At 43.0% G+C, this 144,179-nt stretch overlaps 1 protein-coding gene across 1 annotated transcript; it reads left to right on the forward strand.

Annotated features, from left to right (window-relative positions):
* The first annotated feature begins 5,766 nt into the window (after positions 1-5,766).
* On the forward strand, positions 5,767-102,070 carry STPG1 (sperm tail PG-rich repeat containing 1). Its single transcript, XM_075195377.1, has 8 exons — positions 5,767-6,475; positions 52,134-52,247; positions 76,773-76,871; positions 82,106-82,285; positions 82,420-82,531; positions 86,862-87,030; positions 87,228-87,418; positions 101,592-102,070. Exons 2-8 carry the CDS (start codon positions 52,134-52,136, stop codon positions 101,663-101,665), a joined length of 939 nt encoding a protein of 312 aa, XP_075051478.1. The 5' UTR covers positions 5,767-6,475; the 3' UTR covers positions 101,666-102,070.
* Positions 102,071-144,179: the final 42,109 nt, after the last annotated feature.

Below are 144,179 nucleotides of genomic sequence, written 5' to 3' on the forward strand. Positions count from 1 at the left end.
TACCCAAAAATTCAGCCATTATAGACTGTACAATATTATGAAAAATGGACAAAGCCAGTTTAGGGTCACTCTGTCTATGACACCCTACCCTTAAGGATAAATTGCCCTAACAGCAGCCTTTCAAGATGGTATGTGATATGGAAATGCCACAAGTCCCTTTCCTCTTTGGGGGTAGATTGCACCCTACACTTACATAGAAAGTTTTAAAAAGATGTTATCGGCATCATCTTCAGCTTAATCCTCACCCTCATCAGTGTGTACGTCATCATCACAGACTATCAATTCATCGCCGCTTGAATCCGCCATTAGAGAACAGTCAGTGCTTGGATGTCTTGGATGGTGAAGGCCTTCCTCGTGGAAGATGTAGTTCATTTTTATAAACATCATTTTCTCCACATTTTTGGGAAGTAACCTTCTACGGCGATCACTGACTAAGTTCCCTGCTGTGCTGAACACTCGTTCAGAGTACACACTGGAGGGTGGGCAGCTTAGGTATTGCAAAGCAAGTTTGTACATGGGTTTCCAAATGGCCTGCTTTTCTTCCCAGTAAGGAAAGGGACTGTCTGACATTTCCATATCAACTATCTCTTGAAAGTAATCCTCCACCATCCTTTGCATGTTTATACTCATATTGGATGGAGTTATGGGCAAAGTGACACATTTTTTTGAAAAATCCTTCAAACCAGCCCAGATGTTAAATTGTTCTGGTCTGCCCCCTGTGTCTTCCCTGCTTCTTTTTTGGAAATTTAATTTTTTACGAGCAACAGCTTGAGAAAGTGAAGGAGGACACGTCGTCAAGCCGAGGCCCAGTTCAGCGGCCAACTTGCTGAGCAATAGCTCCTTGCAAAAGTTCACATCTCGCTCATTTACAAGTAAAGACTCAATGTAGGTTTTAAACCTTGGATCAAGCACAGTGGCCAAAACGTACTGATCCGAGTTCAAGATCTTAATAACTCGAGGATCATTGTGAAGCGAATTAAGTACTTGATCGACAAGGCCAACATACTTTGCTGAATTGCTTGCTTTCAGCTCCTCCTTCATTTTCTCAAGCTGCTTTTCCAATAGTCTAATTAAAGGAATGACTTGGCTCAAACTAGCAGAGTCAGCACTGACCTCACATGTCACAACTTCAAATGGTTTCAGCACCTTGCACAGCACTGAAAGGATTCCCCACTGTGCAAGAGTGAAATACATCCCCCCTCCTTTCCCAATGTCATGACTTGTGCAATATGCTTGGATGGCTTTGCGCTGTTCCTCCATCCTCTGAAGCATGTACAGGGTGGAATTCCACCGAGTTACCACCTCTTGCTTAAGTTGGTGGCAGGGCAAGTTAAACTGCTCTTGGAGCTGCTGTAATCTCCTACATGCTGTGGCTGAATGCCTGAAATGGCCTGAAATTTTACGGGCCACCGAAAGCATCTCCTGCACCTCACGGTTATTTCGTAGGAAGCTCTGCACCACCAAGTTGATGGTGTGAGCAAAACAGGGAATATGTTGGAAATCACCCAGCTGTAATGCTCGCACTATATTGTTGGCGTTATCTGAAATGACATACCCTGGGGAGAGTCCGAGTGGTATAAGCCATGCATCAATCACATCTCTCAGTTTGCGTAACAAATTGTCAGCCGTATGCCTGTTAGTGAAGCCGGTGATACAAAGAGTGGCCTGCCTGTGACAAATGTTACGTAGTGGTGTACATGCTGCTGCTGTTCCTGCTGGTGAAGGTGAATGACCAACCCAGTGGGCTGTCACAGTCATATAGTCTTTGGTTTGGCCACTTCCACTTGTCCACATATCTGTGGTTAAGTGAACAGTGGGCAGAATGGCATTTTTCAGCGCAATCTCTACATTTTTACACACTTTTTGGTATAGTTGTGGAATAGCTTTACGGGAGAAATGGTGTCGCGATGGAATTCTGTAACGCGGACACAAAACCTCAATTAACTGTGAAAAACCAGCTGCGTTTATTGTGGAGATTGGACGCAGATCTAACACTAACATTGCAGCCATGGCGTCTGTGATTCGCTTGGCGACTGGGTGACTGCTGTCATATTTGCTTCCCCTCGCAAATGATTGTTTCACAGTTAATTGCTGAAATGTAGGACTGCTCATTTTATTCACCTGCCTCTGGGATGACGATTCACCCCCAGCAGCAGCAACAGCAGCAGCAGGACTAACGCTTTCTTCAGTGGAATCAATAATAGTGCCGGAGTCATCCAGCCTTAAGTGGGATGCCGGGCTAACTCCGAGCGCTACTGAGGATATTGATGAGGATGGTGTGGTGGGTGTATTTTGTAGCCGTCGGTATGTCGGTGAGCGGAGGGTGTTAGCTGATGAGGGAGTGCTTGTATTCTTTTGGGAAGAACTTTCAGCTTTTCCCAACACTTTGCCATGAACTCTCGTTAAATGGCGTAACATAGACGAGGTTCCAAGATGGTTAAGGTCCCTCCCTCGACTGACTGTGGCTTCACATACACTACAAATGGCTATACAATTGTTGTCTGGATTTGGGTAGAAATAATTCCACACATAAGAAGTGGATTTTTTTGTTTTATGCCCAGGCATGACAATGGCCTTTTTCTTGTCACGTGCCAGAACTGCTGCCACTGGTGCAGTACTTACACAAACATCCTCATCAACATCCTCATTAGCGCCCTCGTCGCCTACACAAATCTCCCCCTCATCCTCTTCTAATTCCAAAGTGGCATCCTCAATTTGGGTATCACCGGCTACACTCGGGCTATTAAGGCACACATCAGAATGCTCACGATTAGACATCCCACTGTTGGATGGACTCTCCACAGGGATTGTTGTCATTTGTGAATCAGAGCAAATATTCTCCTGTAATGCCTCACTGTTATCTTGCAGCTCGGCTTTGACTCGTAACAGTAGTTGTGCACCAATTGTAGGCTGGGTAACTTTTTGGGATCTGCCACTAATAGCCAAAGGTGAAGGCCTCATTCTCTTTTTGCCACTGCGTGTGTAGAATGGCATGCTTGCAATTTTTTTTTTATCGTCACTTAACTTTTGCTCAGTTACACTTCAATACAGTAAAAAAATTTTTGGTTTTTGTTTTTTGCACTAATTTGAAAACACTCTGTTGTTTGACATCGCCTTGGCCAGATGACGTACTGGGAACACTAACATCAGGACTGGTGACAGAACCTGGTTGCTCATTTAGATCATATGTGGACTGCTTTGAATCCATTCTGAGCGCAAACCACTGGGGAGTGCTAAAAATTATTTAGTAGATTCTGCTGACAGTTATGACTTTTGACAGCCAGAAATATTAATGCACAATTAGGGAGGACACCCCAAAAGCACTGAGGAGTGCTAAAAATTATTTAGTAGATACTGCTGACAGATATGACTTTTGACAGCCAGAAATATTAATGCACAATTAGGGAGGACACCCCAAAAACACTGAGGAGTGCTAAAAATTATTTAGTAGATACTGCTGACAGATATGACTTTTGACAGCCAGAAATATTAATGCACAATTAGGGAGGACACCCCAAAAACACTGAGTGCTAAAAATTATTTAGTAGATACTGCTGACAGATATGACTTTTGACAGCCAGAAATATTAATGCACAATTAGGGAGGACACCCCAAAAACACTGAGGAGTGCTAAAAATTATTTAGTAGATACTGCTGACAGATATGACTTTTGACAGCCAGAAATATTAATGCACAATTAGGGAGGACACCCCAAAAACACAGAGGAGTGCTACAAATTATTTAGTAGATACTGCTGACAGATATGACTTTTGACAGCCAGAAATATTAATGCACAATTAGGGAGGACACCCCAAAAACACTGAGGAGTGCTAAAAATTATTTAGTAGATACTGCTGACAGATATGACTTTTGACAGCCAGAAATATTAATGCACAATTAGGGAGGACACCCCAAAAACACTGAGGAGTGCTAAAAATTATTTAGTAGATACTGCTGACAGATATGACTTTTGACAGCCAGAAATATTAATGCACAATTAGGGAGGACACCCCAAAAGCACTGAGGAGTGCTACAAATTATTTAGTAGATACTGCTGACAGATATGACTTTTGACAGCCAGAAATATTAATGCACAATTATGGGGGACACCCCAAAAGCGCTGGGGAGTGCCAAATATGAAGAAAAAATAATAAACCTCTATCCTCCTCTCTGCACTAGCGATTTTGGTTAGAGCAATTGCAAGAACAATATTGTATTCTCTGTCCCTGCTCTAATTAGCCTATGACTACACCCTGCTCTCTCCCTCTGTCAAATGGCGATGGATTGCTGTGGAGGCGTGTATTTATAAAGTTGAAGTATCGCGAGAACCGAGTCCCGAGATCCGACGACGTCACAATGACGTTCGGCCTCGATTTGGATTCGGAATGGGCGGGAGAGTACCGAGCTGCTCAGCTCGGTACTCGGATACCCAAAGTTCGGGTGGGTTCGGTTCTCGGAGAACCGGACCCGCCCATCTCTACCGAATACTATGTTTTTGGAGTGTGGGAGGAAACCCACACAAACATGGGGAGAATATGTAAAATCCACACAGATAAGGCCATGGTCAGTAATTCAACTCTTGACCCCAGTGCTGTGAGGCAGAAGTGCTAACTACTAAGCCACCAAGATCCCTTCAGGTGATAGAGGAATTGGCCTCCATGGACTTTACGGAGTGCCACACTTGTCTCAGAGCTCTGGTAGAGGAGAAGCACAATGCCCAGGGGAGCGCACTGACGAATGTGAGGCAGGCAATGGGAGATTCAGTTTCTGGAGCATGGAGCAAGCCTCTTCAAGGGTCTTAGCAGATAACATTCTACCCTCTCTCTGGACCTGGAGGGCAAAATGAAATCCCCATCTGTATTTTATAGTATGATCTCGGACAGCTTGAGTCACACCTTTCATCTCCCACTGATTGAGAAAAATAGAAGGGGCCACGTCTTGGAATAAGAGGACTTTAATCCCGTCCATTGAAATCTCAGGTTGCTTTCTAGCCTCACAGAGAATTTGTTCTTTCACCTTATAATAGTGTAGGCGGATAATGACATCTCTTGGGGAGTCGGTGTCCTGCAATCGGGGACAAAGCGCCCGATGGGCTCTGTCTAACAGGAACAGATTGTTGAAGTTGGAAGGGGCCAGCATACGAAAAAGATTGAGAAGATAGTCCTCAAGTTGGGGCCCATTTACAGACTCTATAATTATTATAAGAGTATTATGAATTCGGAAGTTATTGCGTCTGCTTCTGTTTTCAGCATCCTCCTGTTTGTCGGAAAAGAGACTGGAGACTGTTGCGTATAGAGGCAAATTCTTGTTCCAAGAATTTCTGGAAATGGATAATTTTGTCTTGAGACAGCTTCAGTGTATCAACTCGATTGCCAATATCAGCAACTTCGTAGAAGAGGTTGGACATGGCTTTGGATACCTCGTCTTTAATAATATGTTTAATGTTTGTCATTTCAGAGAGGAGAGTGGCAATGTCCGCTTTAGTGGAATGAGCAGATGGGTCGTCAACGGTGGAGTCCATTTCGGAGTAACTACTAGGTACAGAGGGTGAATATGGCTGTTTGGTAGAGGTGGAGCGGATCGGAGTAAGGTATTTTACAAGTGACTGGGAACCAGGCCTCTTATTCTTAGACATTCTACATCCAGGGCAGAGAGAGAATAGGGGTGAGCACGGCCAGCTTGGTTAACAAAGAATGTTCCAATAGTGAATGGTCCACACACAGGACAAGTTAAAGCTTCACAGCATAGTTAAGCTTACATCCAGGTTTGAGTAGAATGGCATGGTTAGGCTCGCAAATCGGTGTTAGTTAAGCATCAGAGGGATGGCATGGGACTGTGCTTGGTGGAGGGAGGGAGTAGCAAAACCCCTGATGAAGGAGTGCATGCATGCTATACAGACAGATTATAATAGGCTGGTAGAGTAAATTAATATTGGAGCTCCCTCTAGTGGTGATCTGTGGAACCAGCAGGTAGCAAAGATACTGGATGTAAATGTCCACACTATAGTTGAAGGTTATATAGTTATGTGATGACCCCACAGAAATCAAGGCAAGCAAAAAGTTGTAAAGGGTTAAAGCTGTCATGTAAGGTTATACTGTAAGCAAGTCTAGGGTCTACACAGTAAGCAGAGCAGCAATCATGAGCCCTAAGGCAGATATCCAAGAACAAACACTAGTGGACAGAACAGTGAAGACCACTGTGGCTGTAATATGGGCTGCCCAGGCCGCCCGCACAGAGTGTGATGGTGTGGGAGCACTGAGTCTGGCAATGTGTATAGCTAGTACACAGGTGTCGTTTCCGGCCTCCTAGTGATTATTGCACGGAGGGTCATTAAACTGCAGTCGTCCAGCCGTAATTCCAGCAGGCAGCAAGAACAGTGCCCTGAGACTATGCACAGCTTCGGCATACAGCAAACTGACTGGTGCAGAGCGGCATCCCCAGAGAGTACAGCAGAGGACGTTGGCAGCTCTGTCGGGTAAGTGCAGGCAGGCGCCACTGCTGGTAGATTTCAGGTGCCGCTGATGCAGGGTGCAGACAGTGTGCTGGCCACCGCGCCTCTGCACAACACTGGGTCCCCATCTGCAACACAATCCAGAGGGGGTCCGCAGAGTTCAAGTAGACGCCCACCGGGTTGGTAAGCTGGGTTTGCGTTAAAATCATGGTGCTGCACAGTAACACTTAATAAGCCTTCAGGGACAGTCAATCGCAAAATGACCTCTGCAAGGTATAGTATGGAGGCTACTCTACCAGATGATGGCAATTATTCTCGGTTAGGTACAAATGCGAGCTGGATGTCCAAGGTAGAAGGGCAATCCTGATCAGAGCAGTCAGAAAAGCTGACTGACCATCTTGGATGCCAAGTCACGCCCCAGTAAATTGTTTTTTTAAAGTTACATAGTCTGTTTGAATAATTGATTGATTAATGATGTGGAAAGAATGCTAAATATGAAGGGTTGTGGGCACACCTCCATCTAGGTCTCTTAGAAAATTTGCTTCTGGCAATGAAACATGTTAGAACACTGTGATTTATGGAATAATTTTTGCCAGTACTTCTTCACAAGTATTTACCTATGGTATTTATTTTCATCAGATACAATTGACAATTTACAGCTCCAACTGCAAGTTATCCTGTAATTCTAATTGAAACACAAGGATTGCTACCATCAGATGTTTTCTGTCATTTATCTTATGGACACATTTATAAATCAAAATTGCTTTTTAACAGTCTTTGTCTTACAAATTTAGCAATTGCCCATATTTCTTGTAATGGTATTTTACTAAAGGTTTTTATACAAGAGCTCTTGCTACTTGTATATTATATGTCATTTTGTGAATAAATATAGTAATTTAATATTTTGTCCACAGATCTTTTAAATGTTACATTTGTATAAGTTCTATAGAACTATTTTCATCACTATCTAGTGGTTCTTGTGTGCTGTTGACATCATTTGTAGGTCTGCAAGGAAGGATATGTTGTTTTAACACCATCCACCCAAACACAGGAGCAAGGAGATTTCAGGCCAACACCATCATATACATTTCGGTCACTCCACATGCAACATCCTATGCAAGCATACATGACTTCTAAACCAATGCCCATCACAAGTATGCAACGGTACACAGGGAGTCCATTCCGATTGGATAATAGCAAACTGTTGTATTATGAACAGCTGTGAACCCATTGGATATGTAACAGCAGGTGATATGTGATAACAGGCCCTACATGGGTTATGTGACAACAGTCACAACATGCGATACATGACAACAGGGGATATGTAAAATATAATAAGCAAGTGTGAATGGCTCATGTGTATTAGCATAGGGGTCAGTTTCTAGGGGTTACTTTTCATACAACAAAATTAACAACTTTTTCAATGGAGATTATGCCCTGGTGCCACTGACGGTTAACTGTGTTTGACTATTTGTATTTTTAAGTCTTCTCATATGTAAGAAATCTTAAACATTCCGCTTTGGCCATTTGAGGTGTCAGGAGGTATAAAAATAACCAACAGCTGATAATCACATTCTCACACATTAACTGCACAGTTTGTAGCAATAAAAATCATATTTTGCTCTCTGTTTTGGGTGGTGGTCTCATGTCTGCCCTCTGTATTGTGTGGTGATGACAAGGGTGCTATCTATTGTGTGACGGTCACACGGATACTGTGTGGTCTTCGGCTGCTGTAGCACATCCACTTCAAGGTTGGATGTGCTGTGCATTCAGAGATGCTCTTCTGCATACCACCCATGGTTAATTGAGTTACTGTTGCATTCCTGTCAGCGAGAACCAGGCTGGCTATTCTATTCGGACATCTCTCAATGACAAGGTGTTTCCACCCACAGAACTGCCGCTCTCTGGATGGTTTTGGTTTTGAGCACCGTTCTCTGTAAACTCTAGAGACTGTTGTGTGTAAAAATCTCAAGAGATCAGCAGTTTCTGAGGTACTGAAGCAACCCATATTGCACCAACAATCGTTCCACAGTAAAAGTCACTTAGATCACATTTCTTCTCTATCCTAGTGTTTGGTCTGAACAACAATTCCAATTTTCAACCATGTCTGCATACTTTGAGTTTCTGCCACATGATTGGCTGATTAGGTATCTGCTTTAACTAGCAGATGTTCAGATACACCTAATGAAGTGAACAGTGAATATGCATGTGTGTGTATATATCTAATATATAAATGTCTAGTGGCGTGTGTTAGTCTGTCTGTCTGTGTGTGTGTGTGTGTGTGTGTGGGAAAAATAAAACCAAGCTGCAGCGCCACCTGCTGGGCGGAGTTATACACTGACCTACTAAATTCTTAGTGTGTGTGGAAAAAAAAATTCAGAAAGGGCTGAAATTTGGTATACGAAGATGTTTTTAATTTGTTAATTTAATTTGTTAATTGTTAAAAGTGTTTATAAAGATTTAAAAAATATATATATATTTCTTGAAGGAGAAGTGACAGTTGGGAGTGGTTGGTGGTTGCCGGGGGATGACAGTTGGGAGTGGTTGGTGGTTGAGGCCTGGGCTATGGCCCAAATGCATGACAAGAACCTTTTTAACACCTTAAGTAGCTTGATTTGACTAGAATGCATGAGTATCATGCACGGGTTAACTTGTGTATATATATATATATATGAGTTCAATATAGATGTATATGATAGACAGTGTTTTTTGTTTTTTTTTTAAACAATTTTTTTTATTGTTTATTTAAACAGGTTTACACGTATAAAACATCAGCAATGAGTTGTATAAATGGAGAAGAACATAAATACATGTGGATAAAATGAAAACATTTGTAGGCATACGATAAATAAAGTGATGTAAAATCCAAATGTAGATTTGGTGTGTATAATTCAAGGAGAAAAAGTTTGTAGGTGAGGGGAGACATACAGAGGGTTAAGGGGGAAGAGAAGGAAGGTATCTGATGAGGGAGAGAGAAAAATAAAGATGAGTGAGTTTGACTATGGTAACTAGAGCAAGAGATTGGTATATTTAGTCAGTCATCTCCAATCAGGAAGAAGTAATTAGATAGTAAGTTAAACTAAGAGAATGTCAAACGGTAGAAAGGGGCGGTTCTGCTTCATAAAAGGATGTCCAGGGGGTTCCACACAGCTTTGAATTGAATTGGAGTATTGTTAAGGGTGGCGGTTATACTTTCCAATGATAGACAGTGTTTTTATATATATTTATACATAGATTAAAGTTTTAATTTTGTATTTATTTTTCTTACGTTTTCAGCACCTTTTACTTTGTTAAAAAACCTGAAAATGAGCATTTTACATGCATCTTTCTTTTTAAATCACTTTATAAATAAAAATTATCAACCATTGTTTGTATTTTTGTCAATAAAATAACATACCTTTACCTCTCAAATGTCCCAATTCCATCAGGATAGTCCTGATTTTAGGGGACTATCCTGATCAGCCAGTCGATTGTCCCGGCATGAGGGACATCTGGAACGTATTTCCACTCTCCACTTTGCATACATGCTGTGTGAACCAGTTAGTGGTGGACTCTTTGTATAAGTGAAGATGGAAGGGAGATGTAGGTGGTTGGAGGGAAGTGCAAGCTATCCGTTCCATGGTGCTGGCCATGCGCATACACACAGCTGGCCACACCTCTGCTGTGTGCTATTTCCCAGGTAGTGAATGTACCAGGTACCTTAGCTGAAGGGGATCTAGAGACATGACTATAAGCAGGCTCACTCAAAATTAACAGACTTCTGTTGTAAAAGTACAATTTAAATGAAAAAAGGTTATTATAGAGGTGAGGAAATAGTCAATTTAGCTAAATCCCATCACTGAAAATGACCTCAGCTGTCAGAGGTAAAATAATAAAATATAAAAGGAAAAGGTAATTCTGGAAGTAAGGAAATTAACATAACCTTTAACATAAAATTACCTCAGCACTCTGTTGTAAAATAGTACAATATAAATGTCACGAGCCGCGGCGGTACTTACAGCCGACGCGACTCACTTCCTGTTCTTTCCTGCGTCCCGGCTGTCACCTTGACGACCGGGACTTCACTTCCGGGCAGAACCCAACCGTTGCCAAGGCAACGGTCCGACGCTTCAGCTCACTGCTGTGTCCCGGCAATGAGAAGAAGCCGGGCGCATGCGCAAAACCCCCCTGGCTAGCCTGCGGGCTAATAGCAATTATTAATGAGTAGCTGATGGGCGGTTATAGCATCTGTGTAGTGCACTTGTGCTGACCTGCTCTCTGTTTCTGCTGGATTGCTGTTGTTACCATTGCCTGCTTACTGGATTTCGCCTTCTTGCCTGTGTCCCTGATCTTTTGGCCTGTACTTCAGATTCTGCTGACCTGCTCGTGACCCTAACCCTTTGGCGTGTTTCTGACTATCCTTTTCTGCAAGTGACCCCTGACCTCGACTAGTTTTCTGGATTTGCTGTCTGCCATTAATCCTCATTCCTGGGTTCTCCGCACCGGTACCCATCTCACGACCTTCTGTTTGTCTGCAGCCAAGTCTGTTCCCACCACTAGGGGCAACAGTGAACACCAGACTATCGGAGCAGACTCCGGCTTTTGTGGTATTGGTTGCTGGAGTTCCTAACATTATAACCAGCCAGTGAAGCGCTGGAGAGGATTATTTATTATTTGGGACGAAACCCTCTCCAGCCCAAGTTCTAGCTGGACAGATTCAAACCCTGTCTCAGATGGTCCAGGGACTGTCGCAATGGTTGTCAGCTCAAGAGGAAGCTTCCAGGACTGTGCAAGCCCAACAAAGTTCGTTGGTACCTGCTCCAGAACCAAAGATGAATTTGCCAGACCGTTTCTCCGGGAAAAGGTCACTGTTCAGCAATTTTAAGGAAAGTTGCAAGCTTTATTTTCGTCTAAGACCTCACTCTTCTGGGTCAGAACAACAACGGGTCAGGATTATTATATCCCTCCTCCAAGGTGACCCCCAGTCCTGGGCGTTTAGCCTTCCTTCTACAAGTCCCTCACTACTCTCTGTCAATGCGTTCTTTAACGCTTTAGGCCTACTATATGATGATCCTGATAGTGGCTTCGGCCGGGGCTCATCTCTGGGCTTTAAAACAGGGCCGGCGCTCTGCTGAAGAATTCTGTGCCCAATTCAGGTGTTGGTCCACAGATAGTGAATGGAATGATCCCGCGTTGCGCAGCCAACTCCGTTTAGGTCTCTCGGAGCAGATCAAGGATGCATTGGTTTAGTATCCTTCGCCAACGTCGTTGGAAGATCTCATTCAACTCGCCATTAAAATCGATATGCGAATCAGGGAAAGGAAGGCGGAGAGAGAGACGCCAGTATTTATCTCAGCACCATTGGATCCAGAAGAACTGATGCAATTAGAAGCAGATCACCTCTCAGCAGAGGAAAAGGCCAGAAGGCGGACTCATGGCTTGTGTCTCTACTGTGGTGCTAAGGGACATTTCTCTCGTTCCTGCCCCGCCAAGTTGGGAAAAGGTTTGGCCTAGGACAGTGGTTCCCAAACTTTCTCAGCTCGAGGCACCCTTAGGGTCACCATAATTTTTCCAAGGCACCCCTAAGCAAAAATAATTACCAGGTAGTCCCGTTTTTTAAGTAGTTGGATCAAAATGATGTAAGATGTATTTAGACCCCTTCACCATCACATTGTGCCCCTTCACCATATCACCCTGTGTCCCCCTCTTCGCCATCTCACACCCTGTGTCCCCCTCTTCGCCATCTCACACCCTGTGTCCCCCTCTTCGCCATCTCACACCCTGTGTCCCCCTCTTCGCCATCTCACACCCTGTGTCCCCCTCTTCACCATCTCACACCCTGTGTCCCCCTCTTCGCCATCTCACACCCTGTGTCCCCCTCTTCGCCATCTCACACCCTGTGTCCCCCTCTTCGCCATCTCACACCCTGTGTCCCCCTCTTTGCCATCTCACACCCTGTGTCCCCCTCTTTGCCATCTCACACCCTGTGTCCCCCTCTTCGCCATCTCACACCCTGTGTCCCCCTCTTCGCCATCTCACACCCTGTGTCCCCCTCTTCGCCATCTCACACCCTGTGTCCCCCTCTTCGCCATCTCACACCCTGTGTCCCCCTCTTCGCCATCTCACACCCTGTGTCCCCCTCTTCACCACCTCACACCCTGTGGCCCCCTCTTCGCCATCTCACACCCTGTGTCCCTCTTCATCAGCTCACTCTCTGTCCCCCCCTTGAGCATCTCTCTCTGTCCCCCCTTGAGCATCTCTCTCTGTCCCCCCTTGAGCATCTCTCTCTGTCCCCCCTTGAGCATCTCTCTCTGTCCCCCCTTGAGCATCTCTCTCTGTCCCCCCTTGAGCATCTCTCTCTGTCCCCCCTTGAGCATCTCTCTCTGTCCCCCCTTGAGCATCTCTCTCTGTCCCCCCTTGAGCATCTCTCTCTGTCCCCCCTTGAGCATCTTTCTCTGTCCCCCCCCTTCAGCATCTCTCTCTGTCCCCCCCTTCAGCATCTCTCTCTGTCCCCCCCTTCAGCATCTCTCTCTGTCCCGCCCCTTCAGCATCTCTCTCTGTCCCCCCCCTTCAGCATCTCTCTCTGTCCCGCCCCTTCAGCATCTCTCTCTGTCCCCCCTTCAGCATCTCTCTCTGCCCCCCCTTCAGCATCTCTCTCTGTCCCCCCTTCAGCATCTCTCTCTGTCCCCCTCCTTCAGCATCTGACTCTAGTTCCCCCTCCTTCAGCGTCTCTCTGTCCCCCTCCTTCAGCGTCTCTCTGTCCCCCTCCTTCAGCGTCTCTCTGTCCCCCTCCTTCAGTGTCTCTCTGTTCCCCACCTTCAGTGTCTCTCTCTCTCTGTCCCCCTCCTTCAGTGTCTCTCTCTGCCCTCCACCAGTGTCTCTCTGTCCCCCTCCTTCAGTGTCTCTCTGTCCCCCTCCTTCAGTGTCTCTCTGTTCCCCACCTTCAGTGTCTCTCTCTCTGTCCCCCTCCTTCAGTGTCTCTCTCTGCCCTCCACCAGTGTCTCTCTGTCCCCCTCCACCAGTGTCTCTCTGTTCCCCACCTTCAGTGTCTCTCTCTGCCCTCCACCAGTGTCTCTCTGTCCCCCTCCACCAGTGTCTCTCTGTCCCCCTCCACCAGTGTCTCTCTGTCCCCCTCCTTCAGTGTCTCTCTGTCCCCCTCCTTCAGTGTCTCTCTCTGCCCTCCACCAGTGTCTCTCTGTCCCCCTCCACCAGTGTCTCTCTGTCCCCCTCCACCAGTGTCTCTCTGTCCCCCTCCTTCAGTGTCTCTCTGTCCCCCTCCTTCAGTGTCTCTCTGTTCCCCACCTTCAGTGTCTCTCTCTCTGTCCCCCTCCTTCAGTGTCTCTCTCTGCCCTCCTTCAGTGTCTCTCTCTGCCCTCCACCAGTGTCTCTCTGTCCCCCTCCACCAGTGTCTCTCTGTCCCCCTCCACCAGTGTCTCTCTGTCCCCCTCCACCAGTGTCTCTCTGTCCCCCTCCACCAGTGTCTCTCTGTCCCCCTCCACCAGTGTCTCTCTGTCCCCCTCCTTCAGTGTCTCTCTGTCCCCCTCCTTCAGTGTCTCTCTGTCCCCCTCCTTCAGTGTCTCTCTGTCCCCCTCCTTCAGTGTCTCTCTGTCCCCCTCCTTCAGTGTCTCTCTGTCCCCCTCCTTCAGTGTCTCTCTGTCCCCCTCCTTCAGTGTCTCTCTGTCCCCCTCCTTCAGTGTCTCTCTGTCCCCCTCCTTGAGCGTCTCTCTGTCCCCCTCCTTGAGCGTCTCTCTGTCCCCCTCCTTGAGCGTCTCTCTGTCCCCCTCCTTGAGCGTCTCTCTGTCCCCCTCCTTGAGCGTCTCTCTGTCCCCCTCCTTCAGTGTCTCTCTGTCCCCCTCCTTCAGGGTCTCTCTGTCCCCCTCCTTCAGCGTCTCTCTCTGTCCCCCTCCTTCAGCGTCTCTCTCTGTCCCCCTCCTTCAGCGTCTCTCTCTGTCCCCCTCCTTCAGCGTCTCTCTCTGTCCCCCTCCTTCAGCGTCTCTCTCTGCGTCTCTCTGTCCCACTCCTTCAGCGTCTCTCTCTGCGTCTCTCTGTCCCCCTCCTTCAGTGTCTCTCTCTGTCCCCCTCCTTCAGTGTCTCTCTCTGTCCCCCTCCTTCAGTGTCTCTCTCTGTCCCCCTCCTTCAGTGTCTCTCTCTGCGTCTCTCTATCCCCCTCCTTTATTGTCTCTCTCTGCCCCCCCATTCAGCACCTCTCTCTGTCCCCCATCACTCTCCGTTCCTGTACTTACCTTCTTTCTTCATGTTCCGCCGTCTTCTGTCCTGATGTCCTCTCTGCCGCTCCTCACTGACACTGTCGGACGCGATGACATCATGCCCGGCAGTAAGTGAGAACAGCTGCCGGGCGAGGAGGATCCGGCACTGGATGGGTAAGTTTTTTTTTTTCTTTCTTTCTTCTTCTTTTTTTTGGAGGGTGATCGCGGCACCCCTGTGACAGCGCCGCGGCACCCCAGGGAGCCGCGGCGCACACTTTGGGAACCACTGGCCTAGGAGATAAAGAAGGGGTTCACCTAGGTCTTCAGATCATCTCCTCTAAAAATGCCTTTTTGCTTCCCGCCCACATCACCTGTGGGGCTCATTCCGTTAACATTTCAGCTTTTATTGATAGCGGTGCCGCCGGGAACTTTCTTGATATGGATTTTGCTAAGTCTGCTGGAATTCCTCTCCGCAGTATCAATCCAGTTATCATGGTATGTGGTCTAGATGGAGAATCTCTTCCAGGTGGCAAGGTCCTGTATGAAACTCCACCATTACATCTAACGGTGGGAACCCTCCATTCAGAATGTCTACGTGATTAACTGTCCATCTGTACCAGTGATCTTAGGACATCCCTGGCTGCAACTACATAATCCGGTAATTGATTGGACACAAGGGGAGATTACCCAGTGGAGGTCTTCTTGTTCACAGACTTGTTTGAAGTTGCCTCTTCGGATCTTACAACCTGTTTCACCGCTACTACCTCCGCAATACCAAGAATTCTGGGATGTCTTCTCTAAAAAGGCAGCCGACACCTTACCTCCTCATAGGGAATACGATTGTGCCATCGAATTAATTCCGGGCGCTAAATTACCTAAAGGGAGGCTTTATTCTCTCTCCAGTCCGGAGACCCAAGCCATGCGTGATTATGTCAAAGAAAACCTTCAGAAAGGATTCATTAGGCCTTCAAAATCCCCAGTGGGAGCTGGTTGCTTCTTTGTTTCCAAGAAGGATGGTGGTCTCCATCCCTGCATAGACTTTAGAGGCCTTAACAAGATCACTGTCAAAAATACATACCCTCTTCCTCTCATCTTGGTCCTGTTTGACCAACTCAGAGGTTCTACCATCTTTACCAAGATTGACCTCCACGGGGCATACAATCTCATCCGCATCCGGGAAGGAGATGAGTGGAAAACGGCTTTCAATACTCAGTCTGGCCACTATGAGTAGTTATGCCATTCGGTCTCTTTAACGCACCAGCAGTCTTCCAGGATCTTATTAATGATGTTCTTCGGGAGTTCCTTGATCAGCTTGTAGTGGTATACTTGGATGACATTCTGATATACTCGCAGTCCGTGTCACAACATCGACTCCATGTTCAACAAGTACTCCGTAAATTACGGGATCATCACTTGTTCGCCAAGCTGTGAAATCCGAGTTTGAAGTCCAACGTGTATCATTCCTTGGCTATATCATATCTTCGTCTGGCTTTTCCATGGACCCCAGAAAGTACAAGCTATCCTTGACTGGGTGTAACCTGTTAATCTAAGGCTGTGCAAGGGTTCCTGGGCTTCGCTAATTATTATCGAAGATTTATTCGAAGTTTCTCCGATTTGGTAGCCCCCATTGTTGCCCTCACTAGAAAAGCGGCAAATCCAGGCAACTGGTCTCTGGAAGCTATCAGTTCCTTTGAGGCTTTGAAACAGGCATTCATCTCCGCTCCTGTTTTAAGCATCCTAATCCTGACTTACCTTTTGTTCTTGAAGTTGAAGCCTCTGATGTAGGTGCAGGTGTTGTACTCTCTCAAAAGGATCTTCTTAACCAGCGATTTTTCCCTTGTGCATTATTCTCTCGGAAATTCTCTTCTGCAGAGGCCAACTATGATGTTGGTAATCGAGAACTCTTGGCCATCAAATGGGCTTTTGAAGAATGGCGTCATTGGCTAGAAGGGGCGGTCCATGTTATCTCGGTCATTACTGACCACAAGAATTTTCAATATATCGAATCAGCAAAACGACTGAACCCAAGGTATGCCCGTTGGTCTCTGTTCTTTACTCGCTTCCGTTTTACTATCAGTTACAGACCAGGTTCTAAGAACACTAAGGTTGATGCCTTGTCCAGAAGTTTTTCCTCTGATCATGCACCAGCTCCGAAACCACTACCGTTTCTACCATCTAAAATCATTCATGCCGGTTTAGCCCAAGATTTGACTTCAATTCTTCAAAGATTCCAAAAATTGGCCCCCACTGGAACACCTGCGAACCGCTTATTCGTTCCGGTCCACCTCCAAAAAGCCGTTCTCACTGAGGCTCATGATCATAAAACTGCTGGACGGGTATCTTGAAAACTACTGAGAACCTTTCATGTTCCGTTTAGGTGGCTGACCATGTCTTCTGCAGTCCAAGATTATGTTATGCCCTCTGAAATCTGTGCCAGGAACAAGACTCCTAGAAATCGTCCTTACTGTCAGCTTATGCCCTTGTCTGTCCCTTCTAGACCGTGGACACACTTGTCAATGAATTTCGTTGTGGAACTTCCTGTCTCAGCGGGCTACAATAATATTTGGGTAGTGGTTGACCGCTTCAGTAAAATGGCTCATTTCATACCTTTAACCAGACTCCCTAGTGCACAGACCTTGGCCTCCCTTTTTGTTCAACATATTTTCCGACTCCATGGCTTACCAGTAGGTATTGTTTCTGACCGTGGTTCTCAGTTTGTGGCTCAATTCTGGAGATCCTTTTGTTCTCTCCTTGAAACATATATCAGCCTCTCTCCAGCATTTAATCCGCAATCCAATGGACAAACTGAGAGGGTCAATCAGTCTCTGGAACAATTTTTACGTCTATATACTTCTGAGTTTCACAACAACTGTTCAGCATTATTACCCTGGGCGGAATTTGCATACAACAATTCCTGCCATTCCTCCACTTGTATTTCACCATTTTATTGTAATCTCGGTTTTCATCCCAGATCTAACTCCTTGGCTGTTCTTAATTCTTCTGGGCTTCCTGGCATACATTCCACAGCTACTGCACTGAAGAGCATCTGGAAAAATGTCCATGCTGCCTTAGAACAAGCCTCATTTCGATCAAAAAATTTGGTGGACCAACACCGTAGGAGCTGTTCTTTTAAAGTTGGGCAGAAGGTGTGGCTCTCTAACCGGAATATCAGGCTCAGGCAACCATGTAAAAAACTGGGTCCTTTTTCCATTATCAAACAAGTGAATCCAGTGGTATTTAGGTTGAAGCTCCCACACTCCTTGAAGATTCCAAATATGTTCCACTGCTCCTTACTCAAACCTGTAATATTTTCTAGTAAATTCAGACGGATCCACCCTCAGAGGCCTCATTCGGTGAATGTGGAAGGACATCGAGAATTTGTGATACAAAAAATACTGGATTCCAAGAAAGTCCAGGGGCAAATTCACTTTCTAGTCCAATGGAAGGGCCGTGGTTTGGAAGAACGTGTCTGGATTCCAAGAAACCGCCTTCATGCGGACAGACTCATTAAAGAATTCTTCAGGCAATTTCCCAGTAAGCCAGGGTGTCGGGGGTTTCCAAACCCCTCCTCAAGGGGGGGTACTGTCACGAACTGCGGTGGTACTTACAGCCGCCGCAACTCACTTCCTGTTCTTTCCTGCATCCCGGCCATCACCTTGACGACCGGGACGTCACTTCCGGGCAGGACCCAACCGTTACCAAGGCAACGGTCAAACGCTTCAGCTCATTGCTGCGTCCCCGCAATGAGAAGAAGCCGGGCGCATGCGCAAAACCCCCCTGGCTAGCCTGCGGGCTAATAGCAATTATTAATGAGTAGCTGATGGGCGGTGATTGTGTCAGAGCTGGGCTCTGATTGGCCACATGAAGTACTTAAGGCAGAGAGGGCCGGTTATAGCGTCTGTGTAGTGCACTTGTGCTGACCTGCTCTCTGTTTCTGCTGGATTGCTGTTGTGACCATTGCCTGCTTACTGGATTTCGCCTTCTTGCCTGTGTCCCTGATCTTTTGGCCTGTACTTCGAAATTCTGCTGACCTGCTCGTGACCCTAACCCTTTGGCGTGTTTCTGACTATCCTTTTCTGCAAGTGACCACTGACCTCGGCTAGTTTTCTGGATTTGCTGTCTGCCATTACTCCTCATTCCTGGGTTCTCCGCAGCCAGGACCCATCTCACGACCCTCCATTTGTCTGCAGCCAAGTCTGTCCCCACCACTAGGGGCAACAGTGAACACCAGACTTTCGGAGCAGACTCCGGCTTTTGTGGTATTGGCTGCTGGAGTTCCTAACAATAAATGGAAAAGGTCAATCTGGAAGTAAGGAAAAAGTAAATTCAGTTTAAGCTGGCTAAATCCCATCACTCAAAATTACCTTGGCACTCTAGGGTTAAAATGATGATTTCAGAGAAGGGGATCTAGACACATCAGTGAGCTGGCTAAATCCCTTTACAATTGATTACGCAGCCAGAAAGGGCAACAAGGTACTTTAAGGGAAGGGGATCTAACTAGCTCACACAGAGAGGACTTTTACCCATGCAGTGAATGTCCCAGGTACCTTAGCTGAAGGGGATTTAGTCATAGCCCAGCACTCATTGTGACAAGTTAAAAGTCATGCTGACGTAGTGAGTAGTGCTGGACGGCAGGGGATCACACGGCCACATCGCAGATGAGTGGGGGGCAGATGTCAGTCACATAGCCGCATCACAGATCGGCAGGGGGGGAGGGAGTGGGTAGGTGTCAGTCACACCCCCCACCCAGGTACTTCTTGATGTCACCCGGCTGGCAACATTTTCTGGGGAGAACACTGATGTAGATGGCACAAGCCATAAAAACATCACTGCAAAGTCTAACCTACTTCTAATTTAGAACCTTTCTTTTGATTTAACTTTTCAGACTTTCTCTTACAAAGCCTAATGTATGTCTTACTCAGCTAAGCCTAATGTATGTCTTAAATGAATCATGTGAGGTAGCGATTGCTTTTTATTACATGTGTTGCTTTGTGCATTTGAAGATTTTTATTACATTAGTCGAAGTGTGCCAAGAAATTCACTTTTCCGCAAAAATTACGACGTTCATGTAAAAAACGAGTTTCAGGCACCTGTGACCAGTCTCAGAATTGCCTTCTGGGAAGGACTTGATTTGCCTAATCGGAACCTGCAGAGAACACCCCAAAACTTACATTTGGATCAAATGGGCGCTCCTAAAATGGGATAGGGGAAGGGTATTCAGGGTGCTGCCTCAAACCCTGTGGGGGTTGTCTCAGATCCCCACAAAACAAAGCATTAAAGATAGTTCTTTATGGGAGAGGGCGCGAATAGGGTGGGATGTGGACAAATACTGTATTAATGTAATAATGTATTTGTGAGTAATTCACTCTAATTGGGCAATTGATTTCAAAGAGTTGATGAAAATGGTCAATATCATATTTAGAATTAATGTTACCATGCAATATTAAATTTATACTCATAGATAAAATCCAAGTACATAAATTTGTATATTGAAGTGCAAGTGCAACAATTAAATAGTAAATCAGAAGCAGGTACATTAATAATGTCCTTAATGAGTCCCAGCCACTACAGTCTCAATCTGGGCTTAAGATAAAACCTGTTCTCCCACATATACACCACGTATACACCATATATACAAAGTACTTAGGAAAAATACCAATAATGTCCAGATAAATGTTCCACTCCATGTTCCCAATTCCTCCTACACATGATGTTTCTCATAGCATCTGTATTTTACTTGTGAGGTAAAGGAAAATAAAAATGGTATTGCCCATTTTCATCAGCTCTTTGAAATCAATTGCCCAATTAGGGCGAATTACTCGCAAATACATTAGTATTTATACATTTTACATTTATTTCAAATTCTTTTTTTAAACTCTTTATTTGTTACAAGAGGAAACAGCAAGGGAAAGTACGAACAGCAAATAAAAACACTATTAAGGCAACAAGATGCCTCCTCTTATTTTAAGTTTTTATACTAGAAGGGAGGGGTAAGAGAGAGACAAGGGACAGGGAGGGGGGGTTGGGAAGAAGGACAGGCATGTATATCGTCATACATATTACAAAGGCGATTATAAGCAACATATCCAGAGACTAACGACCTATGAAATAAAATAAAAATAAACAGACGGCAAGATATATGGGTCTCTTACCCAAGGCGCACGACAACCAGCCTGGAGGATCTGGAGACGGCCCAGAGTCTATGTACCATTAGAGGGCAAAAGAGCCAAAGGGGGGTAAACAGCTGCAACTTTCATGAAGATACCACGGGGCCCAAACCTTGTCAAAGTTGTAAGATTTATCGAATGGATAGCATGTAATACTCCATGCTTGCAATATGCCAGATATAGTTCCGTAAGGACTGCATAGAGAGAGAGCTAGAATCTTTCTAATGTTTAGCTATTAGGGATTTGGCAGCAGCCAGTATGTGAGAGATCAGCTTGTTGGAAGGGATAGGGCGAGAGAGAAGGAACGATCAGGAATGCTTAGTAATTTGTTGGTCAGATACGGAGTTAATAAGTGCAAGGGCCATGTTCCAAGAGGGCATTATACGGGGGCATGTATACCATATATGTAGCATCGTACCTCTCTGGCCACATTCCCGCCAACAGCTCGGAGTAGCGGTGGGAAAAATTGTAGACAATCTGTCTGGGGTATAATACCACCTATAGTACAATATGTATACAGTTTCTTTAATAAGTGTGGATATTGAGCTCTTGGCAATCCCCTCGCTGACATCCTCCCAGCAAGACTCATCTGGGGGGGGGGGGGGGTCCAGATCTCTCTTCCATTCCCTTTCATGCCGCCTTGGGACGTCAAAGGAAATCTCTATTAGCCAATTATATATCCTCAACACCATCCCTTTGATGAGTGGGGAATGCAAACAGAGTGTCAGAGGCGGGCAAGGACATAGCAAAGTGTTGGACCTAGAAGTACGAAAAGAAAAGTGGGCGAAAAGGTTTAAACTTGTGATGATGATCAGACATAGAGACCCAAGTTCCGTTGACCACCAGACCTGAGACCACACGTATCTCCGCATGTTTCCAGAGTTTAAATTGCTGTGACTGATCACCTGGGGGGGAGATGTGGGTTGCTCCACAGGGGAGTTAGAGGCATGAGGACAAACAAAATTGGAGCGATTGGAGTGTGGAGGCCTCCTGTGATCTGTCTAGTCTGGAGAGGCCCCATAGGGATAACAAGGAAGGGACTCCCACAAAATGGGTCTCCAAGTCCATCCATGCTACGGTCCAGTATGGGACATAAATAATCGCAAGCTAGGTCAGATGTGCCGCCAGGTAATAGAGTTTAACATCTGGAAAGCCTCTTCCTCTCCGAGCCCTTGGCTGCTTAAGTACAGCTACTGAGATTCTAGGGGGCTTGCCATACCAGACAAATTTGAGGAAAGAAGAATGCAAGTTCCGAAACACAAGATCCGTCGCCTTCACCACTAGAGTCTGGAAGGGGTAGAGAAGTTTAGGATCAGGTTCATCTTAACAGCAATGATCCTCCCCAGCCATGACATGATATAGCTCCTCCATACTTCTAGGTCTTTCTTTATTTTAATTAGAAGGGAAGGAAAATTCTCTCTGTATAATCGGTCATAGGAATAGGTGACATAGACCACAAGATACTTGATCTTGTTCACTTGCCACCGCAAAGAAAAATTAGCCTGTAGTGTGGCACGGAGGGGAGGGGGAGTGTGGGAAAGCATAGCCTCAGATTTAGCAAAACTTAATTTTATAGCCTGAAAGAATACCATACTCATCAATGAGCTTGTATAGAGCGGTAACGAGGCTCGGGGGTTCATGAGAGAAAGAAGTATGTCGTCTGCAAAGAGGGAGACCTTGAATTCCCGGGGTCCCACCTCCACACCTGTAATCAGAGCAGACTGCCTAATCATTGCCGCCAAGAGCTCTATAACCAATGCAAAAATTAAAGGAGAAAGGGAGAAGGGATCAGATAGCGAGCCATTATCCAATACCCTAGCGGTGGGAAAGTTGTAAAGAGCAGATACTCTCGTCAGGAATTCAGCCGAGAAGTCATACGTTTTCAAAGCGTGAAACATGAAGTCCCAGGAAATCCGATTGAATGCCTTCTTGGCATCCAAAGAGAGCACGGCTTAGAGACACCTCTTGTTAATTATTTGAACTAAATCTATTGCGCGATGGGTATTATCTCTGGCTTGACGACCTGGGATAAATCCCGACTGATCATAATGGATCAGACCCGGAAGGACTCTATTCAAACGGATGGCTAGTATTTTTGCATAGATCTTAACATCAACATTAAGGAGGGAGATAGGATGGTAGCTCGTACAGTCACTAGGGTCCTTCCCCTCCTTGTGTATAACTACTATAGGTGCTTCCAACATTGATTTAGGGAATGGGGCTCCTTGCAAGACAGCATTGAACAAGGTGTGGAAGTGGGGGACCAGGGTCTGGGATTTTTTTTTATAATAGGCTGAGCTGAAGCCCTCTGGGCCTGGGGCCTTAGAGGCCTTTTGTGCTTTAATATAAGCCAGTATTTCCTCAGACAAGATTTCTTCATTTATCATCATCATCATTTATTTATATAGCGCCAACATATTCCGTAGCGCTTTACAATTGGGGACAAACATAATAAACTAATAAACTGGGTAAAACAGACAAAGAGGTGAGAAGGCCCTGCTCGCAAGCTTACAATCTATGGGACAATGGGAGATTGACACATGAGGTTAAGCTTACATTTTGCATTTTGGCCCAACCAGACTGCAAAGGTAAAAGTGACTCATAAGCTAAATGAACCCGTCACACAACAATGTTGGTCAGGGGCTAGTTGTCTTGTGTGAAATTGTATAACAGGCTAAAGGTAGCGAGGTTAAGAGGGTGGCTGAGGAATATTATTAGCTTGTCTGAATGTTTTCAGAGAACGCTTGAAAGTTTGTAGACCAGAGGAGAGTCTTACTGTGTGAGGGAGAGAATTCCATAGAGTGGGTGCAGCCCGAAAAAAGTCCTGTAACCGGGAATGGGAGGATGTAATGAGGGTGGATGAGAGACGCAGATCTTGTGTAGAACGGAGTTGCCGAGTTGGGAGATATTTTGAGACAAGAGAGGAGACGTATGTTGGTGCAGCTTTGTTGATGGCCTTGTAGGTTAGTAAAAGTATTTTATATTTGATTCAGTACAAAACAGGCAGCCAGTGTAGAGACATACAGAGTGATTCAACAGAGGAAGAACGATTTGCAAGGAAAATCAGTCTTGCCGCAGCGTGCAAAATAGATTGTAGAGGTTTGAGTCTGTTTTGGGAAGACCAGTAAGGAGGGAATTGCAATAGTCAATGCGGGAGATGATGAGTGCATGAATTAAGGTTTTTGCAGTGTCTTGCGTGAGATATGTGCGAATTCTGGAAATGTTCTTTTAGATGTATGTAGCAGGATTTAGATATAGAGTCAATGCGGGGAACAAAGGATAGGTGTGAGTCAAGGATTACACCTAGGCAGCGAGCTTGTGGGGTGGGATTTATGGTCATGTTATCAACAGAGATAGAAATGTCAGGTATGCTCTTGTTGGTGGGTGGGAATATTATTAACTCTGTTTTAGAAAGATTAAGTTTGAGTTGGCGAGAGGACATCCAAGATGAAATGGCAGAAAGACAGTCAGTTACACGGGACAACACAGATGTCGAGAGATCAGGAGAGGATAGATAGATTTGGGTATCATCCGCATAGAGAGGATACTGAAAGCCAAAGGAACTTATTAGATTTCCAAGAGAAGCGGTATAGATAGAGAACAGCAGAGGACCTAGCACTGAGCCTTGTGGTACTCCAACTGATAGGGGAAGCAGAGCAGAGGTGCCTCCAGAGAAAGAGTGATTAGAAAGGTAGGATGAGAACCAGGATAGCACAGTGTCTTGAAGACCTAGGGACTGCAGCGTTTGTAGGAGAAGAGAGTGGTCAACGGTGTCAAATGCAGCTGAGAGATCCAGGAGAATTAGGAGAGAGTAATGGCGGTCAGTTTTAGCAGTGATCAGATCATTGACAACCTTGGTCAACGCAGTCTCTGTGGAGTGTTGAGAACGAAAACCAGGCTGAAGAGGATCCAACAGGTTGTTAGCGGAAAGAAAGCGTGTGAGGCAAGTGTAGGCAAGTCTCTCTAGAAGCTTGGAGGGGCATGGGAGCTGAGAGATGGGATGGTAATTTGAGAGAGAGTTTGGGTCGGAGTTTTGTTTTTTTAGAATGGGAGTAATCACTGCGTGCTTGTATAGTGATGGAAAGATGCCAGTAGAGAGTGAGAGATTACAGATTTGAGTTAGAGGTGAAATGAGCACAGAATACAGGGATCTACCAATTTGCAAGGGAATAGGATCAAGAGGACAGGAGGTAGAGTAGGAAGATAAGAAGAGCGTAGAAATTTCCTCTTCAATTGTGGGGTCAAATGAAGAGAGGGTGTCAGAGGGTAGTGGGAAGGAATTGAGCTGATTGCTTGTCGAGGAAGAGGATACCATTTCTAGTCTGATCTTGTCAATCTTGTCCTTGAAGTAGGAAGCAAGATCCTGAGCACTGATAGTAGATGGAGGGTTCGGGGTGGGAGGATTGAGAAGATATTTAAATGTATTGAAAAGGCGTTTGGGGTTAGAAGCCTGAGCATAGATAAGAGATTGGAAGTATGTTTGTTTTGCAGTGTCCAGAGCATTTCGATAGGAGTGGTAGACCGAAGTATATGTGAAGAAGTCATTAGAGGTGCGGGATTTACGCCAGTGACGTTCTGCTTTACGGTACAGTTTTTGAAGATTTTGTGTTGCTTTAGTGTGCCACAGTTGACATCGAAGTCGACGTTTAGTATGTAGTGTCGCTGGAGCCACTTGATCAAGGGCCGTTGCTTAGGTTAGGTGAAAATGAGGTACTGCCATCTCAGGGGATGAGAATGTAGAGAGGGAGAGAAGGTGTTGGAGAGAGATGGAAAATTGTTGAAGATTAATAGAATTCAGATTTCTGCGGGTATGAGGAGGCTTGGTAGAGTTAGACAGTAGAGAGGTTAGGGCAGTGGGGGTGAGTGAGTAGCTGTTAAAGTGATGATCTGAGAGGGGGAAGGGTGTGTTAAGAAAATTAGAAACTGAGCATAGTCTAGAGAAAACAAGATCAAGGCAGTGGCCTTATGAGTAGATGATTCAATCCACTGGGAGAGGTCAAGTGAGGAGGTTAGAGAGAGTAGTTTGGAAGCAACTTTGGAAGGTGTGTTATCAATGGGGATGTTGAAATCACCCATGATGATGGTGGGGATGTCTGAAGATAAGAAGTGAGGGAGCCATGCAGAGAAATCCTCAATAAATTGTTGGTGTGCTCCAGGGGGACGATAGATCACCGCAACACGTAGAGAGAATAGATTAAAATTGCGAATAGCATCTACTTCAAAAGATGTGAATGTGAGTGATGGGACATTTGGTAGAACTGTAAACTAGCACTGTGGGGAGAGAAGTATTCCAACCCCACCTCCTTGTCTGCCTTCAGGTCTGGAGGTGTGGTTGAGATGGAGGCCACCATGTGAAAGTGCTGCAGGGGAGGCAGTGTCTGATTGCATGAGCCATGTTTCTGTTATTGCCAGAAGGTTGAGGTTTTTTGAGAGGAAGAGATCATGAATGGAGGTAAGTTTGTTACAAACAGAGCGTGCATTCCAAAGGGCACATTTAAAGGACCTTGGAAGAGAGGGGAGACAGGTGATGTGTTTGAGGTTTGCTATAGAACGGTAGTGCTCTGATGTATGTGTGTGTGAGGAGTGTGGGGGGACCTGGATTAGGTGATATATCACCAGCTAATAGAAGCAGAGTGAGAAAAAGATAGGCAAGGGGATTGTAAGATGTGTGACTTTTTATTTTCTGGCGACAGGTGGAGGTTGTACTTGTTAGAGATAATAAATAGGACAGCAGTTCATGGGTGTTGACTAGAGGTGAGTGGAGTAATGCAGTTGCAATATGAACAAATGTTTGTGTTGGTGGAGAGGTGAAAGATGACACAGTTCTAAAGATTTTGCCATGAAAAGAGACCAAGAAAAGCAATTTGTTCCACATTGTGATAAAAGGAGTTAAAGCCAAAAAGTTAGGGGATTTTAAGGGGATTTTAGTTGTTGGGCTGAATCGCAGGAGAGAGTGGGGAAGATCGCTTGTTTCAGAAATGCCTTTATGGTTTCAGCTGGAGGGGTACTTCCAGGGTTCGAGCTATCCAAGTTATACAAAGCAGAATAAAACTTCTGAAACTCTCATCCTATTTGATCAGGGCTGTAGATGGGGGTGCCCGAGGCTCATTTCAGGGTCATAACGTTTTTTTGCAGGTTTGAGCCCTCAAATGGGTGGCCCATATCCTGTCTGCTTTGTCTTCCTTCTCGTAAAACGTTTGTTTCAGCCGTTTCAGGGCCGTGGCTGTGGACTCCAAGAGGAGGAGATTCAAATCAGACCGTACTTTTAGGAGTTTGTTAAATATAGCTTCATCTGGGTAGAGTTTATGTTGTCGCTCCAGGGTCTGAAGTTGGATAGCTAATGAAATGCGCTTAAAAATGGTTAGTTTCCTACACCTTATGGGCTTTCCAGAGGGTCGCGGGGTGCATGTCTGGAAGGTCATTTAGGAGAAAATATTCATCTAAAAGAGTCCGCAAATCAAGGGTGAGTTGCGGGTCATGCAGGATGGTGTCGTTGAGGCACCTCGTAGAGCGGCGGGGGAGGGAGACTATATCAGTGAGGTCAGCAGATATGGGGGAGTGGTCAGACCAGACCATCGGGTGGATGTGAGCTGCCTGAAGCTTCAGCAACAGATCGTAGCTGAGGAGGATTATGTCTATTTGCGAATAAGATCCGTGAACCGGAGAATAGAACATATAGTCTCGGGAGGAGGGTTCTCTAATTCTCTAGGAGCCAAAGAGAAGATGGTGAGAGAGGAGAGATGTCAAGGCTTTGGATTAACTGGACTCCGAGCTGCCGGCAGGGACAGTCAGACTAGAAAATCTATTAACAGTGTCATCTATTACAGCATTAAAGTCCCCAGCCATAATCACCTCTCCCTGGCGGACCTGAGAGAGCAGGGTGTCTAGGGAGGCAAACAATGATCATTGGTTTTGGTTCGGGGCGTACAAATTAACTAAGGTACACAAGGTATTATTGAGTTTACCCACTAGGATCAGGAGGCGACCGTCTGGGTCGGAGTGGGACGTCAACATCTCAAATGTTACATTGGAAGTGAAAAGGGTTGCTACGCCCGTGTTTTTCTGTCTAGGATCGCAAGCATGGAAAGTAAAGGGATACAGTCTAGACTTCAATTCTGGGTGGGAGTGACGAGTAAAGTGTGTTTCCTGAAGAAAAACTACATCAGCCCTGTGTTGTTTAAGTGTGAAATAGAGTGTCGTGCGTTTTTGTGGGCTGTTCAAACCTTTGACGTTCAGGGAGAAAATCCTAAAAGTCAATACTTAGGCGAAGAATGGGCCGCCTCAGGTCCTCCAGCGAGAGTCAGACGAGCTGGGAGAGAACAAACCAGGTACACAGCATTAGCATTGCAGTAATAAGTAGAATCAAAACATGCCCGAGGGTAGGAAGAAAGTAAAGGGAAGGACAAGGTAAAAAGGGTGATAGGGAAGTGGACAGGACCAGTATGTGGGGGCACATCTGGTCTGTGATGCCAACCAGGAAAAGTAAGGGGATGTGCCAATGGCAGGGAAAGGCCGAGCAAGGGCAGTGACCCCATTATGGGGACGTGGTCAGGAATACAAATAAAAGTCCTGTGGTCCCAACTGCAAGAGGTGGACGACCACACTACCCCCATGCCAGGGTCAGGGAAGCTAAAAAGAGATCTATGTGGAGGGGGAATGTAGTGAGGGTGCAAAATAACTGTTGTTTTGATCTAAAAATGCAGTAAGACAGCAAAAAATAGGGCAGAAATAAAACCAATTTCTACAACAGTAAAAAGGTAACATGGCAAAAACACAGTGAATCGGTGAGAAACAAAATAAAACCAACAACCTCATTTTAGGGTACATCACTCCTTCAAGTCTACAGGAGAAGGACCTAAAACCAGCGGCCCATCGTGTAGAGAGAAGGGACAGTGAACAAGATGATTTCTAGTGAGAAAAACACAAGTGCGTATCAAGGCGGTGGAACAGAGGCCGGAGGCTTGGCGGCTCTTGTCACCGTTGTCCACTCAGTAGTTGGGAGCTTCCTTGGTGGAGAGACTAGGGAGTCCGGACCTGGGCCTTGGGTCGGAGGGTGAGTGACGGGGACCGGGACAGGAAGTTCCAAAGTCACAAGAAGACAGACCGCGTTCACCATTGTCCGAGCCGAATGGAGTTTGTTATGGTGCCAGAGGAGAAGACGAAAAGGGAATCCCCAGCGGTATCATATGTTGTTATCTCTGAGGATCGCTGTCACTGGTTTTAACTCACGCGTCTTGAGGAGGGTGATCGGGGTAATGTCCTGGTAGATTTGCAGGGAAGCACTATTGAATAAGATTGCGTCAGATTTATGATATTCACGCAGAATCACCTCCTTAGTAGTGTAGTAATGACATCTAAGGATGACATCCCGGTGCTGGGAAAGCTCCTGAGACCTATGGCATAGAGCTCTATGTGCTCTGTCCAGGAGAAGATGGTCTTCTGGGGTAGCAGGAGCTATATGCGCAAAGAGTCTTTTCAGGTATTGGCCAAGGAGAAATTGGTCTACTTCCTCAGGGATGCTTCTGATGCACAAGCTATTGCGCCGAGCCCTGTTTTCCTGGTCTTCTTGTTGTTCTTGCAGGTGAAGCATATCTTGTTGGAGGCTGTGAATATCCGCCGCTGAGTCCCGGTGGGAGGAGATGACTTTGTCCATTTTCCAGTCCTATCCCCGATGTCATCCAACTCAGCCTTAAGAGAGCCTATCGCTTTTTGCACTTCAGTTTGGACTGCCTGCACCGATCTCCTCGTCTCCTTAACCTCACGGAACAAGATTGTATGTCTTTAGGAGTCAGTGGAGAGGAATCCGAGTCATCGGAATCAGAGTGAGTCTTGTGACGTGGAGACGACGCGCTCGGGGTCTTTGCTTCTGTGTAGGCAAATTTCCTAAGAATCTGGGGTAGGTCTGAACCGCCAGTCTACTTGGTCCCTTTCAGCATGGTTTACTTAGAGCAGGTGTCACAAATAGATCAGACAAGATGTACCGTTGTTAAGGATTCTGTGTATAGGATAGAAGAGAAGACAGTATCACGACATTCCAGGTTAGGACCCTGGCCCGCGGGCCATGCAGGACGTCACAGTTTAGTCCTTATTGTTGGTCACATTAAATAAGAACTGTGCTTAGCTCCATAGAAATCCGGAATAAAAGCAGTGGAAAGGATGCTGTCAAATATTATATAGATTGTATGGCTGCAGCAGTGATCAAAAGCTGTAGTATCACTAATCGGACACTAGATGGCAGCAGAGCCACAGTTAGAAATTCAGTCAGCAATCAGATTGGTACAAGTGTGTCATATATTCAGGCCGGGCAATCACTAGAAGTACTCACGGCAGAGAGATGTTGGTGAGTGTGGTACATGCAAGCCAGAGAAAAAGTCCTAGTGCAGCTCAGGTTTCTCACATTACGAGTCCACAGTCTCCCCCTGCAGATGGATAGAGGCAGGAGAAGGGGTCCCTGTTAAAGGCTGCAATCGGCCCACAATCTGCCCCACAGTCCAGTTGTCACCCACAGGCCGTTGCCATGAGGGAGTCTTGATGGGGAGAGGGTCTGGGAGGAGCGCTGCTCCAAATATTATAAACAGGAGGCCTAAGGACCGGTCCAGCAGTAAGATGTCGTCCGGCAGTTCCCAAAATCGGGGCCGCGGCTTTTCATCGCTAGTTAGGCCTCAAATATGCCTAGTTAGCCAGATGCCCACCAAACACCCCAGAATACGTCTGGGCCGCAGCGAAATCCACCGCCTTTGCCATGAAAACAGGGCACTTTTACAGCTTTGTTTGTTTGTTAATACCCAATCTTGTTTAATACTGTATTTGCTATAATTGTAAAACACTGAGAAGTTTCTGGCTCTCTGTATATAGATGTCAATAATAAGTAGGCAGGTTCATAAGATAGCTTTGCACTGCACCCTGTAAATCACACTCCACACAGATGCTTTATATTGGTAATTAAATTATTGGTAATTAAATTATGGTACATTACTCATCCACAAACGTTTATACTATTAATGCAAGGCACAAGATGGCTAAATCAATATATTAGAAGTATTTGAGTCATGGTTTTGTTATGTGATGGAAACATAACTTCCTCCTGTGTCTGGAGCTGCTCTAGTTAAGGGGTTGCTAAGCAACCAGTGTACACAGTCCAGCTGCCATGTGTTTTCTAAGAGATCTGGCTACACAGACTGTAAGGTAACTTTCAGCACTGATATATCAGTATAATGATGTACCTTTGATTACCAATGATTACTTTGAATCATTGTGCTAATGTTGTGCAATAGTGGGTTCAAATACACTGCATTTGGTGGTGAAAATAAAAAGTAAAGTAAAATAAGTATATAAATGCAAGCTATGGGGCTGATTCGGAAAACTATTTGTCTGTGTGTCTGTCTATCTCTTTCTCTCTCTCTCTTTCTCTCTCTCTATAATAATAGTTGTTTATACTTTTTAAACTGTCTTTTTAAATAACTTTAAATAATTATAATACTGGGGATAAATAGTGACAACAATATAGTGATAAAAAGAAAATTATTTCATAATCATGAAAATATGTGGATTGCTTGTTTTTCCTTCTGAAAGATTGTTATTCTAAATTTGTACCTGTAAGTTTTCAGACAATGCATATCTATGCTCATGCACATAAGCTGAAATGCTTCCTTTGGTTTCCACTAGAAATCTTTAACTCGCAATGCTTATATTCTTATAATGGTTGAGACTCCTGATACTTTCAAAATAACAGGACCGATTCAGGGCCACCATCAGATGGTGGGGACTTCTGAGATATGGGGGATTGGAAGGTGCTCCTGGGCTGTATTTGTTAAGAACTGCTGAGAGCTGACATAAGCAAATAGCTGACGGTTCATTGCACTACAATTTTGTAATGTCATAGCACCAGATTCTGCCAGCTGCTTTTTTTTCTATAGCAGTTCAGCTCCAGACAAGCTATATATTTATTTTCTCACTAGCATAATTTATTTAAGACAGTTCAGCTTGGCACTACCCATTCACAGAGGTGCAGAGTCTAACGTGCTGTTGGTGTTCAACAGGGACCCACACAAGGAGTATGGGCTTAGTTGCAAGGGCAGCGAAGATTATAGCCCACAGGATAGGCGCAGGATCTGAGGGGTGGGTAGAAATCAGATGCCCGGAAAGCTGGAAAGGATGTGGATTCCCCACATACAATAGCCATAGACAAACTGCAGGCACAGAGATACCAAGGAGGAAACAGTTTATGACCAAAAAGAAAATATGCAAAGAGAAGTGCAGTGAGGAATCCAAAAAATGGTAGGGATCCAAAATAATGGGCACAGGGTGAGCTAGACTACATTTTTAGCACAGGTATGCCAAACTGAAAACCCCAATTGGGCCTAATAATCAGTCTAAGATTGTGTGGGCCACAACAAAAAGAAAAAGTCTCATGCAATTTTATTATTAAGAAAAACCCCCCATAAACTTTAATGTTTTCTTCTCAATGCTTGATACTGTGCCCTCCATGCTGCTTTTGCTCCCCTTCATCTATTTCCCTTGTTTCAAATTGTGCCCTCCATCGTGCTTCTTTTGCTCCTCTTCATCTGCCTCCAGTGTTTCACACTGTGACCTCCAGGCTGCTTTTGCTTCCCTTCATCTGTTTCCCCTGTTTCACACTGTGCTCTCCTTCGTGCTGCTTTTGCTCCTCTTCATTAGCATCCCCTGTTTAACACTGTGCCCTGTATCTGCTTTTCCTCCCCTTCATTTGCCTCTCCTGTTTTCCACTGTGCCCTTCATGTTGCTTTTGCTCCACTTCACCTGTCTCCCCTATTTCACACTGTGCCCTCACTCATACTGCTTTTGCTCCCCTTCATCTGTGTTTTCTGTTTCACACTGTGCCCCCCCTTGAGCTGCTTTTGCTCCCCTTCATCTTTGTCTCCTGTTTCACACTGTGCCCCATACTGCTTTTACTCCCCTTCATCGGTCTCCCCTGTTTTACACTATGACCTCCATGCTGCTTATGCTCACCTTCATCTGTTTCTACTGTTTCACACTTCATCATGCATGCTGCTTTTGCTCTCGTTTAACTGTCTCCCGTGTTTCACACTGTGCCTTCCATGCTGCTTTTGCTCCCGTTCATCTGTCTCCCCTGTTTCACACTGTGCCCTCCATGCTGCTTTTGCTCTCGTTTAACTGTCTCCCGTGTTTCACACTGTGCCCTCCATGCTGCTTTTGCTCCCCTTCATCGGTCTCCCCTGTTTTACACTATGACCTCCATGCTGCTTATGCTCACCTTCATCTGTTTCTACTGTTTCACACTTCATCATGCATGCTGCTTTTGCTCTCGTTTAACTGTCTCCCGTGTTTCACACTGTGCCCTCCATGCTGCTTTTGCTCCCGTTCATCTGTCTCCCCTGTTTCACACTGTGCCTTCCATGCTGCTTTTGCTCCCGTTCATCTGTCTCCCCTGTTTCACACTGTGCCTTCCATGCTGCTTTTGCTCCCGTTTATCTGTCTCCCCTGTTTCACACTGTGCCCTCCATGCTGCTTTTGCTCTCGTTTAACTGTCTCCCCTGTTTCACACTGTGCCCTCCATGCTGCTTTTGCTCTCGTTTAACTGTCTCCCGTGTTTCACACTGTGCCCTCCATGCTGCTTTTGCTCCTGTTCATCTGTCTCCTGTGTTTCACGCTGCGCCCTTCATGCTGGTTTTGCTCCCCTTCACCTGTCTCCCCTGTTTCACACTCTGCCCTCCAAGCTGCTTTTGCTCTCCTTCACCTTTCTCCCCTGTTTCACACTGCACCCTTTATGCTGCTTTTGCTTCCCTTCATCTGTTTCCCCTGTTTCACACTCTGTCCTCCATACTACTTTTGCTCCCCTTCACCTGTTTCCACTGTTTCACACACTGCCCTCCATGCTGCTTTTGCTCCCTTTCATTTGTCTCCCCTGTTTCATAGTGTGTACTCCATCATACTGCTTTTGCTCCCCTTCACCTGTCTCCCCTGTTTCACACTAGTTTGACCATTCGATTGTTTATGGTAGGCTGAGAAGAAATTGAGATGGATATTGATAAATTTACAAAGAGCTCTCCAATATTTAGAAGCAAACTGAACTCCACAAGATGATCTCTTAAGGACATCCATGAAGATGGAAAATCTGTTTTAAAAAAGATTTTAGCAAGTGTAGAGGCTGAAGGTAGACCATTTAGTGCAGGGGTGTCCAACCTTTTAGCTTCCCTGGGCCACATTGGCAGACGACGAGTTGGTTTGGGCCGCACATAAGATACACTAACAATAACGATAGCTGATCATCCAAAAAACCATAGAAAACATAGTTAACCTATATATATATATATATATATAATCACTTTTTTTTCAAATCCCCCTATACTTACCTTTCAATCGCCCTGTTCAAAAAATCCTCTCTAGTTATTATACTATAATCACTTTTTGTATTGTTTCGATGCAATATCATTTAAGCCAGGCATTGTATATCAGGGTGCCCTGACCAGGCCTGCGGTACCTGACATATACACCACTGTGACTCCAAATTGTGACCTGTTTTGATAATTACACCACTATGTTAGTTAAGGGATAACAACTTATAATGGGCCAAAGAGAATAATATATAATGCCCCATTAGTAATACAAGTAGAAGTATGTAGCAGGGAGATACGGTCCATGATGCTCCAGGACCAGGTGACTTTTATTCACTGGTCAGCGTCCCTTGAAATAATAAAAAAAATCCCCCTTAACTTACCTTTTAATCGGCTTGTTCTCCTGTCCTCTTCTCTTCTTTTCTCCAATTCTGTGCTGCTGATTGTTCTTCTCGCTCGGGTGTCTCCTCTGTGCTGTGCTCCGCAATGGATGTTGGGCGTGATGACATCACGCCCGACATTCACTGCGAGTGCCGCATGGAGGAGGAGAAAAGGGAGGGAGCCGGAGTACCAGCTGACGTGACCGCAAGGTAAGTAGTTTCTTTTATTTTTTTTTTGCAGGATTTTTTTTTTCCATTAAGAGAGCTGCCCCCTTGCCACAACCAAAACTCCTTCTGGGCCACATTTACAGGCGTGCGCGGGCCGCGGGTTGGACAACCCTGATTTAGTGGAATGAAGTGGACCATTTTAGAGAAACGACCCACCACTATCCAGGTAGAATTGCACTTTTTACTTGGAGGTAAATAATGTAATCCATGGCAATGTGGGTCCACAGTGTTACACATTGCACCAGCTAAATCTGCATTATGGTCTGTTCTCACCTGTTTCCCTCTTTCTGCATTCACTTGCTGGGCTGAACTGAACATACACACACACCTGGTCGGCTCAATACTTTCTACATTCTCTTGATTGGCTAATTGCCTGTCAGCTCTGTCTATTTAAAGCACCTGCTTCTCACCTGTCAGATCTTCAGGTCTCTCCTCTTGGTTAGACGTGTCCCAGTAATGGCTCCTATATACCTGCTTATCTACTTGTGTTCCTTATTCAACGGCGCTACCCAGCTCCACAGGATTTTACCAGCATCAGCTGCTGCAGACCAAATTATCTATTTGTGTTCCTGATTCAACAGCACTACCCAGCTCCACAGGACTCCACCAGCAACCGCTGCTGAAGACCATATTATATATTTGTGTTCCTGATTCAACTGCGCTACCCAGCTTCACAGAATTTCATCAGCAACCGCTGCTGCAGACCACCTTATCTATCTAAATTCCTGATTCTAGGTGCTACCTAGCCTCAGGATTTCATCAGTAGTCTTTGAATCTGGACTTGTCCTCCTTCTCCCCAGTTTCTCTGTTCTCCAGGCTCTTCCTCTGGTTTCGCCCGTTACCCTCTGAGAGGACTGCAACCTGCGGTTAGGGAGCTGCCAAGTCCATGCTCCCTTGCGGGAACGTCTGGTGAAAACCTCTCTCTCCGTTAGACTCCGCACATTAATTGGGGTAGTGTCAAACCAGGCAAACACTTCAGGCTTCCCAAGACCTTCGGATTGTGACACACAGTCTCACATGAATGGACAGAGAAAGAAGAGTGACATAAGGTGCTTGACGAGAAATCTTGTGCTGAGCATAGGTCTCACAGGCTGAAACAAATTTCAACGTACAAGCAAAGATTTGGCTACTAAAATCTCCTTTGAAATGAACTCCCGGGCTTTTTGAGTACCAGCATGTCCAGAAAAGCGAGTACAAATGCAACCATTGTAGGAGCTGTCCGAAATTTGGTTGAAATCTAAGTGTGAGGAAACGGGGTGCTACTGGACTGAGAACTTTGTATTCATCACCCGTTTCTCACGGTTTAATGTACTTTTTAATCCTTGGCCCAGTCTAAGTATATACACCAGAGCATCAGTGTATTATGTGTATTATTATTTCATGTTATTAGGTACATTTTGCTCATACTATTACCTGCGATATTGTATGTAGTATAAATATAAACAATATTGCCATACTGTGTGAAAATATCAGAACAACAGTAGTCATTTTGCTTGTGCTAGCTAATGTAATTACCATTTGTCTCAAATGTCTATTGTATGAGGTGCAGCTGAGATGTGGTTTGTAATCAGAACAATGTCTGAGTTAACTAGTTGGCAGCCCATGTTAATTAGCTAGGTCAGCAGGTAACCTGATAGGTAATGAGGTTAGAACTTCTAATGACATGCAATGTGCCTCCACGGTAATATATTGGTTGAAATAGCATGGGGTAATGTATCAATATAAATTTAATTGTATCAAAAGGTATCACAGACTTATATTGTGTAACACTGCTGATATAATATGTCAAAAGTCTTATTGTTCCATGTAAGCATGCAGTGTCATTCCTTGATGTACTATTGTAACCCCATGTGTAGTGTATCCAGCCGAAACAGCTAATTGAGTCAAGCCATTCTATTGTATAATCAAGATAACAGGGACAGTATGTCTAGTTGCTAAATGGTTGACTGGGAGACCCCTTCTGTAAAGGGGAGGTTTGAGACATTTGACCCTCCTACTTCCTGTGGATACAGAAAATAAGATAGGGCGAGGAGAATGCCAGGGCAGCTATTCTAGTTTGGAGGATCCTGGTGTAGAAGACATCAGTGAAAAGGACTCTGGGCCTGGCATTGTGGTGCCGCTGGAGGGAACCCTACCAGGACAGGGTTGGTGTGAGCTAGTAACCCAGGCTAGGAGACACCATAACTGTTTTGCTAAACGGTAGTGGTAATATTGCTGGAGGATACAAGCTACCATTTACCCTGTAACTTGTAAACGTCTTGTGGTGTTGTGCTGTCGTAATAAAGTCTTATTTTGGATATATCCTGGTCTACCCGAGTGAGTTGAATCCCACAGAGGGTAACTTCCATCCCAGCTAAGGGTGGTATCCTCACACTAAGTCTTGCCAGGAAGGGGGGGGGGGATTTCACAGGAGGTACTACAGAGTTGGAGAAGAGGAATTTGGGGTCCAAAATAGGATGATCCGCTGGATCCTCAAGACTTTGTTCATTTTTATTGGAGAGAGACCATCAGCTTTCTTATTTTTGCCACCTGGCCTAAAGGTAATATGGAGGTCAAACCAAGAGAAGAACAGAGACCAACGAGCTTGGCAGGGATTTAAACATTGGGGAGACTGAGGTGTGACAGATTTTATGATCAGTAAAGAGGTTATGGGAAAGGGGGAACCCATTCTTACTGAATCTCTATTCAGTAAGGGCGAGTTTCTTGGTTAGAAATTACTTGTCACCAACAGTATAATTTTTTTCGACAGGAAGAAATTTGTGAGAAGAGCACTCACACGGGTGTAACTTCCCTGAGAAAGATATCTGAAAATGTACAGCTCCTACCCCAACAGAAGAGGCGTTAACTTCCAAGAAAAAGGGAAAAGTAGTGTCTGGTTGTTTGAGGACAGGAGGTGATGAGAAGGCCACTTTCAGGCACTTGAAAGCTTCCAAAGCATCCGCGGACCAATTGTTGACATCTCTCCTTTTGTGAGTGAGAGACATGATGAGAGCGACTACTGTGGAATAACCCTGAATAATTTCCCTGTAGTAATTGGCAAAGCAAAAAAATCATTGAATCAGCTTTTCCAGAACGGCACAGAATTTTTCTGGGTCTATTTGTAGACCAAAGCCTGAGACAATATATCCGCAGAAAGCATTTGCACTAATTTGAAGGAACTTTTCCAATTTACGGTAGAGATGATTCTTGCATATAGCCGAAATAGTTTATTATAGATTATGGCTCCTTGATTTGATTAAACAACTCAGTAACGAGAGGAATAGAATATCGATTTTTTTTATAGTAATAGCATTGAGGCCACGATTGCCTATGCAAGGACATAGAGCTCTGTCCTTCTTCCTTACAAAAAAAGAAGTCTGCTCTAGCTGGTGAAGATGACGGCATATTGAAAGCCTTCTGCAAGATTTCTTTGATATAGTCAGTCATGGTTTGAGTCTCTGGGAGAGAGAGTAGATAAACACGTCCTCAAAGAGGAGAAGTTCAATAGGACAATCCCATGGGTGATGAAGTGGCAAGGTCTCAGATTGTTGTTTGCTGCAAATGTCCTTTAAAGTTGAATGTTGAATAGGAAGGGATGGAGTGACAGCCGTTGACTGGGTGTCATGGCAACAGGGTTTCTGGGATCCGTCTCGGGACCCCTGGGACTAGCTGTGGCAGGAGGGTAGTGTAAACTGGGAGGCTGGATGAATGCCTTGCTCATGGAGCTTGCTCTAATCCTGTATACTGGATGTTAGGAAAAGGAACCACACAGAGGATAACAGCTGGAATCTGTAGACAAGCAGGTGAATCCACACGAGGAATAAATAACCAAAGTATTTATTTCAGCAGGCAGAATGAAGCTGAATTCAAACAAGGGTTAATGGTTTGCAGTTCATATAACCGCAACAAGATGAAGCAGCTGAATTCTCACAGAGGGTTAATGGTTTGCAGTTCATATAACAGCAACAATATGAAGTTGTACTCACTCAGAGCAGTCCATAACACAGCAGCAGGATGAGGCTGAATTCACTCAGAGGTAAATGGTGGAGATCTGTATACTGCAGGAGGATTGAAGCAGCAACCAGGATGAAGCTGAATTCACATGAAGGATTGAGATCTGTATACAGCAGGCAGAATGAAGCAGCAAAACAAACAGCAATTGGGATGATCAGGAACTAGGAAAGTGTTGCACTGGCAATTTGCTGAGAGTAGGAGGAGACTCCTATAGTCTGCAGAGGAAGATAATTGGTGGATGAAATCTGGTGTTCAGACTCAGCAGGATGTTTAGCACATGTCTCACCAAAGATGGCAGCCTCCAGTACTGCAGACAGAAGTCATGCTTGTCCCAGGATAGAATGCTGCATTCGACCAGGAGGGAAATGTACAGTGATAAGGTACTGCCGAGTGGTGTAAACAAGACTAAGACCCCGATTCGTGACACTGGGTAGGTAACACTTGAACAGGAGTGACCTTATGTAGACAGTGGGACACACAAGTAGGACCTCATGCCAGTAACTAGGAGAATGACCAGTCAAGCAGTCAATCAAAGTAGAGGGACAGTGGAGGATAACAGGGATGGAACAGATATTTGAATTGTGAGAAGGAGGAGAGTACTTGGATGAACCTAACATGATCTCTCCTGAACATGTTAGGACTTGGCATTTCCCGGATGCATGGTACAAGCACAATAAAGATAGAGATTGTCCACCCAGTTACACAAAGAACTCAATTAATCACGGTAGGAAGGAAGCTCTTGAGAGTTTAATACCGACAAACATTATTCCACTTCAATTCCGAAAAAAGAGAATTTGTATAAATATTGACCCATTGAAAGTGAACCCTGGCGAAGCCGTAGGATGCTGGAAGCGCAGAGGAGACACGACTGGCTATGCCGAATATTGTGCATAAGAAAGTGATGAAGGAGGCACAGTCTTGGAGTATTAAGTTATTTTCTTCCCGTAGGGGAGAGGCCCAGGCTAGAGCTTGACCCGAGAGAGCAGAGAGATAAGAAATGCGACCATCAATCTTTCCGGAGGGAAATTTTGAGGAAGAAGTTCAAATTGGATGAATCACGAGAAGAAGGTTTCACCAGGGACCCCCGCAAGGAGGTTTGGAATTTGCTGCTTCACCTCGCAGGTCGTGTTTCTCCAGATGGGTACCAAGCGAGACTACCAGGAAAGAATCTATTGCCAAAAAGGAGAAATCAAGATATAAAGGAATACTGGATAATGAGGGTTTGCTTAATAGATGTAGTTACTTCATACCAGGATTAGCTGAGAAACAGGTTGTCAAACACAGGCTCTTAGGTTCTGTCACTTACCTCTTCGATGCCTTTCCAAGTTGTCCCTGCTGTCCTCAGACTCTGCTGGTTTCAGATCTCTCTGTAAGATGCTGTCCAGTCTGTCTTCACTCTAGAGATCCCTCCAGAATCAGAGTATGGGTGCAGCCATCTTGGATTTGGTCACATAATTCCTCTCAGCCAATCAGGTGATAACAGGTTTTCCATTCCAGGTTTTCCTCCAAAACCAGTTAATGGGTGCTGCCATCTTGGACATAGTCACCAGATCCATCCCAGCAACTCAACTTTCAGTATAAAAGGACTTCCTGGAGAGCTTACCCCAGCAGTCTGTAGTCTTACTATCTATATTGCTAACAGTTTTGCTATTAATCCAGCTCAGACAGTGCAGTTTGCATTCTGGCTCCAGTCTGGTTCCAGCACTCCGGTTCCATCCACTCTGGTTCCATTCCAGTTACTGCATTCTGGTTCCAGTCTGGTCACATTAATCCACTTCCAGCATTGGAAGACCTCTCCTCAGGGCCATAGCCCTTCCAATCGACCAGATTATGCAGGTGATTATGCTGAAAGCGAGAGTCCAAGATGGTCTTTATTTCGTATTCCTCACCTTGTTCAGTCAGAATGGGGGGTGAAACAGCTTTAGGGAAATAAAATCTGTTCAACACCAATGGTTTTAGAAGGGAAATGTGAAAGCTGTTTGGTAGCAACTCTGGCAACTGAAGTTTGTAGGAAACAGGGTTGATTATTTTAGAGATTTTGAATGGACCGATGAAGCGAGGAGCAAACTTCATGGAAGGTACTCTGAGGTGGAGACTGCGGGTAGATAGCCAAACTCTGTCTCCAGTTTTCAGGTTAGGAATGGCTCTACGGTTTTCTTATAGTTGTGAGAAGCTTTCCACAAGGATTCAAGGACCTGCCACCAGTTGTCTGCAAATTTTCTCAGGGCTGTTTCAGAGGCTGGAACAGAAGTTGCAGATAACAGTGTAAATACTGGCACTGGAGGATGAAGTCCATAAACTGTGAAAAATGGAGTAGAAAAAGATGTTTCATGATAGTGAAAGATTTGAGCAAATTCTGCCCAGGGAAGCAGAGTTGACCAATCATCCTGAGAGGAGGACACATAGAGTATGATAAAGGTTTCTAGATCCTGATAGAATCTTTCAGTCTGAACATTGGACGGTGGATGGTATGAGGAAGAGAAGTTCAGTTTAACTTGGAGAGCCTTACACAGAGAACACCAGAATTTAGCTACTGTCACTGGATATTGAGCCCCTTCCAGCAAATATCGCGATTCTTCTAGAGCCAACTCAATAGTGAGCAATTCTTTGTCTCCGATGGCATAATTACGCTCAGCTGGGAGAAATTTCTTAGAGAAAAATCCACACGGATGCCATTGTTCATCAGGAGACTTCTGGGAAAGTACGGCTCCCACACCAACCGAGGAAGCATCAACCTCCAGATAGAATGGGCTGTTAATGTCAGGTTGCGAGAGGATAAGAGCCGAAATAAATGCTTGTTTCAATTGCTGAAAAGCTGTCTGTGCTTCAAGAAATCACTTAAGAGGGTAGGAATCTTTTCAGGTTAAAGTGGTAATAAGAGCTACTACCGTAGAGTAGCCTCGGATAAAATTACGGTAATAATTAGCGAACCCAAGGAAACGTTGTATTGCTCTCAAGGTGGTAGGTTGAGGCCAATTTTTAATTGCTTGTACCTTGTCTGAATCCATGCGTTGACCGGTTCCTGAGATGATGTAACCCAGGAAAGAAATGGAGTTAACCTCAAAGGTGCATTTTTTTCAGCTTACAGTACAGCTTGCTCTTACGGAGACGTTGAAGGGCCTCCTTGACATGGGCTTTATGATACTTGATATCTGTAGAGAAAATAAGAATATCATACAAGTAAACTACTGGGGTGTTGTACAAGAGATCTCAGAAAATTTCGTTCATGAAGCCTTGAAAGACTGCAGGGGCATTACTGAGGCGAAGGGCATAAGGAGATACTCATAATGTCCATCCCTGGTGTTAAATGCTGTCTTCCACTCATCACCTTGTCTAATCCGGATCAAATTATAGGCGCCATGGAGATCAAGTTTGGTAAAGATGGTAGCTCCCTTGACCCGATCAAAGAGTTCTGTGATGAGAGGCAGCGGGTATCTGGTCTTTACAGTGATGTCATTAAGTCCCCGATAGTCTATACAGGGGCGAAGACCGCCATCCTTCTTTTTACCAAACAAAATCCGGCCCCAGCTGGGGAAGAAGATGGGCGAATTAAGCCACTTTCTAAATTCTTCTTGATATAATCAGACATAGCCTGTTTCTCAGGAACAGAGAGAGGGAAAACCCCGTCCACGGAGTGGAATCTTTCCTGGCATCAAGTCTATGGGGCAGTCCCAGATCCGGTTAGATGTCAAAGTCTCTGCAGCCCGTTTACTAAACACATCTATGTAGTCTCGGTTGGGCACAGGAATAACAGGAGTCTCTTTGTTGGAGGTATTGCATTGAGGCAATATCTTCTGCAGACAAGTTTTAGTGCATTCTGGACCCCAGGAGAGCACTTGGGGAGAAGACCAGTCGATACAGGGGTTGTGGCATTGGAGCCATGGGAAACCAAGAACAATGGAATTGGTGGCCTCGGAAATCACTAGGAATTGAATGATCTCAGAGTGCAGGACCCCTACCTGCAAGGTTACTGGAAATGTTAGATAGGAGATGGTACCACCAGGGATACGACTCCCTTCTACAGCTGTTAGAAAGATGGGTGGAGACATCTGGACCAGAGGAATGGCTAACTGCTTGGCTATCTGAGCTGCCTTCAGCACCTGAGTCCAAGAGAGCAGAGATGTACACAGAATTTTGAGACAGTCTCAACGTCACAGGGAGAACACAGTCTCTAGCTTGAGGAGGACGAATAGTAACTTCTAAACCAACCTCCTCACTGTTGGTTAGGAGGTCCCGTTTCCTGACCTCTGGGAACAAGATTTTAGATAGTGGCCGGAAGCACCACAGTAGATGCAGAGTTTCTGCTTGACCCCCACTTACGCTCAGTGGGCGAAAGCCGGGCCCTTCCCAATTGCATGGGTTTGCCTTGAGGGAAGAAGAAGATCAGATTCGAGATGTCTGACGTGGCTTGATATACTCTGAACCTCTTTTCTCTAAAATTCTTTCTCGGAACCTCAGATCTATCCAATTGCACAACGTGATCAGATCATCCAGTTTGGTGGGCAAGTCTCGTGTGACTAACTCATCCTTAATACGGTCGGAGAGACCTTGCCAAAAGGCTGCCACTAGTGCGTCATTGTTCCATAAGAGTTCTGATGAAAGGGTTCTGAATTGACCACGTATTGTCCTACAGATGATTGGCCCTGTTGCAACTGCAGAATGTCGGCAGCAGCAGATGATGATCTCCCAGGCTTGTCAATTATTCTCCGGAATAGGATTAGGAATCCCTTGATGTTGGACAGAATGGGATCAGACTTCTCTCAGAGGGGAGATGCCCAGGCTAAGGCTTGTCCTGATAGAAGGGAGATAATATAGGCAGTACGAAAATTAGCTGGCTGTAGTTCAAAGTGAATACTGCATTGGTTCAGGAACCCTCTACATTTCTTTGGGTCTCCAACATATTTGGCTGGCGTAGGGAGAACCAACCGAGATGGTGGACCTGGTACAACAATAGCACTGGTACTCTCTGAAGGGATTTGTGTAGGTGGCCGTGTCAGTGCGGTCTGTAGGTTTGCCATACAAGCAAATATCTCATCTCTTGCTCTTGAGTAGTTTCCTGTTTTTCCATGCGTTCAACTAGGCTTCGGACTACATCCGCCCTTGGGGTATGTTTTCCTGTCTGATCCATTTGGATGTTAGGAGGAGGAACCACACAGAGGATAACAGCTGGAATCTGTACACAAGGCGGAAGAATAAAGGTGAATCCACACAAGGAATAAATAACCAAAGTATTTATTTCAGCAGGCAGAATGAAGCTGGATTCACACAAGGGTTAATGGTTTGCAGTGCATATAACAGCAACAAGATGAAGCAGCTGAATTCACACAAAGGGTTAATGGTTTGCAGTTCATATAACAGCAACAAGATGAATCCTTGTTTACATGCAAATTTAGTGCATTGTCTTATGAACATTTCCCATTAAACAAACAAATTAAATATATATTTTGCTGCATCTTTCTGTTGTGAAAACTCATAAAAGTGGAAAAGTAAAGCAAGCATTCCATTGGGTACCATAGGTCACAGCGTCTACTTTTCTTTACACCAGTTTTCATAAATGTGCATACTTAATTTGAAAGATTCTGTAAAATGTTCCCCAGCCCAGCCGGCCCCTAAAGATCGATATCTTGTGTGCAAGTATTCGGATTTATATCCACTGGCATCTGATTAGCACTTAACTACACGTAAAAATGCAGGTTTTGATTTGTGGCTATTAACTAGCAGTTGGTGACTAGCAAGTAAAGATGTATGTTTGAGTGGGCATGCATTTTCACACACAATTATGTGCCTTGTACTAGCATTAAAGGTACTAGTAAATCCATATATTTTAACTCCAGTGGGTATGAGGCCTTACAGTGCCTATTTATTATTATTATTATTATTATTATTATTATCCTTTATTTGTTAGGCACCATAAGGTTTCCGCGGCGCCGTACACCATACAAACAGTACACTATACAGGGTGAAACAGCACAAAACAATAAACAAAAATACCAGTACTTCAGAAACTCCAGGCAAGTTCAGCAATAAACATGGAGCAGAAGAACAGATGAGGAGACAGGAGGGAAGACGGCCCTGCTCATTTGAGCTTACATCCTAAGGGAGGGAAAACAGAAAGACACAAGGGGAGCCAGAAGAGGCAGAGGGGAGAGCGAGTGGAGGTGAAGGCGTTAAGTGGATGGTTGGTAGGCTTCAAGGAAGAGGTGGGTTTTCAGTGCACGTTTGAAGGAGCACAGAGTAGGAGAGAGGCGGATGGAACGAGGGAGGTCATTCCAGTGAAGGGGGGCGGCACGGGAAAAGTCTTGGATTCTGCAGTGGGAAGAGGTGATAAGAGTGGAGGAGAGTCGGCGATCATTGGCTGAGCGCAGGGAGCGAGCAGGAGTGTGAATGGAGAGGCGGTTAGAGATATAGGGGGCAGTAGAGTGGGAGAGAGCCTTGTAAGTGGTGGTGAGGAGTTTGAAAAGGATTCTGTAGGGGAAGGGGAGCCAGTGTAAGGCAAGGCAGAGAGGGGAGGCAGATGAGGAGCGGCATGAGAGAAAGATGAGTCTAGCGGCCGCGTTGAGTACAGAGCGGAGGGGGGAGAGATGGGAGGGGAGGCCGGTGAGGAGGAGGTTGCAGTAATCCAGGCGGGAGATGATGAGTGCGTGTATGATGGTCATTGTGGCATCCTGAGAGAGAAAGGGACGGATGCGGGCAATGTTGCGTAGTTGGAAGCGACAGGCTTGGGCAAGTGAGTGAATGTGGGGGGCGAAAGAGAGAGAGGAGTCAAGGGTAACCCCCAGGCAGCGGAGTTGGGTGACACAGGAGACGGTGGTGTTGTTGATGACAATAGAGAGGTCGTGGTGGGAAGGGAGTCTGGACGGAGGAAAGACAATGAGTTCCGTTTTCGAGATTTTGATTTTGAGAAAGCGCGCGGACATCCAGAAGGAGATGGCGGTGAGGCAGTCAGACACGCGAGAGAGGACAGCGGAAGAAAGGTCAGGAGAAGAGATGTAGAGTTGAATGTCGTCAGCATACAGGTGATACTGAAGACCGAAGGAGGAGATGAGAGCACCAAGGGAGGAAGTGTAGAGCGAAAAAAGTAGAGGGCCAAGAACAGATCCCTGCGGGACACCAACAGGGAGAGGGTAGGGGGGGGAGGAAGAGCCGGAAGTGGATACAGAGAAGGAGCGGTTAGCGAGGTAAGATTTGAACCAGGTATGGACAGATCTGGAGAGGCCAAGAGAGAGAAGAGTTTGCAGCAGGAGGGGGTGGTCCACAGTGTCAAAGGCTGCAGAGAGGTCGAGGATGATAAGAAGGGAGAAGTGACCCTTGGATTTGGCCAATAGGAGGTCGTTAGTAACCTTGGCCAGGGCAGTTTCGGTGGAGTGGAGAGGACGGTAGCCGGATTGGAGGGGGTCCAGGAGGGAAAAGTCGGAGAGGTGACTGGCGACAATCCGCTCAACTAGTTTGGAGGCAAAGGGGAGGAGTGAGATTGGGCGATAATTGGCGAGAGAGGTGGGGTCAAGATTAGGTTTTTTAAGGATGGGAGAGATAAGGGAGGAGGGGACTACACCGGAGGAGAGAGATAAGTTGAAGAGGTGAGCGAGGTAGGAGCAGACAGTGGGAGAAAGAGAGCGAAGGAGGTGGGAGGGGATGGGATCAAGAGGACAGGTAGAGGGAGGAGAGGAGAGGATGAGGGAGCAAACTTCTTCCCCAGTTGTGGGACGAAAGGAGCTCCAGAGTTGGTTGTTGGAGGGAGGTGAGGCAGTGTGGGTGGCGGGAGAGGGGAGAGGGGGGGGGAGGAGGTCTTAAGTGGGATGGTCTCAATTTTGGAAGAGAAATAGGTGGCAAAGTCAGTAGCAGAGACAGAGAGCGGGACAGGAGGGGGGGGGAGAGAGGAGGGAGTTGAAAGTGGCGAAGAGGCGGCGGGGGTTGGAGGACTGGGAAGAAATGAGGGACTTGAAAAAGAATTGTTTAGCGAGGGAGAGGGCGGAGCAGAAAGAGGAGAGGATGAATTTATAGTGAAGGAAGTCGGCCAGGGAACGAGATTTCCTCCAGAGGCGTTCAGCAGTGCGAGAGCACCTTTTGGAGGAAGCGGGTGAGTTTGGAGTGCCAGGGTTGAGGAATGAGGCGGCAACGGCGGATAGCGGAGGCCGGGGCGACAGCATCCAGGGCAGTGGAGAGGGAGGGGTTGTAGAGAGAGGACGCCTGGTCAGGACAGGCCAGTGAGGGGAGGGTAGATAGGAGAGACTCAAGAGAGGAGGAGAAGGAGATAGGGTCAATAGCATCGAGGTTGCACCTAGTTAGGGTGGCTTTAGGCGAGGGGGGAGTAGGGGAGGAGGACAGAGTGAAGGAGAGGAGATGGTGGTCAGAGAGTGGGAATGGAGAGTTAGAGAAGTCAGAGAGATCACAGAGATCAGAGAAAACAAGGTCGAGGGAGTGATCAAGACAGTGGGTGGGGGTGGAGGTCCACTGGGTGAGCCCTAGAGAGGAGGATAGGGAGAGAAGTTTGATGGTGGCAGGGTTGGAACGGTTGTCAATGGGGATATTGAAGTCGCCAAGTATGATGGAGGGCAGGTCAGAGGCGAGGTGATGGGGGAGCCAGGCAGTGAAGTTGTCAAGGAAGAGGGACGAGGGGCCTGGGGGACGGTAGATGACAGAGACACGGAGGTGGATAGGGGAGAAGAGACGGATGGAGTGAACTTCGAAGGAGGAGAAGGAGAGGGAAGGTAAGGTAGGAATTACCCGAAAAGTGCAGTTAGGGGACAGGAGGAGGCCCACACCTCCTCCAGGACGCTCATCCGGCCTGGTGGAGTGGGTGAAGGAGAGGCCCCCGTAGGAGAGCAGCAGGAGAGGCAGTGTCAGAAGAAGTAAGCCAGGTTTCAGTGATGGCAAGGAGATCAAGAGATTTGGAAGTGAAGAGGTCATGGATGGAGGATAGTTTGTTGCGGACAGACCTGGAGTTTCAGAGGGCACATGAGAAAGGGAGGGAGGGAGCAGGGGAGATGCAGATGAGATTATCAGGGGTGGTAGGGCGAGGGGGAGAGTGAGAGGCAGGGCAGTGAGGGTTGGGCAGGAGAAGGGGGCTGGGGGAAAGGATAGGTATAGGAAAGGTAAGGGGCGGCATTGTACAATAAAAGAACAAAGGCAGATGCGGAAACAATATGAAATGCAAAATATACAGTGCAGTAAAATTAAAATAAGTGCAGATGAAGTGAAATAGAGCAAATAAAGGTAAATAAATTAAAATAAAGTACAGTACAATACGGTACAAAATGATAAAATTAAAAGAGGTAAAAAGATTAACTTCCAGTAAATGCAATTGAAAGAAGGTAAAAGAAGTAGATGAAGGCTTCAGAGAGCCGGTACCAGGTGTGAGGTAGGAGAGTCCAGGTTGGAGAGATCAGAGTCCAGAGACCGGGGTGGTGGAGTGCAGGACCGATCATAGCAGATAGTCACTGTAGCAGTCCGAACAGCGATCAGGATCTGGCTATGCAGAGGTCCAATTGGAGGCAGAGATGGGGCCTGTGTACCAGAGCAATTCCAGAGACCAGGGAGCGTGAACCAGGCCAATGTGCGTGGATCAAACGGCGGGAGGCGTGGCGGGTAGACAGGCAGCTGGCACAGGAAGAAGTAGCAGGCAGCAGGAGACGAGATGGCAGCGGACCAGTCGGCGGAAGAACCAGGCCGTGGCAGGCAGAAGAAAGCAGGTAATGGAGGGTCACGGATCCGGAGTAGGTGATGGAGCAGGTCACAGAACCGAAGGCGCCAGAGCAGGCCACGGAGGCAGTGGAGCAGGTCGCAGACTCGCAGGAACAGCCGATCGGAGGCTACAGGAGGCAACTGGAACCGGAAACAGCTGAAAGGCCCAAGCCGCGGCCTAGAGTAGGTGGAAATGGCGGCGGCCGGCAGACAAGGCAGCAAGATCCAGGAGCGCCCAAGAAGTGCACCTCAAGGTAGCCGGGAGTCAGGCAGGAGCACCAGGATGAGCGTCCATCGGCACAGTGGGGCCAAGCGGTGAGTGGAGGATGGGAGGTAGAGGCCGGGTAGATCGAAGGCAGAGGCCGCAGTCTGCGGTGGTATGCGGCAGCCGGGAGTCGGGTCAGGCAGGATGCGAGAGTGTGAGGAGGACTGGCTGTGTGTTGTCATTTCTCGACTGGCTGAGAGAGTCAGTCGAGGGCAGCGGCAGCGTGAGGAGGCATCTCGGGGTGAGACAGGGCACCAGGCAGGGCTCCAGTAGAGAGCTCTGCAGACACGTCTGCACACCTCGAGGTCCGGAAGTGTATTTACATTGAATATCACAAAAATGCTGGCCGATGTATAATACTCCAGAGATTAATTATTTCTATGATGCATGGTTTTTAATTCCATTCTCTTTTATGCTATCACTTCACAGCATGTTGTAGTGCCCATGTATGACTATACATGGGCACTACATCCATGTGAAATAGCACTGCCATGATTATTTGTTTGCTCTACCCATTCACTTGGTCAAATGTCTTATTTCTTACACTTGTTGAGGTAGTTTAAAACGAAAGTGTGAGTCACAGTGACAACTCCAAAATCATGCGCTTCTTGCAAAAATGTAAATGTAAAATACTTCCTAGTTGTTGTTGTTGCCACTAGAGGGCAGAGTTAATCCAGATGATACCTGTCTGACATTGCTGTCAACAGACATAAAACTTTTATTGATTTTTATCTCCAGGGTAGTGAGTCATAGTGATTTAATGGTAAGTCCATGTAACCAAATCCTCCTAAAGTACAAAATACTCTGCAGAAAGAGATAAGAATCTGAACTCAACCTTTCCTCTACTGTTACCTCTTGCTTTCTAGCTCCTGTACATGCATTCATGTGTAATTATATTTGTTAAAAAAAAGTTGTAATTGTGAATTGTAATTAACTACTTTTGTGATTTTTGTGGGTTTTTCTTTAAAAACCCAGTCTTTTCTGAAATGTATATTCCGGAAGTAATTTGGATTACTTTTCATCATCATCATCAACTATTTATATCAACTATTTTTCCTGTAATTGCACATCACCTTCTTTCACATTAGGAGGATCATGGTCAGAAAATTATGTGAGATCAAGAGTCTCTAGGACTCATTTATGCAGTGCACTCAGGGCCTCAGAGTCATAGAGTCATACGTACTTCTGAAATGGAAGCGCATAATGTGCATAGGCAAACCGAGGGGGAGTTTTCCTAGAGCCTGGAAACCCCCTCCAATCCTGGGGCACTGTATAATTGAGGTGGCTGGACCCTGCCCCTGCTTCACACGGCTCTGCTTGAAAAGGGAGAGCTGCATGCACCTAACAGTAGTCCACGCAGCATTACCCATGTATATTATGGGGATAGGAAGGGTTGGAGTGCAGCCAAGCACTGTCTAAAATTATAGCCACGCCCCCATGCATGCTGGTCATGCCCACTGGTGGCGTGGTGTGGAAACCCCCCTCTACAAATCCTGCGTTTGCCCCTGATTTGCTTTTCCTTACCGCACATGTCTAGTAAATGGGATTATGTCTCAGACTGAGCCATATCTCCCTGTTGACAGGAGGTCTATGTGTAGATCGGTGATATGGGGAGGTCAGAGGCGAGCTGGTTTAGCCCGAGTACAGTAAGGGCATGTTCACGTACCTTATGTACTGTGTTGAGAAGAAGCAGCTGCAATAGATGCGTCTCCTAGATTCGTGTTGCTCTACAGGTCCCAGCATGCCCAGGCTGCCTTTAAATACTACAAGCGTCAGCATACCCATGAAGTTAAAGCACTCCACACCATTCTGGTTGACCCTTTTTATTCCCTCACCAAATTAGAAGGTTGACACCAGCATCTTCATCTGTAAACAATTCAGTCTTCGCAAAATAAAAAATCCTCATAGACCCTGCTAGACTAGATCCATTAAGAGCTCCCGTCGCAAATCAGCTCTTAACATCTGTGAAGTTATATTTATAACTGGGGGATTTCCCACGCCCTGACATCAGAACATGGTGTATCCCCCAGCTGTTGTTTTTTTTGGGTGGGGCGCGCTCAACATTTTTTATTCCTCTAACTTATGGTCCATAGCGCATGATACGCTTGAAGCGTATCATATGCTTTTAACGTATGATACTCTTTAAATGTATCTTACTGAAATGTATGCATTTCTCCAAGAGATGCATCTTTTTAAGATAACGCCTTATACACACAGCCAGAATCTTCGTTTCAGAAAGAAGATGAAGTACAACTTCTCGTGTGGCCAGCACAGACGCCAGAATTGAATATAATTAAGTAATTGTGATCAGTTTTAAAAATAAGAGTGTCCACCGCATGCTTATGGATAGATGGCGGAGTTGCTATATTGATTAACAACTTTACTTTGCAGGATTGGCGGTCTCCCCCTCTGTATGGGGCGAATCAGAGGCCCGGTATGGCAGATTTGCCTGAGTATCCAGTGGTATGACCATGAATGGGGAACTTTCTGCTATCCTACACAAAAGCTTGGACTTCCCTTAGACAATTCTATGTATAGACTGATACCTGTATTATAAACAGGACATTCCTTCATTGTTTGTTGTGTCTTACTGCCACCCTTATCCATACTTACCAACTCCCGGGAGAGGGGGCGTGACTGGAGGGCGGGAGGGGGCGGGTCGAGGCCAATCGCGTCATTGTGAAACCCCCCCACGCGAAAACGTAATTTGCGTCGCGGGGGCGGGGCCAACATGATGCGATTGGCCTCGTCCCGCCCCCTCCCGCCCTCCAAAATGGCGTGATTCACAGAGAATCGCGTCAGATGACGCGATTCTCGGTGTGAGATTGGGATGCGGGAGAAATGCCAGCTTGCCCGGGAGACTGACCCGAATTTCGGGAGTCTCCCGGACTTTCCGGGAGAGTTGGCATGTATGCCCTTATCTAGATGAATACTGAAGCCCTACGCTATACTATGTATATCCGTGGCTGGGTATGGGACCACAGTTTGCAGGTAATGGAGATACCTAAGTTACGCAATCTACACAAAAGCTGATATTGTCTGTAAGTGACGAGATACAAAGTGGAAACTAGCATTTACCATTGGGGTTTAAACCGTTTTTCTCCAAAAGAAGCTCGATCAGGTTTACTAATGTCCATGCTGGTCAGGTACTCAGTCACTTTCTGTTATATAGGTTCATAGATTTATCAGTTAGGTATGTTTGTTTGATTATGTCAACGTTATTTAAAGGCTTCAATTCTTTTTATGTATGCATCAAAAATATACTCTTCTTGTGGTTTATATACAGTATAGTAAAACATGTAAGCTACATCTAAGTAACACACCTCATAATCTCCTGCTAACTATAAATGTACTTTTGATATTTGTACTTTTGTCTGCTCACTTTGGAGCTGGCCTTTTACTTTGTGGCATTTACTTTTGTTCTTTCTTCTTACTCTGGTCATTCAAGATGCCTGCCACTCCTTCCTCCATTCCTGCAAAATTCCAGACTGTGTTTATTGCTAAGTCAGAAAAGAAAGGTTTCAACTCTAGGTCATTGAGATTTTCCTACAGTCTTAATCAGGTAATTATGAGAAGCTTTTCATAATGACATGTTCATTTTTTTCAGTGCTAATTAATTGAAAATATCTAAAAAAACAACAGCAGTATTTATTTAGTGCTGGACATTTAAGGGGATTTTATTTAATATAAAGGGAACAGGCAGATGTTCTGCAAAATAAATCAATATGGTTGTTGAGGGCAACAGGAACATGGCAGACAGATGCTTACAGAGGTTAGTAATCGAAAAGAGGAGTACTAGCTTTTGGGTGGAAGTAATATTTAGATTGATGGTGATTATCTGTTTGAAGAAAAATAATTTTGTATCCATAATAGACGTAAGTTAAGCAATTAATCCCATCAAGCAAACGTAAATCAACTTTTTGTCCTGCAAATACTAATATATATATATATATATATATATATATATATATATATATATAAAAGCTGATTTTCTAAAGGTGTAGTTTTCCACTAGCTTGGTGACCTTGAGCTCACCTCCAACCTGTTCGATCTTTTTCACATCTGATGGCACATAGTGGAGGCAAACTCGAATGTGCAAACTTGTCGAATGTAATTTAGTAAATCTACAAATTATTTTTACTGGAAATAAATTCACATTTTTTTATACTTGTTTTTAACTGATAATTGACTGCACTTTTTCTAGTGTAAATGTAACAGGTTGCTTGTTGGACAAAATATACTATGGAAGAATGATATAGTCTTGAGTACTAAAGTAGATAGATAAACTAGCAGTAGTAATCTGTCCTTGAGGGGATTGGGGAAGAGGGTGTGATAAGAGGTCGTGGAGGTATCTATGGTAATAGAGAAACACTGGCCATCAGGAATGTAGGCACATACAATTAATTGGATAAAGGACAGATTCCAGCTGTGAAATATATTTTCATTGTAAGAGAGTGCATGAGAGAACATGGTAAAGCTATCTCTGCAATTCTGAAGTAAAGTGTTGTTAATATCCAACATACAATATAAGATAATGCACTCCCTACTATATATACTATGGATGTTAGAAGTAACATCACAGAGGAGTTGTGTGACCATATAAAAAGCCTGGGGCTATAGACTGTGCTTTTTTGCAGGGCACAGAAATCCAAAGAGACTTCTAATTTCCTTAATAATTTATAGTAGGTGGGTGCATTATTCCTTATGATACACAACTTTTCTATAAACACTGAAATGATGCCATCGATACTCACAATTTATAAGCGACACCATCAAAACTAGGTGCTTGGTAAGGTAGAGTAGGGTTAGGGTTAATGAATCTGTAGTTCCAGCAGGATTTATTTTACCCAACGTGCAACTGGATCACTGTTATTGGTTGTGCTCTAGCTACTGTCATGTCGGAGTTCATTTAAGTTTTGTTAACAGGAGGAGGAGCAACTGGAATACTACCAATGAAAACGTATACTGCTGGTGATCACTGTGGGTGGCTGCATTGATCACAGCAACCTGGATGTATGCTGGAAATATAATGGTATAGAGGGCAAGCATAATGGGGGTGATGCTTTATAAAGGCCAAGCATTATAGGGCTGTACTGTATATTAGGCAGGCATGATGATGCTATACTGGGCAAGGGAGATGAGACTCTACTGTATACTCTGTATGATGTGAATATACTATAACTTGGTGGGGCTTTAAATGTGAATGTAATTTGTTACATATGGTATTCTGTTATCATATTGTTGAGCATGGGCCTGTATTATATGCTCAACAGGAAGCTGTATTTTATTGGAGATGCTGTTTAACATGTTGGCCATCATAATCGTTTATTTATATAACGAGTAATATGTGATATTGTGGTTCCCTATATCACTAATAATTTCTGACCATGTGGAAATATTTGTGTGGTGAGCCTCCAAAGTCCTAACTACAGTCATGACGCCAAGTAATACCTTTTGGGCTTGTCTTGGTATTTCCTTATGTTCCTTTGTACTCATAAACAGGCTCACCCTGCTATGAAATCATTTGGATGTAAATTTATTCATTTAGTGGCTTGTAAATCATCATCATACTTAAATCAAAATAACCCCATTCTGATGTAAACAAGGGCTCTCAGTTATTAAGGTTTTGGTCCCAATACATTTTAAGCAATATGAGGAAACTCTGTGCATCCCAGGGCACCATGCTTAGGATTTCACATTATATCATATAAAGGATGTACATTCTTTTATATGATACCAATTATTTAACAATCGGTACTAGTGTTATTAGCAGAAGTGACCCTGCTGTTGGGTGGTATGAAATGAATACAAAATGTTACAAAAATAGCCAACTCTAGTATGTGAAAAGAGGGGATATTAATCTGAACACACTTGTGTACTAAAAATACAAATACTTTATATATGAATAATGTGTATTGCAGGAGGAGCACTTATGTAATATGATGTCAGCAAACTGCATGAAAGTTAACAAATAATAAGTGTTACCAAACAGATGTGGGTGTGCGTGCAAGTGTGTCTTTTGCTGTAAATGAGTGGCAAGCATATTTGTTTTACATGCCACTACAGATGCAAATACACATTTATGTGAATACTGTGTTGGCCAGAATTTCAGTTACCAACCCATAATGTAGTTTGCTGCAACTTCCCAGTGGTAGGCACCTGCAGAAAAAGAAGTTCGATTTCTATTGCACAAATTGCAGGCACTGAGACCCAAATTCATATCAGTGGGTTACATTACATTACATTACACCAACCTATTGCAGCTCAACTGCCTCAGACAGGTTTCCTTAAATCTGTTTCACAGGTATTCCCAATAGAAGATTTCCCTAATTTATAACATTGGTTTAGCAATTATTGTACTTGCTCCCACAGAGGGAAAATATCAAACAGTTCCAGAAATCTTTACATTTTGAAAAATAAATGCAATCCCACATACATTTTAAATAAAACAATAGGAAAACATGGTCCACTAACCTTGCTTCTAAATCTAAATAATGTAAAATTCCTTTTAACACTGGCAATGTATGAGAGTTGAATCCATAGTTAAATAAAAGTTAAGGCTGAGAGATGCAAATTAGGAGATTGATCCATATTGCCCCAAATACATCAGTTTCATGTCTGCTGTATGAGACAACCTACAAGTTCTGATCCCAACTGACCTTTATTATATATGTACAGGTAATGGACCAAAAAAATGGAAACATATGAGTAATTGAGGGACACCAGGCATATTGAAAGCAAGGGCTTCCATGTAGGTGTGGCACATTCATTAAGTAAGCAAATAACATCCCAGCCAGGTTAGGATCATCTATTAGAATGCTGGACTGCCTTGGTTGCTTATAATTTTGACTAACATCTCTAAGAGTAGACCTCATGGATTTTAATAGAGATATGATTGTTGGGGAATGTAAGGCGTGCACTACAGTGACCAACACAGCTCAGGATGCTAATATTTCCTGAGCAAGGGCAACAGTGGGTGGAAACGCATACTCCAGGACGGTAATACCCGTGTAGTAATTTGAAGTGCAGGGCAAAATAGGCACTGCAGATTCATTGACTGCAAATTTCAATCTGTGGCGTGAGCAACCAGTTTAATAATATAAAAATGATCTAACGAAAACGCCACAGAGCAGGATTTCAAAGTCGGTTTGCAGTGCATAATCCGCTCGTCACACATGGAAATGCATGTTTGATTGCTCAGTAGTGCAAGAGCACTGACAATGCACTACTGAGCCATAGAGGATTGTAATAAGATCAGGTGATTCATAATTTCTTGTTCTTGACAAACAGATGGTGGGTACATGTAAGATGCCAGCCTAAAGAACTCTACCACTCTGAATGCTTGCTTCCAGCAGCACAGAGGTGGGATGAATTTTCCTGTCATGGTTTATGTACAGTCATTACTTAGAAGACAAGGTCAATGCTAAGCACTACCTTAATGATACTGAGTGATTGTATTGACCCCATGTTGCTGACGGGAGGGGTGTCTTCCATGATGACGATACCCCCATCTACAGAGCATGTGTGGTCACCTAGTGGTTTGAAGAGCATGACACTGATGTTATCCATGTGACATGGCCTTCTCAGTCAGCAGATCTGAACCTAATCGAGCATTATTATTATTATTATTATTATTATTATTATTATCTTTGACTTATAAGGCGCCACAAAGGGTCCGCAGCGCCGTACATTACATATACAGAAAACAGAAACAAGACACAACATGATACACAAATATATACAAACACAGGTGACAGGGTAAAGCAAATTAGATTATATCTGACAGATAGTGAAAGGGATGGTAGAAATCAGCAAGAAGAAGGCCGAAGATTAATAAAACAGGGAAAACAGGGCTAGCGAAGCAGGCCAAGAGGTACACAGGGTGAAGGAACAGTAGAAGGAGCACACAAGGAAAGAGGGCCCTGCTCATGAGAGCTAACAACCTAAAGGGAAGGGGGAGACACATAAAGGGTGGTACTAACTCGGGGATGTCAGGAACCCCTCCAACCAGTACAACACCACCCGGAGTCTACTCTGATAGTCAGGAGTTTGCTGGAGCCCCTAGTGGTGGGGACATAGCGATGGAAGGAGGAGAGTTGCGGCGGCTGGGCACCGCCGCGGCTCGTAACAGTACCCCCCCCCGACATCCAGGTTTTTCAGGAAATTTTCTAAAGAATTCCTCAATGAGTTTGCGGGTGTGTAGGCGTCTCCACGGAATCCAAGATCTTTCCTCCGGGCCACGATCTTTCCACTGAACTAAAAAATGGATTTGCCCCTGGACCTTTTTGGAGTCCAGAATCTTCTCCACCAAAAATTGCTTGCGACCCCCTGGAATAACAGGCTGAAATTTTGGTAAGTAACGGAGCCTAGAATTGCGTGCAGGAATAGCAGATTTCAGAAGAGAACAATGGAAGGTATTCGGCATCCTGAGTGATTGAGGAAGCTTTAGCCTGAAGGCGAAAGGATTGACCTGCTTGGTGATCAGGAATGGGCCAATAAATCTAGGCCCCAGTTTTTTGCAGGGCTGTTTGAGCTTGATATTGCGTGTGGACAACCAGAATTTTTGCCCCACCTTAAATGAACAGTCCTTCCGATGACGGTCTGCAAATTTTTTAGACTGGAAAGAGGCCCGAGTTAATGCAGAATGCACTTTTTTCCAAACAGATTTGAGGAATGAAGCCGTGGAACGGACCTCCGGAAGGCCAGAGGAGTTGAGCAGGGACAAGGAATTGGATCTTGGATGAAAGACAAAGTTACAGAAAAAAGGAGAGGTTTGGGTGGAGGAATGAGATGCGTTATTATATGCGAACTCAGCCCACGGAAGCAATGATGACCAATTGTCTTGAAACTCTGTAGTGTAAAAGCGAAGAAACTGTTCCAAAGATTGCTTCACCCTTTCAGTTTGCCCATTGGATTGAGGATGATAGGCCGAGAAGAGACTGATGTTAATCCCCAAAAGACAACAAAAGGACTTCCAGAACTGGGCAACAAATTGGGAACCCCGGTCCAAAACAATGTCAGTGGGTAGGCCATGGAGGCGAAAGACATGCTGCACAAATAGCACAGCCAGATCCTGAGCACTAGGGAGCTTGGTCAGTGGAACAAAATGAGACATTTTGCTGAAACTGTCCACTATTACCCAAATAGTGTTGTTTCCTGAGGAATATGGCAGATCCACGATAAAATCCATTTATAAATGTGTCCAGGGTTTCATAGGCGTAGACAACGGCATAAGTGGACCTGAAGGAGAGATCCTGGAGGTTTTATTTTTTGCGCAATCCTCACAAATACGGACAAAACTCTCAACATCCGAAGAGATTGAAGGCCACCATACTGAGCGTATAAGGATTTCTAGGGTTTTAGAGATACCCGGATGCATGGCAGATTTATTCTCATGGACCTCAGTGAGGACAGCTCTACGGAGGTGTACCGGCACAAAAAGACACCCGGAAGGTGTTTCAGCAGGGGCAATCTTCTGGAATTGATGAATGGTGTTCCCTAAATCCTGGGTCAACCTAGCGTGAATGATAGAGGCTGAGATTATAAGTGGTGGTTCACTCGTGGGTAATTGATGAGGTAGGAAGCTCCTGGACAAAGCATCCGCCTTTATCTTCTTAGAACCAGGTCTGTAGGTAAGGACAAAATTGAAACGGGTAAAGAATAGAGCCCATCGGGCTTGTTTGGTGTTTAATCGTTTGGCAGACTCAATGTACAACAGGTTTTTATGAGCAGTGAAGACTGAAATTGTATGAACTGCTCCCTCAAGCCAATGACGCCACTCCTCGAAAGCCCACTTGATTGCCAGGAGTTCCCGATTGTCCACATCGTAGTTGACTTCGGCGGCCGAAAGCTTGCGAGTAAAGAAGGCACATGGATGCACTTTATGATCACTGGGGTCCCTCTGAGATAAGAGAACACCAGCGCCTACTTCCGAGGCATCCACCTCCAGGATAAATGGCAACTGCGGATTAGGATGCTTGAGGACCGGAGCAGTAGTGAAGGCATCCTTAAGAGCTTTGAATGATGTAATGGCCTCTGGAGACAAATTACCAGGATCCGCTCCTTTGCCGGAAGACCAGTGATGGGAGCCACCAGATCAGAGAAATCTTGGATGAATCTCCGATAGTAATTAGCGAAGCCTAGGAATCTTTGGATCGCTTTCAAATTTGTGGGACGTATCCACTCCAGGATGGCTTGGACTTTATTAGAATCCATAGAAAATCCGTCAGGAGAGATTTTGTATCCTAGGAACGACACAGACTTAGCATCGAATTCACATTTTTCAAGCTTGGCGAAGAGATGATGTTCTCTGAGTTTAAGCAGAACTTGTTTGACATGATCACGGTGTTGAGGAAGAGACTTCAAATAAATCAGGATGTCGTCCAGATATACCACTACAAACTGACCCAGAAACTCATGGAGTACTTCGTTAATGAGGTTCTGGAAGACTGCAGGCGCATTACACAGGCTGAATGGCATAACCAAATACTCATAATGGCCAGATTGAGTGTTGAAGGCCGTCTTCCACTCATCGCCCTCCCGGATGCGTATAAGATTATAGGCGCCACAGAGATCAATCTTGGTGTATATGGTAGCGTCTCTCAATTGGTCAAAGAGGACAGAGATGAGCGGAAGCGGGTATGTGTTTTTGATGGTGATCTTGTTCAGGCCACGATAATCGATGCACAGGCGTAGACTGCCATCCTTTTTGGAAACGAAAAAACACCCCGCTCCTGCAGGAGACTTTGAAGGTCTGATGAACCCTTTTTGCAAGTTTTCCTCCACATAGTCTTGCATAGCCTTAGTCTCAGGGCCAGAAAGAGAGTATAACCTTCCCTTGGGCAACTTGGATCCTTTAAGCAGATCAATGGCACAATTGAAGTCTCTATGTGGGGGTAGAGAATCAGCCGCCTTCTTGGAAATCACATCCTGGAATTCACCATACGCAGAAGGTAGTTGATTCGGGAGCGGCTGCAGGAGCCGCAGAGACATGGTCAAACAGTTTTGAGAACAGTGAGTACTCCAACGAGTAATTTCTCCAAGATTCCAGTCGATCACGGGATTATGGAGGTGAAGCCATGGATGACCCAGAATTAGCGGAACAGAAGGGTAATCAATGAGGAGAAGAGACAAGGTTTCGGAATGAAGAGACCCAAGTGTAAGACGTAGGGGTGGAGTCGTGAAGGATATCCTGCCACCAGGTAAGGGACCCCCGTCCAGACCGCAGACAGTAATAGCGGAATCCATTTTAATGAACGGAATTCCAATGGACCTGGCAAAACTGGTATCCATAAAGTTGCCTGCAATAAAGGCTGAGGTATCAGAAGAGTGTGATCCACAGGAAAGATTAGCGGAAACTATTAATGCATTTTTGGAAGAAATGAACTGCAGACCTAGATGAATCTCTTCCACCTTCTCTAGGCCTGATCTTTTCCCGACTTGTTGGGGCAGGAGCGCAGAAGATGGCCTTTGGTTCCACAATATAGGCAGAGGCCTAAGGTGCGTCTCCTAGTTCTCTCTTCCTGAGAGAGGCGATAGGCGCCTAACTGCATCGGTTCCGCAGCTTCCATATTAGGAGGAGGCACAGAAAGGAACGTACTGGGAATGGATGCTTCCTTCTCAGTTCTTCTTTCCTTGAGGCGTCTGTCAATTTTGATTGTAAGCTGCATGAGTCCCTCCAGGGAAGTAGGTGAAGGATACTGTACCAGGGAATACTTTATTTGCTCCGATAACCCCAAACGGAATTGGCTGCGTAAAGCTGGGTCATTCCACTCGCTGTCAGTGGACCAGCGCCGGAATTCGGCAGCGTATTCCTCTGCAGAACGTTGGCCTTGGTTTAGGGATCTGAGGTGGCCCTCAGCGGAAGCTACCCGATCCGGGTCATCATACAGAAGGCCTAGGGCTTCGAAAAAGGATTCCACGGACCTCAGAGAAGGACTGTTGGAAGGCAAGCTGAAGGCCCAGGACTGCGGGTCCCCCTGAAGCAAGGAAATCACAATACCCACTCTTTGCTGTTCAGAGCCGGAGGAACGGGGACGGAGACGGAAGTAAAGTTTACAGCTCTCCTTGAAGTTACGGAAGAGATTCCTGTCCCCAGAAAATCGATCCGGCAAATTCAGCTTGGGTTCCACAGCAGGAACTGATGGGTCTTGCTGGGCTTGGGCTTGTGCGGCTCTGGTGGCCTCTTCCTGAGCAGACAGGCGTTGAACCAGGTTCTGGACCACTTGTGAGACGGACTGGATCTGTCCTGCCAGAATTTGGGCTGGAGAAAGGTTCGCCCCGTTATCCTCCATTGAAGCGAACTCTCCAATGATTTTGGGCCGGTTATAATGTCAGGAACCCCTCCAACCAGTACAACACCACCCGGAGTCTACTCTGATAGTCAGGTGTTCGCTGGAGCCCCTAGTGGTGGGGACAGACTTGGCTGCAGACTACAGAGGGTCGTGTGGCGTGTACCAGCTGCGGGGAACCCAGGAGCAGAGGGTAATGGCAGACAGCAATTACAAAGAACAGGCCGAGGTCAGGGGTCACTAGCCAGGAAGAATCGTCAGGAAACACGCCAAGGGTTGAGGTCACAGGCAAATCAGCAGAAACGGAGGTACAGGCCAAAAGGTCAAGGGCACAGGCAAAAGGCAAATCCAGAAAACAGGCAGGGGTCATACACGGCAGGCAACAATCCAAAGGCTTAACACCAGGAGTACAGCAGCAGGCAGCAACACAGGGATCTTGAAGCTATAACCGGCAGGGAGGCTAAGCCCTCCCTGCCTTAAATACAAGAATCAGCCAATCAGAGCCTAGCTCTGTAATCGCCCCCAGGCTCTGCTAATGATAAAATTAATTAGCCCGCAGGCTTGCTGAGCTACTGCGCACGCGCCCGGCTGCCCTGTAATGCCGGGACGCGGCACTGAACTGAAAAGCGTCCGGCCCCCCGGAAGTGACGTCCCGGTCGTCATAGCGACGGAGGGAGGAGTGTCGCGGCGGTGCTGTAACAGGGGAGAGAGCATTTATGGGATAATCTGGAGCAATGATTGAGACAGCATTTTCCACTACCAATAAGAAGGCATCAGTGCTACATTCCTGCTGCTCAGTTCCAGACCTTGGTAGACTCAATGCCACAGCAAATGTAGGCCATACTGTCTGCACGTGGGTCTAAGTACTATTAAGTGACCTTATATCAGGGTTTGCATTTTATTTTCACCACTACCTTGTAGCTGTCAACTATCTTTTGTATAATTTATTACTAAAAAATTGAATCCGGTTATTAGTCACATTGTTGTAATATGCAAAATAAAATGTGTATATTTGAACTCAGTGAACATTATTATGTCCGTAATATATTCTCTTAGAGCTGACCAAGTTGTGGTGGTGGTCGGGGGGAGATTGTAATGGATTTCAATTCTGCTTTAAAGACATTTAGTTGTTATTGTTATTAATGTTTATATAATGCCACCATATTATGGAGTGTTTTGCAGAGAATATTTAATCATTCACATCATCCCCTGCTCCACTAGCGCTTACAGTCCATGTTCTCGCCTACAAATACACACGCACAAACTCACTGGGGTTTATTTTGTCAGCAGCTAATAATCAGTATATTTTTGGACTGTGGGAGGGAACCAGAGCACCAGGAGGAAATTCACGCAAACATAAAGGGAACATACAAACTCGACACAGATAGTGCCCTGATCATAATCAAACCCATGGCCCCAGCGGTGGTTAAAGAGTTCTGTTTGTAAATAACCCCATCTTTGTTACAGAGCAATTAGAAAGTAGTAACCATTTCTATGTGCAAATGTGCAGTAACCCATAGCAACCAATCATCAATTAGCACTGAAAGTCGGCACTAGTACTTTACCTCTTAAAACTTACAGATCATTAGATATTGTTGTCAAATAAATTCTGATGCTTGGTTACTTGAATTTGATTTTATGTACATTATGTGTTTTAGTGTTTATATTAGGATGTCACAAATGTTCCTGTGTGACATGATGATGTTTGTTCCTAAACATAAAAATGACATCATCCTAATTTGATTAGCTAGTATTTCCCTATTTCAAAAGGCTTTTTCATCAATCAATCCTTCATTACAATCAACTCAAGCAATACTGGAGACAACACCCTCTGACTTATGTTAGGTCTTAAGCAATAATCCCTGAGGGGTTGTTACTACATTTACAATTTGCTAAAGGTACATTCTTTGTATATCAAGTAGTTAAACAATATATCATTCACCTGTTCATAGTTAATTTTAGCAATTTTGAGTAGATAATGCTGTGGGGATAAACAGTCTTTTTACTCTTGAATTCCTTCCGAACCTACATCCTTCCTTTCAATAAACTATTTATAGGAACTATTAGTAAACTAAATTACTAATTGATGTAAAGAAATTAAGAAATAAAATATTGATGTGAAATTTTATATGAACAATTTTATATTATTTATATAATGTGTTACCATTGGTGTAGGGTCACAGCTATCAAAACTGTGACTGGTCTACTGAGACCTGGGGCAAGGCTGTGACACCTGTATTCACCAGGTCCTACAGGTATGCAGACAGTCATAATCAAAGTAATCCTACACAGTAATACTGAGCACATAGCTTCTCTGTAAAATACACAGAGCCATGATTGGATTCCTTTCTAGAACATTCACTTCTCGTCAGATGCACAGTAGGAACTTTCAGGAGGGAGAGACCATTACCACTGTCCATAATTAGCATGAAAGCTTCATCCTTGATGTTGGTGTGCACCCTTAATAAATTGTAAATACCTAAACTAGTAGTTAGGGCTATGTAATGATGTCTTGGATTAAGTCACAGTGCTAGGTCTCAAGGCAGCAACCTGCACGACCACATTAGTATTCAGTCACATGGGAACAGAGTGTTTTATATCTAATTAAACAGAGTTGGCTCTACTACTGACTACTAGTAATAGACACGAGCATTGGAGGCTAACGTACCAGCCCAAAGGGCAAGTTTTGAGGCAAGTGAAATAACCTCAGGGAATTATAGGAAGTATATACCAGCAGTTGAGGATGGGGTGGGGGCGGTTGAATTGAAGGTAAAGGATCTGGGCATAAACAGAGCAGAGGTGAAAATTAATAGTGGGCATGTAGACCTGATTACCACAAGAGGAAATTTACAGACCAGATATAGACATTCCAGACCAGACATAAGCCCTGATTATAGAGGTAGGACTTTATCCTTTCTTATTGTTTGTTTTTCCTCCTGCGTCCCTTATTCACAAGGGGGCCAGAAATATAATTTGCAGTTTATCCTGATTGCCCCTTGGTGCCACAGAAATGCGTGGTTCTCATCTATTCATTGTAGGTGCTGTCCTGAGAACGAATTATGAATAAACCAGGAGCTAGACTCACTAGTAATATTGGCAGATCTGTTGCTGGCTATAGCAGTGTGCTGGGGGAAAAAATGTTGTGTGTATGTTCCTTGCAGGATAACCCCACCCTTTCAGCACCTGTTATGGCCTATAAATTGATTTGAGCAGCTTCCACTTTTGTATTTGTCTGAGAGGCATGTTGGTGTCAGTAGCTGAGGGGGAGTGCTGACATTGGATTGCTATTTGGAGGCTTCTGGGGTACCTCTTTGGTAAGTTAGCTCTCAATTTAAAAACACATATGTATGGCCCAAATATAGGGACTCTCATTGTTTAGAGTAGGACCATCCTATTAGCAAAAGCGCCTTGGCGTGGCGGATGGCTTAAACATACATTTGCAAATGTGTGCAACAAAGACTTTTGCATTTTTATCTACAGTAGAAATGGCAGATCTGTTGCTGGCTATAGCAGTGTGCTGGGGGAAAAAATGTTGTGTGTATGTTCCTTGCAGGATAACCCCACCCTTTCAGCACCTGTTATGGCCTATAAATTGATTTGAGCAGCTTCCACTTTTGTATTTGTCACTAGTAATATTGTCTTACAGGCGTAATCCAGCACCTGATCAAATGAATATGTCCATATGTTTGAGGGGGCTATTTCTCATTGTGGGTGCTGTCCTGGAAATTCCTTGAATTTTGTTTTTGCTATCTGGTTCTGTGAGGATTTACATAGTTATGTGATGTTCTGAGACAATAAAAGCCAAAGCATCTATTGTAGCAGCCAGTAAACATCATCTATTATCAGCATTTCATTATGTAATAAACGTGGTATCTGTTACATACCCCCAAATCATCTCTTCTTTGTAAACGTAATCCCCCATCCTTTGTTTTTTCCCTCTTTTGCAGTATGTATCAGCAATATTTTCCATTGTATCAAAAACTCTTTCAGGCTGCTACATTCAGGAAAATAATTTCCAACTGAGGGCACCATGTATTAAAGTAAATATGCAGACAAGAGAGGAGCATTCCCACTCTTTCTTCAATATTTGGTTTCAGACGGCTGCTTTGGAGGGTGAGTGAGGAGAGGAGTGAGGGCACGTACACGTGATTAATTATTACCAGGCAGCTTTTTGCACTACTTTTTCGCCTTCCACCCTCTGGCAAAATCCTCCATTACCTTCAAGATACAGACGTCAACTCTTCTCTTTTCTGAGGCTTGCTGACCTATCTATATGTAATACCTAAATTTATTGCATATGGCACCACTCGGCACCAAAATTGAACAATGGCAACTAATGGAGCAATGTTGATACATAGAGCCCTAAATTCTAAATTGTAGTGCTTTGTATTGTTTCCTCTTATATATAATAAACTGTTTCTTTTAGCACAGTTCTCAGTGAGAAGATGGCAACAGAGAGTCTTCACTGATGAACCTAGTCAACACTGTTCTGTGTAGCAATAAGACAACCCACCAGGAACTTCTCTTCAGATTCCAATCTGGCAGCCAGGCGTACAGGAATCATTTTTTCCAACCTTTTTGGATTGGAGAGGAATGGTCCATGGATAAGTCTTGTTTTTACACTATTCTGGGCCACAGTGAGTTTTTCTCACTCAGCGGTTTGGTGTAACCCTTACAGCCCTATGCAGTACACAGACAGGTGAATAATGCCTCGTCAGCTGCCAATCCAAGCCATCCAGCTTAATTGGAAAAAGAAACGCCCCAGAGCGGTATATAGTTTGACTCCTCCTTACATTGGTGTATTTTCTCCTGTTTCTCAAGCTGAGTAGGGAGTTTGCATAGTGTAGTGTAGGTTTTTTTGTTTTATGAAAGGGCTTACCTGTTGGAAGGTCCAAACAACACACCTCTGGGAGTGCAAGCCCGGACATGGGTGGCTCCTTAAGGATGCTAATTGTTATTGGCAGTAGCGAACGCAGAGTCTGCATAGTGTTTTGTCTCCGGCTCCAAACATCCTCGGGCCCTTGAGGATAAACAACAAATCATTTACCTGATGGTGTCAAGTAAGCAAGAGGAAGGAGGTCATTCACATACTTGCCCAGCGTCCTGTGCAATGAAGAAGCAAGCAGCTGTGAGATTATAATAGAATGTGCATGTTTATAACTACATATTGCCCAATTTCCTACAATGCCACTGAAATAGATTAGGATATATGTTACACGTACAGTGTTGGTGAGGCAGCACTAGAGAAACTTTGGAGGGATATATAGAAATATAGAATAGCAATTAAGTGAATGCTACAAATTATGTATTAAACAAGATGACTAAGGGGATATGGAGAGGAAAACCATTTGAGAATTAATATTAGGTGGTCTGGTTACCGTCAATAGAAACTCATGGGACTACCAGTTTGGTTTTAAAATGGTTTTACTGTAGTTCACAAGTGCACACTTATTCCCATGCTAAGTTTCATTTGCTAATCCATACACATATGGTCAGAATGAAGGATGAATTTTAAAACTGATAAAATAAATTTAGGTTATGGTCCAAGTCTAAGAATGCCCTAAACCATGGTTGCCCAGCACGCCTGTAAACGTGGCCCAGCAGGAGTTTTGGTTGTGGCAAGGGGGCAGCGCTGAAAAAAAAAATCCTGCAAAAAAAATAAAAATAAAATACTTACCTTGCGGTCACGTCAGCTGGTGCTCCGGCTCCCTCCCTGGTCTCCTCCTCCGTGCGGTGCTCGCAGTGAATGTCGGGGGTGATGTCATCACACCCGACATCCATTGCGTAGCGCAGCACAGAGGAGTCACCTGCGTGAACTATCAGCAGCAGTGAAAGATTATCCAGTATCTTATTGTTGTTACTCTGAATTTGGACTTTCTGCACCATGCAATTATGAACTAGCTGTGTTCTCTGTATGTATCTAATATATATATTTAGAGATGATTGTATTTTTAATATTTTAAACCATTTTAAATGTGCAGTGCTGAGTAGGGTGAAAATATCACCCACTGTTACCCTCATCGGAGGCTGCTCCATGAGCCATTTTTCCCGCCACCCTATCTTTAAATCTCTGTAGTTTTCTATTAGTCCTCCTGATGCTACCTATATCGGTGACCATTTCAAACTGGTCAATAAAAAAAATGATTCATGGGTGCAGAAAGAGAGGAAAAAAAAGTTTTATGCATTTAATTCCCCGAACCCCACTAAGGGGCAGATGCAGGTAAGTTAAATTGTAGCTGGAAATGGGACTACTGCTTTAATCATGATTCTGCAACAGGTTTCCTAACTCTTACTAACTTCAGTTTAATATGTTAACTATGTTTTCTATGGTTTTTTCGATGATCAGCTATCGTTAGTGTTAGTGTATTTTATGTGCGGCCCAAACCAACTCGTCATCTTCCAATGTGGCCCAGGGAAGCTAAAAGGTTGGACACCCCCTGCCCTATACAGTATACATATTTCTTTATTTTCTAGTTCCTGGTAAACATATTCTGGGGAGCACCACCTAGTGGAGACAAAGAAATTTGCAGTATATTAAAACTAATATCTACAAAGAACACTGCTAGGCATAATTTGTTTTGCTTGAGGATTTGAAAATGACCATTCTCTAAATCTGTGTTACAAGAACTGGTAAACAACGGGGTGAGACCACCTGATGATTGGGCAGGTTAAATGCTCAACAATGGCACTTGTCAAATTAAGGATTTATTCCAAGCATCTTGTTTATGCTTCAATATTAGTGCAACCTTCCTTAAAAAAAACACACAGGTGTTTTTTGTCCCAGCTCACACATACCAATGAAACTTCCTTCTTGGTGACGTGAATCCAGGTTTCATTAAAAGCTTAAGCTGTCAATGTTTAGAATTCAAGGTGAGTTTGAATTTTGCTTTGTTTGATATCCCTCCCTGTTTTCTCTGCATTGTAGCCCTGGAGCAGATCTGAGTCAGCCAGGGTGAGAGCAAAAATGGAATTATTCACTGCCCACACATCTGCTTTTTAGTCAGTGCATATCAGCATTCATTTAATTGTTACTAATGTACTATGAGTTTAAGTATGTGGAATGTAAAACTATTCTAGGGTAATCTACTAAAACACTCAGGATTATTATTATTATTATTATTATTATTAATTTTTATTTATAGGGCGCCACTAGGTGTCCGTAGCGCCGTACAGGGACAAACAAATTACAATACGAGGTGAGACAGTACAGTACATTAAACAATAAGCACAGTAACTCAATAAGCTCAAAGCACAGCTAGAGAGGGCGGGGGAGGGGAGAGGGGAAGGTCCGCATACGCCGGAGCCCAAGAGGGAGGGCACGGATGACAGGAAGACCCCCAGGGGGGAGAGGAGGGAGCGAGAGGGGACAGGGGGTAGAGGGTCCTCGAGGAGGAGGGCTAGGTAGCTGGAGAGCACAGTTAGAAGTGGTGGAGACAGGAGGAGAGATGGCCCTGCTCAAAGAAGCATACAATCTAAGGGGTGGGGCAGCAAGACAGAGAAACACAGGGGAGAGAGGGAGAGAAGGGGGAACGGAGGCAGATTAAGGGAAGGGGAATGAAGGGAGAGAGGCAGAAGATAAGGTAGGAAGTTAAGTGGGAGACTGGAAGGCTTTAAGAAAAAGGTGGGTTTTTAAAGCCCGTTTGAAATTGAAACTGGACAGATTGGGGGGATGTTCTGTTGGTGAGAGGGAGCTTGTTCCAGTGAAGGGGGGCAGCGCGGGCGAAGTCTTGGATACGCGCGTGGGAGGAGGTTATCAGGGGGGAAGAGAGACGACGGTCATTGGCAGATCGGAGAGGGCGGGATGGAGTGTGAATAGAGATGAGGTTGGAGATGTAGGGTCCAGTGGAGTTAATTAGGGTTAATTAGGATCTAATTAATCACTACAAAGTACATAGTGATTACTAATCTTTGCTTGATAAACCTCTATTTATTTTTTTTATCTTTTATTCTAGGTTAAAATTGTAATTCCCCTCCTCCCAATTGCTTCATGTAAACATAGACCTTAAAGGATCATTCTATAAATGTATGGTAAAAGAACTGGTTAGAAAGATGAAACCATTTGGGTTCAGAAAACATATATTCATATACACACATATAAGTACACAATGTCAACCTCATTATAAATCCCAATAATATGCAATAAACTAGTGCAGCACATTAAATAATCTGTATTTTATTTATTCATTTAAAATGTGTACACACACAAATTAATTTTTTTGTCACTACCGTCCCTCCCCCCTACTAGCAGAGCAAGTTGGAGTTCCCTACAGCATTGTACCCCCTGCTTTGACAATGCAGGATATTTGAAGATCAATCATACGCTGTCATAAAAAACAACCTGTCAAAGCACAGTTTGCAAATCCTCTCCCCCGTTGTTGATTCAGAAGGAGAATCAGCTGCAGTAATGTTTGTGGTGAATACTACAGAATTCTGGGTCCCTGCAATGAAACCCCATACTTCCCTAGCTAAGGAAACGGGAACTAGCGGCTTAACAGTTACTTATCTAAAATTAACAAAGCATGGTAGGTCAGTGGTTAGCACTTCATGAGTTTGATTCCTGACCAGGACACTATCTGTGTGTTGTTTGTAAGTTCTCCCGTATTTTCGTGGGTTTCCTCCGGATGCTCTGGATTCCTCCCACACTCCAAAAACATACTGGTAGGTTAAATGTCAAAATGAACCCTAGTCTGTGTCTGTGTTAGGGACTTTAGACCGTAAGCTCTGATGGCTGACTGATGTGAATTCTCTGTATAGTGCTGTGGAATTGGTGGTGCTATATAAATAAATGATATTTTTTCAAATAAAATTAAACCTTTATTAATGTAGCCACCAGTCAGTATGTTGGGTAGCATACTCCCTGGCACTCTTCTTCCCTTTATATATAGGCAATGATTAGTAACAAGAAAGTAAGATGTGGAGCAGGCACAAGCAGGGTAGAACAGTACAGTTACAAATAACAAATGAGTATTTGCCAAATTACCTCTTTGATGAAATAAAGAATCACTTTTATTACATATTATCTCTCCTGCACATTTCTTACTTGCATAAATCAGTTGTAGTATGTCACATAGTTTGTCCATCACGTCACATAATTTGTCCTCAGAGTTGACACTTTCACTCTCTGGTATTGCTGCTTGGCATCTCTCTTTTCGGCCTCAGGCAGCTAAGTGTCCTTGCACTTGTCCTGCTCTCACATCTATACAGAATATCTCTTCCCCCTAGTTCCTATGTTTTGGCACACTGTACTCTTGGGTTGACTGATTTCTATACACACAATCCTTTTCAGGATATCTCTCTTAGTGAAGATCCTCATCCATGTCAATGACAATGCACCTCTGAAACTCCCACTGCAACTCACAGAGAGATCATGATTCTTCTTAGCCTCTCCCAAGATTCCAGATACTCCATCTTGGAACTCAAGCTCTCCCTCTCTTTTGCACTCAAGTATATTATGCATTTTATTATTGTTTTTGTATGTAGTGCCACCCAGTAGTTGAAGTGGAAATTTAGAAGTGGTGGTATGGAAAATATGAATGAATGGAATTTGATAGTCTTACAGTTAAAGCAGTCGGAGAAGTAGAGATATGGCTTATACCACCATACACTGGTCCACTTTGATCACTGGCTCCACCATATTAATGCAGCATTGTACAGAGAATATTTAATCATTCATATCAATTCCTGCCACATTGGAGCTTATAGTCTATATTCCCTTCCACACAAACAAACAAACATAGACATACTAGGCTGTTAGATTGTGCCCCTTGTGTTAGCAGTCGCGGCGGCCGCGGGCACCGCCGCGACTCTCTGAGTCCTCTTCTGGGCGTCCCGGCCGTCGCTATGATGACCGGGACGTCACTGCCTGCATCTTTCTCCCAGTTGCCTGGGCAACAACCGGGACGCTGGGGAGCTCCTGGAGCCGGGCCCGGCCAGCTGTCAAACAGCCGGGCGCGTGCGCACAGGGGATTACAGAGTCAGCCATTCAAGGCTGGGTTCAGTCAGCCAATCAAGGCTGATTAGGGAATTAAATTACCGCTGGCACTCTGCCTATTTCCATTGGCTGCAGGCTCTGCATATTCATTATACTTGTCACGGCTAAGGATAATTATGGATCCCTAGCCTCTACGTAGATGGTGATAGTAGAGGGTGGTGGAGACAGGTCACAGTGGAATTGAAGTTCTTAACTTGAGAGCATCACAAGGAACAATAACACAAACGATGGTAGTGTGTTGCAACTTGATATATTGATAGAAGATACAACAGCAGTTATAATAAAATACAATCGTAATCACAGATGCACTTCAGTTGGTAACCAATGGCAACAGCATGTGAAATAGACAATATAACAGTTCAACGCTAGATGGTAATAGAACACTTGGATCCCACACGAAACACACAGCAGATGAAGGTGAACCACTGACACAGCTAAAAGTCCGATGAGAATAGTATGTAGACTTGGCTGATCCAAACTTATAATATGATTTACTTTAGCAGATGGTTATAGGTATCACAATAGTTCATATAGCGGAACAAAGAATGTTATATGCTATCCAGGAACTTGGGTAAGCAGGAAGGTGTTGCCTAGAAGTACAGCGTGATAACGAAATCCAAACTGAGCGTAGAACTACAGGTCACAGGAGATCCGGTTAACAGTTAAGCAAGAGTTCATCACAATTAGACGACAGCTGGTAATGCACACAATTTGTATTGAAGTAGAGGCTACCGGCTTAGCAGTATATTCATATTAACAGTCCAGCAATAATAATCAGCAGAATAATAATGGCCGTGTCAGACATAGAACCACAGATGACAAGAGAACTTGATTGTAGTTCAACATAGCATATCGCAACATAGACAGCCGAGTAGAATAGTACTGGAGCCAATCAACATGAGCGCAGGTGTAGCAGACAACTCACGAATAGTTCTGTGTGCAGATGAATGACACCACGTAACTTCAGCTTGTAGATGAACCACGAACTGGCATACAGCGGAGCCGATGGAGAGCAATGATGACAGGACTGTGTCCTGATTGGCCATCTGTACTATTTAAGGCAGTGAGGACTGAGCCTCACTGCCGGTTATAGCGTCCTGTTTCAGTACTGCTGCCTGCTATTTGTTCCTGTGTTTGGTGTTTAACCTGAGATTGATTACCCGTGTATGACCCTTGCCTGTTCCTGGACTCTCAACCTGTGCTTCTGACCCTGATCTATTGCCTGAATCCGGATTCTGAACCTCTGCTAGTGACCCTGATCTTACGCCTGTCCCTGGATCCTGAACCTGTGCCTGTGGCCTTGACCTTTCTGCCTATACCTGACATACCCTCTGGTGCCCGGCCCAGTCCGCTGACATCTGGCCTGTCGCTACTCCGTGTGCAACCTCCTATTCCTGTGCACTACCGTGTAAGCATAAACTCATACTACTCTGAGCATAAGACCTGGGGGCATCTGAGTACCTGTGAGCACAACCAGTCTCTACGGGAAAGGCGGCTGCTAAAGGTGAAGACCTCTCTCCTACCTGTTCTATGAGTTTATGCCGCACTGGTGGTCATAACACCTTGGCGCTCCACTAGTTATTATGAACCAGATTGTGGGGGAAACCAAATGCCAAAGTATTTATTTACAATAACAAATTGATAACAATGGTTCTGGCCAGAACCTATATATATAAATATTGATTAAAACATGCATGCAAACAACAGTTATATGGTGATGGTAAACCAATGCAGCAAACCTATTGAATTGTCTCTTTTTCTGGCAAAGTCTCAATTCATATATCACTTAATCACTTCTCTCAGCGGTTCAATTTAAAGTCCAAGTTCCTCAGGGAAATGTCTGTCAGTATTAAATCGGCCCCTTGCTGGCTGCCAATATTTCTTGCCCTGAGTCTGTCGGAAGAGGGGACTCAAAGGACCCTTTCACCAAAAGAAGACTAATCCCAGACAGAAACATTTTACAGTTCATCCAGGCTCTTCTTGAACTTAAGGGAGTTGTTTTTTTCAGTTGGTCATCAGTATTGATGGATATTTAACTACTCTACTCCTGCCACTATGCTAAAGGCTCGCCCCAGAGTGTGGTTACATTCATCCCAATTCACTAAGAGACATTATTCAGGCACATCCATTCAAGTTGGTGAAACAATAAGATAGCTGTGGAATTATTTGGCAGAATAATAAGGGATCTCTATCCCTTATTATTCTGTCCAGTTTTTATTTGTCCAGTTTCACTAGGTTGTATTAATTTGTGAAACAGTATTGCCAACTTCACTTTCCCTCTCTAACCAACTGGAGGTAAAGTTTGTTTGTGTGTTTGTTTTTGGCCAGGTGATATTATTAATCGTTATTTATAAAGTACAAATACATATTACACTGCACTGTACAAATGATGTACAAGTATATGAAACAGAAGGTACAGGTGTCCTTAGCAAAATGAGCTTACAATCTAAGTGGTATAGGGAAAAATTGATACATAAGATTGCAGAATAATTGAAAATGTTGGTGGAGAGTATTTTTTCCACTGTAATGCAGCATTAATAAAGTAGCCATTAACAACTGCTCTTTTTATGCAGCAGTGGTGTGGTATAGTTGAAATTAACAGAGATAATGCAAGGTGTAGACATGAAATTGAAAGTTCTCGCAGCAGCTGCTGCCTCAAAAGGAGGCCATGGAGATTGATGAGCAGATCACGTATAGACAGTCTTTTGCAGAGATCCAAAGAAAACAGCACAGTACTAATACTGTGCAGATTGGGGCTCTGGCGATTTTACAGCGGGGGTTCTATCTGGTTGAGAAAACCTTTAAAGAGCCGGATACCATTCACCTGCCACCCAATGCTGTAATCCAAGCCCAAGCGGTACGTTAAACCACTGGTACATATGCAGCTCATGGTTTTGGAGCCACACTGTGCCAGACTGTGACGACTTATAAATAAAGCATAGTGTGGATTAAATACATAATAAAATATCTAACCACAGCCAGGTACTTTCTAAGTGACCATAAATGTGTAAGCTGCCCTGAGATACTGTATAACAATTCTGTTTAGTGAGATTGGTGTAGCTGGTTAGTCAGGCTCGTCTGTCATCAAATTTGTAACAGTTTTATATTTGTGAGAAGATTATTTATTAACATATATTTATATAGCATCGGCAGACTACACAGGGCTTTAAAGATGTGAATATAGTAATAAAATATGACTGGATAGTATTATATTGGTAGAGGTAAGGCCTGCATTTTTATAATTTGTAAGAAAATAGGGGTTTATACAAGAGGTTAGGTACCACAGATTACATATTGGTCCAGCCAGTAAGCAATGGGAAACAGTGCTGAATGATGCTCTATAATCCATTCACACAGTGATGTTGGTGTGGGGATCAAAAGGTTGTTTAAACGTAGAACGAGAAGAATTTTGAGTGGATTGTGTAGAGGGCTGGTAATCATGGAAAATATCCTAGAGGTAAGGCTGGGTAAACACTACACTGTTTTCAGCCGATTATCAGGCCAATCAGACGATAAACGACCGGTTGGCCCAATACCACAGTAGTGTGTACGCTGTAATAATGAACAATTATCATTCCAAAGCCCATCGCATCTTAAATGAGATTTTTCAACTGAACTAAAAATCTAGTTCACTGATGAAAGAATGACGTTCCAATTCTACACTCATGACCACAGTGTCCTTAGATCTTTATGGGGGTCCAGAGTCAGAATCTTTTCAGCAGATGGTTATGAAGAGCACAGATCTGACAGTAAATTGTGTAAAACTTCAATAATGTGAACACAGGAACCAGCATGCTGATCAGGACTATTTTTTTCAGTCACAGATACAATCGCTAAAAATATTCCAACGTTAGAATTAGGGATGTGCACCGTCCACTTTTGGTGTCTCGTGTTTTGTGTTTTGGATTCGGATTTGCTTGAGGTTTTGGGTTCGGATTTGTTTCGCAAAACACCTGACGAAAGGTTTTGGTTCGGATTTAAGGTTTTGGATTTATTTTGAAAAATAAAGCACAGCACAGCACAGCACAGCACAGCACGAGATATAGCAGGACAGAGGACCACCTAACACAACCTCCCTCTACCCTGATCAATACCCGAGTGAAGATGGCGGCGGCTAGCAGGGAATTTATAGAATACGAGTATCGCGAGATCCGACAGCGGGATTATGACTCAGAGCCTCGGTTTCAGTTTTGCAATTGGCGGGAATACCCGGATCTGTCTCGGATCCGGCTCGGATTGGCAACGTTGGGGTGGGTTCGGATTTCAGATATCCGAGCCCGCTCATCTCTAGTTAGAATTTTCCTGCATTGTGTACCCAGCCTTAGAAGGTATGAAAAAGTAACTGAAAGTTTTTTGATAAGCTTTTCTAAATAGGTGGATTTTCAAAGTATGCTTGGAGGATTAGTGGCTAGGGAAAGTCTTGTTGTACAAGGGAGTAATGAGGAAGATGAGAGCTGCAGATCTTGGGTAGATTGGAGGGTTGAAATTGGAAGATAAATTGAGACGAGTTGGTACAATTTTGTTAATTGCTTTGTATGTTAGTAGAAGCATTTTATAATGGATTTGGTGAAGTACAGGCAGCCACTGTAAGGACTGACAGTATGGAGCAGAACAAGAACATTTTGTGAGGAAAATCAGTCTTAACTGCTGTATTCTAATAGATTGTAGGGGTCAAAATCTTGTAAGGGAAAGACCAATAAGAAGGAAATAGCAGTAGTTAATGTGGGATATTATGAGTGCATTAATTTATGTTTTTGTGTGAGATACTGTATGTGCATATTTTGGAAATGTTTCTTAGATGTAGTTTGGATAGGACTTTGATATATACTGGAAGTGGTTACCAAAGGTTAATTTCTTAGTCGAGGATGAAACCTAGACAGCAAGCTTGAGGGAAAGGGTTTATTGTTACATTGTCAACAGAAATAGAGATGTCAACTGGGTAGCTTCTGTTAGCTGGTGAGAAGTTTTTTTGAAAGATTAAAATTAAGGTGGTGAAAGGACATCTAGGATAAAATGGGCTTATGTGGGAGATAGGGCACAGAGCTAATCTAAAGTGCAGCCACCACTGTCATCTGTGTGCCATGTCTGTATCCCTTTGTAACAGTAATACTTTTGGCAGGACCATGTCACATGAGATTCACAAGTGTGAGTTATAGAGTTATATCTAGTCTAACAGAACAAATGATGTGGATCGATACTCTAAATGGTTTGACAAATTGATATGAGCTTCTGAAAATTCACCGAAATTTCTTGAATGTTTGATCAAAGAAAAAATTAGAGAAAGTTGAACAGGTTCAACCATATTTAAACCAGTTTTTGCATATTTTTTTACCTGGCTCGAACTCAAGCTAAACGTTTTAATTTTTTTTATGTTTTGGTTTTTTTGGGGAGTGAACTTATCTTGAAAGTATAGACAGTTTTATCAAAAGCTTACAGCCATCAAATCAGTGAAATTCAATCGAATTTCAAACCGGTTAAAAATTTTAAGGATCTCTAAACAGTACATTATTCTGTGATATGTCCCGTGAAGTCACTGCGACCTATTCACGAGACAAATTGAGCAAGTGTGTAAAAATAGTGATGTCAATTTCCAGAGGTTTGTATTCTGTCAAAGAGAATCTACGCAGTCAGTCTGTTATTCCGGCAGTAGGTTATGACATTGAAAATATCATTAAGAAGGCTTCTACAGGAGTAACTTATAAATATTGGAGAATAGAGGTGTTTTTGAACCTTTTCATATGGAGAGATAAGATTATTTCAGCCAAATAAACAAATTATTTAATGGAAATCCTTTTCTCATTGCTAGAATGAAAATCCAGGCCCAGGATCATATAATGTTGGACAAGGACCAGATATCAACAGTGTCTCATTATCATCTAAAGGAACAGGAGGGTTTCCATCAAAGGTAAAACTGATGAATGTATTGAGAGGTCTTAACAATCCTTTTTCAACTTAATATATGACAGATATAGACCACTTTCCAACTTGAATGATTAAAGGGGTTTTTCAACTTTACAGGGAGTTTGCACAATGCACTATTTTCCCCTTGGATTACCACCATTTGCAATGTGCAGCAGTCCCCAGTAATCATTTGTATTAATGATCTCTGCAGGAGAACTGATGTATCCTAGAGCCGATGCAGAGAAGGGATTCTACACTCAGTGCAAATATAGGATATGTATTCTTGGAAGGTGCAGTTTAAAGGCTAATTCCAACTTCAGTTAAAAATTCACAAACATCCACCAAATGTATATGCAATATGTGCAAGTACATTAATTATTTGTGGTCACTTCAATATACTTCTTTTTTTGTTGTTGTTAGTGTCCAAGAGAGTTATCTACATTTTTCAATATCTGCATGTTGTCAGTGTCCATGGCATTTCTACTACAGCATTAGACAATGTGATTATCGCCTCCCATTGGATTCTTTGCCCCCCCCCCCCCCTCATCCCCATCGCCTAGTTTGCCCACTCTGTCGTTCTCTGCCATCTCTGGGGAAAAAGTCAGGTTCCTTTATTCCTCCCCTCCACCTGCCCTCTTGACCCCATCCCCTCCCACCTTCTCCGCTCCCCCTCCACTAATGCCTGTTCTCGTCTTGCACATCTCTTCAACCTGTACCTTTATTTTGGCACCTTCCCATCATAGTTCAAGCGTGCCCTAGTCTCTCTCATCCTTAAAAATTCATCCCTTGACCTGCACTCTCTATCCAACTACCACCCCATCTTCCTCCTCCTGTTTGCCTCAAAGATCCTTGAGCAGATTGTCTACAGCCGCTTTGCCACCATCCTTTTTTCCATTCCCTCCTTGATTCTCTTCAATCAGGTTTTTGTCTCTTCCACTTCACTGAAACCGCCCTCACCAAGGTCACTAATGACCTTCTCCCTGCCAATTCCAAGGGTCATTATTCCCTACTCATCCTCTTTGGTTTCTCTACTGCTTTTGACACAATGAACTACCCTCTCCTCCTGCAAATCCTATACTCCTTTGGCCTATGACATTGTTTTCTTTTGGCTGACCTCATAGCTTTCTGACCGCTCTTACTCCATCTATACCCCTGACTCCTCCTCCACCCCACTTCCGCTACCTATCGGCATTCTCTAGGGGTCTGTTCTTGGTGACCTAATCAAGTCTTACAGGTTCCAGTATCGTCTATGATACTCAAATCTACATCTCCTCTACTGACCTCTCCCATGTCCCCTGCTGTCTTTCTGCTATCTCTTAATAGAGGTCTCACCGCTCCCTTAAATTAATCATATCTAAAACTGAACTGATCTGGCTTTAAAAGTCCAATAAGAGAATGTGAGATTCGGGAGTATTTACTTAAAGCTTTTTTCTGCAGCATATTTTTTTAAAAGTATTTTCCTATGGGGCACTCCAGGGCAAAGTGGGCTCTGGATACTAGGGCTTCATCATCATCATCATCATCATCATCATTTATTTATATAGCGCCACTAATTCCGCAGCGCTGTACAGAGAACTCATTCACATCAGTCCCTGCCCCATTGGAGCTTACAGTCTAAATTCCCTACTATAGACACACACTCACACACAGACAGACAGAGAGGGAGAGACTAGGGTCAATTTTTTTTTTTTTTTTTTTTTTTTTTTTTTTTGATTGCAGCCAATTAACCTACCAGTATGTTTTTGGAGTGTGGGAGGAAACCGGAGCACCCGGAGGAAACCCACGCAAACACAGGGAGAACATACAAACTCCACACAGATAAGGCCATGGTCGGGAATCGAACTCATGACCCCAGTGCTGTGAGGCAGACGTGCTAACCACTACGCCACTGTGCTGCCCTTATTATTATTGCCCTTAGGGCTTGCTGGTCATTATAGTTCTACAAGCACCTGTATGCTCTGGGAGCCATGTGTATGCTGTGTCCCTCTGTGTATGCTGTGTCCCTCATGCTTCTGGTAATCGAATCTCAATTATGTAAATACGTCCTTTCGCCTGTCCATGCTTTTATTTCCTTTACACCTCTCTAAACATAGTAAATATAATATGCAGCTGAATCTGCATATGGATGTATGCATATGCATCTCTGTTCTGCATGCACAGTAATGAGTACTGTGTATTTGTCAGGCACAGGACACGCTGACCACCTGGTTGGGATCCGGTGCTCCCACCTACCTCTAACCGCCACTCTCCTCTCTCAGCGGGTCCCCTTGGCTTGCTCTCGTGGGTGCCATCTTGCCTGCCTGAACTGCGCATGTGCAAAACCAGCCCTTTTCAAAACTCCTTCCATTCACCTGATTTATTGATTGATTGATTGCCAGTCAGCCCTGTCTATTTAAAGCACCTGTCTTCTTACCTGAGTACCAGATCTTCAGGTCTCCTCTCCTGTCTAGATGTGTTCCAGTCTGGCTCCTGTTCACCTGCTGCTGCAGAGTACTATCACAAATACCTGCTTTCAGCTATCCTGTGTTACAGCACTATCCTGCTGCAGAGTATTACCACCTTTACCTGCTTCCAGCTCTCCAGTATTTCAGCGTTATCCTGCTGCAGTGTATTACCACCAATACCTGTTCTCAGCTTTCCAGTGTTACAGCATCATCCTGCTGCAGGGTGTTTCTACCAGTCTCCATCTCCTGTACATCAGTGCTTCTGTTTGCTATCTACCTGCAGACCATCACACTTCCTCATGATCCTGACCTTAGGGGCCTCCTAGCTCTTTAGAACCTCTTTGCCTCATCTACCTGCAGAATATAATCCTCATTATTACTCCTATCAGCAACCATCTTACTCCTGTGACTTGGTTCTCCTCTCGGTCTCACTTGTGACCCTCCTTGAGAACCACGACCTGCGATTAGGGAGCCGTAAAATGCAAACTCCCTTGCGGGGGTCCTGGGTGAATATCTCTCTCCATTAGACTCCGTGCTTCTTGGAGGGTAGCATCAACTCAAGCAGACCATACGGGCTCTTCCAGACCCTAGAGTGTGACAATATTTTATGCAAACTTCTTTCTGCTAACTTGTGCTGTGTACAAGGTACAGATCTGGTGACTAAAATATATGAATCATATCAAAGTATAAAATGGAGATCCCATTCTGGTGGCTGGTTTGTAAAGCAGAACCCATTCTGGTGGTTAGTATATAATGCAGACCCTTTAGGGTATAAAATAGACCTCCAATCTGTTAGATATTTGTTAAAGGATGCCTCCTATCTGATGGCATAATATTAAAGCAGACCTCTAATGTGATGGCTACTGGTTAAAGCAGTCTACCAGTGTATCACTACTGATAGACTGGTTAAAACGGACCACAAATCTGGTGGCTAGTGGTTAATGCAGACCTCTAAACTGGTGACTAGTGGCAGCAGAGTTTGTATTCTTTTTCATTACTCAATACATAATCACTATTCTGCCACTTGCTCATTGGGGAAAAACATTCATTAAAATCTATCAGGAAGCTCCTAGCACTCTGATTTGTTAATAGGATGCAGAAGCCTCTTAAATGTTGGACTCTGGCACCCAACTGGAGTCAAACTGCCAGGAGTTCTCTTATGTTAATGACACATGCTGGTAGCTCTTTCTGATATGCAACTTGCAAGTGGCAAAATAGGGACCTCACAGTAAAGACTTTAGGAGCCCTAGGACCCCAAAGCCGATATCCCCAGCCATGACACCAGCTTGTTAAAGCATACTGTCGTTTGTGTTTTCATTTATTTATTTTTAATAAACACACATCAGGTGATTTCTATGAAACATTTGGCATTCATATGCAAAATTGGAATATATGTGCTTGCTTCCGGATTGTACCAACAACTTTTAGTTACTTTTTTACACCAATTTTTAATGATCGTATGAAATATAAAAAAAATAATAATTGTTGTTTGAGAACTAGAGATACTGGGACTGATTCATTAAGGAACTTAAATGACGATAGATGCCGTATTTTGAGTAAAATCGCTCTGCGCAAGCGCAGGACTGAACTATATGCCAGTGAACGCAAGAGCATCCAATTCATCTTTGCGCTCGAAGGGCACTTACAACAGGCTACGATTTCAGTGGGGGAATGGGTAGGGGATTCTTCGAATGCATCTATTTAATGTACAGTAAGGGTGTGCCAAGTTCGAGCACACACAGCAGTGCCTGATTCAGGTTTTGGGCATCTCAAAGGTACGTGTTTTTCTGTTGTATCACTTGCACCAGCTACAGGGAGGGTGGAATTGCTGATTGATAGTGATGATGGATGTGTATGCATACTAGCACATGTGTTTTATATCAGGAGCAACTGTAAATATGCATTTTATGTACAGTAGACATTAATTGCATCATGATAAATGTACTTTATGTGGGAAAACTGTTTTTAATGTTTTATCATTAATGACTATATTATTAACAGGTGATAACAATCATTTTTACTGTGCGTCCTTTTGGGACTTTATATTCCACATATGTATTGAACGCATCCTTCAGTGTATTGTGTCTGTCAAAGCAGAGCACACCTAAACCTGTATTCAACAAGAGACGTTTCTTCAGACCCACTTGTAGATGAATACGGATGTGCGTATGCCCGGTTTACGTGCATTTTAAAAACTTCAATTTATATTCATTTTGCATGCCTTAATGAACAGCCGCGGGCTGGCAGATGTCAGCCCGGGGGGCGCACAGACGGCCGCATCACATGACATCGCATGTCACGTGATGCGGCCGCCTGTGCGCTGATGCGGCCGCATCCCGTGTCATGGGATGCGGCCGCCGGTAAAAACAGGAGATAATTTATCCGGGGGGGGGGGCGGCTGGCCGGCCTGCCGCCCGGCCCTATCAGCGGTAAGACTGAGCGGCCCGGGGGAACGCTGCCCCTCTGCCCCCGGGCCAGTCCGTCCCTGTTAATGAATCAGACCCTATTTCTGACATCTTAGCAGATGTGTTTATGCTAATACATGCACAATATATACATGTTCTGTTATATTTTTTAAAAAAAACTAGAGTTCCCCAAAGATTTTTACATTCCTGCGAATATGAATGTTTCTTTTGTCCTTTATTGATATTTATGTGATCCACACGCTTTAGGTCACTTTTTGTTTTACTGTTAGCAATTTGATTTTGATAACATAGGTTTTATAATTGTATTACATGTGCTGTGCCAGCCAACATAAGGTATGCGATTATATGATCATCCTCTGTTACTTTAGGCCTCTAAAAGTTTCTTCTGTAAGATTGTCCGCACTCCAGCTCCTAACACTTACCACATACAGGACACATTGTATTCAAAGAAGGATTTTAGCAAAAGCTACTCCAGCATGTTTCATCAGCCTATTGCTACAAGGGTAGAAGATACAAAACATAAGACACCATCTCCCAATCAGTATGATGTGAGTATAAAACTTATTTCTACATGGTTAAAACATTGGAAGATCTGATTGACTAATGTGATTTTTTTGTCACAGACAGTGGCCTATCCTAACCTGATAAAATATATAACTATATCTTTTCCTTTATTTTGCAGGCATCTATAAATTATTGTCATCCAAACAATAATGTGTCTGCACATGCTGCTTTTGTTTCAAGGACAAAGAGGGATGCTGTACAGTTGAATTCTCTCAAAGGACCTTCACCTTGTAAGTGTTCTATGTAAAGTGATGTATGCTTTTTATAGACAATGCCAGACTTGTCTAAAACTTTAAGAAAAGCAAATTTATTAACATTAGGATATTCATTTTGGGTCAAAAATTGCAGGTTTGTCAGACTTCGTCCCTCTTACGCATAGGGACGGCCATCTCTCTATCTTCCTGCTGCATTTGGTTGATGGGCGATACATCCTGTTCCCCTATCGGCCTCTCTGCACATGGGCGCCATTGCTAGATAATGGAACGCTATTGGAAGCTCTTTCGGCGTCCGATGACGCTGCACCGTCAGCACCAATCATTGGTGCACACTACTATTTAAAGCTCTCTCTGGCACTAGTCTAGTGCTAGAGTATTGGGTCCACCAGCTCCAGCGTTCCAGTTTTCCTCCAGTCTGTTTGTTCCTCCAGTGTATAAGTTGGCTGATTCCTGACTATTCTTCTGAGCTCTCCTCTGATTTGGTTATCTGGTATTTGTTTCTTGCCTGTTACTCAACCACACTTCCGGATCCACCTTGTGTACTGTTGCTGTCAGAATGTTACCGACCCGGCTAGTTTGAGACCATCCCTCCTGGATACCTCTGTGAACTGCAACTGCTAGAACGTTACCGACTTGGCTAGACTGACCACCATCTATTTCCTGTATCTCGCTGGTGACTCAGTAGGTGGTCTGTGCCCTGCGCGTCTCCCGCAGCAAAACCCAACTACAGTTGTCAGCAGGTGCACTTTTGTATCATATTCTGTGACAAAGGGCAAACCGCATGTGAAGATGCATATAAACATTACACGTTTGCTCATGCTTATCTGTCATTAGCCGTGGAGTGTGGCTAGTAATTGGTTGCTGTTGTAGTGCTGTAGAGCAGCCAGAGTCTGTAGAGGGTGGGTACAGTTGAGGTCTGTAGATTGCAGATGAAGGAGCATGGTGGTAGTATGCAGATTCGTTCGAGAAGTGCTAGGCTGTGTAGAAGGTAATAATGTTAGTTGTTCAAGTGGAGCTTGACTAGTTAAAGATTTTGGTTCGTATGGGAAATGGAACTATGCTGTGTTTTACGTGGTATTAGTGATAATATACAATGGTGCATCTAGCAGAGATGGAAAGAAATGCAATGGCAAGTAGAAGTATTGGTAGATTGGTGAGGAAGAAAAATAAACAATACTGATAAGCTCTGTTTATATCAATTGCTATTAATTTCCATGGAGTTTCTATATATAGCACATAATACCATTGAAATAAATTGGCCATTAAAGTGAATGGGCCATTGACATAAGTAGGAAAAATAGCACACAACGCTGGTGTAACAACTCTTGTAAACCCTTAGTGTGTATGTGCACAATGCGCTCCCATAAAAATGAGAAGACTTTTTCAAGTACAGTGAAATGCTTTGAATGCATTTAAATAGAGGAATCTGCATTCAAAAAAGTGCTGCAACACATAAAGGTGCAAGTATGAATGGAAATGAGTATGGACACATAGAATAGAATGGGTTTTAATTTTACATGCGTTATTTTGTTTGCATGCTTTTCACTTTAGTCAGGTGCATCCTTTAAACACCAGTGGGTAATGACCCTAAATGTCATCTACACACAAACATATTAAACAGATATCTGAACAGACATCATATAAATAAAAATGTTACATTTACCATGTCCACCTTTTTGCTTGCCTAGATGAAGCTAGCTCTCTTCTGGATAGTTGTAAATAATGTCACAGGTTCTTCAGCACACAGGACCATCTCTAATTTAAATTATGCTTAAGGCATTATGTAGACCTTTGAAATGGCAATGATTTTGTCAAAAATGGTGTTAACTAATAACTGTACATTGCAATTAGTTCTTTAACTGTACATTGCAATTAGTTCTTTAACTGTACATTGAAATTAGTTCTTTATTCAATCTATTAATGTTAGATTTGACTAAAAATAACTTCATGATAGCTACACCAAGATTAAGCCTAGAGAAGATTATACTGTATACTTCCAGCATTCGTAGTCAGAACATTTTCAAGGCAAGGGCATGAAAGACAGCTTTACCAATTTACGAAGGTAATGATGCCAGGAGGCCGCTATCTTTGGTGGCCGACTGTATGTCTCACACCTACACTTGCAGAAGTGTTTAAGGAAACACATCGATTTGGGGGAAGATGATGACATATGTGGGGGATTTAAATGTTTTCACCAGCTGATAGGAGAACATGGGGAATTTCTTGCTAAAAGTTGACTCATCCATATATGTTCTAATTTCTTTTGTCCCCTAACTCTCACATGATTAATAAATGAGGCTAAACTGAGCAGCATTTTAGGAGGACAACATAAACATTGAAATGAATGAACCATTCTCATGGTTTTGAATTTAACTAGGCAGATAATGGACACGGTCTGCCAGATATGTCCTCTGACATATGTGCATAAATGTAGTGTCTTGCATACCGCAAACTCCACATTAATGTGCCAGAGGATCTGTTGAAGAGATGTCACCTAAATCTGGTCCCAGTAGCATGTTTCATAAAAGAAAACATGGGATAAATATTTTTACTTTCTCAATTTACTTTTTAATTATTTCCCAAGACTCTTTATCTTGTGGTCAGTTTGGAGTGTACATGTTTGTGCTGCATATAATACTTTAACTTTATTTCAATGGTTGGTTCACCATAACCTAGTCTAAAGGTATATATGCCATTTTAAAGCCAAATAGGTTCTTCAGACATTGATTGGGACAACTGGAAAATACGGTTGGACAATGATCATATCTGATTATGCTGTCATCTACAGACTGTTCAAACTGCCCAATTGGATTGAGCCTGAGGGACAAATGCTAGGACGACCTGGATCTTTCAGATTTGGCCACATTCTTTTTTTTTGCATTTGAGTTACTATAGCCTTCTTATCAGCTTGAACAGGTCTAGCAATTCTCCTTTGACCTCTCTTTATTAACAAGGCATTTTTGCCCACAGACCCGCCGTTCACTGGATGTTTCGTGCACCATTCTCTGTAAACTCTAGACACTTTTATGTGTTAAAATCCCAGCAGATCAGCATTTTCCGAGATACCCAAACCGACCTGTCTGGCACCAATAATTATTCCATGGTCAAAGTTACTTAGATAATATTTTTCATCCCTATTCTGGTGTTTGGGTTGAACAACAACTGAAACTCTTGACCAAGTCTGCATGCTTTTATACATTGAGTTACTGACTAATGATGGGCCAATTAAATATTTGAATTAACAAACAAGAGTACAGGTCTAACTAATAAAGTGGCCACTGAGTGTATATATTTTATAAAAATAATCCTGTGGCTACCATATCTAGGTCGGTAACAATCAATTCCTCCAGTGACCGTAGTCTGGAGAACTTTGAATCAATACACCGAGCTGTGCAAGTATATCTAGATTGCTGATTGAACAGGCTGCAGGGTTGTCCAGTTATTGTTCTGGATACACTTGCACTAATTTACTGATAAAAAGTTCTACGGGGTATCTATCTGTGACTACCAAAGTCCCAGACATGAGAACCGTATTGTTAGGCTAGTGGCTGGATCGGCACATTAATTTATAAAGAACGAATGTTTTTAATATGGTTATGCTAGTGTTTCTATTAGCATAGTGTATCAAAACCAGCAAAGGTTGTATTTCCCTAAATAAAAGATGAAGTTTACGTAAATAAAAATGGTGAATCCACCAACCTGCCACCCACGCCTGTTTTCCACATTATTTTGCCATTTTATGCCCTCAGATTCTGCTGCATTCCACCTGCTGTTTTTTCTGTCCCACATTCATTCTGTTGCAACTGAGAAGCTTTACTGTGCTTGAACTGAGTAGAGTGTGTGTTATGCAGTATATCACATGTCAAAGTGCCAGTATCCTAACCTGACATCTCTGGTTTAAGCAGACTTCTTGAAAGCATTATTGATAGTATTTTGTTTTCTTGAAGTGCATGAGGTTAATCAGGGTTAGTCGTTATATTTTATGCAAATACCTACTGATACATCTGGTTAGATTACATGCTTTTAGTAGGAAGTCCACATAGGTATTACACATCATCAAAAAGCAGCTGGTTTGTATTGCAATAATTGTGAATCTAAAGTAGCAGTGAAAACATTAGGTTAATGTATTTAAGCAAAAATAGTTTCACTTAGATTGTAGTGATACCGGTAATAAATCATTCAGGACCATTTATTTATGTTTCATGCCTAAAAATATCAATCTTCAGAGGTTCACAGGCATTCTAAGTTGTGGAGCATATTACACATATAGGCCACACCAAAATTCACAAAACTTAAGCATAATGAAATAAGCCCTTTGTATATGAACAATACATTTTTTCTTTAGGTCATTATACAGTAAATGACTCATTAGTTAAAGAATCTCCCAAGGTCCTAGTTTCATGCTTCAAGTCAAAGACTTCTCGGGATGTTTTGAATGTGACCTCGTGTAACCCAGGACCAGCCAGCTACGAGCCATATGGATCTCCTGAAATAAGAAAGAAGACCGTTTTCCCGTAAGTTACAGTATTATAGTAAAGATAACAAGTTTTTCTTTAGTATGTGAAGGTCACCTCTTTCCTTTATCTAGAAAAATAACCAAAGATCTACCATCCTTTCAGATGCATGTACAAAAAACGCAAAACTGTTAATTTGTTTCTCTCTAGACTGGATCACAACATGAATTGTAACCTAAAATATTATTGTGTTTTAGGAGGAAACATTACCTCTGTTTCTCAGCTCCTGCGGAACCAGTTCCCAAGACCCCAGGTGTGCCAGGACCAGGACAGTATGAGCTTGTTGACTATGAAGGGCCCCCTAAACATTACATTTCTAGCTCTGCATTTGTGTCCAACACAAGTCGTTGGGCAGGCGATGTCTCTGGAGCAGAGATACCCGGTCCAGGTTAGTATAGCTGTGTGCAAACCATAAAACAAATATAAAGTTTATTAGTTTGTTTTGAGAAACTGAGTTCATGTAACATTGAGGAGATTGTATCTAAAAGTTACAACACACTGAATCAGTAAATCTAATTTTTCCCATATATTGGGAGAAAAATATATTTTTCCATGATTTTGCTTATGAACAATCAGTTTACAACCAATCAGGTGTCACACTCTACAACAGTGAACCCATGTGCTGTAATTCTTTACATTCATTTTCCATTTCCTGAAATAAACCATAATGTACTTGATTAGTGATTCACTAGGTAGATTTCAGTACAACCTAAATTTTCAGAAATAGGTGTTAATATGCATGATCGAGTCAGTAGTCCATAAATTCTGTACATACCACAATGTTGGGATATGTGGGAAACGATTTTGTACACATATGCTTCAACATTTTGATTATGGAAATTCATGTTTAGAACAGGACAGCAGTAGACAGCCAACATGCATTGAGGGACATTAATGATAGTTGTTGGTGGTGCTGCCCATAGTAAGAAATCAGTGGCTAGTTGCGAGGGACAACACCTTCAAATGGTTTCATAAATGCCCACCTGCGTGAACTAAGGATAATGGGCACAGTGGCTGATCTATTGCATGATTTCATTACTCTACATCAGTGCATTACACCTAAAATGGGACTTATATTTTAAATGAGACACCTTATATATAAACATGGGACACATCTAAGGCACCACATGTTCACAGGTATTGCATATATGTAATATATAATAACACAATAAAGTGTTTATTAATAATATCAAAGGAAAGTTCTTCACATTCCACAGTGGTATATCTTGCAATGGCCCTAGGGGTGTGAATGCGTGAAGATGTCATTGTAAGATAGTGATTTCCAGAATACTTGGCTTATTCTTTGAAGGAATGCTGCTTAGGCACCTAATGTTCTTACTGCACGGACCTTAACCATTGCTATACTGAAGGCTTGTCATCAACTTTTATCACTAGTGTTTGTGTTCTCCTGGATTTAAACATCAGGATAGATGTTATGTACAATCAATGAGAAGCACACTTTGCCAAATGTTTAACTAGAAATATTGAATATTTTGTGGATATATTTCCGTCACTCTCCTTTGTTAACAGAGCTGGATTAAGGAGAAGGGGCGCAGTGGTCATGACCCCTGGGCCCTCCTCTGTCTGGTGACTTCCCCCAGGACCAGGTAGTCTCAAGGGGTGCGAGTTGGGGGACAGTGTGGTACTTGGTGGCTGGCCCCTCCCCCGGGAAAAGTCCCTTTCCTTCATTTAGCTGTGGACCTCCCTCTCTTCCCCTAAGTGGGGCCTCCTATCCCGTAAAAGACAGATGTCACATGGGACGTGCACCACATGATAGGTGCCTTCCCATGTGTGCAGAGCTGCAAGGGAGGCAGACACAAGAGTCTGCCTCCCCATCATAGCGCAAATGGAACAAAGTAAGTGTGAGTAAAGGGAGGGGGGTTTGTAATATAATGTGTGTGTGAGGGAAGGATGAGGGTCTTAATATAATGTGTGAGGGAAGGAAGGGGAGTCGTAATATTATGTGGGTGGGAGGAAAGCTATTAATTTAATAGTGGAGTGTGGGTGGGGGTTAATTGTTTAATGGTTGCTATTTTATTTGTTGTATGATGGTAGGGGTATTTAATTTAATAGTGGGGATGATGAATTTAAGGTGGGGTGACAAGACCTTTAATTTAATGCTTGGGGGCTATTGATTGAATGTGGGGCTGAATATATGAATATGAATTATCTAATGGCAGTGATGGTTGCGGAAAATAGATATATTTATTAAATGTAAATGCTATTAATTTAGTGTTGGGGTGGGGGAACTCTACTGTAATGTGGGTGAGAGGTAGGCTATTAATTTAATGGTGGACTGTGGGTTGGAGCTAATTATTTAATGGTGGATGCTATTATTTTTTTTGTGGGGATATTTAATATAATAGTGGGGGCTTTTAGTTTGAGCTGAGATGACAGAATCTTTAATTTAATTTAATGCTGGGATGGATTGGGGCTATTAATTGAATATGGGGCTACGTTTGGGGAGGAGGATTATTTATTAAATGTGTATATGATTTTTTTAATGCCAGGGATAGTTGTGGGAAATAGTTATATTTATTAAACATAAATGCTATTAATTTATTGCTAGGGTTGTTTGATGTAGGGGAATTAGGTTTATTTATTAAATGGAAATACTATTAATTTAATGTTGGGGAAATAGGTCTATTTTTTAAATTTGTATGCTATTAATTTAATGTTAGGATTGGTTGCAGGGAAATGGATCTGTTTGTCAAATGTGAATACTATTATTGTAATATTGGGCCTCCAGGGAGGCCTAATTGTTAAATGTGGATTCTATTGATTTAGTGCCAGGGATGGTGGCGTTATCTAAGTTTCATGTACACATTTTTTCTACATAGGGCCCCCAACATTCCAGGACCAGACAAGCAGCAACTCTAAAGACACCAGCAGCCACAGGTAGTGAAAGCGACAATAATAGGTAGGAGAAAATAAGACAGTTTGCCAACTGTCCTGAATCTAGTGGGGTAATCCCGAATTTGGGTAACTGTCTCACTTAGTCAGGATTTGGTCCACCGGCAAGGACAGTTGGGAGATATACCCTGCTTTACACTTAACAGTAGAGCACACAGTATTGCCTGTGTATTAGTCTAAAATTTGTCTAAAATGATAACCATATTACACCAAGTAGAGGTGGATTAGGGCTCTGCCCCCTCCCCCCCAGAGCCTTAATCCACCTCTTTTTGTTAAAATATTTGACAGTATTGTCTTAACAGCAACAACAGGGACATCTGCAGGCTGTATTGATGATGAAGAACTGTGGAATTGGCCTCCAAAGTACTGATGACATTTTTCAAGTTCTCTGGATAACACTAGCTGGACAGCTTTGTAGAGCAATCTGTTATCCTTATTCATAATCATTATGTCACAAAAAATGTCTAAAATGTCACAAGCTGATCTTACTAATGCTGTTTTTGTAAGCAACACAGAGATTCTGCATTTAGGAACATGGCTTAAATCTTGTTGCTGTTTAATGACGGCTAATTCTAAATAGAGCAGGTATCGGAACCCAGTATATGGGATCTGGGTGCGCAGTGAAGGGCATACACAAGGTACAACATTAGTTAATAAACATTGAAATATCATTGTTTTAACTAGACTCATGTTGGAGACACACAAGGGCAGTATGTAAAATAATATGCATAAAATAACTGGAATACACAAAACCTAAATTAAATAATTCTAAAAAGTTAGTAATCTTTACATGAATTTATAATTACTTGTAGCGTACAGGAAAAGTGTTACATGTCCAGAATAATATTGCGACAAACCCAATGTATTTACTTCAATAATTACTTTCTTACAGAGGCACATCAGATACACAGAACTAACTTTTCAGAAATCAATTAAAAAAATATAATATGAAAACCGGAGCGCTCTGATAGCAGAAAAGAACATTGCACTGTTATGTTGGCACTTTAAAAATATATTGATAAAATGATAGTAATATAAGTACTCTGCTACACTTCTACTACTAAAAGAATATTGGTGTCGATATGCAATATGCCATGGAGTTTCCTGTGGCATTGAGCCAGCGTCTTGGTACAAATCCAGGATAAAATAATCCACTCTGAAGTTTTCCTGCATGGTGTCCAGACTATTACTGCAAATGTGCCTGCAGTCTTTCTTTTTTATGACTGGTGGCATGGCGACCTACTGGCAGGATTCATTGAGCCCGACTGAGTATGGCTTCTTTATGTTGCCACTCTCTTGTGTTTTATCTGTAACTCCTTCTTTTCCATGTTTTGTATATGTCTTTTGTCTTTTTTTACAAGCCCCCTTTTTCCTATGTCTTGTCTATTTCTCCTGAAGCTCTCACCTTCCGGTGTCTTGCTTCTCTCTCCATTCACTGTTTTCACTATCATACCCTGTTTTGTTCCCTTTCACTCAAGGTAATTTATAAATGTGCAAATGCTGTTTTGTGATATTGTGTACCTATTTTTACAAAAATGCAACCATTTTTACTAGGAAGTGCACAGATTTTTGAGCCAAGAGAGATGGCATTTTGGAGCTTGTGACATTGCCACAGACCACAATCCCCATTAAATATTGCCTAATGCAGGAGATCTCATAAATATCTCCTGTATTAGGCTTTTGTTAGAAAGCTATGCAGCTTAAACATGCCTAAACCATGCGGAAAAAGCCGTTTGCGCATGGTTTATGGCTTAATAAATAGGCCTCTGTATCCTTTTTCTCTATAAAGGGTGAAATTGAGCATAGACAAAGTCTGGCTTCGCTTGCATGTCTGGCTTCAGTTTGCATGTCTGCCATTTGGTTGTTTGACTTTGTTCCACCTCCATGCCATGCTACCTAGACCTTGACTCCACCCCTGCAGCTCTTGTGTTATTGAACAATGTGAATGCCTCTCCTGAGTGCCCTCTTCCTTCTCCTCCCACTTAGAAGGGGGAGCTGGCTGATGTGTTTCTGACACTACAAGTGCTGTTGGGCTATATTAATACTGACTGTCCTGCACTCGCCTGGCATGGTACATCAGACTTGAGCTGCTCAGTGTGACAACTGAGGTTATTTTGTACATTCAATAGCAATAGCTACAAAACTGTTGCCCATAGCATAATAGCTGAAGGTGGTATGGTAGTTTATTCATGAGCAATCTGCAATGTTTTACTTACTGTAATATCTGGATGGGCATGCATGAACACATCACTCAAACCTCTCAACAGGACTGCATGTAATTGATGTACCCCACATAGAATAGCATACTCTGCTCTACCATTTGGTACACTGATATGCTGGCCCATAATACACACGAACCTGTACTGACCCATTATATACAATCACACACATTAGCCACATTACACAGACACAAACGCACACTGATATATCACACAGATAGTCATCAGTAAGGTCCAAATAAAACTTGCTTGGAAATTACGATGTCTTATAAAATTTGTGATAAATGTCTATACAGTAGAGATGGGCGGTTTCCTGAAAACCGAACCCACCCGAACTTTGGGGTTCCGAGTACCGAGCCGAGACAAGTCGGCTCGGTACTCTCGGGCCTATTCGGATTCCAAAACGAGGCAAAACGTCATTGTGTCGGATCTCGGGAGTTTTGGAATCTATAAATACCGCCCTCCACCACGATCTAGCGCCATTTGAGAGAGGGACAGAGAACGGGTAGGACAGAGTATAGAGCAGTTTCGCAGGCAAAGTGATAGAAGAGAAAGAGGAGGGTGGTAGCAGTGTTAGAGAAAGCTCCATTGCTGAATTTCTCATTGCTGAAATCCTAATATACCAGTCATTGCACTCTTTTTTTTCTGAATTTGCACTACAAAGTGTAGGGTCTGATATACACCCTTATAGAAGAGCTGCATTGATCATTGCTGAAATCCTAATATACCAGTCATTGCACTCTTTTTTTCTGAATTTGCACTACAAAGTGTACGGTGTTATCAAAATGGATTCACAGCAGTACACAGATGAGCAGGAGCAGCAAGCAGCTGCTGCCACCAGTCCTGATGGTAGTTATCCCTGTACGTCATCTGGTAAAGCCTTTGTAAAAGTACATAGTCTTTTGAAGTCAGGGGAGAAAAACAACAAATAAACACCTTTTACCGTGTTGAAGAGAAAAAAAGCTGTAATCCAGGAAAAGTTAACAGCCGATAAAAAAAAAAATTGCCAACATGCCATTCTACACACGCAGTGGCAAAGAAAGAATGAGGCCTTCGTCTTTCTCTGAGTGCGAAATCTAAAAATGTTACTGAGGCTTCTTCTTGTAAGGTCACTCGTGACCAAGCAAGACCAAGTAATTTGGAGTCCAAAAGTGGTGCACAAATACTGTTACTTGTAAAAGTCAAGCTGGAAGAAAACAGTAAGGCACTAGAGGAAAATGTATGCTCAGAATCAGAAATGACACCAATCCCTGAGGAGAGTCCATTCCACGAGTGGTATGTGTAATCGTGACCATTCTGATAGTGTACCCATAAAGAAGGCCCCTTTTTAGCATTTCTGCTGATGTGTGCCTGAACAGCCCCAGTGTAGCCGGTGATACACCAATTGAGGATGCACTTTGGAATTGGAAGAGGATGAGGAGGATATTTGTGTAGCTGACGAGGGCGCTAATGAGGATGTTGATGAGGTTGTTTGTGTAAGTCCTGCACCAGTAGAAGCAGTTCTGGCACGTGATAAAAAGAAGGCCATTGTCATGCCTGGACATAAGACCAAAAAAGCCACTTTTTATGTGTGGCATTATTTCTACCCAAATCCTGACAACAGTTATCTAGCCATTTGTAGTGTATGTAAAGCCACAGTCAGTCGAGGGAGGGACCTTAACCATCTAGAAACCTCATCCATGTTACACCATTTGGCGCGAGTTCATGGCAAGGTGTTGGGAAAAGCTGAAAGTTATGGTAAAAAAATAACAACAAGCAGTCCACCATCAGCTAGGAGCCTTCTCTCACCTACATCCCGACTCCTGCAATCTACACCCACAACACCGTCCTCATCAATATCCTCAGTAGCGATCTGAGTTAGTCCTGCATCCAAGTTGGTAAGGCTCTATGACTCCTGCACTATCCTTGAATCCTCTGAAGAATTCTTGAGCGTTAGTTCCACTGCTGCTGCTGTTGCTGCTGCTGGGGGTGAGTCTTCCTCCCATAAGCAGCAAAAAAGAAGACCACTAGTACTTTACAACAATTAACTGTGAAACAATCTTTTGCTACAGGAAGCAAGTATGACAGTAGTCACCCAGTCGCAAAGTGGATCACAGACGCCATGGCGGCTATGCTAGTGTTAGATCTACGTCCAATATCCACTATAAACGCAGCTGGTTTTTCACAGTTAATTGAGGTTTTGTGTCCCTGTTACAAAATTCCATCACGACACCATTTTTTTGAAAAGCTATTCCTCAACTGTACGAGAACGTTTGTAAAAATGTACTAACTGGGCTCAAAAATGCCATTCGACCCACTGTACACTTAACCACAGATATGTGGACAAGTGTAAGTGGCCAAACCAAAGATTATATGACTGTGACAGCCCACTGGGTTGGTCATTTGCCTTCACAAGCAGGAACAGCAGTAGGATGTACACCACTACGTAACATTTCTCACAGGCAGGCTACTCTTTGTATCACCGGCTTCACTATCAGGCATACAGCTGATAATTTGTTACGAAAACTAAGGGATGTCATTGATACATGGCTTATAGTACTTGGACTCTCCCCAGGATATGTTATTTCTGATAACGCCAACAATATTGTGCGAGCATTACAGCTGGGTGAATTCCATCACATTCCATGTTTTGCTCACACAATAAACTTGGTGGTGCAGAGCTTCTTGAAAAATAACCGTCAGGTGCAGGAGATGCTTTCGGTGGCCCGTAAAATTTCTGGATATTACTGGCATTCTGCCACAGCATGTAGGAGACTGCAGCAGCTCCAAGAACAATTTAATTTGCCCTGCCACCAACTTAAGCAAGAGGTGTTAACAAGGTGGGATTCCACCCTGTACATGCTTCAGAGGATGGAGGAACAGCGCAAAGCCATACAAGCGTATTGCACAAGCCATGACATTGGGAAAGGGCGAGGAATGTATTTCAGTCTTGCACAGTGGAGATTCATTTCTGTGCTGTGCAAGGTGCTGATATCATTTGAAATTGTGACATGTGAAGTGAGTTCAAACACTGCTAGCTTGAGCCAAGTCATTCCCTTAATTCGACTTTTGGAAAAGCAGCTTGACAAACTGATGGAGGAGATGTTAAAAAATCAATTCCGTAAAGTATGTTGGCCTTGTAGATCAAATACTTAATTCGCTTCACAATGATCCAAGAGTTATTAAAATCTTGAAGTTGGATCACTATGTTTTGGCGACTGTGCTTGATCCTAGGTTTAAGACCTACATCGATTCTTTGCTTCCAAATGACCGAGATCTGAACAGATGTAAGGAGCTCTTGGTCAGCAAGTTGACCGCTGAACTGGTCCTTGGCTTGACGATGTCTCCTTCTTCAGTAAGAAATTGCACTTTCCAAAGAGAATCAGGGGATGACGCAGGTGGCAGACCACAACAGTTTGACATCTGGGCTGGTTTTAAAGATTTTACCAAAAAAAGTGTGACCTTGGCCATAACTCCATCCGATCCTACTATTAACATGCAAAGGATGGTGGAGGATTATTTTCAAGAGTTCATTGAAATCTAAATTTCAGACAGTCCATTTCCATACTGAGAGAAAAAACAAGCCATTTGGAAACCCATGTACAAACTTGCTTTGCAATACCTAAGCTGCCCACCCTCCAGTGTGTAGTCAGAAAGAGTTTTCAGCACAGCCGGGAACCTTGTCAGTGATCGACGTAGGAGGTTACTTCCTAAAAATGTGGAAAAGATGATGTTCATCAAAATTAACTACATCTTCCACGAGGAAGGCCTTTACCGGCAAATACATCCAATTACTGATACTTCTCTATTGGCGGATTCCAGCGGGGATATATTAATAGTCTGTGATGATGATGTACACACTGATGAGGGTGATAATGATGCTGAAGATGATGACGACAACATCTTGACAGTTTAGAATTCATTTTACAGCACTGTTGGCCTAACCTGCCTTTAGGGCATTGATAGCTGGTTTAGTGGGGGCCCAAACAAACCCAGCCCTTATTGCTGAAGTGCTTGGTTTGTTAAGGTGTGCATGTCCTTTGTAAAATCCAAAATATGGGTGGGTGGGAGGACCCAAGGACAATTCCATCTTGCACCATTAATCTTTCCTGGCACTGATGTCTGTTTCTTCCATTACTCTAACAAGCCCATTGTTAGCTTGTTTAGGGAGGGCCATGTTGGACTTGCACTTCAGCCACAAAAATGGAACTCCTTGTGGATGAACTGCTTGGCTTGATAAATTGTACATGCTACCTCTCGTAATTGTGGGTGACATTGTTATCTTATTTATTGAGGGCCGAAAGAAAATAAACACTTCAGCCACAAAAGTGCCACTCCTTGTGGATGAACTGCTTGGCTTGATAAAGTGTACATGCTACCTCTCCTAAAATTGAATGGAAATCACTGGAAATTAGTGTTAGTGAGGTTAATAATAATGTAGGTACAAAATAATACCGAAATTATGTGATTTTACCCCAAAAAATGAAATTTAGTAAAAAATAGCTAAACAAAACCAAAACCAAAACACGCATGGGTGGTTTTGGCAAATCCAAAACCCGAAGCTAATCCAGATCCAAAACCAAAACACGGGGGTCAGTGAGCATCTGTACTATACAGTGATCTCAGTGGGTTGAGAAAAAGACACACATCCACACTGAGCACTTTGCCCATGCGACAACTCTGGGCACATCACCCACAGACACAGGGCCGGTGCAAGGTTTTTCGGCGCCCTAGGCAAAATTTCAAACTACGCTCCCCCCCTCCCTTGGACACACCAAATACCCACTTCACAGACCCTCACACGCTTGACTTTCGTGTTAAAAAAAAAAGAGATAAGCCTTACCTCCTCCAGCGGTCCAGATGCAGTGATGATGTGTGATGCCAAATGCTGCCCAGACTCCGCTGCAGACACAGGATTTCTAGAAGGAAGGTATCCAGGCGTTAGATTTCAGAACAATAAACATGACACAATAAGCCTATGTAATATGCACTTGTTAAAGGAAATGGGCATCTCCTTTCCTTTATTGGTCCAAATGGAAATGACAAGTAATCTAAATAGACGGCCCTAACATGTCCCTTCATCACACATATGTCCCTTCATCACACCACTGCCCCCCCTCTGCATCACACCACTGCCCCCCCCTCTGCATCACACCACTGCCCCCCCTCTCTGAATCACACCACTGCCCCCCTGAATCACATTTTTAGCTCTTCAACACACTCCCCCCGGATCTCAATGTGCCCCCCTACATCACCCCCCCGATCACAATGTTCCCTCTCCAGCACACTGCCCCCCCCCCTCCCTACATCTCAATGCCCTCCTTGTGGATCTCAATGTCCCCCACCATGGATCTCAGTGTCCTCCCTCTGGATATCAATGCCCTCTCCTCCCCCCCTGGATATCAATGTCCTCTCTCCCCCCCCCCCCCCTGGATATCAATGTCCTCTCCCCTCCCTCTGGATATCAATGTGTTCCCCTGCCCCCTGGATATCTATTTTCTCACCCCTCCCTTGATATTAATGTCCTCCACTGCAGCATACCAAGTCCCCCTCCCCTCTCTTTACCTTATCTTGTCTTCACTCCTCTCACTGACTCTCGGGCGTGACATCATCATCACGTCCTGACAGTCAGTGAGAGGAGGGGAGGAGAGAGATGAGGGGACTGACTGACAGTACATCTTATTGGCAATTCGAGGGGGTGGCGGCGGCGATGAACAGCCCAACCCCTCCTCCCCGTCGATCTATCTCTGAAGCTGTATGGCGGCCATGTTAGGTAAGCTCAGCGGTCACCTCACAGTTTACACAATCAATTTGACCTCACTGGCGCCAACCAGAGCCCGGTGCCCTAGGCAGCTGCCTAACGCTGCCTAATGGAAGCGCCCGGCCTGCACAGACATTACACATAGTGGACACAACACCCACGCATATTACACGCATATTACACACAAAGTGGGCATATCACACATGCTGGGTTATCTTATACACAGCTACATTTATCACTCACATACTGTATATCCCAGTGATGGGAAATTCTTCTAAAATGCAGTAACTTTTCTGGATAACACTTTTTTAATTTTGCTGTGATTTCTTTGCATTTCTTGCACAGTTTTGCAATGTCAGCCAAAACAAACTTAAATAAATACTGTTTAAATGCTTGGGGAAAAGAGGTCAGGATGGGTTAAATACATTGTTTTCATTTGCCATATTTATACAGTATTTCATAGGGTTATGCGGATTTCACAATTGACAAAACATGAAGGCGTTATAGCATGACCCACTTAAAAGGTGGTGGCAGAGATTTCAAGCGTTGCATAAATTCAGTAGGATGCCTTTCTGTACATTCATGTTTTTAGGAGGTTAGACTACACCTTTGTCAAAATAATATGCACACCCAGTGCTTACTGCATTTGCATCCTGCTATTTCACCAAGTACAAGTAAACACATTTACAGAAACAGAGGAAGACTTAAACATATACCTCATACAAAATAATGGTGCCAGGATTTCATTATTTTCAAAGACTGGTAGAGTACAGTTTGGTATCTTTGCTTGGACACTATTAATCCATGCCTGGCACTGAACCGAGGCTGTCTATGTTATTTATGAGGCTGAACCTAGTCTTTGTACTTTAGAAACCACAATTTAAATTTGGGATTAAACAGTAGCTTTACACTTTCATAGTAACAAGTCACTCGGTATTTGTCAGTAAAGCCTTCAAAGCATATTCACATTTCACTAAGCCATTTTATATGTTTTGGTCCTCCAAGTGTTAAATGATGCCAAATATTTATTTGTAGAAGGCTTGCTCTATATTTACCTGCTCTCATGTCAGGTCATGACTTATTCCTAGTCACATTATAGTGCTGACTCATCAAGAAGGAAGTTTTCCACGTACCATAACAGGAAGTGATGTTTTGAATAATTTACAACAACATTTTAATGTGTCTTGTAACATATAATTGTCTACAAAACAGATAAATATTTGCTCTATATTTATAACATCTTTGATACTTTGAAAACAAACTTGCAGTGAAAATAGTACATATGATAAGACTGCAGTACTTGAAATGAGCTATACAGCATATGACAGTAGTCATTCTATACTGTTGATATAAGAGGTTGATTGTGTTATGATAGCACCAGTGATGGACTATTGGTCAAGACATTAAATAAAATTATCAAGCAGCAAGATATGCAGTTGCACAGAGCATTTAAGCATACTTGCCAACTCTCCCGGAAAGTCCGGGAAACTCCCGAAATTCGGGTCGGTCTCACGGACTCCCGGGAGAGCTGGCAAATCTCAAAAAGCATGAATCGTGTCATTTTGGCACCGCCCCCGCGGCAAAAAACAGCATATTTGATGCGGGGGCGGGGCCAAAATGACGCGATTCACCGTGCCCTCTAGACACGCCCCTCTCCTGGATAGAACTTGCCAAAGGTAGGCAAGTATGCATTTAAGTTTGCACGGATGTGCCTTATTATGTGCCATGAGAAGTAGTATGCTGTCATTCTGGAACAGGCCCTGTATAATCAGGGTGCACCTGTGTAGAAATGTATCTGGATATAATATTTCCCATCTAAAATGCGTATGAAAGGTGAAAAGGGCATCCTATTGAAAGTATAAGCTGAACCCTGGTTTCCATCGCCTGCGTAAACCACTAATGGAAACCAGTGAATATACACGTATATACAATACTTGTTGAACCTTGTTTAAGAATCTTTTTCTCCAAAATGAAATCTGGTATTTGCACAGGGTTGTGGTGAAGGAGTATACCTAGTCCATATTTAATTATCAACACACCCGATTTGTTTTGCTCCTACCATCAAATCATGGTAAATTTAGCATTCCCAGAGATGCCACAATCTGATGTCTATACTCCTTTTCCCTTGAAAATGAGGTTTGCATTCCTAAATTGCCATTGATGAATCAGGATGTAGTTGTAGTTATGTACACTATAGTGACTCAAGATAGTAATAATTAGGCTTTCACTTCCAGTCAGTCTTCACCGTGGTTTGAGCCCTTAGATAATTAAGGATAGACTTTCCATTGAGCCACTGTATGTAACACTCAGGTCACATGTCAGCACCCATGAGAACAGGCAGAGACATCTGTAGTCAGAGAATCTAAGATATAGAAGCAGCATATCTCTCTACTGTCCTGATTTAGTTGGGGTTATTGCAATTTATTCTAACCAGGACTTTAGTTCTGACTCCAAGATATTTGGGAGATGAGTCCCGTTAACTGGTGCCATGCTAGCGCTAGTGTGCACAACATTGAAAGGGTTGTTTTAAGGGACAGAAGGAGAATGGGGATACCACTGTGTATTCTCATGCAGGGTCCCAATTTCAAATCTCCAAAGTTTGGGAGGTCTGATATTGTGAGCATTCTACAACAAATTAGAGCATTTTACATAAGGACAGTTTATACTGTTTCAGCAGGTACAAATTTACATTTATATTAATACATACCATACATTCTCAGATGTATTCACAAGCCTTCAAATCTGGGTGCAGATTGATTTCCCGGGGGTAGTACCAAGGACTGTGAGATGTGTGTGAACCTTGAAATGCATAATAATAATAATAATCTCCATTCTGAGCTACGCTTGTCTCAGTTGTTGCCTTTCTTCACTACACTGTTGCTCTCTCATGAGCAGGGCTCTCCCTCCCTTTTGCTTTCATGTTTGCATTTATTTTGTGTACCTTATATGCCCCATGTTTTATGTACGTTCTTTTATCCCGGTGAGGCTGAACACTGTAGTGTCTTACAAATCAATAACATGAATAATAATAAATGCTCTAGATGGTCAAGAAGGCACACCTAGCAACTAAAGTGAGGTTGTGTGTCAGCAATTGTTGCGGTTATTAAATGACTCTTAGGGGTAAATTTATTAAACTGTGGGTTTGAATAAGTGGAGATGTAGCCTATAGCAACCAATCAGATTCTAGTTATCATTTATTTAGTATATTACTAGAATCTGATTGGTTTGCCATAGGCAACATCTCCACTTTTCAAACCCGCAGTTTAGTAAATATACCACTTAAAGTGTTTGTGTACATACAGCACACAACCATGATTGGTGCTTGAGGAAACCTTCTGCTCCTTCCTCCTCAACTTCCGGAAGCTGTGTGGTGTCGGGAATTTAGGTACACCCACACAGGACAAGTTCTTTTCTGGAAAGACAGCAAAAACAAGGGTGATGCTTCAAATTGGTTGTTTAACTGTGGTTTGTATTAGGCACTGTCGCAAATATATACGGAAAGCCATTTGAATGCATTTTGTGTTAGTTTTATAAAATCTGAATATAATTTTTATTTTATTTGTGTGGGTGGATAAAGGTAAGCAGAAAGAAAATAGATCTTAAAACAGATGAAACAGTTATGCCTATTAGAGTAATACAGCACAATAATAAACAGTGATATATATTGGATATTTTTTTTTCATACGCAGGTGCTTATTATCCTGAACGCCCAGGAAAACAGTCCTTTCTCTACAACAGTGACAAGAAATGGATTCCAGCTTAAACCACAATTTCTGATTGTTTTCTGACAATTTGAATGCACTACTTCTAAAGTGCACCTCTGAAACTTACCTTGGCCATATATACTCAACAAAACAGACACTTCTATTAACCCTAAACCTCCATAGTCATGTATTGTATTGAGTATATGGCATCTGGTTTGAAGACATAATGTTGTCTATTATGATTAATTGTTGCAAGGAAGCATTCAACACTCTCCTTTTTTCCCTTTCTTTTATGTATTTTGTTGAACCTATAATTCAAGGTAATGTAAATTATAATGCATTTAACAGTAGTTAGCCCTAATGCTTGAACCATTTTCTCTATGCAGGAATATAGCCAGAGATTAACCAAGTGCCAAACTCACTCAGGTAGAAATGCTAATAAATGACATATCTTTTATATTTTATTTTATGTTCAACATAATGGCTGCAGTTCATCGTGATCAATGCATATATTAATGAGCTAAGAGTAATTGAATCAGCAAAATATTTCCATAGAAGTACAAGGGAAGAACTGAAAAGGAACAAAGGCAAAAGGACAGACTAAAATGTAAAACATTTTGGCACATACTAAGCGGGGGAGAAAAATAAAGTGCAGAGCAATAGGGTCCCTGATAAGTTAGGGCCCGTCTGGTGGATGCTCATTTTTATTTTGCTCTAACACTAACTGATTTGTCAGTTAGCCATGGTTAAAAGGTTAAAAATTAAGTTCTGAGGGCAAGGCAAGATTAACCCGAGGTCTAACTGGGCTAGAGCCCAGGGCATCTGGGGGGGGGGGGGGGGCCCTTGAAATTACTTTTTTTCTCTTTATAGCTGTAGTGCAGATCAAATAAGGGATCAAATAAGGTTTAAGGTTACCATAGGTTAATAAAAAATGGGCAGACTAGATGGGCCAAGTGGCTTTTATCTGCCATCAAATTCTATGTTTCTATGTTATTATCGTCCAAAGGCTGTGGTGAGCTGGCTGGCTAAAATTAGTGACAGAGCAGCACACAAATACAAAGCAGTTTAATAAAAGATACAATCCCCACATAGTGGCACAGCAGTGTGCATAAAGCGTGGAATTTTGCCTCATTACTACCTCTTGCTTCAGTTGCTATGGTAGGTAATTTATTTTGAAGTTGTTGCAATAATCTAAATGTGGCCACTGAATGCCGAAAATGCCCAGAAATTTTATGGGTCACAGACAGCATCTCCTGCACTGCCTCTCATTTTTTTAAGAAATTCTGAACAACCAAGTTTTGTGTGCAAATCACAATACATGTTGAAATTAACTCAGTCATAATATATACAATATGTTTGCTCTGTTGTCGGCAATGAGAAAACCTGGGGAGACTCTTAGCAGAGTGAGCCATTTTGCTATGATATTCTGATATTCCTGAGTTTTTCCAAGAGATTGACACTAGTATGCTTTTTAGTGAAGCCAGCGAAACAAATAATAGCTTGCCTGTTTTTGACTTTAAGCTGTACACCCCCCCACCCCCCCCAAAAAAAAAAATATTTCTTGATTTTAACGTCCAAGTGTTTGACTGTGAAGGCAATTGTGTGAGGGGTAATATCACATCTGTACTAGTAAGCAGCCAATAGACAGCACAACCCAAACCAAAACCTTTTCTTTAATGAACCAATTGTAATAATTTGAATGATATTGGTGAGTAGTGTGTACATTGCAAGGTAACAGTCACTCCTTTTCCTATGTCATTGGGCATTCATGTAGTGTGATGGCAGCTACAAATATATCCAACATCAAATAGCTTTACTCCTGTTGTCAACCATGGATCAGTCTATAGATCAGGAGCATCCCAGTACTACTATGAGTAAAAAAAGGTCATGTGGGAAGAAAGTGTAAGAAAGGGCACTCCAAATCCAACAACGTTTGTCAATCTCAAAGAAAACATCAGCTTTTGATGTAAGTATTAAGGGAAAAGTTACTGATGAATGTGGTGATTTGTCTAAAAAAATGAAAATGGCTAACATTCCATAAATCACATGAAGTGGCAAGAAAAGACTCAGACCAAGACCACATATTGCAAGTAGGGGTCTTGCTACTGCTCTTAGACATATCAGAATGCTTATTACAAAAGCAAGTGCGAACATGGTAATGTATCTTCTGTAACTTCACATGTACCACATTCTTGGTCTAAGTGTTGGTCTTTCACCTCCAAAACAGACACAACAGTGCATAAAAGAACACTGAGGCTGAATAACAAATTGGGCACAGAATCCTGAGGAGAGGGTGCGAGTATGACATTTCAGATTCGGACACTGTAATAATAGGGCAGCCTCCTTTCAAAATTAAGAAGGGTTTGATACATATGTTCGACAGTTTCATAATCAACATTTATATAGTCGACACCATAACATAAACAGGGTTGGAAAGTTGACAATAATGAGATTGACCATATCATTAGGTTGACAATTCAAAGGTTGACAGTATTATTAGGACAACAATTGAAATGTAGAGAGAGCATTATTAGGTTGACAATCATATTCCTAACCCTATAATACTGTCTACATTCAAATTGTCGACCTAATGATACTGTTGACATTTGAATTGCTGATCTAATAATACTGTCGATGTTTGAATAGTTAATTTTCTGAATGTCGACCAAATTAATTTGGAAATGTGAGGATGAGTAGTAATGATGATGATTTTGACATTGAAACTGCTACTTTGGAACTTGCTAATGTGCAACAGGATGAAGGAGATAATGGTGGATCTGAAAATATAATGTGTTGTATTTGAGCAAGATAAGATAAGAGGAGAATGATAATTGTGTCTAAGTAAGTCAGTCACCATTAGTACCACCTAATGCCTATGATAAGTGCATTGGTATGCCTGGGCAAAAGACCAAAAGATTCACCTCTTGCATGTGGAAATATTTTTATCCCAATCCAGACGCATTTTTCAAGGCATCTTTAGCCTTTGTGACACCATAATAAGTAGAGATAGGCAACTTCTGCTTACATATAGTAACATATATATATATATATATAGTAACATATAGTTGATGAGGTTGAAAAAAGACACCAGTCCATCAAGTTCAACCTATTTCGGATGTCTTGCGATCCTGCACTTATATTTGAAATTGATCCAGAGTAAGCAACCGCCAATCTGTTTCAATTGTGAAAATCCCCCCAGACTCAATATTGCACTCCTATTTTTGCCCTATATCCACTACTATCCTACATTTTACTTAACGGTCGTATCCCTGGATACACCTTTCCGCTAAAAAATTGTCTAACCCTTTCTTAAACATATCTATTGAATCTGCCATCACAACCTTCCCTGGCAATGAATTCCATATCTTGACTGCCCTTACTGTAAAGAACCCCTTCCTTTGCTGGTTGTGAAATTTCCTCTCCTCTAACCTTAGGGGGTGACCACGTGTCCTGTGTATAGTTCTTGGGGTAAAAAGTTCCCATGAAAGTTCTCTGTATTGACCCCTAATGTATTTGTACATATAGTAATCATATCTCCCCTTAGACGCCTCTTTTCTAAAGTAAATATGCCTAAACTGGCTAACCTTTCCTCATAACTTAATGAATCCATACCCTTTATCAATTTTGTCGCCCTTCTCTGAACCCTTTCTAGTTCCAAATTATCTTATTTATAGAGTGGTGCCCAGAACTGTACTGCATATTCAAGATGAAGTCTTACCAACGATTTATACAGTGGCAAAATTACACTGTCTTCCCTTGCATCTATGCCCCTTTTTATGCATGCCAATACTTTGTTTGCCCTTGCAGCTGCTGCTTAACATTAAGCACTATTGCGAAGTCTACTGTCTATGAGCACTCCCAAATCCTTTTCCATTATAGATTCTCCTAAATTAATTCCATTTAATTTATAGATTGCGTTCTTGTTTTTGATCCCTGAATGCATAACCTTACATTTATCTGTGTTAAACCTCATATTCCATTTGGCAGCCCAATCCTCCAGTTTATTTAAGTCCCTCTGTAGAGAAGCTACATCTTGCTCTGATTTTATTACCTTATAGAGTTTAGTGTCATCATAGAAACTTTACTCTCTAAACCATCACCAAGGTCATTAATGAATATATTAAAAAGGAGTGGCCCCAGCACGGAACCTTGAGGTACTCCACTTAAGACCTTTGACCAATTAGAAAATGTTCCATTTATCACAACTCTCTGTTCCTTATTCTCTAACCAGTTTTCGATCCAAGTACAAATGTTGATTCCTAGACCCAGTTCCCTAATTTTGTAAACCAGCCTCTTGTGTGGCACTGTATCAAAGGCCTTTGCAAAATCTAAGTAGACCACATCTACTGTGCTGCCCTGGTCTAAGTTTCCACTAACTTCCTCGTAGAAACTAATTATATTAGTTTGACATAACCTATCCCTCACAAATCCATGTTGATTCCCACTAATAATTTTATGGTGTACAAAGTAATCCTGAATACTATCCCTCAAAATACCTTCCAGTAGTTTCCTCACTATTGATGTCCGGCTTACAGGTCTATAATTCCCTGGTTGTGATCTCGTCCCCTTTTTAAACAATGGCACCACATCTGCTATTTACCAATCCCTTGGTACTGAGCCTGATGAGATTGAATCTCTGAAAATTAAGAATAGCGGTCCAGCTATTTCCGAGTTGAACTCCATAAGGACCCTTGGGTGTATGCCATTTGGACCTGGAGCTTTATGGTCCTATATTATCTTTTTTAATCCCTTTGCCATTTATATACTTAAAAAACTTTTTGGGGTTTGTCTTACTTTCTTTTGCAACGTGCCTTTCATTTTCTAATTTAGCCAATCTAATTTCCGTTTTGCATGTTTTATTACATTCCTTGTACCTACGGAAGGACTCCTCTGACCCTTCAGACTTAAACAATTTAAATGCACGCTTCTTCCTTTGCATTTCTTCCCTTACCTTTTTATTTAGCCACATTGGTTTCGACTTAATTCTTTTACATTTATTTCCCATAGGAATGAACTTATACGTGTATGTTTCTAACAACATTTTAAAGACAGCCCACTTTTCTTCCGTATTTTTTCCTTCAAAGGCTTTGTCCCAGTCTATGCTCTTTATAGACTCCTTTAGCATATTAAAATTTGTTTCCCAAGTGCTCCCTTACTTGAATATTGATATTATTTGATATTATGTCTACATTGTTTGTTATTACTAGGTTTAGTATAGTCCGGTTCCTAGTTGGTTCCTCTACTAATTGGGACATGTAATGGTCTTTTAGCGTGCTCAGAAACCTATTTCCCCTAGCTGTACCGTAGGTCTCAGTACTCCAATCAATGTCTGGATAATTAAAATCCCCCATAATTAAAATTTGACTTAGTTGAGTAGCCTTTTCAATTTGCTGTAGAAGTTGGGCTTTCTCAATCGTACTAATATCTGGCGGTTTATAGCATATCCCTATAAGCAACTTCTCTTAACTTTTTCCTCCGCTGGATATTTCCACCCACAATGCCTCTATAGTATCACCAATATTCTCATATATAACTTCCTGAATACTTGGTTTTAATTCTGGCTTAATATAAAGACATACTCCTCCTCCCCTTTTATTTACCCTATCCCTCCTGAAGAGAGAATAAACTTCCAAGTTGACTGCCCAGTCATGTGTATCATCCCACCAGGTCTCCGTAATACCTATAATATACTGCTCATTCATTGCAACTAGCTCTAACTCTCCTATTTTACCTGTCAGGCTTCTTGCATTTGCAAGCATACACTTAAGTCTATTGCCTTCCTTGGGTATTTCTTTTTGCTTTAAAAAGGGCCTCTCCTTATCGGCTATGCTTCCTTTTCCCCCCTCTCCACCCCCTTGACTCTTGTTAAATTCCTCCTTACTACTCTTAGTGTCTATCCCATAAATACTTGCTTGCCCCTCCCCCCCGGAGCCTAGTTTAAAATCTCTTCCAACCTTCTAACCATCCTCTCCCTTAGCACTGCAGCCCCCTCATTCAGGTGCAATCCATCATGACAATAAAGATGGCAACTGACCGAGAAATCAGCCCAGTGCTCTAAGAATCCAAAACCCTCCTTCCTACACCAATCTTTTAGCCACGCATTAACCTCCCTAATCTCCCGCTGCCTCCCTGGACTAGCGCGTGGCACAGGTAGTTCTGAAAATACTACCTTGGATGTCCTTGCCTTAAGTTTGCGACCTATGTCCCTGAAATCATTCTTTAGGACACACCTTCTTCCACTAACTCGGTCATTGGTGCCAACATGTACCAAAACCGCTGGGTCATTCCCAGCCCCTCCCAACAATCTGTCCACCCGATCCGCAATATGCCGAGCCCGAGCACCCGGGAGACAACACACTGTTCGGCATGCACGGTCCCGGTAACAGATTGCCCTATCTACCTTCCTAATAATTGAATCCCCTACCACCACAATCTGCCTGGGTCCCTGAGTAACTTTGGTCCCCTTTATACTGGAGAGACCATTCCTCTGGTTGCTAGAGGAAGCAGTCTTATCCAACTCCACCAATTCTGAACTGCCTTCCACAGTATCTTCATCCAATCTGGCAAATCTGCTGGGATTGCATAGCTCAGAGCTGGCCTGCCTCTTCCTCCGTCTGCTACACCTAGTAACTGTTACCCAGCTGCCTACCTGTGCATCCTCCTCTGTCTCTGCTCCACCCTGCTCAGCTAACGCATCAACGGTGAGCTGTAAATTCTGCTCCAGGTTGGCAATGTCTCTCAATGTTGCAATGGTCTGCTTTAGATCAATTACCTGGGCTTCCAAAGAGACCAATTGATCACATTTCTCACAGAGGTATAAACCTTGGAACACTTGCTCCAAGTGTGCATACATATGACAAGATATGCATTGAGTGAGATTATCAAGCCTGCTACTACTCATCTTATTATGACTAATCTAACTTCTTATAGCCTACATTGAACTTGAGAGTACTAACCTTTGCTAGCCACTTACCAGATTAAACCCCTTCCTGGATTCAACTCCTTACTGGATCTAACTCCACACTTTAAACAAACAGCACTTGAAATCAGACCGCAGTAAAATCACAAGCTCAATGAAATCGCTTATTCCCTCCTGTTGCTTCACCAACATAATTTTTTTGTATTGTGCCAACAAATGCCATAGTGCTTCATAATTGGAAACAGTAATAAAACAATACTGGGTAATACAGACCGACAGAGAGGTAAGAATGCCCTGCGTGCAAGTTTGCCCTGCTACATTATTTGCAGCAAGCTCATTCAAGTAGTTTATTAAAAATAGAGACGGGCGAGCTCGGTTCCCCGAGAACCGAACCCACCCGAATTTCGCCTATCCGGGTCGGTACTCTCCCTCCCGTTCGGAATCGAAATTGAGGCAAAACGTCATCATGACGTAGTCGGATCTCGGAGCTCGGTTCTCGCGATATTTGAAAAGCATAAATACCTGCTGTAATGTGCGTATTGTCGCTAACCAATAACGATTGTCGAACCTCGATTTGTGTTTCCAACGCACAAAGATTTATTCGCAATAAGTGGAAAAAATATGCTCAAGCGATGTAATAGTAAATACAGCCGTTACTTAACGCAGGCGCTCTGGATCCAGTGCAGTCATTCAATCCTGAAGTCTGGGGACAAGAAGTCTGCCCTCTGGATCACAAGCTGCTGCTTATATACACAATCAAGTACAGTAATACAATGAAGATGGTATGGCTTGCATCTATTGGTCCGGGTCTCAGGAATGTCCAAGGGGTCGTCAATCATTGGCTGGTTCATCCTAAGGAATCCAAAGGAGGGGGTCATCTCTGCAGGGGGTATGCTCTGCTCTTCCCGCCAGAATTCCTTAGTCTTAAGTAGTTCATAATTCCCTATCATTCATAACTTGCGTACGCACTCTGCGATTCCCTCGCAGAGCGCACCAAACAGTAGGATATGTAACAAGGTTCATTATGATACCACTCATGATGTTATTCCTTTAACCCGTTCTGTGTATTTCACTAATATGCATGTAACTCTGATATAACATATAAATACTACTATATTTCGACATAACTGACTATGTGTTGCAACTACCAATAATGTGTACTATTTTATAAGTATGCGTGTTTGTGCGAATGTATGGTAAAAGACCAATTACTGTTGCTGCCACGTGTAGTGGATGAGTACGCCCTTTCACGCCGTAGCGTGCCCTTGTACGTCATAGCGTACCGTACGCATCTTTTCAGACAAAGACAACCAAGTTTGCTAGACTTTAATTGAAATGACTTTATCCAATTTGCTGACTTCGACAGTTCCACCCTTTGATAGTGTAATAAACTATCACCCAATCACCGTTTCAAGTTCAGGATTATACAATACTTCTTCACAGACCATGATCTCGGTATCTGGTACCACCCTTTCAGTCTCTTTACTCTTATGAGACCGTTTTCCACACTTCAACACAGTAGGAACACATTTGACAACTAAACCAATTGCTAAGATGACACCCAGTATAAGGAGAAGGAGCTTACCTACACTCGCAATCATTTCCTGTACCCACTCCCCCAGACCGGAGAACCATTTTGCTGGGTTCAAACACGAGAACCAACCCGCCACCTTTTCCCCGACCTCATATAACGAAGAATTATGGCTCTTTCGAAATTCCCATTTCAGCTGCAAAATTTCATCCATCTTCCGGTCTATAACCTCTTTAGGGTCTTCCGTATTATTAGTAATGTACGTGCAACATTTGACACCGAACTGGGTGGCCAGTGTCACACAGTACCCACCAGTAATAGAGGTGAGATAATTTAGTACCAGTCTATGTTGCACCAACTCCTTCTTGTACGCTTGTAGCTCCCTTCCAGTATACCTGAAAGTGTCATCATACATCTCGGTGATATTATCTATTAATTTAGCTAGGTCTTGGATATATTTAAAGTTTAATGTTCCCCGAGCGGTCCTGGTGAGATCTAGAGCAACCATAACTTGGAAACCAGCAGTTTCACTAATCAATTTTGTGGCTATGGGTTCCTCACCAGGAATCATATTTCTCTTGCCACGGTGTTCATACTGTGTGTGTATGTATGGTGGTGATGTAGTCTTGTGAATATCTACCATTTCTTCATGAGTAATAGTCATGATTTCAGGAACCAGTTTAGCTAAGAAACACAAGCCCTTGGAACTCGGAGTCACCCAGGAATAAGCTTTCCTCCCACAAACAAAATACACATCATCAGGGAGAACATAAGGAACAGTATGCCCATGAATTAAATCACACAGAGTTTTGATAAAACTACCCATGCCTAGTGTCTCCATCTGCTCTAGACACGTGTCGGCATTAATGATATTTTCACATTTATCTGTAGAGACTTTTCCAATAGATACCTTCTTATGTTTGGTTATGCGCCCTAACTTGTGACTTCCATCAGCATTCCTGCCTAGTAGTGACCTTGTGAGTCTCTCTCTAAAATGAGTGTGGCGAGCCATTGTCTGATCTGATAGGTCAGCCTCCCAATTCTCCAGGCGCTTTGCATGAGATATGTTTAGGCACAGCAAAGATCTGCCTATGGAGTATTGTCGAAGCGTCAGACTAGGGGACCTAGTGTTATTGTACTTCCCTTCTATGGGCCTCCCACCCCTTAATTCGAGTACTTCGGATATGTTTAGCGGGAATGGCACTAGTCCTATGTTATGCTGCCCTTGAGGCACGTGAGAGCACACCCAACACTCAGTTTGGTTTAGCACCTTACCCACCAGGGAGTGATAATCCTCCAATGGATGCCCGCCTATATTCAGAGTACTGGGGGACTGGCATCGTTGGATGCATCTCTCGTCAACTAGGGAGTTGCAGAACTTGCAGATACAATACTCATCAGACAATAGCCCCTCACACTGCCTCCGAGTTCCTGAGCTAGCAGACCTTTTCATAACCCCTGGACCAAGTTTGATAATGGGCTGCTCAGGATATCCTATTAACTTTTCTTCGGCCTCCATTTCATCCGTATCACTCCCAGAACTCTCCTCCATCCTCCATTCTCCTTCACAAAAATAGAATGTCCTAGAAAAAGTAAAAACAAGGAAAATCCTGGAACAAAAGAAAAACAAAAACCGCCACTCCATCGCTGGAAAGATAGTTCTGAGGCAACGTCTCTGGTTCAGGTGTCTTAACTGCAGGCTTTAGGTCTCCCGGAACAGGCTCACAAGTGACAGCTCTATGTCGTCGGTCTGAGTCTTGTCTTGCACTTTCTCCGGATTATGGACTCTCCTGCAGTGGGTGGAATGGACCCAAGTGTCTCTCTCTGCAACCTTCAGTGATGTAGTACTGGTCAGCAGCACTTGGTACGGGCCTTCCCAACGGTCTGTTAAACAACCTGAACGTAAGAAATTGCGGATCATAACATAGTCTCCAGGTTCAACATCATGACAGTTCGTTTCTGGCATACCAGGTGACAGCATTTTTAGTTTTTGTTGTTGTTGTTTCAGCTGTCTACTCATTCTTATAAGATATTGTACAGTCACTTCATTATTACACTTTAAGTCGTCTTGTGGACTCACGATCAAATGAGGTTGTCGTCCGAACAGTATCTCAAAGGGGGACAGATTAAGAGGAGGTCTAGGAGTGGTTCGAATGCTGTGGAGGACCAACGGCAAAGCCTCAGGCCATGCCAACCCAGTTTCAGCCATTATCTTACCTAGTTTGTTCTTGATAGTACCGTTTACTCTCTCCACCTTACCACTGGCTTGTGGTCGGTAAGGGGTGTGAAGTCTGCTACTGATTCCCATGAGTTTACACATATTTTGGAAGACATCACCAGTAAAATGGGTACCCCTATCACTTTCAATGATTCTAGGGATACCGAACCTACACACAAAGTCTTGTACAATTTTCTTTGCAGTGAACACAGCAGTATTAGTGGCTGCCGGATATGCTTCTACCCAACCGGAAAACACATCAATACACACTAACACATACTTCAGATTCCTGCACGGTGGTAGTTGGATATAGTCAATTTGTATTACCTGAAAAGGTCCGTCTGTAGGAGGGATGTGGGATGGCTCAGTTGGAATAGTTTTCCCAACATTTTTCCTCAAACAAGTAAGACATGACATTGCTTTCTTACCAGCTTGAGAGGAAAATCCGGGAGCACACCAGTATGCTCTCACCAGTTTGCACATACCTTCTTTACCCAGGTGAGTCAGGCCGTGTGCTGCTTCAGCCAGGCTTGGATAGTATGTTCGGGGAGCTACAGGCTTTCCTTGTCCATCCCTCCAGAGTCCTGAGGACTCTTGACCACATCCCTTCGCCTTCCAGACCGCCTTCTCCTGCAGGGAACACAAATCTTGCATTTCAATTAATTTCTGCGTGTCTAATGTCTGAAAAACCATCATAGTCTCGGTCGATACAGTCATAGGTTGCCCTGCTGCCCATTTAGCAGCTTCGTCTGCCCTGTTGTTGCCCAATGACACTGGGTCTTCTTCAAAGGTATGGGCTTTGCACTTTATGACGGCTACTGTTCTGGGTAACTGTATCGCTGTCAGAAGTCCTTTTATGTGTTGTGAGTGTGCCACTGGTGTACCTGCTGCTGTCGTAAAGTTTCTAAGACGCCAAAGGGCCCCAAAATCATGCACTACCCCGAAGGCGTACCTAGAGTCAGTATATATGTTGGCTGATTTACCCTCTGCCAATTCACACGCTCTCCTTAGTGCTACTAGTTCCGCCACCTGGGCTGAGTGAGGTGGACCAAGGGGTTCAGCTTCTACCACATCCTGATCGTCTACAACAGCGTAACCAGTACATAGCTCTCCTGTCTCTGTCTGTCTATGGCAACTTCCGTCTGTATAAAACGTAAAATCTACATTTTCTAAGGGGGTGTCACATATGTCGGGCCTTGCAGTAAAGGTCTGATTCAGGTGTTCCATACAGTCATGCGTGTCAGTATTCTTGCCTAACTCATCATCAACCAGGGTCTCCTCACCTCCCACCCTTTGTGTCTCTTGAGACACATACGGAAGGTATGTAGCTGGATTTAGGGTGCTACATCGTTTGATGGTGATGTTTGAGGGTGCCATCAGGGCTAGTTCCCACTTTGTGAATCTAGCTGAAGAAACATGTCTGGTTTGGGCTGAATTTAACAGAGCTGATACAGCATGGGGTGTATAGATGGTTGAATTATGTCCTAATACTACATCCTCGCTCTTACTTACTAGAAGGGCCGTTGCTGTTACACTTCTGAGACATGTTGGGAGTGACCTTGCCACATTGTCTAATTGTGCACTGTAGTATGCTACCGGTCTGCTAGCGTCACCATGTTTCTGTGTGAGGACACCTGCTGCACAGCCATCAGCTTCTGTACAAAATAGCTCAAAAGGCTTTTCATAATCAGGTATTCCCAATGCAGGTGCTCTTGTCAGACTATCTTTAAGATTAAAGAACGCTTGCTCCGACTCTTCTGTGTGTATGACACGTTCTGGTTTTGACTAAGAGACTAGCTCCTGCAATGGTAATGCCAGAATAGAAAAACCTGGGATCCAGGATCTACAGTATCCACACATCCCCAGGAAAGTACGAATCTGCTTCTGGCTCTGCGGCAGAGTCATGTGTTGTATGGCCTCAATCCTGTCGGTTTTCAGGTGTCTTAGCCCCTTAGTGAGGCAGTGTCCTAAGTATTTGACCTTAGTCTGACATGACTGTAATTTATCCTTTGCCACCTTGTGCCCTGTTTGTGAAAGATGAAGCAACAATAATTTAGTATCATGTAAACATGACATAAAAGAATCAGAGCACAACAACAAATCGTCCACATATTGAATTAGAACAGACCCATTGTGGGGTTGAAAGGATTGCAAACAGTCATGTAAGGCTTGGGAGAAAATACTGGGGCTGTCAATGAACCCCTGGGGTAGTCTGGTCCATGTGTATTGCACTCCCCTGTAGGAGAATGCAAAAAGGTATTGGCAGTCAGGGTGAAGAGGGACTGAAAAGAAAGCAGAACATAGATCAATGACAGTAAAATGACTGGCAGACGGTGGAATCTGCATGAGGATGACAGCTGGATTCGGCACTACGGGGAATTGGCTCTCAACAACTTTGTTAATTCCCCTTAAGTCCTGGACTAATCTATAGCCCCTCCCCCCACTCTTCTTCACAGGGAAAATGGGACTATTTGCTGTACTGGCTGTACGAATTAAAATCCCTTGTTGTAACAGCCTCTCAATAACAGGATATACCCCTAGTTCCACCTCCGGTTTTAATGGATACTGTGGGATTTTTTGGGCTATCCTACCACTTTTTAGATTGACCATGACAGGGGCTACGTTTGCCATCAGTCCAGTGTCCTGTCCATCTCTGGTCCATAGGGAACCTGGTATTTCCAGCAACATCCCCTTTACTTGAGATGGACTTTGTTCTATAACAGGAGAGTGTAACATTAACCTTGGAGGGGTGTCCAATATGTCCTGTACCTCATGTGCAACCCTCTCGGGTATATCTAGGAACACACCATCTGAAGTACAGTATATGACACATCCCATTTTACATAACAAGTCTCTCCCTAGCAAGTTAGTAGGAGCCGCTGCAGCCAAGAGAAACGAATGCTTAGTATGCAGAGGCCCGATAGTAACTTCGGCGGGTTTAGTTAGAGGATAATGTAACACTTTTCCCGTCACCCCCATAGCTGGAATAGTTTTGCTGGTCACCTGTAGATCGAAAGGAGAGGTTATTACAGATCGGGCCGCCCCTGTATCTACAAGAAAAGTTTGTTTCCTGCCAGCTATGTCAACTATCATTGTTGGTTCTTCACTCTGACTCTCAGTTAACCTCACTGGCTGTAGACTACAGGTATGACCTGACCCCTAGCGCTGACTAGTGATTTCCCGCGCAGCATTTGCTGCCGTAATATGCGCGGGTAGATGTGAGTCTTCTAGTCTATGTGAATCCTTTCTTGGAGGATATCTATGTGACCCACCCCTATGTGTATTGAGTCTTTCTTTATTACAATCTCTAGCGTAATGTCCTTCCTCGTTACAGTTGAAACACCTGATCATTTTAGGTTTCCTGTTATATGGGTTGTATGCTGGTGGTCGTGTATGCACCCCTTCTAGAGCCTGTATACTTACCGTCATTAACCTATCACTTTTCTCTTCCCTTTTTCTAAAAAGGTTCTTGTCATGCTCCACAGCAGACTCCCTAAGGAAGTCTACCGTGACGCCTCTCCAATTAGGTAATGTGGTTTGTACTCTCGTCTTTAAATTTTCCCTAAGGCCATCCATCAGTACCCCTACAGCTACCTCTCTGTGATGTGGGTCCTCACTTATGTTGGATATCCCAGTAAATCGTGCAATCGCTGTTATAGCTCTAGCAAAGTAATCTGAGGCAGTTTCACTATCCTTTTGTTTAATGGTGAAAATCTTACTCCAATTTACTACTACTGGAAAACAGATGGCTAAGTGTTTGAAAATTTGTTCTATATTCCGTTGGTTAATCTCATCAGTCAGGGTGTCATCTTCCTCCAACAAACAATCTCCAATAAATTTTTGTATGTTAGTATTGGGAGGAAGACACGCCCTCAACACTACCCGCCAATCCTTACTGGTTGGTTCATGAGCATTCCCTAAGTCTTTAACAAATTTCTGACATTTAGCTAACTCTTTTCTAGGATCTGGGAATTCAGTCATAATGGAACGTAATTCTGATCTAGTCCAGGGACAATGCATTGTAACATTTCTTAAAGGAACTATACCATCCTTATCTGGTTTCCCATTGGGAACTGATATTGTGCGGACCGGGAACACACCCTCTGGTACACTAACTTCAGGGGACGCTACAGGATTTACAGGCCCTAGATTTAGAACACTTTCACTCCTAGTGATCACGCTACTCTCACCTATCTCAGCCATTTTCTCATACTTGCGTTGAGCCTCTAGTACATTAACAGCATGGGCAATGGCCGAAATCACAGTGGGTTCATCTTCGTTTTCAGATACACTTGATTGAAACTGATTTAAAACAGGGTACAACTTAGTAATTTTTCTATTTTCAGTTTTAACAACGGCTGTACTTACCCCTCCCGCCACATAAGGTGGCGGGGGCGCGCTTGCGCTGAGTTCGCCACGCTTCTCAATGGTTACATCCGCCTTGCGCGCGCTTTTCGCCACGCCTATTTCCGGTTTGTATTCGCTGCTCTGCCACGTGTTACCTTCCATTTGCCACAATTTTAAACAATCATTATGTCTATTTCTCTTTTTCGTTGACTTGATCAACCATATTTTATCTTTTACAGTATTCAGTACCTCTGCATTAAAACTCCCTATTGTTGGGAAAGGCCTATCACAAGCTTTGGTCATCCCGACCCACGTGTCACAATACACAGTTGCATATGCACCATACTTCTTACACATGAGAAACCTCGCTGAACCAATAGGGCCTTCCTTAGGCAGTACACTGACCATCTCTAGCGTATGCTTAGCACCCATGTTGAACAATATACCTTCTACCCGGAACACAGACACACCGCAATGCTCTGTTCCTTCCGGCCAAATGTGAAATACAGACACACCGCAATGCTCTGTTCTTTCCACCTAATAATTTCAACTCTGTTGCTATACTCACCGCTAGAGATCTATAATCCTCGGTGAACGTATTTCCTTTAGCCGCGTTCACTCGCTTTTCTCGCCCCTGGCGAGGATCCCTAATACAGAAATATCACTGTGGGCCCCAAGGGCTATCAGCTCCTCGATACCCTGGCTAAACCACAAAATCTGCTGAGTTTATTATCGCTGGGAGCGCAAAGTCGATACAATCAACCTGCCTTTCCAGTATAATTCCTCCTAGCTGCTTCACCAATTCGCACTAACGGTGCGACCGGATCGCACTGCCTACCAATACTAATTATTAGCAAACCTTGCGATCTATTGGTAGCGCTTTGCGAAAACCCAGTTTTCGCATTCGGTATACCTGCCCTGTATACCGTCCTTCAGTTGGGCAATCCGCCTCGTCAGACAGCAACTGAGCACCTCAACAATAAAACAGTGTATCTACGTTACAACATCACACACTATACACCTTTTCTGCGCAGAAAATCAAAAGTTCCCAACAATAGTAATAATGTCTCAGAGGCTTTCACAAGTAATTATACTATGCATGTATAATAACTATCAACACGATTGTTTAACCACGTGGCAAGTTTACCGGAAGTTCGCGTACGCACAGCAGGAAGTACACATACGCTAAACAATGCAATACAGTTAAAACGCACAATGACAGAAAAAAGAAACAGTTTTCTCTTTTGTCCCTAGGTTCTAGTTAGCGTGCCCTAGATAATGCAAAACGGACATTCGGTTTCGCAACACAGAGTAAAATTCAGGTTTTGAACACCATGCGTTCTTACCCGTTTATGACGCGTCTCCTCCCTTTGTTGAGGAACCGAAATCCGTTGGTCTTGCGTATCATCGGCAACGAAACCTCCAAAGCTCACGAGCCCCCAAATTGTAATGTGCGTATTGTCGCTAACCAATAACGATTGTCGAACCTCGATTTGTGTTTCCAACGCACAAAGATTTATTCGCAATAAGTGGAAAAAATATGCTCAAGCGATGTAATAGTAAATACAGCCGTTACTTAACGCAGGCGCTCTGGATCCAGTGCAGTCATTCAATCCTGAAGTCTGGGGACAAGAAGTCTGCCCTCTGGATCACAAGCTGCTGCTTATATACACAATCAAGTACAGTAATACAATGAAGATGGTATGGCTTGCATCTATTGGTCCGGGTCTCAGGAATGTCCAAGGGGTCGTCAATCATTGGCTGGTTCATCCTAAGGAATCCAAAGGAGGGGGTCATCTCTGCAGGGGGTATGCTCTGCTCTTCCCGCCAGAATTCCTTAGTCTTAAGTAGTTCATAATTCCCTATCATTCATAACTTGCGTACGCACTCTGCGATTCCCTCGCAGAGCGCACCAAACAGTAGGATATGTAACAAGGTTCATTATGATACCACTCATGATGTTATTCCTTTAACCCGTTCTGTGTATTTCACTAATATGCATGTAACTCTGATATAACATATAAATACTACTATATTTCGACATAACTGACTATGTGTTGCAACTACCAATAATGTGTACTATTTTATAAGTATGCGTGTTTGTGCGAATGTATGGTAAAAGACCAATTACTGTTGCTGCCACGTGTAGTGGATGAGTACGCCCTTTCACGCCGTAGCGTGCCCTTGTACGCCGTAGCGTACCGTACGCATCTTTTCAGACAAAGACAACCAAGTTTGCTCGATTTTAATTGAAATGACTTTATCCAATTTGCTGACTTCGACACTGCCTACACAGCAATCCATCGCCGTTTGACAGAGGGAGAGAGCAGGGTTAGGTCACAGGCTGTATTAGAGCAGGGACAGAGCAATAATTGTACACCTCATTCTTTGTATTATTATTTCAATTCTATTCTATTCAATTTTATTATTATTACAAATTCTATTAGCAATTGTTAGAGCAGGAAGAGAGGAGGATAGAGGAGTCTTTTTTTTTTTTCAATTTTTTGCACTACAAGTGCTTTGGGGTGTCCCATATTCCCTAGTGTGAAACACTAATTTTTCTGGCTGTCAAAAGTAATATTTAGCAGCAGTATTTCTACAATTTTTTGCACTACAAGTGCTTTGGGGTGTCCCATATTCCCCAGTGTGAAACACTAATTTTTCTGACTGTCAAAAGTCATATTTAGCAGCAGTATTTCTACAATTTTTTGCACTACAAGTGCTTTGGGGTGTCCCATATTCCCCAGTGTGAAACACTAATTTTTCTGGCTGCCAAAAGTCATATCTAGCAGCACTATCCTATTGAATATTTTGCACTACAAGTGCTTTGGGCTCATTAAAATGGATTCAAATCAGTCCACAATAGAGCAGGATCAGCAAGCAGGTGCTGGCACCAGTCCTGATGGTAGTCTTCCCTGTACGTCATCTGGTAAAGCCTATGTAAAAGTACATAGTCTTTTTAAATCAGGGAAAAAAACACACCCCAAAAAAATAAGTAAAAGTATAAGTGTAGGGTGCAATCTACCCCCAAATAGGAAAGGGACGTACAGTTTTGAAGGGCTGCTGTTATGGCAATTTCTCAATAAGGGTAGGGGTAGGGTGTCATACACAGATTGACCCCAAACTGGCTTTGTCCATTTCAATTTTTATTGTAAAGTCTATAACGGCTGAATTTTTTACTATTTTCTACAAGTGGAGGGAGGCCTATAGAGACAGAAAAAAAACTGCCTTTGTCCATTTCAATCTATATTGTACAATCTATAACGGCTGAATTTTATACAATTTTCAACAAGTGGAGGGGGGCTCCACTTGTTGGACAAAGGCCAAACTGCCTTTGTCCATTTCTTTAGATATTTAACTATAAGTATAGGGTGTAATATACACCCAAATACACGCCTCATTGCCAATAGGCATAGATGGAGAGGAAGACAATCTGGTTTGTGTGTAGAATTAATGACGGCCTACCAGGAATTAAACTGTTTTTTTCATAAATTACTAGCTTTACAATTGCATTACTTATTCAAGAAACAGGTGGAGCACTAAATTCAGTTATTTTATGCCCAAAAACATTGATTTTTAAACAAAATTACAAAACAAAACCAAACAAAACCAAAACACGTAAGTGCGGTTTAGCAAAACCAAAACACGACGGTAATCCAGATCCAAAACCAAAACACGGGGGTCAGTGAGCATCTCTAATTAAAAAGGAGGAAAATCATGTATAGTAACAAGCAGTGCAGCATCAGCTAGCAGCAGAATGGATAGAGACCTCATGCAATCATCACCGTCAACACCTTCATCATCAACCTCCTCTTTATAGCCCAGCAACCAATTTTCAAATGAAAACTGACTCCCTTATTGCAATCCATGATTTTGAGAGGCATTCTTGCGCTCTACAGCTGCTGCTGGTGCTGAGGGTGAAACTTCTATACAGACGGGGGGGCCAGGAAATGTAAGCATAGTTTTAAACAACAATTATCTGTGAAGAAAGCGTTTGCCACGACAGCTATGTTAGCTTTGAATGCCCATCCAATTACCGGCATCAATGCATCAGGTTTTAGCAGATTAATTGAGGTCAATCGTCTACACTACCAAATTCCACCTGAATTTCATTTCTCCTGAACAGCAATTCCTCAGCTGTACTGGGAGGTTAAACAAAACATCAATCAGTTCCTAGAAAATACCATTGTACCGACTAGCCACTTCATTCCAAATATGTTGACAAGCTTTACTGGTCAAACAAAAAACTACATGACTGTGACAGCCCACTGGCTATGTGTATCACCTTCAACAGCAGTAGTGCCTGTAGTAGCCTCCTCGTCCCTGCAGCATAGTAGTGCTAGCAGACAAAGATGTCACTGCTTTCACAATTGCTTTCCCTTTCCAATTTAAACACTTGGGATTTTCAAAGCAATTAATATATTCTTTTTGGGTGTGCCACAAGTACCAGCAAGCCCTGACACCCAAGGCTGCTGGGCCCTGTAGTGCGCCAATGAAAAATGTAAATAAATGGCACCCCTTTTTTTAGACTACAAAAGTTTATAAAAAAAAAACCCAAAAGAAACATTCATACTTACCAACTCTGTTCTTCTTTCTTCTGTGCGATCCAGTCTTCTAAGCTTTTAATCCAAATTACGTTATTAAAAAACAAAACCCCTAAAAAATATTCCAAGATTATTTGCAAACAAACCTTGTCTGGCAGCTTGATTCCCAAAATAATCCAACTGGAACATGCTTGGCAAAAAAATAACAATCTGCCAGAGACGCCAAACAAGCTTCTGAATATAGAAGCAACCCGCCACATAATGAAATTTATTATAGCCGGCAAGTCTATTTATAACCTGGGGCTTGCATTACTGAGAGCGTAAGACCCCAACACAGTAGGGAATCCAGCCCCACACTGAACACCCTGGGACTGGTTGGCATCATGGCAGGGGGACCCCCTCCTGCGAATTCCCCTGCTATGGTGCCACCATCGCCAACTGGCTAAGCCTAGGGCTGGCTGGATTAAAATCAGGTAGGATACACGCTGTTTGTCCCAATCGATTTTCCTCTGACCAGCACTAGGCTTCCTTGGGAGAGGGAAGCACTCAATTTTTTAACATTTATTTATTTATTTTTAAGACCATTTACTGCCGGCGGCTCCAGCAGCTGTTTAGCCAATTTAAGGTCGGCATTGTGATTGTCAGCATTTCCATTGTTGGCAACTACAATGTTGGTATTTGATCTGTGTCAGGAAAATTAAAATACCAGGATTTAACCTGTCAGCATTTTCATGTCGGCTTGGTGTGTCAGTATTTCTTCCGTCGGAAATATGACCACTCTAATTAATAGCAAGTGTCCTTGTGCTCGGCTCACAAAACAAATACACCTTGTACCTTTTACTCACAATTGCTTGTCAGAAGTTGCTCTCAGGCCAGCATTACCTGGCTCCCCCAGGTTGAGAGCAAACAGCTACAAACAGTTGTTTAGCTTGGAAAGCTTAGTGAGCAGCTGTCCATTGTTCCAGAGCTTGCTTTTTACACCTATTTGAAGCATTTTTTTTATTGCTGGTACAAAATATATGTCCTGGTGCTCTAAAAATAATAAGAGCAATCTTGGAGATATACTCACACTGTTTACCTATTTTTCTATATAGCAAATATATAGGGTGGGGTTCATTGTATTGGCATGTTTTACTTTAATCTCTTAGGGACATATTCAATTGTTCCTCCGGCCGCCGGAAAAGCGAGCACTCTAAAACTATTACCCTTAATACGGTAATTACTTCATCTCGCAGCTCCCCTATTAACGTTTTTTACGTGCAATATTACCGTATAAACGGTAATAGTTTTAACGCGCTCGTTTTTCCGGCGGCCGGAGAAACAATTGAATACGCCCCTAAATGTTCTTCTCTGGGGATCCACCCATTTATAGACACAGCAATTATTACAATAAAAAAACTGACACATTCTAGTCCTAATAATATACCTATAATGGTCTGGAGACTGGATTGGAGTCTGGTGGCAAGAAGGAAAGCAGGACACTAAGGTTAGTTATTATAAGAATTGTCAACAGCAGCCGGGTTTGTTACACAGTGAAGCAAACAAGGCAAAAGGTTCAGGCAGAGGCACAGTCAAGAACATTCCGAGGTTGGTAACTGGATTAAGGATGCAGCAACAGCAGCAGGAACTAGATTACTGGCAGGAGCACAATAATCTGTCAAGGAAGACAGGAACAGGAAAGTCTTATATAGGAAGTTAGAGGGTAGAGCTAGAATATGCTGGAACATCAGGAGAACAGTTAAACTGAGCTAGAACACAGAGTCAAGGGAGGGAGCTGTCCAGCAGCCAGAATAGCTCAGCCAGCAAAGCAGCAGTGTCCAGAGGCAGAAGCCCAGGGTCCAAATCCTGGCAATTCTCCCTTCCTTCGAGAATGTTCTCTGGACATTTCAGGAACAGGCTTGTTGGTGCATTGTGTAATAGGAGCAATTATTTCAAAAAGCAAAGCCAATAAATTGCTTTATTCCTTTCTCATACTTAAGCGAATTAACAACTGCATCAATCTTACTGGGATCAATGCTCAGACCATCAGGGGAAATTATATATTCTAAGAATTTGATTTGAGCTTGTTCAAATTCACACATTTCCAATTTAATATACAGTTGGTTCTTCCAACTTCCAACAAGTCTTTCAAGAACAGTACAGAGATGTTTGCAATGTTCCTTCAGATTATCAGAAAATATAAGAATGTCATCCAGATAGGCAACAACAGATTGATCGAGTAGATTTCTTAAATCATCATGGATAAAATACTGTAAAGTATTTTACAGTACTGCATTACATAGACCAAAAAGCATGACTAAATTTTCAAATTTGTCTGGATGTTGTCCTGAAGGCGGTTTTCCACTCATCCCCTGGTTGAATTCAATCAAGATTGTATGCCCCAAGTAAATTAAGCTTTGCAAAGATCTTTGCCTTCTGTAGGCGCTCAAACAATTCAGGAACTAAGGGAAGCAAATAAGCTTTCTTGATCGTAATCTTATTCAGTTCCCTACAGTAAATACAGAAGTGTAGAGTCTTTTAAACAAAGAATAGAGCTGCACCACCAGAAGAAGTAGAATGACAAATGAAGCACTTTTCAACTAGATATTGCCGCAGGACTTTTTACTCTGCTTCGGAAAGGGAATAAAATCACCCAAAAGGTATTGATGATCCCAGTAACCGCTCAATTGGACATATGGGTTATTTGAAGGTAAAAAAAAATCTGCATTCTTTTTATCACAGACATCCCAAAAAACTCTGTATTACTGCAGCAATTTTTCCAGATCTTCAGAAGAAAGTCCAGTGACCCGCTTGACTTTGTATATCAAAGTTCTATAAATACAGTTTAACTTACAATGCTCAGAGGTCAATGATAAAGTGTGAGTATCCCAATTGACAGAAGGATTATATGTAGAAGCCAGGGGATTCCCAAAATTATGGTAAATTTAGGTAAAGCAATTAAATTAAAACATATTTTCATAGTATCCTGACTCTATAACCATTTGGAACTGGATGGTTTCATAAGTTACTGGCCCTGAAGACAAAGGGGATCCATCTACAGTCTCCATATTTACAGGAGCTTGTTTCCTCCTTGACGCATTGCCACATGCCTATTAGAAGAGACCCTGAGAAAAGTGTTATTGGGAGAACAAAATGGGTTGTTGAGGGTAGAGTGTCTTCCTTTTCCTTGAGCCAGAGGATTTAGTGGTTGTGGAATGGAATTTAATTAACTGAACTCCTTGGAATCCCTTTTTCTAAATTCTGACATAGCTTTGGTTTTATGACTCTTATTTGGGTAATAGAATGCATAATGTCCTTGGCCACCACAATATGTAAATAAAGATTTTCATTACAATATATATGGTTTTTTTTTATAAAAGCTAAGTGGTTTATTAATTACATAAAGTTGCATTGGTTCAGATGGGACATTAAGACTGTTTAATGGTGGGGCTTTGAAAACTGTAGTATTATAAAAATGAGGCTTTTTATTGCCCGGTGGCAGCACAGTGGCTTAGTGGTTAGCACTTCTGCCTCACAGCACTGGGGTCACGAGTTCGATTCCCGACCATGGTCTTATCTGTGTGCAGTTTGTATGTTCTCCCCGTGTTTGCATGGGTTTCCTCCAGGTGCTCCGATTTCCTCCAGGTGCTCCGGTTTCCTCCCACACTCCAAAAACATACTAGTAGGTTAATTGGCTGCCATTAAATTGCCCTTAGGGTCTGTCTGTCTGTCTGTGTGTGTGTGTGTGTGTGTGTGTGTGTGTGTATGTTAGGGAATTTAGACTGTAAGCTCCAATGGACAGGGACTGATATGAGTGAGTTCTCTGTACAGCGCTGCGGAATTAGTGGCGCTATATAAATAGATGAAGATGATGATGATGATTGCCCACTCCAACTGAAGGAGATATCTGTTCCACTTCTGCACATGAATGGAGTCACAGTGTAGCCAGTGCAAACCTCAGCAGAAGTTCCTTCTGTATTAGATCTAAGTTTGTTTGCCTTTTACTGCAATCACGCATTTGGAATCCTCCCTTTAGAAATACTGTTTTTGGCCATGTATCGCCTACAATTGGGCAGCAATATCGTTATGCATGTTTTAGGTAAACTCCACATGGAGCTTTTAGAAAAATGTGTATAGAAGATATTTCACAATCTTAAAAAAAAGCGTTTTTATGGTGCTGAAAAAAAATTCCTGCAGAAAATGCTGATGTACAAATTGGGTGATCGGTACACCCAAACAATATGTTGTAGAAATAAATAAAATGCAGCACTAGTAGTTAATACAACTTACAATCATTTGCTTAGAAGATGTTTTGTTGGTTTGTTTAGTATTGGATTTCTCCTCGCATCAATTCTTAAGTGTTGAACAAAAGTTCACACTGTTGCTCAGGGGAGGGTTGGCAAATTTTAGCCCGGGGGAGCAAGACTTGACTCAGCAGCCTATTAGGAAAAAAATGCAAGTGGCTCAGTGACCCAGCCCAAGGTAGCCCACTAAAGGCCTTGCCCATGGGGCAGATGCCCGCCTGCCCCCAGCCCAGCCTGCCTCTGCTGTTGCTGATAGTCACTTTGTCTGTTTTTGGGTCCACAACCCAATCCTTTGAAACTGTCACCATATCCAACAAGAATTTCTTCCACTGCTCGGTTTTGTAGCTTGCTGCATTTTTCTTCAGGAATATAAACAAATGGTCTGCATCCAAAAACTCTGAATTGTTTACATTTACTTTGCATGAGATCGGGTCATTTTGAGTCTCTATTCTTGCTTATTTTTTGTATTGTAGCTCTTGTGGCTTTAGCTTAAATGCAACAATTGCACCTCATAATTGCTAGACCAGCTGATAAGAGATCCTTTGTAAGGTCCAGCTTTGTAGTTCCTGTATGGCTTCCGGGTGTCTGTACCCCAGACATCTGTGGTACATGTGAATATAATTATTTTTTCTTTGTGTGCTTAGTCTCAGCTAATCCTTTGCGGTGTTGAGATGATAAAAGTGTTCATCTGTTTGGTCTCTGGCTATCACCCTTCTTCCATCCAGTATAATACGCTTCGGAATTTGATGGTGAGTCTTTTAGCCTCCATGTAATTTACAGATAAGATTATTTGCTACCAGACTGTTGCCATTTCTTTTTGAGCACATTAGTAGACCGTGCCCAATTCCTTTAATAGTGATACTACTTCAATCTGCAAGATAGATGATCTCTTTGTTATGCAGGTCAAGTTCTTAAAATAAGTTTCTATAACTTGTCGAAGTCAGCAAATTGGATAAAGTCATTTTAATTAATATCGAGCAAACTTGGTTGTCTTTGTCTTAAAATATGCGTAGAGCACGCTACGGCATGGAAGGGCGTATCCAGCCGCGACACGTGGCAATAACAGTTTTTACACTTTTATGTACATTCGCACAAACTCACACATTTGTAAATGGTACACATTAATTGTAGTTGCAACACATAGTTATTTATGTCGAAATATAGTAGTGTTTATGTGTAATATTATAAGTTATATGCATATTAGTAAAACCTTTGGTTCAGGTTAAAGGAAATGTGTCATGTCTAATATCATATTGATCCCCTTTACATCAGCAGCTGTCCGGTGCATTCTACGAAGAAATTGCACATTGCATACTGTAGTTATTGATGTTAGGGAATAAACCTTTAATATGATGCTGACTATAAAATGCTAATAGACTCATTGTAACTGGAGTCTTGGCGGGAAGAAAGGAGCACATCCCGTGGAGAGATGACTCCCACCTTTGGATTCTTTAGTTTGAACTAGCCTATGATCTGCAACCCCCTGGACCTTCCTGAAGCCTGGACCAATTGAAGCAAGCCAAACCATCTGCATTGTTTTACTGTATTTCTGTTTGCATATAAGCAGGAGCTTCTCATCTAGTGTTCAGTCATCTTGACCACAGACTTCAGACCTGAATGACTGTTCACTGGATCCAGAGCGCCTGCGATAAGTAACGGCTGTACTTAATTATTATTTCGCTTGAATTATTCTGCTACTTTTTGAGAATAAATATTTGTGTGTTGGAAACACAAATCGAGATTCGACAATTGTTATTGGATAGCGACGAAACGTGCATAACAATTTGGGGGCTCGCGCAGAGGTTACGTTGCCGGATGATATGCAAGACCAACGGATTTCGGTTCCGCAACAAAGGGTGGAGACGCGTCATATACGGGTAAGAACTCAATGTGTTCAAAACCTGATTTTTACTCTGTGTTGTGAAACCGAATGTCCGTTTTGCATAATCTGAAGGTGCGCTAACTTGAATCTAGGGACAAAAGAGAAAACTGTTTCTTTTCATTGTCATATTGTGTTTTCAATGTATTGCATTGCTTACCGTATGTGAACTTCCGGTAGATTTGCCACGTGGCTAAACAATTGTTTTGATCGTTGTTGTACATGCATAGTATAATCACTTATTAAAACCACTGGAACATTATTACTATTGTTGGGAAATTTGATTTTCTGCGCAGAAAAGGTGTATATTGTGTGATTTTGTAATGTAGATACACTGTTTTATTGTTGATTGTGCTCAGTTGCTGTCTGATGAGGCAGGTCGCCCAACTGAAGGACGGTATACGGGGCAGGTATATCGGGAGCGAAAACAAGGGAGATTTTCGCACGCGCACCCAATAGTAATCGCAACGTTTATTTATAGTTAGTATTTGTAAGAATAGTAAATTGTGGCAAATGGAAGGCAATACAGGCAGGGAAGCGAGTGCACAGCGGAAGTAGGTGTGGCAAAAAGCGCGCGCACAACAGTACAGCCGTTATTAAAAAGGAAAAAAATGAAATTGCTAAGTTATATCCTGTTTTAAGTCAGTTTAAAACAAGTGTTTCTGAGGAAGAGGATGAACCCACTGTAATTTCAGCCATTGCCCATGCTGTTAATATGTTAGAGGTTTAGCGTAAGTATGGAAAGGGGGCAATGGCTGAGATAGGTGAGAGTAGTGGAGTAACCACTAGAAGGGATATCATCCAAGGTACTCCTGTAGTTAATCTTGAAGATAGTGAACCGGTGGGTACGTATCCTGTCTGCACAATATCAGTTCCCAATGGGAAGGCGGATAAGGATGGTGTAGTTCCTTTAAGAAATGTTACAATGCATTGTCCTTGGACTAGATCAGAATTACGTTCCATTATGACTGCATTCCCAGATCCTAGAAAAGAGTTGGCTAAGTGTCAGGAGTTTGTTAAAGACTTAGAAAATGCACACGAACCAACCAATAAGGATTGGCGTGTAGTGTTGAGGGCATGTCTTCCTCCCAATACTAACATACAAAAATGTATTAAAGATTGTTTGCTGGAGGGAGATGACACCTTGACAGATGAGGTTAATCAAGAAAATATAGAACAAATTGTCACACATTTAGCCATCTATTTTCCAGTAGTAGTAAATTGGAGTAAAATTTTCACCATTAAACAGAAAGATAGTGAAACAGCATCAGATTACTTCACTAGAGCTATAGCAGCGATAACACAGTTCACTGGGATATCAAACATAGGTGAGGATCCACATCACAGGGAGGTAGCTGTAGGATTACTAATGGATGGTCTTAGGGAAAATTTAAAAACCAGAGTGCAAACCTCATTACCTAATTGGAGAGGCATGACAGTAGATTCTCTTAGGGAGTCTGCTGTGGAGCATGACAAAAATGTTTTTAGAAAAAAGGAAGAGAAGAGTGATAGGTTAATGACGGTGAGTATTCAGGCTCTAGAGGGAATGCATACACGACCACCAGCATACAACCCACATAACAGGAAACCTAGAATATTGAGATGTTTCAATTGCAATGAAGAAGGACATGTTAGGAGGGATTGTACAAAGGACAGATACAACCCTAGAGGTGGGACACATAGATATCCTCCAAGGAAGAATTCTCATAGACTAGAAGACTCACACCTGCCCGCGCATATAATAGCAGCAAATGCTGCGCGGGAAAGCGATAGACAGTGCTAGGGGTCAGGTCATACCTGTAGTCTACAGCCAGTGAGGTTAACTGAGAGTTTCAGAGAAGAACCAACAATGATAGTTGACCATAGTTGGGAAAAAACAAACTTTTCTTGTAGATACAGGGGCGGCCAGATCTGTGATAACCTCTCTTTTCAATCTACAGGTGACCAGTAAGACTATTCCAGCTATGGGGGTAACGGGAAGAGTGTTACATTATCCTTTAACTAAACCCACAGAAGTTACTATTGGGACCCTGCATACCAAGCATTCGTTTCTCTTGGTTGCGGCAGCTCCTACTAACCTGCTGGGAAGAGACTTGTTATGTAAAATGGAATGTGTCATATACTGTACCCCAGGTGGTGTATTCCTAGATATACCAGAGAAGGTCGTGCATGAGGTACAGGATATAGTGGACACCCCTCAAAGGTTAATGTTGCACTCTACCGTTATAGAACAAAGTCCATCTCAAGTAAAGGGGATGTTGCTGGAAATACCGGGGTCCCTATGGACCAGAGATGGACAGGTCACTGGATTGATGGTAAATGTAGCTCCTGTGTTGGTAAATGTAAAAAGTGGTAGGATAGCTCCAAAAATCCCACAGTATCCATTAAAACCGGAGGTGGAACTAGGGGTATATCCTGTTATTGAGAGGCTGTTGCAACAAGGGATTTTAATTCGTACATCCAGCACAGCAAATAGTCCCATTTTCCCTGTGAAGAAGAGTGGGGGGAGGGGCTATAGATTAGTCCAGGACTTAAGGGGAATTAATAAAGTTGTTGAGAGCCTATTCCCCGTAGTGCCCAATCCAGCTGTCATCCTCATGCAGATTCCACCGTCTGCTAGTCATTTCACTGTCATTGATCTATGTTCTGCTTCTTCTCAGTCCCTCTTCACCCTGACTGCCAATACCTTTTTGCATTCTCCTACCGGGGAGTGCAATATACATGGACCAGACTGCCCCAGGGGTTCATTGACAGCCCCAGTATTTTCTTCCAAGCCTTACATGACTGTTTACAATCCTTCCAACCTAGCAATGGGTCTGTTCTAATTCAATATGGGGACGACTTGTTGTTGTGCTCTGATTCTTTTATGTCATGTTTACATGATACTAAATTGTTGTTGCTCCATCTCTCGCAAACATGGCACAAGGTGGCAAAGGACAAGTTACAGCCATGTCAGACTAAGGTCAAATACTTAGGACATTGTCTCACCCAGGGGCTAAGACACTTGACAACGGACAGAATTGAAGTCATACAACACATGACTCTGCCGCAGAGCCAAAAGCAAATCCGTACTTTCCTGGGGATGTGTGGATACTGTAGATCCTGGATCCCAGGTTTTTCTATTCTGGCATTACCATTGCAGGAGCTAGTCTCTTCCTCGAAACCAGAACGTGTCGTACACACAGAGGAGTCAGGGCAAGTGTTCTTTAATCTCAAAGATAGTCTGATTAGAGCACCTGCATTGGGAATACCTGATTATGAAAAGCCTTTTGAGCTATACTGTACGGAAGCTGATGGTTGTGCAGCGGGTGTCCTCACACAGAAACATGGTGACGCTAGCAGACCGGTAGCATACTACAGTGCACAATTGGACACTGTGGCAAGATCACTCCCAACATGTCTCAGAAGTGTAGCAGCAACTGCTCTTCTGGTAAGTAAGAGCGAAGACGTAGTATTAGGACATGATTCAACTGTCTATACACCCCATGCTGTATCAGCTCTGTTAAATTCAGACATGTTTCTTCAGCTAGATTCACAAAATGGGAACTAGCTCTGATGGCACAATCAAACATCACCATCAAACGATGCAGCACTCTAAATCCAGCTACGTACTTTCCATATGTGTCTCGAGAGACACAAAGGGTGGGAGGTGAGGAGACCCTGGGTGGTGATGAGTTTGGCAAGAGTACTGATACGCATAGTTGTATGGAATACCTGAACCAGACCTTTACTGCCAGGCCCGACATACGTGACACCCTCTTAGAAAATGTAGATTTTACTTTTTATACAGACGGGAGTTGTCATAGGCAGACAGAAACAGGAGAACTATGTACTGGTTATGCTGTTGTAGACAACCCCTTGGCCCACCTCACTCAGCCCAGGTGGCTGAACTAGTAGCATTAAGGAGAGCGTGTGAGTTGGCAAAGGGTAAATCAGCTAATATATATACTGACTCTAGGTACGCCTTCGGGGTAGTGCATGATTTTGGGGCCCTTTGGTGTCTTAGAAACTTTACGACAGCAGCAGGCACGCCAGTGGCACACTCACAACACATAAAAGGACTTTTGACAGCGATACAGTTACCCAGGGCGGTAGCCATCATAAAATGTAAGGCCCACACTTCGGAAGAAGACCCGGTGTCATTGGGCAACAACAGGGCAGACGAAGCTGCTAAATGGGCAGCAGGGCAACCTATGACTGTATCGACCGAGACTATGTTGGTTTTTCAGACATTAGACATGCAGAAATTAATTGAAATGCAAGATTTGTGTTCCCTGCAGGAAAAGGCGGTCTGGAAGGCGAAGGGATGTGGACAAGGTAAGCCTGTAGCTCCCAGAACATACTATCGAAGCCTGGCTGAAGCAGCATAAGGTCTGACTCACCTGTACACGGTCTGACTCACCTGGGTAGAGAAGGTATGTGCAAACTGGTGAGAGCATACTGGTGTGCTCCTGGATTTTCCTCTCAGGCTGGTAAGAAGGCAATGTCATGTCTTACTTGTTTGAGGAAAAATGTCGGGAAAACTATTCCAACTGAGCCATCACACATCCCTCCTACAGACAGACTTTTTCAGGTAATACAGATTGACTATATCCAATTACCACCTTGCAGGAATCTAAAGTATGTGTTAGTATGTATTGATGTGTTTTCCGGTTGGGTAGAAGCATATCCGGCAGCCACTAATACTGCTGTGTTCACTGCAAAGAAAATTTTACAAGAGTTTGTATGTAGGTTCAGTATCCCTAGAATCATCGAAAGTGATAGGGGTACCCACTTTACTGGTGATATCTTCCAAAATATGTGTAAGCTCATGGGAATCGGTAGCAGACTTCTCACCCCTTACCGACCACAAGCCAGTGGTAAGGTGGAAAGAGTAAATGGTACTATTTAGACCAAGCTTGGTAAGATAATGGCTGAAACTGGGCTGGCGTGGCCTGAAGCTTTGCCACTAGGTCTCTATAGCATCCGAACCACTCCTAGACCTCCTCTTAATCTGTCCCTCTTTGAGATACTGTTCGGCCGACAACCTCATTTGATTGTGAGTCCGCAAGACGACTTAAAGTGTAATAATGAAGTGACTGTACAATATCTTATAATATCTTATAAAAATGAGCAGACAGCTAAAGCAACAACAACAAAACCTAAAAATGCTGTCACCTGGTATGCCAGAAACGAACTGTCATGATGTTGAACCTGGGGACTATGTTATGATCCGCAATTTCTTACGCTCAGGTTGTTTAACAGACCGTGGGGAAGGCCCTACCAAGTGTTGCTGACCAGTACCACATCACTGAAGGTTGCAGAGAGAGACACTTGGGTCCATTTCACCCACTGCAGGAAAGTCAGTAACCCGGAGAAAGTGTAAGATAAAACTGAGACCGACGACACCGATCTGTTACTCGTAAACCTTGTTCCGGGAGACCTAAAGCCTGTAGTCAAGACACCTGAACCACAGACGTTGCCTCAGAACTATCTTTCCAGCGATGGAGTGGCTGTTTTTGTTTTTCTTTTGTTCCAGGATTTACTTTTTATAGGACACTCTATTTTTGTGAAGGAGGATGGAGGACAGAGGCAGGTTTTGGTAGTGATACCGATTAGATGGAGATCGAGGAAAAGTTACTAGAATACCCAGAGCAGCCCATTATCAAGTTTGGTCCAGGGGTTATGAAAAGGTCTCTAGCCCTGGAACTCGGAGACAGTGTGAGGGGCTATTGTCTGATGAGTATTGTATATGTAAGTTCTGTGACTCCCTAGTTGAAGAGAAATGCATCCAGCGATGCCAGTCCACTAGTAATCTGGACATGGGCGGGCATCCCCTGGAGGATTATCACTCCTTAGTGGGTAAGGTTCTAAACCAAACAGAGTGCTGGGTGTGCTCTCACGTGCCTCATGGACAGCATAACATAGGACTAGTGCCGTTCCCACTAAACATTTCTGAGGTACTCAAATTAAGGGGAGGGAGGCCCATAGAAGGGAGGTACAATAACACTAGATCCCCTAGTCTGAAGCTTCGACAATACTCCCTAGACAGATCTTTACTGTGCCTAAACATATCTCATGCAAAGCGTCTGGAGAATTGCGAAGCTGACCTATCAGATCAGACAATGGCTCGCCACACTCATTTTAGAGAGAAACTCGCAAGGTCACCAATAGGCAGGAATGTTGATGGACACCACAAATTAGGGCGTGTAACTAAACATAAGAAAGTATCCATTGGAAAGGTCTCTATAGGTAATTGTTGTAAGAATGTCATCCATGCTGACACGTGTCTTGAACAAATGAAGACACTAGGCATGGGTAGTTTTGCGAAAACCTTATGTGAAATAATTAATGGGCATACTGTTCCTTATGTTCTCCCTGATGATGTGTACTTTGTTTGTGGGAGAAAGGCTTATTCCTGGGTGACGCAGAGTTCCAAGGGCCTGTGTTTCTTAGGTAAACTGGTTCCTGAAATCATGGCTATTACTCATACAGAAATGGTTGGTATTCACAAGACTACATCCCCACCATACATACACACACAGTACGAACACCGTGGCAAGAGAAATATGATTCCTGGTGAGGAACCCATAGCCACAAAATTGATTAGTGAAACCGCTGGTTTTAAAGTTATGGTTGCTCTAGACCTCACCAGGACCGCTCGGGGAACTTTAAACTTTAAATATATTCAAGACCTAGCTAAATTGATAGACAATATCACCGAGATGTATGATGACACTTTCAGTTATACTGGAAGGGAGCTACAAGCGTACAAGAAGGAGTTGGTGCAACATAGGTTGGTACTGAATTATCTCACCTCTATTACTGGTGGATACTGTGTGACTTTGGCCACCCAGTTTGGTGTCAAATGTTGCAAATACATCACCAATAATACAGATGACCCCAAAGACTGGAAGATGGATGAAATTCTGCAACTGAAATGGGAATTTCGAAGGAACCATAATTCTTCGTTATATGAAGTCGGGGAAAAGGTGGCAGGTTGGTTCTCCTGGTTGAACCCTGTGAAATGGTTCTCTGGTCTGGGGGAGTGGGTACAGGAAATGGTTGCTAGTGTAGGTAAGCTCCTTCTCCCTATACTTGGTGTCATCTTAGCAATTGGTTTATGTGTCAAGTGTGTTCCTACTGTGTTGAAGTGTGGAAAACAGTCTTCTGGGAGAAACACTGAGAATGAGACTGAAAGGGTGGTGAGAGATACCGAGATCATGGTCTGTGAAGAAGTGTTGCATAATCCTGAACTTGAGACGGTGATTATGTGATAGTTTATTACACTATCAAAGGGTGGAGCTGTCGAAGTCAGCAAATTGGATAAAATCATTTCAATTAATATCGAGCAAACTTGGTTGTCTTTGTCTTAAAATATGCATAGAGCATGCTACGGCAAGGAAGGGCGTATCCAGCTGCGACACATGGCAATAACAGTTTTTACACTTTTATGTGCATTCGCACAAACACACATATTTATAAATAGTACACATTAATTGTAGTTGCAACACATAGTGTACTGTTTCTATTTATGTCGAAATATAGTAGTGTTTATGTGTAATATTATAAGTTATATGCATATTAGTAAAACCTTTGGTTCAGGTTAAAGGAAATGTGTCATGTCTGATATCATATTGATCCCCTTTACATCAGCAGCTGTCCGGTGTATTCGGCGAAGAGATCACACATTGCATACTGTAGTTATTGATGTTAGGGAATAAACCTTTAATATGATGCTGACTATAAAATGCTAATAGACTAGTTGTAACTGGAGTCTCGGCCTGGAGAGATGACCCCCACCTTTGGATTCTTTAGTTTGAACTAGCCTATGATCTGCAACCCCCTGGACCTTCCTGAAGCCTGGATTAATAGCAGCAAGCCACACCATCTGCATTGTTTTACTGTATTTCTGTTTGCATATAAGCAGGAGCTTCTCCTCTAGTGTTCAGTCATCTTGACCACAGACTTCAGACCTGAATGACTGTTCACTGGATCCAGAGCGCCTGCGATAAGTAACGGCTGTACTTATTATTTCGCTTGAATTATTCTGCTACTTTTTGAGAATAAATATTTGTGCGTTGGAAACACAAATCGAGATTCGACAATCGTTATTGGATAGCGACAAAACGTGCATAACACACTTATCATGTGTCGTTTTCCTCCCAAAACTACGTACGTCTGCTGCTTTAAATGTTCCACTGTTTTGTGCAATGTGTCAGTCAGTGTGGTATTAGATTTCTGCTTGGATGCTTTAGAAAATTCTCTCTGTTGCTCTGATTTTCATATTGAACAATCTTTCTTAAAGTTTCCTTGTTTCTTGCATCTAAAACATGCTCTCCTTTCCTTATCAGTGGGTTTAAGGGCCATTCCGGGTCATTTTCTACATTATTATGTATGAGTTGTTTTCTACACTGTTGTTGATTTAGAAGCCTGATATTCCCAAAGTCTAGTATTAATTCTGCTTTAAGCCTGGTTTCCAGGGTGTTAATCAGTGTACTGTATGTATCATGTAGATTGCACAGAAGTATGGCTACCATGTGGCTATGCTTTATGTCCTTGCCCATAATCTGGAATTAAGCTATTGTCCTCTAGAATTCCTTGTATATGCTTCTGCATGGCTTTTCCTTTCCAAAGGGAAAGTCATGCAGTATGGGGGCTATATGGGGTTCCTGTCTTTCTCACTATGAGTACGATATTTATTTAATTCCTTCTCCCACTATTTGTCGTACATGGCTCAAAAGTGGACCCAATATTTGATATGTTAATGGCACCTTCCTTTTCCTTTTTCTTTCCCTTTTACTAACATCCCCTCCTCTACTGTCCACTCCCTCTCTCATTCTTTAATTTCTTTGCTTTCCCACTGTGTAACTCTTCGGTCCCGCAAGTAGTACCTGTCCCGTTACCCGCATTTCATTTATCTGGAAACTGCCATGTTCCAGTATCAGACTAACTTCATTCATTCATTCAGCTATATTCAGATCTGTGCAGGTGCAAGCCTATTGCACTTCAGGACCTCTTCCCTCTTTTTCATTGGCTAAGCACTTCTGGTGCACTATTTAAACCTCCTGGATTATTATTATTATTATTATCATTTATTTGTTAGGCGCCACAAGGTTCCCGCAGCGCCGCACATAATACAAACAGGAGACCATACAGGGTGACATAGTACAGAGCAATAAACACAAAGTACCAAGACTTCTGAACTCCGGGCAGACATATGGGCGACGATGGAGCAGAAGAACAGGTATGGAGACAGGAGGGGAGAGGGGCCTTGCTCATACGAGCTCACATCCTAAGGGAGGGTGGACAAACAGGCACAAGAGGGAGCCATTAAAGTAAGGGAGAGAAAGGCGGGGCTGGTGGAGAGAGGGGAGAACGAGAGAAGGAGGTTAGCTAAGGAGCAACAAGGTATGGGTTAAGTGGATGGTTGGTAGGCTTTGAGGAACAGGTGAGTTTTAAGTGCCCGTTTGAAGGAGCACAGACTGGGTGAGAGACGGATGGAGCGAGGGAGGTCGTTCCAGTGGAGGGGAGCAGCTCAGGAGAAGTCTTGGATTCTGGAGTGGGAAGAGGTGATCAGAGTAGAGGAGAGGCGACGGTCATTGGCCGAGCGCAGAGAGCGGGCAGGGGTGTGAATGGTGAGGAGGTTAGAGATATAGGGGGCAGTAGTCTGGGAGAGAGCTTTGTAAGTGGTGGTGAGGAGTTTGAAAAGGATCATGTAGGGGAAGGGGAGCCAGTGTAAGGCAAGACAGAGAGGGGAGGCGGAGGAGGAGCGGCGTGTGAGAAAGATAAGTCAGGTAGCCGCATTGAGAACAGAACGAAGGGGGGCGAGGTGGGAGAGGGGGAGGCCAGTAAGGAGAAGGTTGCAGTAGTCGAGGCGGGAGATGATGAGAGCGTGGATGATGGATTCACATGTCTGATGCCTGTTCTTCAAGCTCACTTCCTGTAGCCTGTGGTGCTGGTTCCTGTTCTCCTCGTGGTTTGCCTGTGTTCCAGTCTGCTCTCAGTCTCTTGCTGTGTTGAAGTATTGCTGTCCAGCACTGCTACTACCATCTGCAGTGTACTTCATCGCGACAGCTTCAGTTCTCTCATCGCTACCACTCAGAGCCGCTGCTACTATTGTGACTCATCAGCTGTTACTACGAGTTGCCCCCACTACCTCAGTTTGCTCTCAAGTCTCCGGCTGTACTGAACTATTGCTGCTCTAGTACTTCTATACCATCTCTGATGTACTTCATCGTGACAGCTCCAGTTCTCTAAACGCTATCACTGTGAGCCGCAACTGCCTTGGTGACTCATTGGCTGTTCTCCCTCAGCTACCTCTGCTTTCCCGTGTGTGCTCAGCATACTCCAGTGCTGTACTCCCGCTGTTCCAGTACCTCTACCAATCACCATTGGATACACCATTGTGACAGCCTTTGCTTTTCCTCGTTGTACCACAGGACATCTATTCTGCTTGTGCCTCATTTGTTTCTACCCGTGTTACCTGGCTCCTCCACACCATTCTGCTGTTCACCCACTCACAGGACCGCGACCTGCAGGTTTAGTGCCGCTAAATCCATACCTCCTTGCGGGGGTTCCTGGTGAAAACCACCTGCCTGTTAGACTCCGCGCCTGTGGGTGGGCTAAGCCATGTCCAGCAGAGCCTAGGGATCAATTTCCCATAAGCCAACCGTGACACACTGTTTGCTGTTGCTGTGCTAGACGTATTACTGTATCTGAGGTATGATGTCGGTTTAGGTTTCCACTGCCTGCGTCTACCTGAGATGCTCTGCTACTGATTCCCTTATATTGTATAAGTGACTGCAACATACTTTTCTCTTTCCCTCCCTCTTCCGTCTCTCTGCCCCTTGCCCCTGTCTTGTTTCTTTCCCGTATTACAGTTGCATGTCATAATGTTGTTTTTCTTCTGTACAACCTTGTAAAGCTCTAATAAAAATTTATTACAAAGCATATATACTTGGTCCCTGAGAATATTAAATTTGCTGTGTGGAAAAAAAAGTTATTAGAGTTATTTGACTGTGTATAACTGTTCACAATACACTTCTAAACTCTTAAACTCATTGCTATATAGGCTGAGTATATAGCAATGGGAAAAGAGAAAGTGTTCTTGTCTGGGACACCAATTTGTTGAATGAAACTCCCAGGAAAAGGATGAGTGATAGACATGGTGATGACACAAGCAGATATATTGACAAATTACACCATTACACCAATGATAATTCTTCTAAACAATTTCATAGAGAGGGTTCATTTAAAATAGACTATATTAAAAGTTAATAGATTTGAAAAATAAGTCAATTGAGAAAAAAGCAAAACCTGCAGAAATGGGTTGCTCTTTTACATGGGTGACAGAAGGTGCTAAGTGGACAATGAGTTAAAACATTTAAAGGATGATCATGATGAACGGTTAAAAACATTAAAAATTGTTAAAAAGGACAGATAGAAGATTTATTTTGTATTTTAAACATACAGTAAAGCAAAAGTGTTTATTTATTGTTTGTGCTAAAAAGTTACTCAGTGTTAGAAAGATTTGTGGTGAAGACTATATATTGAGTAATAATTGGTGTGTTTTAGCAAATGGCTTTAGATTGAAGGGCTATGCAAAATAACAAGGGCAGGTGTTATATGGCAAAAAGGTGAAGAGTTATATTTTTGTTTTGGCTTTTTTTTATTTTTAAGCTAGTTCAGAAATTTGGGACATTTTCACTAAAATGTTTGTGTTTACAAAAGGTGGGGCTGTTGTAACTGCAAACTACCATATATCTTGTAGTGTCAGAAGAAATAGAGGAAATGTGTTTTTTACTGTGATATAGAGCCCAAGTTTTTAATCTGAATATGCTAATACTGTAGCATTGCATTTTTCTATGCTTGGTAAAAACATTTTAGTTTAATATAACTGACAAAAGTATAATCCCTGCTAAGTTGCTGTAAACTACATTATTGTCAAAAGAAGACATATACTACCGCTAGATTCTTAAAGCAGTAAATCAATGAAGGTATTGTAAGTAGAGTAATGGAAAAAAGTTTATTTTAGGAGACATGGTCAAGCAGTGATGGGTACCTAGGTCAGCTCCTGACTTTAAACTTACTTCTACTGTAATAAAGAAAGATATATTAAAAGAAAAGGTCCTACATTTTGGAAAGAAAAACAGAAAAGCAAAGGTATTATAAATAAAAGTGCCTCTTTGACAGGCCAGACAGATTTAAACATGACAAATAACTGCAGATGGAGAATTCACTGTCATACCAGTGACCAGAAGCAAACCTTTTTTACATTACACAGTAAATCAAAAACAAATTCCTTTCTTGCTTTATATAGGAGCTAGAACGTCTTATATTTCACCATGAGTCTGTGTGTTTAACATTAATATTGGCCCGCTGACTGAGAAACACAGCTTTCTCCTTTCTCCCTCAGCTTCAATAAGCTAAATAGGAACATATTTATTATGCGCCCTGGCTGGGGTATTTATAGATATACCAGAATGTCAGTCAAGGAATGTGGAAATAATGTTGGTATTAGGATTCACAATGCTCCAGATGACAGCTGTCAGAAAACAAGTACTGGGAGGATTCATTACACTAGCCTGGATATCATCTTCATCCTTTTATCTTTCCATTTCTCCAGCTTCTCTGACCTTTATCTTACTAAACTTTACTCATTTTCCATATTCATAAATGAATGAATACAAACATCTTTATTTGGATGAAGCCCTCATAAACATAGGTCCAAGTATGTAATGTAGTAGCAGTGAAGCATTTGTCTCATCCATGTGTAACCAAACACCTGCTGAACAATAGGAGCCAATGTGATTACTTGTCACCAGACTTCTTACTCATTCCCTCATATTCATTTTGTTTGTGAATTTATCTGACAGACATAGATCATTTGCCTAAAGGCCTGTTACATTGTTATGAGGTTTTTTTAATTCATGTCTTATCTTAAATTTGTACTATCAAAAGTCACAGTCATATTCATTTATTTTAAATACATTCTACTCCCTAATACCATACTATGCTAGATTACTATGATACCCAACATAGTAGAGAGGAAGTAAAACATAAATACATTTTTCCTAACAATATACATTGCTAAGTTGCTTACAATTCACAAAATATTATACACTGTACTTAGCTTATAGGTCTAATGTTTTGTATATACTACTATGGTGAACAAAATGCACCCCACATTTACAAATGAATGCTGGAAGTAAATGACATACTAAACACAGATTTGGCAGGCTTCCAGGACAGATGCGGATACTTTGTTGAAAAAACAATTGATACATTCTGGAATACTGGAGACTCTAGTGTTGCAGAGTAGCAAATATTATTTGTATACAAACAGTAGAAAAAATAATAGCAAAAATCTTGTTTAAGTTATTCTTAACTGGCCATCTATTTCTAGAATATCGCAACAGGAAGTTTTAATACCAATCAACATCAGAGCACAACATGCATGATATTATGGTGTGGATTTCTGAAGGTAGCTCACATCAGGGGAAAATATATTCACAATGTTACCTAAGGGGAGGAATAATCCCATCTTTACTACATTATTTATTGTGATTGGCTGGGAGGCTTAGTGGCAGAGGGACATACATGTTCAATATTGATAAATGTCGCTATACAGCCGCACCCCCTTCCCCCATAGTAATTCTGCCACTGCTTCTTTCTCTACTGCATTTTGTGAAAGCTAGCAGGGCTTTTTTGGAAAGCTGGTAGAAAAATAGTAGTATAATATGTCAATGTATAACAAATGAAGCCCCATACAGTACTTCAGATTATAGAGCTCATTTAGGGTTGGACATATGTCTGTTTTATTTTTCCAAAAATTTGCATTTCACTAAAAATGTATACCAAAATGTGTAGCTAAATGTCTATATATAAAATATTGCTGTCTCTTTATGCCTGGAGAGGTGGAATGGGGGAGGGAAGGAGCGGGCAAGTGTAGGCTGAATACTGTAAGGATGTGTTCAAGCAAATGCAACTCAATTAAACAGGGGCGTAGATGCTGTCATGCGGCATATCTCTTGCGGGTGCTGGAGAGCTGGTGTAACTATACACAATGATGAGAATGCATTATGTATCCTATTCTGATTGGCTAATTGCATAATGACCCCTCCAACTGATAGTACTTCATGCATTAGCATGGGATCTGTCTGTATTACTTATTTGTTATTTCTGTTTGGTCTTGTGGAAAAATGAAGATTGCATTGTATTTTTAAAGGGAAACATAACAGAAGTTTTATTTAATTTAAGTTATATTTATTACATTTTATATGGAAAAATGCAATATGGCACATTTATTAATAGCACTGTCAAAACACTATTCTCTCTTGTGTATATGACAATTCATTACACTTTCATATTGTATATAAATAGGGTAATGTGTGACTGCATCCAGCTCAACATATGCATGTAAATACACTTTTTTTTTAATGTGCCTTTTTTCCCTGTGCACGTTCTGAGCGCATGTGCTTACAATTGTAAATGAGCCCCTATATGTGTATTTACAGCTTTGTTTACAGAGTTTGTATCTATTTAATAACTTTATGTTATTTAATATTGTGCTGGGATTCTGGTATATTCTGGGTAGTCCTGGCAGCTTTGGTATGTTGTCTCCTGTGGTCAGGGAGTTGACAGTTGGAGTTTAGATTAGGAATGAGTGAGATGTATGGAGTGTGAGCTGAGTGGATAGATACAATTGTTTCTATTAATAAGGAGTGTTAAGTGCGTATTGTCGCTAACCAATAACGATTGTCGAACCTCGATTTGTGTTTCCAACGCACAAAGATTTATTCGCAAATAGTAGAATAATATGTTCAAGCGAAGTGATAATAAATACAGCCGTTACTTATCGCAGGCGCTCTGGATCCAGTGTGCAGTCATTCAATCCTGAAGTCTGGGGACAAGATGTCTGAACACTAGATGTGAAGCTGCTGCTTATATGCACACAGAAATTCAGTAATACAATGAAGATGGTATAGCTTGCATCTATTGGTCCAGGTCTCAGGAAGGTCCAAGGGGTTGTCAATCATTGGCTAGTTCATCCTAAGGAATCCAAATGAGGGGGTCATCTCTCCAGGGGGTATGCTCGGCTCTTCCCGCCAAGATTCCTTAGTCTTAAGTAGTTCATAATTCCCTATCATTCATAACTTGCGTATGCACTCTGCGATTCCTTCGCAGAGTGAACCAAACAGTAGCAAATGTTAAGAGGTTTATTATGATACCACTCATGATATGATTCCTTCAACCTGTTCCGTATATTTCACTAATATGCATGTAACTTTAATATAACACATAAATACTACTATATTTCGACATAACTGACTATGTGTTGCAACTACCATTAATGTGTACTATTTTATAAGTATGCGTGTTTGTGCGAATGTATGGTAAAAGACCAAATACTGTTGCTGCCATGTGTAGTGGCTGCGTACGCCCTTTCACGCCGTAGCGTGCCCTTGTACGCCGTAGCGTACCGTACGCATCTTTTCAGACAAAGACAACCAAGTTTGCTCGATTTTAATTGAAATGACTTTATCCAATTTGCTGACTTCGACAGCTCCACCCTTTGATAGTGTAACAAACTATCACCCAATCACCATTTTAAGTTCAGGATTATACAATACTTCTTCACAGACCATGATCTCGGTATCTGGTACCACCCTTTCAGTCTTTTTCTCAGTGTTACTCCTATGAGACCTTTTTTCACACTTCAACACAGTAGGAACACATTTGACAACTAAACCAAATGCTAAGATGACACCCAGTATAAGGAGAAGGAGCTTACCTACGCTAGCAACCATTTCCTGTACCCACTTCCCCAGACCGGAGAACCATTTCACAGGGTTCAACCACGAGAACCAACCCGCCACCTTTTCCCCGACCTCATATAACAAAGAATTATGGCTCTTTCGAAATTCCCATTTCAGCTGTAAAATTTCATCCATCTTCCGGTCTATAACCTCTTTAGGGTCATCCGTATTATTAGTGATGTACATGCAACATTTGACACCGAACTGGGTGGCCAGTGTCACACAGTACCCACCAGTAATAGAGGTGAGATAATTTAGGACCAGTCTATGCACCAACTCCTTCTTGTACGCTTGTAGCTCCCTTCCAGTATACCTGAAAGTGTCATCATACATCTCTGTGATATTATCTATTAATATAGCTAGGTCTTGGATATATTTAAAGTTTTTAATGTTCCCAGAGCGGTCCTGGTGAGATCTAGAGCAACCATAACTTGAAAACCAGCAGTTTCACTAATCAATTTTGTAGCTATGGGTTTCTCACCAGGAATCATATTTCTCTTGCCACTGTGTTCATACTGTGTGTGTATGTATGGTGGTGATGTAGTCTTGTGAATACCAACCATTTGAGTAATAGTCATGATTTCAGGAACCAGTTTAGCTAAGAAACACAGGCCCTTGGAACTCGGAGTCACCCAGGAATAAGCTTTCCTTCCACAAACAAAATACACATCATCAGGGAGAACATAAGGACAGTATGCCCATTAATTATATCACATAGAGTTTTGATAAAACTACCCATGCCTAGTGTCTCCATTTGCTCTAGACACGTGTCGGCATGGATGACATTTTTACAATTATCTATAGAGACTTTTCCAATGGATACCTTCTTATGTTTGGTTATACGCCCTAATTTGTGACTTCCATCAACATTCCTGCCTATTGGTGACCTTGTGAGTCTCCCTCTAAAATGAGTGTGGCGAGCCATTGTCTGATCTGATGGGTCAGCCTCCCAATTCTCCAGGCGCTTTGCATGAGATATGTTTAGGCACAGCAAAGATCTGCCTATGGAGTATTGTCGAAGCGTCAGACTAGGGGACCTAGTGTTATTGTAC

The sequence above is a fragment of the Mixophyes fleayi genome, chromosome 2, assembly GCF_038048845.1.
Source record: "Mixophyes fleayi isolate aMixFle1 chromosome 2, aMixFle1.hap1, whole genome shotgun sequence".
Lineage (NCBI taxonomy): Eukaryota > Metazoa > Chordata > Amphibia > Anura > Limnodynastidae > Mixophyes > Mixophyes fleayi.

Excerpts from the sequence above, each read along its gene's own strand:
- STPG1 (XM_075195377.1), top strand. The coding sequence starts at position 52,134 with ATGCCTGCCACTCCTTCCTCCATTCCTGCAAAATTCCAGACTGTGTTT. Across the intron at positions 82,532-86,861 it reads TCTCAAAGGACCTTCACCTT|GTCATTATACAGTAAATGAC; the intron begins GTAAGTGTTCTA and ends TTTTTTCTTTAG. Across the intron at positions 87,031-87,227 it reads AGAAAGAAGACCGTTTTCCC|GAGGAAACATTACCTCTGTT; the intron begins GTAAGTTACAGT and ends ATTGTGTTTTAG.